The sequence below is a fragment of the Nelusetta ayraudi genome, unplaced genomic scaffold, assembly GCF_046127955.1.
Source record: "Nelusetta ayraudi isolate G7.1 ecotype Tasmania unplaced genomic scaffold, CSIRO-AGI_Nayr_v1 ptg000125l, whole genome shotgun sequence".
NCBI classification, from domain to species: Eukaryota; Metazoa; Chordata; class Actinopteri; order Tetraodontiformes; family Monacanthidae; genus Nelusetta; species Nelusetta ayraudi.
This window is the reverse complement of record NW_027466175.1, coordinates 1-143,121: the sequence shown is the minus strand read 5'-3', so window position 1 is coordinate 143,121 and position 143,121 is coordinate 1. Positions and strand designations below refer to the sequence as shown.

At 44.9% G+C, this 143,121-nt stretch overlaps 5 protein-coding genes across 7 annotated transcripts; 2 read left to right on the top strand and 3 right to left on the bottom strand.

The window, feature by feature from the left end:
• The first annotated feature begins 31,487 nt into the window (after positions 1 to 31,487).
• Positions 31,488 to 33,355, top strand: rag2 (recombination activating gene 2). Its single transcript, XM_076050216.1, has one exon. It carries the CDS (start codon positions 31,681 to 31,683, stop codon positions 33,271 to 33,273), a length of 1,593 nt encoding a protein of 530 aa, XP_075906331.1. The 5' UTR covers positions 31,488 to 31,680; the 3' UTR covers positions 33,274 to 33,355.
• Positions 33,356 to 35,773: 2,418 nt separating this feature from the next.
• Positions 35,774 to 41,189, bottom strand: rag1 (recombination activating 1). 2 transcript variants are annotated; one of them, XM_076050212.1, is made up of 4 exons: positions 41,013 to 41,189; positions 39,662 to 40,018; positions 38,474 to 39,570; positions 35,774 to 37,672 (listed from the first exon to the last, which is right to left on the bottom strand). In XM_076050212.1, the coding sequence occupies exons 2-4, from the start codon at positions 39,994 to 39,996 to the stop codon at positions 35,898 to 35,900; spliced, it is 3,207 nt and encodes a 1,068-aa protein (XP_075906327.1). In that variant the 5' UTR covers positions 39,997 to 40,018; positions 41,013 to 41,189; the 3' UTR covers positions 35,774 to 35,897. The 2 variants fall into 2 exon arrangements, with proteins under 2 accessions (XP_075906327.1, XP_075906328.1); XM_076050213.1 differs by lacking the exon at positions 41,013 to 41,189 and adding an exon at positions 40,828 to 41,004.
• Positions 41,190 to 50,902: 9,713 nt separating this feature from the next.
• LOC142904238 (uncharacterized) lies at positions 50,903 to 55,032 on the bottom strand. Of its 2 annotated transcripts, none has more exons than XM_076050211.1 (4): positions 54,702 to 55,032; positions 54,384 to 54,581; positions 52,509 to 52,700; positions 50,903 to 51,864 (listed from the first exon to the last, which is right to left on the bottom strand). In XM_076050211.1, exons 2-4 carry the CDS (start codon positions 54,571 to 54,573, stop codon positions 51,557 to 51,559), a joined length of 690 nt encoding a protein of 229 aa, XP_075906326.1. In that variant the 5' UTR covers positions 54,574 to 54,581; positions 54,702 to 55,032; the 3' UTR covers positions 50,903 to 51,556. The 2 variants fall into 2 exon arrangements, with proteins under 2 accessions (XP_075906326.1, XP_075906325.1); XM_076050210.1 differs by having other exon boundaries at positions 54,384 to 54,584; positions 54,702 to 55,031.
• Positions 55,033 to 55,620: 588 nt separating this feature from the next.
• On the bottom strand, positions 55,621 to 65,138 carry accs (1-aminocyclopropane-1-carboxylate synthase homolog (Arabidopsis)(non-functional)). Its single transcript, XM_076050196.1, has 15 exons — positions 62,907 to 65,138; positions 61,650 to 62,377; positions 61,510 to 61,569; positions 61,303 to 61,373; positions 61,098 to 61,167; positions 60,389 to 60,455; positions 59,048 to 59,145; positions 58,831 to 58,908; positions 58,512 to 58,612; positions 57,913 to 58,002; positions 57,720 to 57,765; positions 57,458 to 57,599; positions 56,992 to 57,134; positions 56,709 to 56,862; positions 55,621 to 56,484 (listed from the first exon to the last, which is right to left on the bottom strand). Exons 1-15 carry the CDS (start codon positions 63,544 to 63,546, stop codon positions 56,066 to 56,068), a joined length of 2,907 nt encoding a protein of 968 aa, XP_075906311.1. The 5' UTR covers positions 63,547 to 65,138; the 3' UTR covers positions 55,621 to 56,065.
• A 7,197-nt stretch (positions 65,139 to 72,335) lies between these two features.
• Positions 72,336 to 142,523, top strand: LOC142904231 (furin-like; the record flags this gene model as incomplete). The annotated part of the gene is made up of 14 exons (XM_076050202.1): positions 72,336 to 72,463; positions 72,928 to 73,198; positions 103,408 to 103,506; positions 110,400 to 110,495; positions 112,201 to 112,329; positions 112,440 to 112,516; positions 124,797 to 124,885; positions 128,944 to 129,116; positions 134,686 to 134,898; positions 136,883 to 136,983; positions 138,538 to 138,641; positions 140,994 to 141,111; positions 141,932 to 142,111; positions 142,344 to 142,523. Coding segments are annotated over exons 2-14 (1,742 nt in total), but the record flags the coding sequence as incomplete, so codon positions are not given.
• Between the last annotated feature and the right edge of the window lie 598 nt (positions 142,524 to 143,121).

Genomic DNA, 143,121 nt, shown 5'->3' with positions numbered 1-143,121 from the left:
GTGAAAATGACATAAAACCAAGAGAGTGAACTAAGGGTGAGGGAAAATTGGAAGGAGTAGTTTGACCGCCATCGATCATGCATTTATTACTCGCCACTTCATGAGTGGCGTCACTGGAGACTTTCTAAGCCATGCTGGAGCTTCATGGCTATAAATAATTCCAGATGATGGGTGTACATGGAAGCCACAGACTCAAATGTGATGTCAACATCAGGCTTTCACCCCAAAAAAATGTATGTGAGTGTTTACAAGAAAACCACAAAGATCCCTAATTTATACATTCCTCCAAGTTCTGTCAAACCCCAATCTCAGCCTAGGGTTTGTCAAAAGGCGATATGGAGAGGTGCACCTACAAAGTAATTCTAAATGTTGTAATACAGGAGGAATTATGAAATGTTAGAGGAGTTAGCATTTTTAAATTGCCCAACTCTTAGATGAAGCATCATGGAGACACGTGTAGTTCTTCTGTTGGTTTTTTATGACTTTGTGTCTGCGATCGTTTTCCATTGGATGGAATTTTATTGACTGCCATGGAGCTCCTCAATGGTTCCATGGATTAGTAAAAGTCACTAGAGCCTCAATCCACAAAGTGGGTGAAAAATCAATTTGTGGTGAACTATCCTTGCCAAGCTAAAGAAGCATCAACACATCACAACAAATACGGTCATAGGGCCATTACGGTAATAAAGTAGAGATTTTACAGCATAATACATTGAGGGGCAATAGATGAAGCTGAATGCAGTTTTGGGACAGCATTAAAATAAATTAGCCCCCTTTCTTTAAAGGGTTAATGAATAATTGAGAGGTAGATTGGAAAGGTCTGGTCCAAAGAGAAGCAGCCCAAACAAAACAAACGGGTAACGGAGCCCCAACATGTGGGCTTGACCGGGAGAGAGTCGGCAAGTGGGGCAGGCTCCTTGGCGCCCGTGCTCTCCCAGGCTATTACATCAAAATGTCTCCCTGAGCCGCCAGGACACCTGCAGCAGCTGCGGCAGCAGCAGGAGCAGCAGCAGCGTCTTCAGTGATAAAGATGCCACTCTCCTGGCCTTAACCCCCCGATTTTAATTACAAATATTTATAAGCAGCTTATGGCGCGGACAGGCGAGGGTGTGGGGGTGTCTGGGTAGCGACGCAGCTGTCGGATACGATAAGATTATTTGCCCCCCTTTTTGTGTTGTTTTTATTTGTTTATTTCCTGTTAATTATTCATGCCCGCACCCGATGATCCACTCCGCTCTCTCCTCCTCTATTGCGTTAAATGGAACATAACATAAAAAACAAAAAGGTGGTGGGATAAATATTAATAAATAAATCATAAACATTTCTGTGAAGAGCCACGGGGTAAACATCCCTCCCTGGAAATTAGACTCCTTTCTCGTAACTGAGTCGCGAGCTCTCCACACGTCAATCCCTTCAGGATGTTAAGCTCTTCGCTTAGCTACTTTCTAATCACTAAATATTTCATCTTGCCGTGCGCTCATTGCATCAAGCGGAACGGCTGTTCAAAGTTCAAAAGTGCTCGTTTGACAACAGGTTTGCTTTAGCACAGCTAATTTCACCAAAGGGTTTTGGAGTGTTTTGTAAGTGTACGAGCAAAATGAGAAGATCACACTTGACTTTCCGCTCTACTTTCGTGGCTCATTATATTCCTGGAGAAGTGTGGAAGTCACCTTGTGCCAAGAGAGCTTGTGATGCAGATTGGTCTGTGTGTGTGTGTGTGTGTGTGTGTGTGTGTGTGTGTGTGTGTGTGTGTGTGTGTGTGTGCGCGCGACAGAGACAACGCAGGTTGTTTTCTATTTTCGAGAGGAAAAATGCATTGTTTTCAGTCATATAAGCTCGCAGGGCTTAGGGAGGTTTGCAGTATTCATCTTTTTGCACCCAGTTCTCCACCGATTTAGCAGTTCAGCAAACACTGCGGAAAGTTTTTGTGGGTTGCAGGTGGAACGGCAAACTTGAACACCTCCAGTGATTTACTCATTTTAATTTCATTCGGTTCATTGATGTCAGGAAGAATATGGTGACTGGGCCATCAGCTAATGGGAATCATAATGAGCGGAGTGGCAGGAAAGCCAATTGAAGCGCTGAGTGATGACAGGGGAGAGGAGTGCCCCGTCCCGCTCTTTAAAACCTCCAAAAGGGAAGAGCCAGGTGGCTTTTATTTTGTCTTCCCAATGGCGGGCTGGACAGTAATTACATTTAGTCTCATTAGTAGTTCCCCCCTGACTCTGCGTGGTCATCACAGTAATGTATGTGGCCCTTCCTGGTTGGACGAAAATGGATTTGTGCTGCATTAGCTGATGAGGCAGGTAAAATTTCATTACGTCGACCAGTGTGTTCCTAATGTGGGAGATCCAGGGAAGGATCGGCCATGTGGACAGTCTCCCGCTTATTAGCACACGCCGTTTCACCACTTCCTGTCAGTCTTCCTAGTGAAAAGGTGGGTTTTGACCCCATTCATGGCAAACGGTGCCAGGGGTTTTCAGTCTTGACTTCATTTGGTGCCACGAGGGACTGTGACTGAGATGTTACAGAGGCGCAGGAACGCAGATCAGTGAACTTCTCAGGTGGGCACAAAGATAAAAGTGCGATACAAAAATGTGGCGTCAGTGTCATCGGAAGGGATGAAAAAGATGAAATATTCAGGTTTTCAATTATCTCAGTCTGCAGGTTGTTGGAGCCTTTTCATTTCCTCTCAAACACCAAATGTACTCAAAATAAACCAAGGTCAACTTCTTACATTTCACTAATGTCTATTTTTTGTTGCACGAGCCTGCAAACAACCAAAAAAACAAAAGAGCAAACAACAAAAAAGAACCTAAATCACAAGCAGGCAGCAACTTTTCCGCCCCCTGGAATCATACATCAGAGTAAAGTGTCACTTTCAAGAGGAACGACAGAAGAAACAGAACTTCATTATTTGGTCTGACATTTACAAAGACAGCAACTGCTGCTTCATCTGTCAGAGCCTGTTGTGGTGTGTTTGGTCCGGGGATGAGCATTCATCAAGCTACTCCAACATTTGTCAACACTGTGTGAATTGATGTGCTTTTCAAAATGCATACCTTGTCGATGGTGGAAGCTTTTTTTGTGGTGCGATGAATCGACAGCTGAACAAGTCACGAATGCAGATGTTTAGGTTTGCCAGTGTGCTGCTGGTGCACATCTACATACACATGCGGCAAGCGTGTAGAGTTCCCAAGACTCTCGCGGGATTAGAATTGGTCCTAGAGCTTTCAGGTACAGGTTTTATGAAAGGGAGAAGAAAAGAAAAATACCAATTGGGAGCGAACCAATGAAAACAGATGGCATGGGAAAATGTAATTCCAAAAGAAAATAGGACATGTAGCCTTGGGTGGTTCCACAGCTCTCGAACACCGGATGAGAAGCGAAAGCACATTGTAACCAGGTGAAATAAACAAGACTTTCGAGTAAACAGAGTGGAAGCAAGAGCCAAGACTTCATTGCTTCCCCTCTGGCTGAAACTCTATCTACTTCCATGATGTCAAATTAAACTTAAGCAACGCAAAACTGATATCTTTACACAGAGTCATTAGACAATCGAGGGGTAGATCAAGGAAACACAAGTTTTAAATCATTTCATTTCTATTGGAGATAATCAAGCAAGTTAAAATGTGTCATTTTAGTTGTGTTTTTATCTTGGGTGGTGGTGGTGGATCTCTGATACTACAACAGCCTTTATTTAAGCCTGAAAATCAATGTGAACATGTTCTCAAAGTCTCTTTACCACAAAGGGACAAGGAACTATTTTTGTCATAGATAGTACCAGTATAGTTTTACAAGCTTTACAACTTGTACATAGGCAAATAATAATAATAATAATAATAATAATAATAATAATAATAATAATAATAATTAATATTGTTATTATTATTATTATTATTATTATTATTATTATTATTATTATTATACAGTCTGATAAAATAAGCAAGACAAAATAAAAGGAAGAGAATGTTGCATTCAAAAAAAGAAGCTTATGGTTAAAACACGATCAGAAATTAAAAGTTCTTTGTACTCTGAAATTACTGCTATGATTCTTTGAAGATGACAAAGGGAAACCTGATGAATCAGTAAAATTAGAAGCAGTTACTACAGGAATATAAACAAATGATTGTCACTGGCCACACAGGTGCAGGTATCCGGCTGAGCGAGCAGAGAGCCCTCCAGTCACGACTCTATAGGAGAGCGACTTGCACAAAAGAGTGTTTGCCTCAAACTCTCTCCTCCTTCACAATCTGCAGCCAAGCAGCGAGGAGGCCCAGGAGGGCTGTAATGTGGTTTCAGTGTCTGGGGCCCTGTGGTACTGTACCCTCAGGTGGAAAACCTCTCAGACCATGTTGCCACATAAGCCCTCCAATTATCAGCAGCAGGAGTGCCCTTTCATTCCCACCGCATTTTCCCTTCCCGCTTCTCCTTGCACCTCACCCTGCTCTTATCTGCCATCGGCTCCTTCACCTCTGCCCACCTGCAGCTTCTTCCCTTTTAATCTTCTGTCTCAACAATCAACCATTTTTGCCGCCTCCTGTTGTGTCCTAATGGCTCCTGCTGTCCATGAGGAAAGACTTCCGAATTGAAAATTTGGTCCAGACGAGTCAAATTACAATATTACATATACATATTGAGAGTATATGTTGGTAGATGGTGTCTGAAAGGTGGTACATGTTTCTCTCATTGTTACTGGATAAAAGATTGAGGTGTGGATGTGTAATCTTCCCTTAATCACCAACTTTTATTTCCGACACCACTTTCTCACCCCATCCTGGTCGTGTTAATAGGGGAACGTTGCAATGACGACAACACAATGAAATTATAGATGTGCTCTATGGTGGAGAAAATGAAAATGCAACCACAACAACTGTACGACAGTTATCGAATGTCAGCCTACATGGCATGGCAACCTGGATCTTCACGGAGAGGCGTAAGCTATCGCAAGAATGTAAGTTATCACGGTTAACACACACACACACACACACACACACACACACACACACACACAATAGACAGAGAGAACTGCATTCTATAAAGAGATTCAACTGTGAGTCAGATGATCAGACTTCAGAGGCTCTGATGAGTCACAGACCATCAACATGGAAATTGCACCATCACACTCAGAGTCTCTAAACCATTTCATATTCCTCATTCAACATCAAAAATATTTTCATTTTTCAACCTAGTAATTTTTCTGTACCAACAACAACTACAAACAAACCAACAACAATCAGCTGTCTTGTTTGAAAGACACTTAAAAAAAAAGCACATAAAGCATTTGGGCTGCAGCTTTTATCTGCCCTGTTTAGAAAAGATAATAAACCTATTGCAAATCTTTTTTAAATCTCTTGCAATTGCATTATGCAAAAAGACTTAATGGGTGAAACACAGAATTTCAAAACAGAGGCAGTGCTTAGCTCATCTTTAAGACTGCATCAATGGGAAATGTATGTCTTTCTTTCTTTGCAGATGAGCAGCCAGGTAATGCACTGTTTGACAGCCGACAAATCAGACGTCTTGCTCACATTTTCTGCTCCAGCAAATCAGATCAAATGATTACTGGATTTGCTGGAAATGCATGCAGATCTTTGCAAACGGCTTCATTAAAGAATCCCTCAGTGCTCCTCTGTAGGATGTGAGCTGCTCTGTAATTTTTCATTAGACAGCTTTGAGAGCTGCCATCCACAGAATAACCTCTGGAGGCTGTGACATTTGTGTCTGTATCCTCAATTTCAAGACGCAATTATCAAAAGACAGCCAGAGCAGTTCACTCAAATGTGAGCTCTCGTGAGGAAAAGCTGTTTTTGTATTGTTGTTGCTGTTTTTATTCTATTTATGGAGCCTCTAATAAAGACTTGCACACCCAGGCAACTCAGTCTGTCTTAAAAAGGTGGTGGTCTGAACAGCGATTGTAGCGATGATGAGTCTGTTGCTGTTACACTCTGGCCTTCATGCTGCTTCTTCTCTCCTACAAGACAAGACCAACCACTCAAACTTGATCAGTAGTTTTGTGCACTGGGTTTGTTGTCTTTGCACTCATCCCACTTCACACTTCCCCCAGTGTATGCAGGGTTTGAGCCTTCACATCCTGGAGCCTGATTGCAGTGGTCTGCCTTCCACCTGCCTTTTCTTGCTCTGCCCTCTACACCAATTGAAGCTCCAGCCTGCACACCTGTTAATTGTTGTCAGGCAATCAGAGGGAGGGGACTATAAAAGCCAGGCACCAGGGAGGAGTGTGGTTTTGCCACTTTGTGTTTTGAGTGGTGTGGGACTTGTGTCCTTTTTTCCCCACCTCTCTGTGATCGGGTGCTCCTGTCTAATTCTGTAGCCTCCTTTGGAAGGTCCTGGTGCTTGTTCCCTTTTTGCACCTTATATCATGTGCAATGTGTGAGAGTGAGAGACTCGGCTGAGTGGTGCTGTCCACTTGTATTTGTGCTTTACCAGACCAGTAGAGGAAACAGTGGGCCTTCATTATCTGATTTGCTATATTTTGCAGATAATCTGCTTCCATTTGTTTGAATGTTTTATTGATTTGATGGCCCTCATGTTGGCGGTTCCCTTTTGTTGAAAACGTTGCTCTAAAGTATCACATAGCTTTAATTTGACTGTTCCCACCTGGTCATCTGAAGTCATTTCTGTTCCCACATATGACAAGATCAGACTACACAAATTTAGCCCGACTTTGACCCCAACGTTCACTATCATGCCTGATTATGACTTGCCTGGATTCCAGAAAAAAGCATCTTTACCCCTTGTAGTGTGACAAAATCAAAGAATGACAATTTGGCATCTAGGATGCTTCAGTCTAGTTTAATATATGTCTCACGGCGTGTTCCAAGACAAGACGAAGACCTGTGCCTAAGAACAGGCTTTTAATGACAGCACTCGGTAATCAGGCGCTATGTTGTCAATGTCGTATTTCCATTGTGGTCACTCGCTGGTACAAGACGCAGAAATTTATGACGCCATGTCTGTGTAATCTGATGTAATGACTGTCGTGAACAACCAAAAAGAAGTGTGTTGTCTGATCCTGGCATTACGAGCCATGTTGGAACATTTGTTTAATGTGGAAACGTTACAACCTCACATCAAATTACCACACAGCCATGAAATAAATAATTTATTTTTGGACTGTAACCTCTATGATCTCAGTCTCTCCAATTTACTGTGTGCAAGATGGACCTCAGGGCCTCTCACACATCAGTTCTTAAGACATTTCACAAGTTAGTATACCTTCAGCTCAGTGATGTATCAATTACAGTGAGCTTGGAGCAGTTGATTGTGATATTGATCTTTAAATTCAGAGCCAGTGATGTGAACCTCAGATGGTTCCAGTGGTTCCATCTAGGCAGAGAGGGACTTTATCGTCCCTATTTCATATTTGATCAAGACATTTCAGAAACAATTTTCAGATGGTCTATTCTTGGACTCTTCAAGAAGACTTGCATAATGATAAAGAAAAAAAAACAATTACACACGTAGCGTAATAAATATTATTAGATTGTAGTTGAAGCTAAAATTTGCCTTCATTCAGTTGCAATGCTGAAAATAAAACAGAAATATAATTCCAAGAGATCGGGTTTTTAGGCGTACTGGGAAATACTGAATACAGAATGACTAGAGTCTTCCCTGTGTGTTCACTACTGCAAGTTAAAGACTTATGTAACTATAATGGCAACTATTTCCGCGACCAACTGCAAGATGTCCCTCTGTCTAAGCGCCAGCTAACAAGGGCACAGAGAGATGACTGGGTCAATATGTCCTCTTTGCTCTTTTAACACTTAAGTGCACTCTGACTGACAGGTCATTAAAAGGAGGAAGAAATGAGGCTGGCTAAATTCCATATTTCCCTTCCTTCCACCAGGCTCGTCTCTTAAGGACAGACTTGACACCAAACAGCTGTTCAGTCTTACCTTAAAAGGAAATTTCACCTTTTCTCAACCAAATCATTGTGAGACACTGAGAAAACAAATGTACATTCCACACAAAGTCTCCTTCTTCACACTGCACAGTCTCATACTGGAGTAAGTTAGGGAGTTAGTTGTGTGTTTTATGCACAATGCAAATCATGTGCAAGCTTGGTGCTGAGTATAGTTCTGTTTGCAAGTGGCCCTCTATTATTGTGCCACAACCGATGAGAACCTGCTTGGAACAAGAGTTCATCCAGTTGACATTTGCAACAAAAAACGATAAATCCCGGACATGGCGCGCCGCATGGAACGTTTCCCAAATCTGCTGACCTTATTTAACCTATCCATCTGACAGAGGGCCCGAAGAAATGTTAGGAAAGAGGAGGAAGGTCCATTCAAAAGCAACATTTTGAAAGTCCATTACATAAATAAAAAATGTCTTTTTGTAGTGTAGTTTTTATTGGGGCAGTTCTGCAAGCACTTTGCAACAGATTGTGGCTTTCTATTGATGCCCTATTGGCCTCTTGGCATTGAAGAAAACTCTTTCCAGAGGAAGTCAGCAAAAAAACACATTGTCATGGAAAGAACAATATTAACGTCCATTCTGCTTTTGCGCAAAATTGCATCCGGCTCTGATAAATCAACATCTGCGGCAGTAACCATTATTTGCAGTTGTCAGCTGCTTCTCCTGTGGTTTTTCGGGTCTCAGCCAAAAGTGCCACCGAATTTCCAGAATTCCCAACCCCCCCCACCAACCCTACCTGTTCCATCCAATAGCTCAAATAAAAGGCATTCCATCTAGACATGCACAAGTTGTCATTTACCATACATGGTCTATTATTTGCCATTTGCAACTCAGAAAGGCTTGTAAGGGAGCTGAAAAAGTCCATCCATCCATCAATTTTCAATACGGGCTTCCTGCACTCAGGGTAGCGTGGGTCCATTGGAGCCAATCCCAGCTGTCATAGGGCGAAGGCAGGGTGACACCCTGAACAAGTCGGCAGTGGAGGCAGGTTGCACCCCTGCTGTTTCCCAGATATAAAAAAAAAGCAAATGCAGAGGTTTGCCCAGAGGAAAATATGGATGTGCTGTGAAACACTGAGACAAGGCGCCTATATCATTTTTTCTGTTGCTTCTGTAACACAAACGTGAAGTTCAGACACATCACTCATGAAGTTACCAGAAAAATGTTGGAGGTGATTGAAAGTGAACTCTCTACCCTTTGGAAAACAAATGAACCAATGAAACCCAGGCGGACACTGTAGAATTACTTTGCAGACGTGTTGCCGTGAATGTGTCGGTGCCCTTCTTGTTTCACGGTATCCACGCCGCCTCTCTGATGGGCTGCTGCCTCTTTCCTCCTCGTCCTTCCCACCGTGTGCCTAATGAAAACAAATAACGCAAAGCAAACAGAAACCTTCGGCGGAGTTGAATAATGAGAAGGTCTAGATATAAAGGATGGGTTGAAGTTGTTTTAAAGGTAACTGAAGTGTAGCAACGCGATCTCTCTCGTCTGTTTTTTTTTACCCCCACTGAAGGTTACACAACAGCAAGATTAAAGGAGTGTCATTCTGCGGCTCTGAACGGCTGGCAATGAATGCATCTCGGGCGAGACGCAGCGAGGAAGTCGGCCAGAGGAGGAAATGGGAGGGCTCGCTGGGGGGCTTCGGGGGGGTAGCTGGAGAGGAGGAACAATGGAGTGAAAAGTGAGAGAGATGTTGGGGGAGTTTGGCGAGACGTTTAGGAAGGAGGCGACAGCGTGATGATGGGTGAAGAGGCAAGTGATGGATGAAAAAGAGGGAGGGGGAGGGGAGAGCAAAAGGGAGAAGGGAGGACAAGAGAGAGCAATCGCGCTGTTCTTGACACCTCGGCAGAAAACACCTTGGCAAGCTGTCAATCAGACGGCGCTCGCTTGATTGATTTTCTCCTCCTTTTCAATCAGCATTTCTCTTTGCGTTCCTCTTTTCCCTCAGAATGTGTCCTGATTCCAACATTATGCTTTCTTCCTCCCCTCCCTCTCAGTCTCCGCTCCTCTTCACATCAGGGCCAAACAGTGGCTGTCACATCAGTTCTCCCGAAACAATGAGGTGTGGTAGGAGAGAAATTTAAAATATGAGCTCAATGCAAGGACAAATAACAGCCGGCTTTGCAATATTTCACCATCACATTATTGCCAATTTTGGATTAATGCTGTAATATTGCATTCTGGTGCAAATACAGCACGTCTCTTGTTGCAGAAAAATGAATCACAGTTCAGAAATACTTTCAAATATATTCAAATCATGAAAACATCCTGACCAGTTTAACGAAATGTGCTCTGCAAATAGCACAAAATCAACAGCAGGAATGAGGCATAATTAAAGAGACGCTTTGCAAATCCAGACAATGACAACAATCTTCTGGAATCCAATTTTTTATTTTTGTTCGGGAAAAAGAAACTTGTAATGATAAGAACATATAATATAATGTGTTTATGAGTGACATTTTGACATTGTTTCTTCATATTGATGGGGAAAAGGAAGAATATTTTAGGGACTTGTGTTGCATCAGTCAGTAGTGATTTTAAGAAGACAACAAAAGCACAAAACAAGATTTAAACCTCCAAATTTGATCAGAACCTTTTAGCAAAACATATATAAATAATCTGGAGGATACATAAAATAAAATCATGAAATAATAAATGAAAATGTTTCAAGACGCCTGTGTGTTATCTTAAATCAGCACACATCCTGTTCAGGAGGAGAAAACAGTCGAATCGCGGCAACAAAACATCTTTTGCTGCGGCGAGTTGACCTTCGCCTGCTTGAGGTTAAATAAACCTGCAGTGATTCTACTGATAAACACGGGAGCTTAAATCAAAAGAGAATAAAACAATGAGCATCGTTGCCTTTTATTGCCATTTAGGAGGTTAACAAGGAGTCGATAAAGCCTGAGGCACAGCCAGGAGTCAAAGAGGAGCCAAGGCAGAGATGGCATCACTGCAAACTTGAAAAATCTCACTTAAAATCCCTCATCACAGCTGCCTTCTCTCCTAATACACTTTATTCTCTTTTTATGGATTTCTTTCTCTTTTCTAAAAACATAAATAAATCAGCGTTTTATATTTTAATTTGCCATCACCTACCACCAGTTTGTGCAATTTTCTGGAGATTTCAGTCTGTTGCCAGTGTGTCTGAGGAGAAGTGTGAGGACTGCTACACAGAAGGCTTGGATATTTAATCACTTCTCCAAGGACAATCTTTAAAGATCAATCAATAACAAAATGACTATTCTGTGCCCAAATATGGTCAGGCCAATGTCACCTCCTCCACACTTCGGAGTCGGTCTGCTGGTGTGCGACAAGCGAAGGCAACTGGCTGGAACCCAAGCTGCAGTGCTGTCTGGATTCCTCTTGTCTTCTGAGTTGACGCTTGAAGAGCTGAGAGTGCATCACTCTGTTTGTGACCTCGACCTCCGGTCCTCAGCATGTGCCAGCTTATGCCAATGTACGCCAAGAAGATTGAGAAGAACCTCCTTCACACAAGGGTTTTTGTGTGTGTTTTTAACAGCTTGACTCTGGGACCATGTTTCGGAGCGAGCGGAGCCCCTGCAGTGAAAAGAAAAACACAGTCGAGGCTAGTGAGGGTTGTGTCATTAAGGCAGAGAGAAATCAAGCTCATTGATTTTCCATGAGGATGGATGAATGGATCAAACGCCTCTTCTTTTTTTTTCTTCCCTTCTCCGCCTTCAATTCTCTCCGCTTCCGTCAAGGCCAAGGGCAAAGCCAATCAGATGGCCACCAATTGTTTAGCCTTTCCAGAGAAAATAGTGGGACAGGTCGGGGTGGGGGGAGGGGTTATATTAGTAAGAGGCAGATGAGGGAACACGTGGGAGGCGTCTGAAGGAGGGATTTCATTTTTATATCATATATATATATATATATATATATATATATGGATGGATGGATGGATTTATGTGTGTGCATATGTATATTAGTAGGTGATTTGAGTGGAGGGAAAAGCTAACTGTCAAAATAAGGCAGAAAGAGGAAGTTATTGGGAAAATGCTGCACATTACATGACAGAATTGATGCGATTGCACCGTTCCCCCCCGTCCTGAATGCACACTCACTGACAAATTGGTTTGGAAAGGGGAAAATAAGACAGATACTGCAAACAGAGAGCGAGTGTAGCGGGGGGGGGGGGGGGGGGGGATTTGCGCTGCGCCTCTCAGCAGCCGGCCAGCGACAATATAATACGCTGATAAAATCCGACAACTTTTTTTGTTTATCACCAGTGCATCTTCCAACTTATCAGACCCTCCATTCTTCGCTCTAGCCAGGACTGAGCCCCAAACCTCCTGCCCACCCCCCACCCCCACCCCCCCCAAAAAAAAAAAACCCTAACTATAATCACCATCCTAAATAGTCTCCTAGTCTCCCTCTCCGAGCTCTTGACCCCATTTTGCTTTTTTAGCTTTTTACCATGAATATTAAATTCATGATGTAAATTACATTCCCTCATTACAGGACCGCTGCCTTCCTCCCACAGTGTGAACAGTAGGTGGATGCAATCGGGGAGAGGAGGGGAGGGAAGCGGGCTGGAGGGGGGAGGCGGAGCGAAGGGGTCCTTATTTAGTTTGTGAGCGAAGATAGCGACAGGGAAATGAAAACCCCTTTCTCATTTCCTGTCCACCACGACTGCTATGAGGTTTCACAGCAAAAAATGTTCCTCTGGTGATACATATCGCTCAGCCTTTAGACTCCAATCGTAAACCAAACACAAGATTGCTTTTTTTTTCATGCTCTCCGCAGGCCACCGTGAAGCATTCGCTGAGGAGGGTTTATGTGGATGCCGGGGGGGGGGGGCATTATGCAAGGAGCTGTGCTGGGTTACAATTTCCTCTTGTCCTCAGCCCACTGGCCTAAACATTCATTCACCGCTGATAACCACGGCCGCAGGCCTAATTAGTCCGGAGAAAATGCAGGGCAGTGATATTCATTGCACTTCATTTTTTGTCTGCGTCAGATACAGCGTCATTAAAATTGCAGAGAAAATACAGGACACAAAGGCAGAAGGTATTAACAGTGATTCCAGTTCCTGAACTCGTTGCACCACCGACATGAACCCCTCCCCACACCTGCCCGGGGTCTCCCAGGGCGTCCTGTGACTCCTCGGCCGTCCGTGTCATGGATCCCTCGCTCCTTCATTTCGCTCCAGCAGACGCAGCCGTAGATTGTCCCGGACCTGCGGAGAGCCAACGGGGAGAAAGGCCAGAGATTAAGGCTGACAAGTTGGGCCCCCTCCTCTTGTGAGAGCAAACATGTTGCAGACACACAGCGGTGTCACATTAGAGCTGCTCCCCGGTGAGGGACGAGGGGACGCAGGACTGCAGGATTTTAAGGCCGAGAGGCTGGGTTCTGTCGCGGGAGGTTGCTGGATGATTTCATGAATGGGCAAGATGAAGAGTGACACTCGAGTCCCCTCATTCAATTGTCCCTGAATTACAGGAAGTCATTACTGAGTATTTGTAAGTCACATGAATATTAGTTTTGCCTTGTCATCCTACTTGAGGAGTCTGCTGGATAAAAGGCCGGTTGTCTTCGGTGAAAGAACAAAGTCCAGTTGTTGGCAGTTCAAGCCTCAAAGAGTGCAATGACCCAGACGGCTGACAAGTGGGAGGTGAAAAAAAACACACACTGAAGACTCTGAGCACACTGAGGCCACATGTTCTCTTGTGAATGTGAGACAGGCATTCTCTTAGGGTGCAAAGTAGGCATGATGGCAAAGACGTCATGTCAGGAGCCTGCTTCTATTCTCTGGTTTACAGTGCAGTACCCACTTTCACTCTTCTTCTCACATTCAAACTGGGCTCTTGCATAGGCGCTGTCCCACTGCGACCCAGTAGGAGCTGCAGGGAAGGCTGCTGGATACTGTAGAGAGGAAACAATGTGAGCGGGTTTTGCGCAACAGACAGACAAGTGTCGGTCAAATTCCTGCAGGTTTTCTTCCTCTTCTGTCCTCAGCATGGAACTGAGGATCACGAGGAGGATGGACGCTGCATCTTCTCCTGCTCAATCATCTCTAGTTGAATTGCTGAGTCAATGTGCTGCCACTCCCATTTGGAACTAAGTTACAAGGCAGAGTGTTTGGAAAGTGTAAAAAAAGTCTTCCTGGAATCATTGTTTTCGCTTGTGTCTGACATTTATCTGCTGTTGCTTTTGGTGAAAAGGTTACAAAACAATAAAACTGAGTTCAGATTCAGTTGAGCTGCCCGGAAAACTGAACAAAAATCCAACCCGCATAGAAAAGTGGACATAAAGAATATCAATGTGTGGACAAATAGCTCAGTGGGAGGGGGCAGGATTGTAACGGTGTGAGGTTTGCCCATTTTTAAAATTTGTGCTCTATCTACAGTGGCATGAGTAGCATACGCAGGTCTGTGAGAGCGTGAAAGATGTGTCGTGCTTTGATAAGATATTGTCTTAACAATACATTATTTTCTGAAAAAATAAAAATATTACCTTCAATGAAGTTCTGTCTGAACCCAGTCTTGACTGTAGCAGTGCCGTTTTAATGATTTACGTCTGACTGTGCGGCATTTTAACTGCTTTTAGCGGCAATTGAAAGTTGAAGAAAGTGAGATTCCACCGTGTATCTTTCCATGGTGATTACAGGTTTGAACAGCCGTAACTTTGCTCATCCTTGAACTTCACATCTGCAACCATCTGCATTTTTCAGTCTTTTGGCTCATTAGTAAATACCTGCAACAAACAGCGTTCCCATCAGCCTCGGCCAATTACGGGCACACCAAAATGGACAAATATCGACATGTCAAACTAAGCCAGTTAAAAATAAAATAATAATAAAATGTAAAAAAAAAAACACTGTGAGAAAATGGGGGTGTTAACACAGATGCAACTGCAATCTATTGGCATTCGGATTAACGTTCCACTGTGTAATATGCACGTTCACACGGCCAACAGAATGGATTTAGACCCTACTGGAGGGTTGCGATGCGCTTCCTCTCTCATATCAAGTGTACTAATTGTCAAAAGTCACTGATGGGTTCACAATGTCAGGCTAAAGGTTGTGTCATATGTCAAAGCAACAACTGCTTTAATCAAATCTGCTTCAAGCCTCGCTAATGACCACCCCTCATGATTACTAAAGGTCAGGTTCATTAGACATAAAAGAAGCAGCAATAGAAAAGGTCTAACCTACCTTTAAAAAAAAAAAATCCTGCTTTTCATAATCACATTGCAAGAGCGGGAAACAGCAATTTTTCCTCCCCTGCGGAACAAAGCGGAGGAAGAATCTGCTCAGACGCTGACGTGAACTGAAAATACCCCCTCTGCGCTGATGTTTTTTCTCCCTGCTGTCCCCGTCCTCGTCAGGATTCAAGCAGGTAAAGCGGAGATGAGGAGCGCTACAAACAAATTGAGGTTCGGCAGTATACAAGGAACTATACTGTGGCAGTCTGTTTGTCCTCCTAAATCCCACTGATCCGCCACCAAATCCAGTCTCAACCCGCAGAGGGGCTCTGTCTGTGGCCCAAGGCAAGCCCTGACAGGTGGCGCATGCAGTCCTGAGAACTGGCAAGGTGACTGTCTGGCACTCAAAGGAACAGTGTGGGTAACGCTTAAATATATAGACTCCAAACACCCAAAGCACACAAACACACACACACACACACTCTCGCTCTGTCTAAAGGCGCCTATCTCTTCACTTGTCTCCCTTCTTGCCCTGCGCTTCTCTCACCCTCGTCTGCTTTCCAAGGCGCGCGGTTACATTTTTCCCGACGCGACTCGGAGGTGTGATAATGTGAGTTTGATGAAGAACAAGTGGGGGAGAAAATCAAATCACGCCAACCTCCTGCCTTTGCATCCAGAGCAAACAGATGCAAAAGATGAGGCACAGCCGCCGCACTCTCACCCGTGTGAAGCCTCCCAGGGCCGGAAAGGGTCCCGTAATGATGCAAAGCACACATAACCCAGCGTGGCTTCTTCTCTATCTTCAAAGAGCTGAAACGCACTTACAACTGCAGCTATTTTAGACCAATTGCCTGGCTGTCTCCCTCTGTTTGTCGAGGAAGTGAAAGCAGTGGCAGAGTGTTGCTGCGGTGGAGTGCAGAGCACCGTCCTCTCTGCCATGGGTACCACTCTTGCTCTTACACACACAAACACAAACACACACACACACACACACACACACACGCGCGGGCAGGGATATGTTCGTCCAGGCCTTTTGTCTGACTGTGTGCTCAGTGTTGCAACAATGTACGGGTCTGTGTGCAGGCAGCAGCATTAGTCATTAGCGCAGTGGAACCGCTGGATGAGGCTCAGCCCGTCTGATGTGGTAACAGTGACACCCACAGGAGAAGAGACATATCAGCCCGCAGTGCCTCAGAGAGACTGGGCTCCCCCTGCTGAGCGCAGGCACGACAAGAGCGCCATTGATCGAGGGTGAAATAATGAAATATTTGATATTGTCTGTTTTATTCCCCCTTATCTTAAACAGGGCAGGAGATAACCGTCTGGGCAGCAGCAGTTCTAATGGCATCGTTTGCTCGGGCCGGTCAGCTGCATGCTGCACACGTCTGCAGCTTACATGTAGCTCGCGGCAGGTGGCAAGGAGCCAGCCTGTTCTTTCATCAATACATCTCATCCAAGAAGGACTACTCCCACTGGGACTTTTTTTTTTTCTCTGTGATCTCTGTCACTGTTTTACTTGTGTGGTGGCATCTCGGGAGCGATTAGAGCCACCGCGAGCTGTGAAATATCGTCGGCTTGTAGGGGAGACAACTGGGAGTGCGGTATGTGAGAAGTGTGTTTACCAAAGCAGGCTGCAGGCCGTCAACACGGTTTGTGAAACGTTGACTCAAAGACGAAGGCGACTTCTCTCTGCTCATCTCCCGTTTTGGTCTTTTGATCATCGTCAATGAGCCCATCAGACCTGATTAACTGGGACACCTCACATGAAAAACGCATTAAAGAGCCTCTGAAGTCTTTATGATCTGCCCTTTATGTGTGTGATTGTACTGATGTGTTGGTAGTTTATATCTTTTTGCACTCTTTTTTTCCGGGTCCAAAGAGGTACAAACAGTTGTACAATTATAAGTAAGGCATATTTTCAATATTACAATTTTGACTTCTTCATCTTCGAAAACAAACAAACAAATAAAAAACCACTTTATTAATGGAACAAGCCAGTGGGGTCTAAATGTTTCATTTTTGACTAGTTGGTTTGCAGTTTTTATTATTCACTCCAAAATGTTGGACACGTAAGTTATGAATTGAATTGAATGATTGAAAAAAAAAGAGCACTTTTCAACATCATTTTGAAATTCTAAAATGGAATGGAAAAAAAGGCTCAACAAAAGCAGGGGGAAGCCGAGCCATGCTTGCAGCCATGTGGGTCTGAGTTCAGCAGCCTCCGTGGACCTTGTGACAGAGATGAGAACTGAATTGGATATTAGCAGTGGAAGCGGAGGAGAGAAGGAGAGAGCACGGCCAAGCAAGAGGCTGGACAGTGGTAAATGTCCGACAGGCTTTTAATCACCAGAAAGAGCTTTGAGAAATAAAAGGCTGCAAATCTGGCGCTGAACCAGACAGACCGCTGTTTGACTTGCTCTGCCGTTTCATGTTTGTTTGAGTTCTTCCACTTTGTTTTTTTTTTTAGCTTTCAATCATACACTCAAGATCAAGATAAGCATTTTTTGGTTTATATGTTTGTTTTTCTCAGCACAACGCCAGTGCAAAATGTGTGTTCACAAAGAGTAATGCCATGTCAGGGATGGAAGATGACATTGTTATAACATTAACTGACATAATGTTGATGGATAATATTAACTAACCTGATCTTAGCTTAGGTGGAGCATTTTAATCAGGCATTAATGTGCTGTGCATTTGTTTGACAAAATGTCTTTAAGCTGTCCTGCAGATTTTAGGCAATTTTAGAAAAAAAATTAAACTTGAGTGATTTTTTTTTTTTTCATCCAGAGATTTGATTGTTATTGAGTTATTACTGTTGCATCACAGGGCGGCTCTACGTGGCCACCACAGTAAACAGGGGCTAAAAAAAAGCAGTTCGGTGAAAACCTGTTTCCATAAAACCTTTTGCCTATTAGCTCAAATTCAGACCCAGCGAGCAAACAAACTTTATTGCGATAATTAGAGGAAGGCTCGGTTTATTGTATCACTCCATCATGATTACAACTTTGCGTGAACAGTCGTAACTTAGTTCAACCCTGAACTTTACATCTGCAACCACCTGCATTTTCAGCATATTGGCTCATTTTTAAATGCCTGCAGAGGTGGGAGGGGGCTTAAGAGGGGTGGAAACTGCATTTCCATGCAGTATTCTGCAGGAATAAGCTACTAATTGTCGGTAACTGCCTGTCGAGGTGGTGGGGGGGTGCTTGTGATACTGTGAGCGAAGGACAAGGCCAGTGAAAGTAAAGAGGAAGAGGATGCACGACTCTTCACCAGTCCTGACGTAGCGCCTCCGTTGACCCGAGTCTGTGCACATCTTCGCCTGTGCACGTCAGCGTTACGCACTTTAGACACTTTACTCCACAACAATCCCCATCAGGTAGCCATCTGGCCGCGGGTCTGACGCCTAATGTTGACTGCCATAGTCAAAGCTGCGCTCCCTCCAGCTGCTGAGCGCTTGGCAGTTCATTGGGCCTAACTGGCTAAATGGCTGAGTGGTGTGTCAGAGCATGGTGGTTGTGACAAGCCCTGGCCCAGTGTCTGTCTCTGCAAGGAGGCTCAGCAGCTGGAAGGTTTTTTTCTGTAGAAGGAGTAAAAAAAAAAAAGAAGAAGAAGAAGCTCATTGTGGGAACAGAGCTAATTAGATTAAGCTCTGCTTTTTGCATTTTCATTTTTCAATTACGGCTTTAAAACGCCTTTGAGTTTGAGTGAGCGCGGGTCAATTTTACATTCGATTAGCGGCAAACTGGGAGCAGCTGCGCCAGCCGGAGGGCCCCCGTGTCTTTCTTCTGTTCTTTCTTCCTGGTGCCACCTGGGCGTTACTGTTGGTGTCCCACTAACTCTGCACCTGCACACGGCGGCAGACAATAAGCTGCAGGGGTTGCCCTCTTATCTTCGCCCTCATCTCTTCTGTTGGGATTGCACCAGCTTAAAGGCTGTGGTCGCCACCCTTACCTCTCCACCACCGCAGGCGACGCAGCACCACCTGGAGGGTGAGTGAGGCCCCGTGCGGGAATCCTGCTGCACCTTTTTTATCCCCGTGGAGCCGCTTTCTCCACAGCCTTAACCGAAAAAACAGAAACACCGGCCTTCACTCGGCAATGCAATTTTTAATCATTCAACTTCTGTAATAATGGCTGCATATTGCAAATTCAAAGCCACCCCATAATGTGTTCAGCACATCCTGACTGATTTTCCTGCACTACTGATGTTCTTAGAGCCTTGCAGTAGATTATCACATCGAGCCGGCGACAATGGAATTCAATGCGGAAATGAATCAATGACGCCAAACTTTTGAATGTGTGTGTGTAGAAAAAATTAGGCTCAAAAATTGATTGACAGTCTGAAAGTTTGACCGTGATTAGGGTCGTGTACTGTGGGCCGAGCTCCGCTGTGCCATCCACCAATGAGACGTGAGGCGACGGGGACGGACATTAAACATGCATGGCTTCAGACTGGGTATGCAAATGAGAACACATTCCTCTTCATGTTTTAAAGTCAAGCAAAGCGCACACGCATGCAGGTTCAGATTCTCTGCAGCGTGGATTTGAGCCAAAAAAAATCCTTTCACACGCTGCATTTCTTTTTCTCCCTTGGTGCGGTGCTGCGTATTTATTTATTTAGTTATTTATCTATTTGCCTTCTTCTCAGTTCAGCAACAGAAATAAATATAGTGTTCAGCCACACACACACACACACACACACACACACACACACGCACATTCCCTGGTACAAACAGTACAAGAGCAGGGGTGAAATATAAAAACTGATGAAGTGGCTGTGGCCAGCCAGGGGAGCAACTAGGAATCAAAATAAGAGCAGTGTGGTGTAGTCAGGGAGGCGCCAACATGCACCTCCAAGCTTCAGCGCAATAAATTAACTGCTATTTTTTTGCCATCATCACCCAGAATATTTTTTTGCCCTTTCTGGGCCATTTGCACAGCACTCGGAGATGCAGGCTGCAGCAACATGAAATGCATGGCGCTTCCCCGTGTTCACCCAGTGGGATAGAAATGCAGAGAAGCAGCCAGCGAGCACCTTCAACGCAAAACCACCCCACACACACATTAGTGCTTTAACTGACTGCATGAACCTTCTGACTTGATGAAGAACCGCAATCGAGTGACACAAGACAAACTGAAATCCACAAAATCCTGTCAGAGTGTAGCAATGCCTGACGACACGACGCATTGGTTTCCTTTTCTTAAGGAAAAAACTGGCAAATTTTCATGATCAGTATCACAGCCGCATCTGAATATGAACTTTACACTGTTTGTAAATTGTTTGTTGCCATGAGAAATATATAGTTGGAAAAATGTCACTTGACAGGTATGTCATTTGACAGCAGTGTCAAGCGACATGCCTGCAGCTGTCAGCCGAAGAGCTGCAGCAGAATGTTTACGAGCAAAGGAGGGAGAACAAGAATCCCAACATAAATAAACATTACGGCGCGTATGAATAGATCGGTACCACACAAGGAGAATGGAAGTTGACACTCTAAATTGCGAGCTCATAAACAGACCTATGGATGAGCTGCAGTGCGTGCACGGCTCCTCAATGCAGAGAAAAACCTGTCAAATCAGACGAATTCAGCAGAGCTAAACTGTCCCAAGCGCAAACACGCTTTCGCTGCAATTCACTTCAGACTCTTGTTTTTGTTTATCTCTCAGAGGGGGCGTCGATCCTAATCCCCGACGTGAAATAAAGCGCATTAAAGTTGCAGCAAAAGTAAGAAAGATGTTGTGTTTTATGGCTCCTTATCTCCGTCATCTGGCCGCCTTATCTGCAGCCTCTGCGGCTGCCAGCTTTCATTACCGCCACCGCTTGTGACGCTGACATTTCATCCTCCGTCCTCGCAGCTCCAGGCCACTGAGGGTCACTTGCCACTGTGTCAGGGCGACAGACGCAGGTGACTCAAGCCCAGCGTTGTCCTCACCTCGCCGGCAGGACGCAGCCGAACCCGGACGCAAGTGAATGACAAAGGGAGGACGAGTTGTCTGGTTTTCTCCGGCCGACGGCCCGGCCGGGCGGGGAGGCATGATGGGAGTGTGATGCACAAAAAAGAAACGCAGACACTTTCACCGACAGGGTGATGAATGCAGCCGTCGGAGGGGCTCTTAATTGCATTCAGTCAAGGAGCGCGGTGAGTCGCGGAGAGACAAAAGCATTTAGTCATCGCTGTTTTCCCCCCGTGCGCCGCATCGGCCGCTCCAGCACGACAGCGTCACGCACCCAAGCATCTATTATAGAAAATGGGTATCAGACTGCAAATATGTCAACACGACGATACTTTTCCAGTGGCCACTTAAGGTAATGCAGTGAAAAATCCCATGTGGCTTAAAAAGTATTTTTCACACAGACAGCAAAACAAAAATAAACTCCTGTGAAATGCCTCCGACCTAACATTATAATAAATGTTTTGATTGTGTATTTCTGAGTCACGAACTTTTAATATATATATATATATATATATATATATATATATATATATATATATATATATATATACATATATATATATATATATACATATATATATATATATATATACATACATATATGTGTGTGTATATTTATTTATTTTATTTTTTAAATGTAAATGCAAAATAATCCCCCGAAAAGAGTTTACTCCCAGCATGACGTCACAGCGTCATAGGTGCTTTGTCCCGTCTCCTTCTGATTGGTTGCTGCATCCTGGTGCATCACAGTGAGTTACAGAGGCATGATGTGAAGTGGCACTACTGCTCCATTCTGTATGCGCCACATAACGCTTGCTCGAGATTTCTCTCTAAATCAAGGAGCATGGGGCTGCAAATGGTGATCTCATTGCTGCTGTTTGGTGCGACTATCAAACACAATAGAGGAGGGTGACAATCACACCAGTGGGAATGAGAGTGGACTCGCCGGTCGGATGGAATCAGCCTTCCGTGAGGGTTGCTGCTCGGTGTGATTGGACAGTTTCTCCAGGTGGCCACTCAGGGAAACAACCCAATCCTTTAATCACTGCACGTTTCTTAACCGGCCGCACTAAGGGATCTAACAACGCTGGAGGAACGTTTGCAGGAGCTGCTTTGCGCCCCTGCTTTTCTTTTGTTTTTGTTTTTTCTCTCTCTCTTTTTTTCGTTGACTCATCCGTCTCCGCCGCACCACCCAGAGCCTCAGCAAACAGCTCCGTCTCGCCAGGAGAAAAGTCAGGCTTGGTTCCAGAGCGGCTGTGCCGCTGGAGAATTCCGTCGAGATGAAAGGCCTTATTAGTCGCGTCACACGCGGACGTCCGGCGTGGCCAAAGTGCACGGCGCAGCAGGCCATATCAACATCTCAGGGGAGGCGCAAGGAAAAAAAAAGGCTCCCCGGTTGATGACTTGAATGGAGGTGTGGCGGCTGGCATACGAGAGGCGTCACAGATGACGTCTAATCTGTATTAAAAGACTAACGCTGGCTGTCAGTGCGCTAATGGAATCCGAAAACAAATAACAGCGGTGCAGACGCGAGTGGAAAAAAAGGGAACCAGAAAAAGTTGCAGGAAAATAAAGGCTGATGATAGCGAGCCGTCAAACACATCACATCAGATCGGCGATGGAGCAGGCGGGAGAGTGAAGAGCGCGAGGCAACTGTCAAAGACACGCTTGTGTATACAATTATGTACTCCCCTGTGTTCATAAAAGGGAATTTTAATCAATCCGAAAGAGCGGAGGCTATTAAATATTGACTCCACTCCTCCCGTCTGCCTGCTCACCCTTCCTCTTTCGTGTTTTAGGCAATCACTGACATGATGTTGATGGTAACAAGCAGCCAGCCCCTTCCCTTCCCTTCCCTTCTTTCCCGTTTCAAACCGTTGTGCCACTAACGAGGCCGCTAGGATTTTTTTTGTCTGCCGCTGCCTCTCAGGGACGCTAGGTGGACGGTGTTACCTGCCGTCCGTCGAGCTTAAATGTTCGGCCAGAGGCTTGATTTTTCGCCGCCCATGCCGTGTTATGTGCCACGTTGCAGCCTGATTAAAAACTCTTGTTGTTTTAATCCAAAAAATTGGCCCCTCGCAACTCGTTGCGGGCAAGCATTTCTTCTTTATTGGCGGTTGGAGTCATCCATTTTGAACAGGACAGCTCAGCGGTGCACAAACTACACCGTCTAATCAGCAAAAAGTCCATCACAGAAAACCTGAGCTTGTATAAATAAGTGCCATCACAAAATGTACTTTTTTTTTGGAAAGAGAGAGAAATACTGTTATTGAACTAAACAAAAAAGGAAAATTGATTTGATTCCAGACACTGGCCTGCTTTCAATTCATCTTTTTTTCTTGTATTTTTTGGAACAGCCAGGTACGATCCAGGAGCTGCTGCTGCTGCTGCTGCAGAGGAGCAGCGCCAAAGATCAGAGGGAGAATTAAAACCAGTGAGCGCAGCGCTGCCTCAGCACTGCTCAGACATAAAGAGGCTAAAATACCACTCGCCTCTGCAGGGCGGTCTGCCTTTTGTGAGGGCGACAGGCCGTGGGACGCTGCGAGGAGACCTGGGGACAGCGGCGACGCATCTGCTGGAACACCTGGTGGGTGTCAGGAAGAGTGGGACGGAACCAGCGGGGAAGTGGAGGGGGGGAGGGGGGGGGTATTTTGGCCGCACATGCGTAGAGAGCACCGTGTTATAAAAAAAAATAGGTATGTTTATATTCTCACCTTGGGTTTATGGATCTCGCATGTCGGCCCCCCCAGATGAGCTGCAGCTCTTTAAAAAAAAAAAAGGTCCCTGGTGTGCAGAGATCATTTAGATGCAGCAAATGAAGCAAAACCGCTGCCGCTTCTCTTTATTCGCTTTCATGTGCTTTTAAACCATATGGCCTTCTGTGTCTAATAACGATAATAACTCCGGCTGATTGCGGCGGCCGTCACAACGCTAAGAGTCCGTTCCCTGCTTCTTGCGCTATAAACGAAGATCCCGCCGTAATTTTCGATCATTTTACAGTTTCTCCCGGAGACAGACAAAGACTATCAGCTCCTGACACGTCTGCTGGCGGCTTCGCGCCGCGTGTTTTCGACACCCACGAGCGCAGATTGGAGGGTGGGAAAATTGACAGGTGGAGGAATTGCTAGGAATTAACTGTGTCAAGGGAGGGAAGGAAAAAAGGTGGCACACTGAGCTAAAGTCTCTGTGTCTGAGAGACATGGGGGAAGGGGTGGGTAGGGGTGGGGGGTCGACCCTCACATCCACGCTGCTTGTCCTCTGTCATGTCACACGAAATGGAATATCACTGTTGTCAAGGCTTATTTCCATTCTGGGCGTGTCGGATCCACACGTCTGTCTGTCAGCGCAGGCAGCCAGTCAGCACGTCCGCATGCAGCCGCTAATATTTCACCACCATGTCAGTGTCCCAGTGCCATCGATCTGATTTGCTGGATCTTCTAAATCAGGCCTCTTTCTACTATTATTATTAAACGTTGTCGTCGTTATCTTTTTTCGGTCATTTAAACTGGAAACTTTTGCACAAATGTGGCGCCATTCGTTGCAACTGCCGCTCGCATCCCATGGCCTCATGGCGCCCGCCATCACTGCACACAATTTTCTTAAAAGACCAGCGGTACACTGCAAAGTTCTTTCTTTATTCTCCACCACTGAACCCTTTCAGGATCGCTCTGGGCAGTTGCGTGGGCTGCCTGTCACACAGATATAAGGACCTGCAGAATAATGTCTGGAAAGAATTGCAGTGAGGATGCTTGACTGCAGTTTTGCGAGAGGAGGAGATTTTTCACAGAAAGTTAATATTTGGCCCACATAAACCGCCGACACGTGACATTGTTATTGGACCAAATTTTATTCCGGCAACTTCCTGGCTGATGCCGGTTTGAGGTTGTTGTTGTTTCCGTGTCACTGTGTTGGCTCACAATGCAGCGCGACGCCGGAAGAAGCTCTGAAGTGTGAGAGCGTCTCGCTTGACGGGAAGCAGGAGAGCAGGAAAAGCCGGCCTTAAATCTGAGTCTAAAATAATCCCGGCAGGCTGCTTCATCACGACGCCAAATGCTGAGCAGCCATCGATTGCGTGCTGGAGGCAATTACAGGGCCGCTCCGCATTTAGGAGACACACACACTTTCCAGAACGTCTCCTTTTGAGTCAGATTTTACGCTTACGGCGGCATATTTATAATTGCACATGCTAATCAAGGTGGGAGTTCACGGCGAGCCGTTCTATTAAGTCAGCATCTCTAGCAGTGGCTACGGAGACTCCGTGGCCAAATTACTGCTGTGGCGTTTGGCAGAGATTACAGAGCCGACCCCCAGCGACGCCGCCACCTGAGCCGCCCCCACGCCGCCACACCACCGCTGCCACTCCGGCAGCTAACAGCCGGCGTCGACCGTTTTATTTGACGGAGACTGTCTGCTGATCGAGCAGGTGTTAATTATGCACAACATGTATGAGTTAATTACACGGCAACAGTAAATGAATATGAGCGAAGCCCTTTGAAGTGGAGTGTTTGGGGAATTTAGGAAGAGAAAAAAGTTGAGCGGTGCATTTATGATTTACAACAGGGCAGCTCTCGGTTCAGCGTGTTGAATATATTTTGCATGTCAAATGTGTTTGAAAGGGAAATTGTTTCCTTAGTGGCCTCATATGATTTAGAACCCCTTGAACTGATGATTGACACATAACTGACTTTGTAGTTTTACTTACTGGCCTATTTTTGCATGGAACAGAGTGTTTTTTACAGGGATACCATATCTTAGCATCAAACACTGTAGATATCAAACAACTCCTCCTTGACAAATGTCCCCATTGCATTGGAATCTCATTCTGATGTGCATTTTACGGTGCAATCTGAATGACAGTAAAGTCCTGTCTTGTCCTCGGCCGTTGGTTAAGCCAGCCAATCACCAACTGAGTGCATTCTAAGACTCTTCATACTGGGAAGTATAGCTGCTGCCAGCAAGACCAGGAATAAAAAGTGAAATCTGCGTGTGTGTGCGTGTGAGTGAGTCGCTGTCATCGCACACCTATTCTACAGTGTGCACTGTCTAGCAGTCCATAAAATTTAATCACAGTGATCAAGTGATGTTATCGACTGTTTCTGTAACATGCGACCTCCAGTGGGTCTAGACGGCAGACGGCCTGTCACACTGAACCTTTTTTTTTCTTTCTTTTTTTAATGCTAAGTGATCTCGTGCTCACCGAAGTGCTTTTTAATCTTAAAAAATAATCAAGCGCCTGATTAATTGGAGGCCAGATATAGGGGATCCTATCTGGGACCATCAATTTCACTGTGCTGCTCGCTGATGTATGGCATCGATTGCAACAGGGAGCCCTCTAATCAGAATCATGGTAAAATCAATAGCTGACGTTGCCTTGGGTGGGTGGGGGTGGGGGGCCCTGTTCATGCTCCAGTGTACACGTCTGGAGTCAACTCCCCTGCGCCGAAACACTCCGGCCATTTGCTTAAAGAAAATCGAGACTCGCTGCAAAAGGGGCGAAGAGTGCGGGCATAAAGTGGAGGAGACAGGCGGGGATAAAGGAGGAAAGCAATAAGACAGGTGGAGTGTGCGGAGGGTTCAACAGCCAATTCAGTGTGATTGAGAAGGTGTTTTCTTTCCTTTTCAGTTTTTTTTTTTTTTTTGTTAATTCTTCAATCTAGAAAGATCTCAGCACGCAGCCAGAACTCAACAAGGCGGTGGCATCGCCCACAGGTGTGATCCAGCCACCAATGTGTGCTGCTGTTGTCACATCTGGTTCCCGCGTCTCTGTCGACCCCCCCCCCCCTCACCGACTCCCTCTGGATGCAGTGAGGCCAGCGGGCCAGCAGCCGCGTGGCTGCTCGCAGCTCTCCTCCATTTTCTGAGCGAGAGGCTCGGCAAGCTTATCAGTTTCAAACATGGGTCCAGGCGGCGCGCCGGACAGAAAAGAAAAAAGCCGCCGCGGCCCGTGAACTGTGACATTGTCACGAGAACGGTTAAATTACGCAAACGACGGCGAGCTCCGAGGAGCCGGCGAGGCACTCCGGGGTTTTTCCTCCGGCGGCTGGTCCGCTGCCAGGTATCTGAGGCAGGGCGCGCAACTGGCAGGCTGCCGAAAAGCCGGCGCAAGCGAACCCCCCGCTGCTCACCTCAACACAAACAGCACAACAGAGAAACACTTTTAGTGGAGCCGGGGCTCAAGAACAATACCACAGAAAAAACAGAAAGATGAAAGAGGCGGTGGGATTTGGCAGTAAAGAGCACAGAGCGTGGCGGGAACGTTCAACAACACAAATGTCCTCTTATTCTGAGTGATTTGCTTTTCTGAAACATCAAAATCTGTCATTGAAAATGAAGGATATTAGGGTTTTTTTTCCACTCCAGAAAATCGAAATCGAATGATCTCAATTTGGACAAGTGTTATGGACAAGCAGTGTTGTAAATGTAAAGTGTTGCATCTCATTCTCTTCAAGCCAACTGAAGCACTATCATTGGGCCCTAATGGGTCTGCTATTTTGCAACATTTATCCACATCACATTCTGCAAAGCAGCAGCAGGAGCAGCCCTCGGCTAATCAAAGCTGAGTTTCTTGGCCTTGCTCAGCAGACTGTGTTCATTTTCTGTTTAGCTTTTAGTCTCCAAATTCTGTGCAAAAATATGTTTTGTTTTTTTGCACTTGTTAAAATCCTTCTCCATTGTCGTCGGCTGTCGCTGGCAAGCTACTCTGTCAGCTGTCTGGCACTGTAGCAGTTGAGCACATTTGGTTTATCAGAGTTCTCTCAGCAAGAACACCTGCACAGTGTGACAAGGTTGATGAGAGGAATGAGAGGGAGCCACAACATTAAAGTTGACTGGAAAAAAGCACAGAAGACGCTAATTAGGTGCCGCAGAGTCAGCCAAAGACGGTGAGCACTGTTTGTTTGTGCCAAGACAAAAACTCCTTTTATGTATCAAGTGGGTTGTTTTAATCTTCATTGTCAATGAAACATGAGTGAAGCTTTTCCAAGTCCTCAAACAGTGGCAGCTCCAGAGCTTTACTCTAATGGTGCAACTGGCCCGAAGAAACGTTTCCCCACAAAGCAATGAGCAATCACCACCATTCCATCTAATTAAATTTTAAAGTCTTATAAATAAAGACTTGTATAAATAAAAGATTTGATTCTCTTTCATGTTAGCAGAGGCACCGCTGTTGCCACTAAAGGCAGAGAATCTTTGGAGATGTTGCTACATCCTGCTTTGGCAGACCGAGACGTACTGTCAAGAACCAAAGGGTGATTTTTGACAGTTTGAAAAACAAATCTACTCAGTGTTCGGGACAAGTTTTGCTCAACTGTGTCTTCAGTAAGTATGAGGTACAGCCCTTCTGTTGGCGTCGCCAGTCTGGAGGAAGCCATCCGTGCATTTTCATCCTGGCATCTCTCTGTCTGCCCTGAGCCATCTGAAACTTTTACAGAATCCTCTTAACTATTCTCCAAAGTGTTTTAAAATTGTTCACAAGCTTTCAATGGCTTCAGCTCACCTCATGTATGTGGAATTTGAGTTCTTCAGGAGCTAAGCGGGGGCTTTGAGGTCATCCAACTATTATTTGCTGGAAGTCCTGGTTCAAGGTGGCTCCTCCTCCTGACAGTGACACTCGATGACTGAGAACGACCCTTTTAAGCCCAGCCTCAAAATGTCTTCATTCGTAACGTTTTTTACTCCTAAGCAGTGCAGTCATATTTTATGTCTTGCCTTTTATGCCTTTAATATGGTTTTAACTTTACTTGTCTTTGGGTTGCTGTAAAACACTGTTCTGTAAAAGCCACGTGGGACAGAAATTTAAACATGATCCAGTTTAAACCAAAGATCTAAATTAATTTTTGCTTTGATTACTCCACTCCATTACGGGAGTGAACCGGGCCGTTATCGCTGGCGTTGCCGTGGCACTTTAGTCTCCTTTCACCCTGTCATACAAACCTGAACTAATGCCAGAGCCATTCAGGAGCCACCAGTTGCAAATAGAACAACATTTGGCAAACTGGGGGGCCCTTTTGCTACGTGCGAACAGCAAATCTGGTTGTAAAACCCAAGCTGCGGCACGACACATTACCTGATACCAGATGATAACCACCGTGCTGCAACATTAACCGGTGTGAGCTGGAAGCGTCCCACCAGCCCTGGGTTTTCTATCAGCGCGAGGAGAGCAATTACGGCGGCATTAAATAGTAATAAACACGGCCGCGCCGCAATCGTCGGAACATCAGAGCTGTCACCGCATCGTCTGTCAGCGACGCCCTTCAGGGTAGCGGCAGTCAGGTGGTGATGCATTTCCAGGGACAGAGACAGGTGTTACCATAGATTGTAATTACTTTGTTCTATCAATTATGTACAGATCCGTGTATGGCCTGGGGTCTGCTGCACGCTGCTGTGCCTCCCACTCAGTCTCCTCACCACCCCTGCTGCAGACATACAACACATACAGCAGGTATTAGTTCTCTACCTTGCCTTAAGGTGACTTAAAGGTTTTGGGCTTTGTGTTTTTTTGTTTTTTCATCCCCCCCAGCAGGATTCAGACAGATGGCAGTGAGTTTTTCGAAAAAGTGAAAAGTAAAGAAAGTTAAACGCCATCCCCGTATATCCCACTGACATCTGAATTCATGCCTTATATCCTCAGTGGTGAGAAGACTGAGTCGTCCTCTCCTCCACTAAGCCCTGTAAGCGTCAGTTAAGACGCGCACACACACACAGGTGCCACGCTGCTTTGTGTTTTCGAGCACCAACGGTCTTCCAGGCACTTGTGGTTTCCCTCTTTGTTTTTGCACACTCCTCAAGTTTTCTCTGAGCCGCACAGTGCACAGGAGCATTATGCTAATGAGCCAGCAGACATCTGCTTCCAGCTCAGCCTGTCTCTGTTTGTTCGTGCGTGTGCGCCTGTGTGTTGCTCACATATTTGCTTTTACCTACATGCAGGTCAACTCTTTGAAAACAAAGACATAAGGAACGTTAGGCTTAACCGTCTGCCACAATGTGTTCTGCGCCATTTAAGAATGATGTTTTGTTTCCCCGTCCTTTTATCCTTGCCATGTGAAACAACGTGATGACGCCGGAGGGTTCAGAGTGGCTTTTTTCTGTGAATTAATGACTCGCAATGCTGCCCGGGTGTGCGTCATTCAACAGACAGTGAAGGAAAGTGAAAGTGCTCATCAATGAGGCCTGCCAACACTAAAAGCCATGTTTGTAAGATTGTAGCAATCTGTATAAATGATCTGATTCATTTTTGATGCAGGATTAAGCCGATTTAGGAAAAGCAGGTGTGTGTGTGTGTGTGTGTGTGTGTGTGTGTGTGTTCTCCAGAAGCAATTATGGTTGCTTGATAGATCACAGACATTCTGTCTTTTATACATCTAGTATGCACCTGCTTTTAACAAGGAGACAATTCAGTGTCAATGCAATAAAAACATTTATTTCTGAATGAACGATTTTAAAATCACGCCCTTTGTGGAGTCCATATGCTGTCTGTGGATAAATCTATTGGCATATTATACATAAGTAGAGTTAAATAAATAAAGATACAATTTTCTTGTCACTGTGATCCATCTCATGTAGATGAAAAAACCTTTTTGAGCAACAAAGAGTCTTGCAGTGTTCTGCGCAGCTCTACTTTCTTTGGTGTCGCTGACACCCCGTCATGTCAATGAGGCGACTCACTAAATGCACTCAGGCAGAACACCTGCCAAGTGTGCAGCAGTCACACACTGTTAACCTCAAGATATGGTAGTGTTTGTGAGTCAACGACGCTTCACAAACGTGGTGGCCTGCCTTTGTCATAGTTTAGTTAAATAAAAATCCGATTTGAATTCATCTCCACTGACAGACTCGCTAAAGGGAGCTGAAGTTCTGCACCTCGACTCGGTAAGTGAAGGTACGTACAACTTGTGAACAAGAAAAGTGGAAGACCTGCTGTTTTTAGCTAACTCGGATAATCCAGATATGGCATGACATTTCATGTTGTCCCTGGCAACATTGATATCTTTGTTGCTAATGCAATGTTGCTCCATTGTGAAATTGTTTAGTGTAATTAAAAATATATATATTGCTGTCTATAAAATCTGTAACTACCTTTACTGTTGATTTTCTTTGTAGAGGTCGAGCTAACATTTCCAAACCCTAAGACAACCAATTCATGATGTCAAGATTACAAACTGTCTAAGAAATAAATTGGTGTATGGAATTATCTTTTAGGAAATTCTTAGTACCCACAAAGAGGCTTCATGATTTTAATGTGTGAGACAATTCTGCTGATAACTGATCTTATCTAATTGTCAAGTCAAAATGCAGCATGTAATTTGCACCAATGGAAGGCAGCAGTATTTTGGTAGATGTGCTAAATGAGCGAAAAAAGCCAATACAAATTCACCAATTTATATTGTTTTTTCGGAAATTCTAAAAATTTTATTAATTTTCCTATTTTACTCCATATTCTGTTGTAGGAGTTGAGGTTGTTGTTATACTTTACTGGCATTCAGTAGATATAGGTCTCCAGGTGGTGGGTTCATAAACAGGAAGTTGAAATTTAAAACTCCCGAATGAAAACATTCAACAGCTGACAGAGTTGTTTTGTCTCCGTGTGCTGTTTTGTCATACAGGCACCTGCTGGGAAATGACCCTGCAACCATTAACTCCAGTCAACTGTGGAAGTCTTCTACAACCCGGCTGTTCTCTGCTGCAGCTGGATGGGGAGCTTCTGCTCTTTGGCCAGAAAGGTTGGCCCAAACGCTCATGCCCTACTGGTATATTTGGGATTCGGTTCAAAAACGATGAACTTAAGTTGAAGCCCATCTCCTTCTCCAATGATTCTTCCTACCTTCCTCCATTACGCTGTCCGGCTGTTTGCCGCCTTGACCCCTACGACGGCCTTCCAGAGAGTTATCTCATCCACGGAGGCCGTACCCCAAATAACGAGATCTCAACCAGCCTCTATCATCTGACCATGGACAGCCGTGGGTGTAATCGTAAACTGACCTTGTCCTGCAAAGAGAAAGAGTTAGTGGGAGAGGTGCCAGAGGCTAGGTATGGTCACACAATAAGCATGGTTCAAAGCCATGGGAAAACAGCATGTGTGCTGTTTGGAGGTAGAACCTATATGCCTTCAGAGGAGCGGACCACGGAAACGTGGAACAGTGTTATTGACTGTCCTCCTCAGGTCTTTCTGTTTGACTTGGAGTTTGGTTGCTCCTCTGCTCACACTTTGCCTGAGCTCACTGAAGGTCAGTCCTTTCATGTGACCCTTGCCAGAGAGAACTGTGTCTATATCCTCGGAGGTCACTCACTCAACTCTGACTCCCGCCCACCTAGACTCTTCTGCCTTCGCGTTGAACTCCTGCAGGGAAGACCCTTGCTTTCTTGCGAGACTCTTGATGCTGGCATGTCAATTTCTAGCGCCATAGTCACACGTACAGGTCCCTCACACAAATACATCATCTTAGGAGGGTATCAGTCAGATTCTCAGAAGAGAATGGAGTGCAGCACTGTGGTTCTGGATGAGAAAGGTATCCACTGTGAGCCACTGGAAGCACCAAAGTGGATTCCGGATATCGTCCACAGTCGCACTTGGTTTGGCGGTAGTGCTGGTGAGGGGAGTGTCCTGCTGGGTGTACCCACTGAGGGAAGGCCATCCCAACAAGACACCCACTATTTCTACCATGTGAGCTTCCAGGAAGAAGGCAAAGAGGAGGAAGGGTTCCAGGGGTGCAGCCAGGAGTCAACCGATTATGACTCAACTCCTCTTGAAGACTCGGAAGAACTGTACTTTGGCCGAGAGCCGCATGAGCTAGAAGATTGCAGTGATGGAGAAGAGGACACCTACAACGAGGACGATGAGGAAGATGAATCACAAACGAGCTACTGGATCAAATGCTCCCTGGGATGCCAAGTGGATCCCAACACATGGCAGCCATACTATTCCACTGAGCTCTACCGACCAGCCATGATCTTCTGCTCCAGAGGGGAGGAGGGTCACTGGGTACATGCCCAGTGCATGGAGCTCTCTGAGACCCTGCTGCTAAGGCTGTCAGAGGGTAGCAAGAAATATTTCTGTCAGGACCACGGAGGCCTGCCCTACCAGGAGATGACCCCACCTAGAAAAGTCTTGCCATTGAAGCGCATTTCCCTGAAAGTTAAAGAAAGGAAAACTCCCCCAACAATCAAGATGTCTCCAGCCAAAAAGAGCTTTTTGCGCCGACTTTTTGATTAAATTAAGTTTTATATTACGATACATGTGTGATTTAATCTGTTTTGCATGCACCCTAAATAAAATATTGATATCAAATACTGCACCAAGGCTTCATATTTTTTTTTTTCTTCTGTCCCCTTGGGCCAATTAACTACATTTGTTTTACACACTCAAAGATAAATATTTATTAGATTGATGAAAACAGATAGCGCCTTACCCCAAGGACATCCTCACGTGCACACGGCAGATGCATTGTTTTGAACAACTGCTACATGTACATACATATAGACAGATATCTAGATATAAAATAATGATTTTCTAAGGAACACTGTCACTGAAAATCAATGCATATTGATGAGATGTAATGCCGTTAACTCAATATGCAGAAAGCATTGAACCAACATTAAGTCAGATCTTTTTGTTATTATTTTTTTGTTACCATAATTTAATTCATTATATTATTATTATTCATCTGGAAATCTAAAATGCATGGGTACCATGACCCGGTCCCTTTAAAGTGTTTTTTTTTTTTTTTTTAATTTATTGAAGTGTTTTGGTTTTTTGGGGAAGATTAAAGTTACAAGAACACATTATTGTTCTTTCAACGGCCTTGTTCTTCTCAAATTGTTCTGAGTAATAGATAGATAGATAGATGTCAATAACCGTTCCCCAAGAAAGAGTGGCATAAATTTTATATTCTTTTTGCTCAGACCTACGGTGAAAAAGAATGTTGTGATTATACCTTGACAGTTTGGGCGAGCAGCCCGCGCCTTCTTCAGAAGCCCCTCACTGACAGCGTGACTGCTCAACCATGGCATATGTCCAAAAAGGGAGACAACGCGGAGACTTTCTCCAGGGACAAAGGGACTCTTTGATGCTTTTGTGAAATTTAAAAATTTGAGGAGGATTTAATATTCATGATGTGAACCTCACTGAATTGCAAAATAAGAGAAATGAAAATACTTGTGCAGCACAGGACAGTACCGTACTGAACTTCCACGTCTCAGAAGATGTTTGTTTGTTACTATTATTTTTCATTTCACTATGTTATTTTTAAAATTTAATTTAACATTATATTTTGCTATTTTGTTCAGGCATTTGTTACATTGAATTTTAAAGTATAGCAAAATTAATAATTTTTGCATTGTATGTTAAAAAGCATATTTTCACATGTGCATGAAATGGTTAATAAGCATATAAGAGGGGAGACAAATTCATGGTGACATTTTTATTATTTTCAAAAAGAAACAAGAAAACCAAATACAAACTTTGCAAAATTCATAATAAAAATGTGTCCTAACAATTGTATCCAGGCTATTTCATACTGATCTGTATAGTGTTTGTAAACCCCAGGAATTTAAACAACAATTAACTGTACTATATTGTAGAGGTAAACGAATCACTGACACTGACTGTCTTCAACAACCACAGTGAACAGTTAATATCATGATATTTAGTGTGATATGGAGAGAGAGAGAGAGTGAGAGTGAGAGAGAGAGAGAGAGAGAGAGAGGAAACACAATGTGTACGGCGGAAAAGACAAATTCAGAGAGTCAATTATCACTCATTACTCCTGAAATGTATTTCATTATTGCAAAACTCCAAATATATGGAAAGAAAACAGCACTAAAACACGATGCCATCGCAGTTCAGTAAATATCTAACAGTTGTCAAATAGTTAAGCTCCTGGCAGTAAAATAAAATCAAACATTCAATCAAATAAAAAAAACAAATTTGCCTGTCACGACTCAAAATTGTGAGGGCAGAAACAGAAAATAGAATCAATCAATCAAACAAATAAAGTTGCCAACAAATCAGTTTACAGGTCGTTCAAGCTCCAGCTCATCCTTCTCCTCTGTCATCTCTGGCGAAGAGGAAATGCCAACAGAGAAAAAGAGTCAGGTTATATACAGAAGTTAAGAAAAGCGCCTGCCGCTGCCTCAGAGTCCATGGGGTATTAGGCTTCTTAATGGACCCCACTGTATTCTTTTTTTATATATGTATCAACGGCTTTATTTTATGTGAGGAATTCCAATAAGAATCATCTATTCTCTACTGTGCAAAACTAAGAGATAAAAATTGGTTCAAAGTGACCTGGCATCTATTCTGCCCCTTGGGGGATCCCAAGATAAAGCACTAAAGTAATCTTTTTCAGAAGGCACTCATGAAACAAAGAACATTTGGGTCTTGGTGATTGCATTTTGCTCCAGCTCAAATGATATATTAATACACTGGCCAAAAATGTGGTCTTTTTAACACAATTTCCCCCCCATGACTTACAGCACTTTCATCTGTGGCCATAAATATCACCGCTATATATTCATAAATATGTCATATCCTTGCAATACAATAAACTGCTCCATATTTCAAGACAGTAAAGAATTTTTTTTTTTAAATAAGGAGCTATATTGCTGAGAGCAAGAGACAAGGAAAGTGTGTGTTACTCGGTCTGCTGAATAACTGACGAACAGAGCAAACAATGGTTTAAGAATAACACTATTTTGGAAGGTTAGTTTACTGGTTAGTTTATTTCATGAAAGCGTTTTGTAAAAACCAATCATAATTTCAAAAAAGAAAAATGTTACACTGTACGACGTTCGACCAGTGTTTTTTTAAGACATACTTTCATTTGCAAAAGTGTATTTTTACAGACTAGACAAGTCTAAACTAGAGGATAACTCATTATCCTCCATAGGTATGTCTGCATCATCTTGACACTCCACGGGGTTAATGCTAGCTTGCATCGCTATGGCCGAGTCCTTGTGAGCTTCCATAAACTTCTGCAAGTACTTGGACGTGTAGAGCCAGTGATGCTTCAACACATCCTCCAGCTCAAAGGCCTTTGACTGACGTGCGTTCATCTTACGGAATCGCCTGAAAAGTTTATTTGCCGACTCATTCCCCTCACTGGCCCAGGCCCCTATCGATCCATCTCTCTCGATGATTTCGGGCACGTGCGCCAGGGTCTTGTGCAGGTAATTGGTTATCTTCCCATTGTACCTGTATTTGAAGGTGGAGGAGAGGAGGTCGGCAAAGCGCTGAGAGTTGAAGCTGTAGCGGCACAGCTGGTCAGGGCACTCCTTGGCTGGGCAGGTTGCCCGCCACACAGGCTTCATCTGGATATAGAGCCTCATCAGCTCCTTCAGGACCTCCCTCCTCTCCTCTGAGGGCACCAGCTCACACACCACCTCCACAGTCTCCAGGGTCATTAGCCGGCGGGCATAGTTCCCATTCATCCTCATCACTGGTTTGAGCTTCATCTTCTTCCTCAGCTGTTTATCCAGGGCTGCCCTCCAGCTGCGCCGTTCGTCCCGGCTGGGGTTGACCTTTTTGTACATCTCACCGATCTCATCTTGGAAGATTTTGTAAAACTCAGTGGCGTTGCCTATGTCACAGTGCAGGGCATCAAGCGTGGGATGCGTTTCCATGAAGGGCTTGGCGGAGACCCCTTTGACCCGTTCTCGCAGCTCATCCGCAGACTCAGAGAAAGGGTTGCTTCGCCATGTCTCGTAACGCTCCAGGTTCTCGTCGTGACTGCGGGTGATGGAATGCAGCACCATGTTCTGAGAGGCATCCAGGCGACTGGAATCGCAAAGCGTGCAAATGTAGGTGGAGCCAGAGGCCTCGAGACCCTCCATCTCCCGCACCATCTTCTCATCGTAACCCGTGCCTCTGAAGTGAAAGCGGAAGGAGCGTGGGAGCCCACCGATGGACAGGATGAGACGGCTCTCTTTCATTGCTTGGCGCTCTGCAATGACGGGCCTCAGGATGGCGGTGAGCGTCTCATGGTCGGACTCATCGACAGACATCAGGCAAAGGGGCTTACAGGACAGCTCCGAGTTTGGCTTTGGTTCTGTGTAGATGGTAACTTTTCCCTCTTTCCCTTCTGGCAGAATGGAGACAGACATGACAGTGAAAGAGAAGCGCACAACCTTCTCTGGAACAAGCGGTCCTCCACCGTGCTTCTCGCTGACATCCCCCATGCCGTCACAGGACTCTTTGATCATGACACTGAAGCCTGACGTGGAAGCACTGTCATCCATCTCGTTCTCTCTCAGTCCGTCCATGATGTCTTCCTCCAGGTCCTTTAAAGCCGACACCAGCGCCACATCATACCGAAAGCGGCGAGTGATGGTGTCAGCAGGCGAGTCATCCACGGTGGAAGAGCATCCAGCCAGTCCATTAATGATCCCCACACTGCAAGATGGGGACACATTCTTGAGAGCTGGCTGCCATTCAAACTGGTGAAAGCCTGGGAGGAGCTCCTTCTCCACTGAACGCAGCGTATGTAAGGGCTGAAAAATCTGCCGTCCGCTGGTTGCTTTGACCGTCCGGTACATTTTATGGTACTGGCTACAGCTTAGGAAAGTGTTGACACGAATAGCCAAGCACACAGCAGGGTGCAATCCAGAGCCTCTGCCTGCAGAGGGGAAAAGAAAGTGGAAAAAGGGGGTTCCATTAAAAAGTCGGAGAAAATGTTTTTTGAGAAAAGTATAGCAGGAAAAAGGGATTTAGACATGAAGGGAATTATTTAACACCACAGTGTGGAAGCCTATTTCTGGTGCTTTGAAAAGAGCTGCAGTGCCTAAAGTTTCCTCATTTAAAATCCTGCTTTTGGAAGCATCGACACCACGAGAGAGAGAAGATCTCAAATTTAACACCCCCAATGTGAATGTGTCATTGTCAAAAGGTCCACAAGCCTGTGATTGCAAAAAACAATATTTCCTAATTCCCAAATGTTAAAAGGGGACAGAGGGTACATCAGCGACGACGGTAAAAAGTGATGTATTGGCTCCAGATGAAAACAGACACCAGCTGGCTTCAACTACCCACAGAGGACAATGGTGCTGTCTGCGTAATTTGCAAATACAAGAAGACGCTGATGTTTTTTTGGTTCTAACAGCCCCCTCACAAGAGTTGTTATTGTGCATTAAAGGGAGTGTGAGACAGAGGGGCTGACAGTCTGTTAGTGAAGTGGCTGAGTGTGTGCTGGTTCGATAAACATAGATGGATGATAACGAAATGCTCTTCAATCAAAATCCCAGAAAAATTTCTCTCCTCCTTCTCAATAGTGAACTTTTCAACCCAGAGTTATTTATTATCTTCCTCAGCACTAAGTGGAAATATTAATGAGCAAACCCTATCAGAATTTTCATATGTTTGTGTCACCATCTCTTTTGCGGCTGTGTGTTTGAACAAGACCCTTATAATAGCTCCTTACCTCGTATAATGGCCTCCAGCTCATCTGCCTGGCGGTGCTCATTCCCGGATCTCAGCGCGAGGAGAAAAAGAGTCACGCACACTGACTTCACGTCACCACCTTCCTCTTTATCTGCAAACTCCTTGACCTGATTCTTCAGATCCCTCAGCCGGTGTTTTTGGGCACGACGGGTGAGCGACAGTAAGTGCTGGCGGGGCCTCCCGCCCTTGTTGGCGAGCAGGTAGTTGTCAGCATCTGACGGCTTACAGTTTTCACCCAGCTCGTGACTCAGACAGTGAGCCTTTAATGAGTCAAGCCTCACCTGCTTGCCACAGCCGGCCGCAGGGCAGAGTAGTGGCACGGAGTGCAGGGCTGATAGGAAGGCTTTGGGGGGCACAGTGAGATCAGAGGGGGAGAAAGGCGAGTTGCAAGTCGGGCAGTGAGGTCCCAAGACATTGGCATATTTTTGGATGCAGCTGCGGCACAACAGGTGTCGACACGGAAGTTGGACAGGATCGCAGAGCAAGTGGTCGCACGCCACACAGGTGAGGGAAATGAGAAAGTCCACGGGGAGCTTCTCTGAAATCATATCGGTGTTTAGGTGGTCTTTATGGCACTGGGTAATGCTCCTTACCCGTTGCTCTCTCTGGATTCTCGCTTTCTTCTTGATCACACAGTGTCTCAGGGCCCTTCTGTCCCCCACGGCGATGCTCTCCCCATGGTCCCACCTGCCTCTCTTTGCCAGGCTCTGGGCTCGGGGTATCGTCTTGCGCCGTTTCCGCCCCGTACGTTGATACAACGCTTTCCTCGGGGAGCAAAGTTGGCAGACGGAGGAGTGGGGTTTCCAGTCGGCCACTCTTGTTCTCGTGAGGCTGCAGACGCCTCCACCTCGCATGGCGGTCATCCAGCAGCGGTGGCAGAAGAGAAGAGGATGGACAGACTCGGTGTCCTCCGTCACATTGACTTTGAAGACTTTGTGGAGGACCTCTGGCCAGCTCGTCAGCTTGCAGCCCATTTTACGCAAGGCACCTCTACTTGCCACATCCAGATCCCCGTGAACATCGTGCGCTGGTCCTTTCACTTTGTTAAGCATTGTTCCACAAAGACGGCATAGGTACCTTTACAGAGAAATAAAAAAAACATTAACATTTCAATTTAGGGCATACAGTAAAATTATGTGCATAATAACATAGAGGATCATTTGATCACCTGAGGTGGTTCATGTGAGTTTCCATTTCCTGTAGTTTAATATCAACCCTCTGGCCTGGGCCCTCAATATTCTCTCTGCTTTTACCACCAAGACATAATTTCATAATGCTCCCAGGAGTCACAGCATTTTCTAGGTCTTTTTTTGGAGGTGCAGAAGATGAGATCCCTAACAAGGCTCCCTTCTCAGCCTCCATCTCGCTGGGCAGAGGTGCCTTCTCCATGGACCTCACCCTAAACAGTTTAAACTTCCACTGAGAACACTCGGAGTGGGGATGGTGGAGCTCAGCCGGCATGGATGATCTGGGGTCATCTGTGTCCAGGTCCTCTTTCGCCATAATGATTCTTACACCTTACAGTCTGGGAAGGTGCAGAGATGAGAGGAAAGGAAAGGAGAAGGGAAGGATGAGGAAAAAGTATGAAAATATTTTCAGCCATCATGAAAGGGATAATAATGGATTCAAAGAATGGATTGAAGGCTCAAATCTGCAGATAAGTCAGAGCCTCTTTGGGCCAAATGTATACGACAAAGTCGAACAGCTTTGGTTGGTTTTGGGAGAATTTATACAAGTACTCTGAAAGCTCACTGAAAGCAGAGTTGTGAGCTCTGACCACAGGGCTCTTTTATACCATAAGTGGCATTTAGATCTTGTGTAAAATGCATGAGTCGGAGCATCAGTGGATCGATGCAACACAAAAATCTTCATTTCACTCATCTCCAATACCACGACTCAGGGGAGCCATTGGATTTTTTTTCTCTTTTTTTCATTCATACAGCGAGTTGGATAAATGGGCAACCTATCCCTGTAAGGCTGTCAATCATTTATATGAGTCATTTTCTTGGCTGGGGACAGACTCAGAGCGCCGGGAGCCTCCAACTATCATTTCAAATGCAGGAAGGGGGAAAATAATCTGAGAGATGAGAGACTTATTTCATAATCCATTATATTATACTGACTGACCAGGAGACAAAACGGTAAACAAGAAGCCATTAGATTGAATAATGAATATAAAGAATTCTTCCAAACACAACATTTCTCACTTTAAGAGTCATATATCAACAGCTGAGTGTTCTTAGCATGGGTTAGAGCAGTGATGGTGCCCTGGTAAAAAGACCTTATCTAGATTCCAATACTAGGTGAGACAATAAAGCAGTCAGTCAGTCTTACCCGAGCACACCAACAGTGTGCACACATCCCTTGGCCATCCATCTCTCAGTGCTCCCGTTACGATTTCTCCCTGGGACACTGGAATTTCTTAAAGCCTCTATCATTTCTCCCCTCTGCGACTTCTTTACATGTTGAAGTCTCTTCTGAGACAAACAGCTGAGCCTGTGTATCAGCTGGGCCCTTACCTTGTTTTTCTGTCTCAGCTGGCGTCAGTTCCCCTGTGGGTCCTCTTCGCTTGGGAGCACAAGGGAAGCCCTGGAGCGAGGCCTCAGACGCTACACAGAGTGCCGTGTGTGTGAGTGAGTGTGATTCAGCCAGAAGCATCTGCTGCCGGGAGTCCAGGCCACTGGGATTGCTCCTGTCGGTGTCCCTCTGCCTTGTATTTATACCCTTCCATTGGTGGGATACCAACAGTCAACCCCAGACACCTGACACAAACAGCTGATTTAAAAAAAAAAAAAAAAAACTAGGCTAACCCCAAGGCACAGTTGTAAATGTGTGCATTTGTGTATGCAGAATCCCACAGCAGGCCCCAAACATGCCGTTGTTTTTTTTTCTCACCACAACAGAGTGATACCCAGCTGGAAACACTTCTGTGTCAACTTTATCTCCCCTCTCTCGACTGCTTCTGTCAGCTCACCTCACCCAGGTGTCCTCTGTCTGACAAAGACAATAAAGATACCTCTTAACTTGGGAAAAGAGCCTCTGGGTGCAGAGATAAAATGGAACGCAGCATGTTCCTTGTCCTTCTGTACAGATAAATAAGAATTTGTCGAAATAAAATGTAAAACTTTGAACTTAGAAAAAAAAGTATATTTCTTTATATGAAACACTTCACGTCAAAGTTGATGAACAACTATTATCAGCAAGGCTCACAAAGATGTTGAAGAAGTGGAAGTCATAGCTTTCAAGTTCATTGATGAAGACTAAAATTCAATTTAATTGTTTTATTTTGGAAGGTCATATACTGTATTGCACAAAATTCCCTTTACCAAGGGTTTCTAATATGTGTTGGTACACTATCAATGAACAAAAGTCCATTCTTTGTTTATTTACGTACTTTCTCCGCTATTCAGAACAGTGAGATGCCTTACTGCTATATACCTCTCAGGTGAGTGAGGCTGCTCTGCTCACATCATGGATGAAAAATATTGCTTTGACAGTGGGTATAAATTGACTATTAGGTGATGATGCTATGAAAGTGGATCTTTAATTACATGTATTTAAGGTGACACAGGTTAGGCTGTAAACAGTGAATTGCTGCATGAGGTTAATATGTGTTGTTCTATTTAGTTATTATTGTGCAACGCACTTTGAAAGTGCAGCATCTACAGTCATGTATGGAAAATAATATTGGGGCTCTGTGCCGATACCTCTGGCTTGTATAAACACCAGCGCCACAAAATAAGTATGTTATTATGTTTTTTTGTTTTGTTTTGTGTTTTTTATGATACCACTTCTACGACTTAATCCTTTTATCTGTCAGTACCACATTAATAAAATTCTGGTACTGCAAATTTCTAAACTAGTACAAAGAACATACTGTCGTACACAGAGATCAGATAAACAAACCAGCGGGGATGTTCCTCTCGTTTTCCTCTCGTTTGGTCTTTTTGCTCAGTGTAGCTGTCGTAGTGGTTTCTACAATTCTCTCTTTTTTTCTCAGCAATGGCACATTTCATCGACAGCCACAAACGTGCCTCTGTCACCATTCAGGCTGGGTTTTAATTAGACAGCATTATTTGGTGTTGTGTCTCAGTGGGCATGAGGAGTGTTTGCCCAAGATTGTTCTTGCTTGTAATTATCCAGGGGATTAATCTGGTGTATTCACCACAGGAGCCTGTTGATGTTGCGTTGGACCTGCCAGCCGAGTCATTAGAAACACAGTCAGTGGGCACCAATAAACAGTTGGGTTTCTCCCATTCTTGCAGGATGAATACAGGCAGCCGCCGCAGCTCATGGTCAAGTGTGACCTTTGACAGTAATCGTACCTGTTTCTGCGGCTGGTGCATTTTTTGTGACAGGCATACTTATCATGTGAACGGCAACAGAGGAAAAAATATGCTTGTATTTCCATTCAAATCCATCAGACGCAGTGGTTAGATATGAAGCACACAATGCATGATACATTGCACATTCTAGAACGAGCAAATGATGGATTGCAGCAAGATGTTTCGGGCCTATTTATAGTTGATATTTAGATTTATGATCGCCAGCTAGCCACGTTTCCAAGCCAAATGACACGTCTTGCTCCATGGCAGACTGGAGCGGCGCTGCAGATGTCTGCCTGACAAACAAGCGGTGACCCCGGGAGACCCCCTCCTCTCGGCGCCTGCTAATTGACTTGTTATTGATCAACTCAAAGACAGTCTGATTTATGGCAAAGAGGACTTGTGGAGACAGCCACCTGGCATGGAGCAGAGTGTTATGAATGCGAGGTGCAGATCCCGGGGGGACCAAAGAGGCTGCGTTTTCAGAGGATATACAGGAGTTTGTGATGCACCGGTGAGCAGACACCTCACACCATGGCAGCGGGTGTTTTCTCCCCAACACGACGGATCCAAACAACATCAGCAAGCTGTGTGCAAGTGTTGTTGCAGGTGTGTGCAGCAAGAACGCTGAGCAAGAACGTGGCAAGGGCAGTTGGAGAAAAGGGCAGCGGAGTGACAGAGCAAGACTAAAAAATAAAGCAGCTCCGCTAATCCATCTTTGAGAAAGTTCAGAATCATTTCTTTGGGCTTCTCTGTGTGTGTGTGTGTGTGTGTGTGTGTGTGTGTGTGTGTGTGTGTGTGTGTGTGTGTGTGTGTGTGCATGCATGCTGAGAGAAAGGAAGGTGCAGGAGGTGAAAGACAGAGAAAGGGGATTTGGCGGTGGTCTTGTGTAAAGGAGTTACACAGCAGAAGCGGCTTAGGTTAGAGCAGAGTGGACAACACAAATGGGCTTATGGCTGATTGTGGGCTGTGACAGAAAAAAAGAGGGTTGAGGGAGTCTTCAGGCAGAACTGTATTAGCCAAGGTACACACAAAAAACACTAGGTGGGTCCCAAATTGCATGCTGCTACAGGAAGCTCTTAATAGTTTGAGAAGTCTGCAAGTATGTAGGGTGCTTTTCCATGAAGGAAATTTCAATAATAATGGAAATTGAAACAGAAATATTTAACTCTGGGCTGTTTTTTTAAATCTGAATTCAATTAATTGTAATTTGTAATTCCCTAATAATCAATACAGTTATTATCACATGCAGAAATTAAAATGCTGTATTGAAACATCAGCCGCTGCTGAGGTCATTCAGTTGAAGATGGTTTTGAGCCAGCACATTCATCAACACCCACTCATTCGTGGATACTGCAGACAAGCACGATTCCAGAACTTGACGTAGCTTCTGTCGTGAGATGGTTCAGACAGCTGAGTCTCTATCAGTTTTATAATAGTTTGATAAAGAAATGCCAGTATTTGTACTGCACTGATACTGGCGGAAGTACCTGATGCTGGACTGTGACAGCAGGGAAAGTGTGTCAATAACAGATATGGCCAGTGAATGAATTCTGCAGCAGCACCAGGAATCTCCTCACAGGGAATAAAATGTCAGCGTGGTCCACATTTGAATAGGCAGTCCAAAAATTGCAGCCCGATATTTTCTAAATGTCATGAAGATTGTCGGCACCTCGACGACGGTATTGAGGGTAAAGTTGGCATTTGGCTCTTATATTTCCGTCGAGTATTGCGCCGTCGACTTTGAGCCTTCCATATGCTAATACTTAATTGCGTTTTCATGACACGTTCTGACATCCTCCCCCGACTCGCCCACCTTATTCTCCGTGAGTCACTGTCCACCTCTTTCATACCTCATCCGCAGACACGATTTGGTAGATTAATACTCAAAGAGGGTAGAATTCAGTGCGGTGCAATCCGTCAAAGCCACCTGCCAGCACAAAGCCCTTTTCCCACCACTCAACTCCTCCCTCCCATCTATCTCCCCTCTGTCTCTCTCAAAGTGTCGCACCCCATTGTCTGGCCCTTCTTCGCTCACCTTCGGCTCAGCTTTTTTGTTCATAATCAGTTAGGTGATTATTCCAATCAGGTGATTAATTATGGAGCCCCTCGGTCCTTCTGTGCCACACGTTTCCGAGTCCCACAATCAGGGCGGCGACAGCCGGGTTGAGCGATGCTTCTTTTAAGACCCTCCATGACCTGCTGCAACTCCGGCTGCAATTGTTTTCGCCTCATCCTGACAGACGAAGCTTTAACAGAGAGCAGAGACACAGCACAACATTGCGCCTGCAACAAATACAAACACCCACTCACCGCTGACAGCCTGACACAACTATATCTTGCATGTCCAGCAATTCAAATATTCATTTGGTTGGATAGTCCCTCTCGGGAAGGAATTAATTCACTCCAAGTCTTGCATTATAACTCTCCCCGAGGCATTGCAAAGTTTTTCTTTTCTTTTCTTTTTTTTTTCATCTTTTTTGGACCAGTTCCATTCATCTCCTCTGTTTGGGTGAGTCAGATTGCACAGAGAGCAAGTTATAGGGCTCCTTGGCGAAAACAAGAAACCCTTGCTCAGAAGCCTGATAGGCCATGTAGGGTCGATATCATGCAGCGATAGCAAGGAGTGCAATGTGTAATTGCCCTGAAGAGTACAGCCTTGTGAAAAGAGGAGCCCAGCAACTATGCAAACAATCCAGATGGATGTTGATCCACTCACAATAAACCCGGTGAAATTGAACTCTAAGCCGAATTCAGGAGCTCTGAAGTGGAGTGGGGGAATCAAGACCAGTGTCTTTTAATCAAACTAACAATGCTCTTTAATTCTGTGTTAATTAAATGAAGAGTCAACTGACTCAGCAGTGGACCTTCAGTCTCATAAACATCCGCTCGCTGGATTTGTGTTGTGTTTAACTGGGTATTAGTGCCCGCTCCCTGGGTGTGCTGTTGCGGTTTACACAGAAGGTCTGTCAGCTGAGGGATCGCGGCTCGCAAACAGCTCCTCAGGATTTCAAACATTCTCTCTGCTTGAAGCCTCTTTTCTGGCAACTTGTTTAACACCTTTCAAAAAAAGGGCCAGTACATCCATACAGTTCCTAAATTAAATGAGGGAGTGGCGAGTTCTGGTGCAAGCTTTCACACAGTTTGCCAGTGGATTCATTGTCTTTCCCTGGCGCTCCCCCGCCCTCAGATGCCGCTTCGTCAGTGTAATGAGCAAATCTTGGCCACTTGGGATAGATGTAGAGAGAGAATAAATCACCGCCATTAGGTGTCAAAAGAGTGTGAAAAGAGCACCACTGTTTTCTGTCAAGTGTAACCCTCCCCGCCATCGCCTGTCTCCACTCTTAAGTTTCCACCAGCCACCAAACGCTTTCTGTCCCTCCACACGCAGTTCCACTTATTATTTCCCTGCCTTTTAACTACAAAACCATTGATGGAAAATGTCAGGGCAGTCGTGCCCTTTTCTCCAGAGGTGCTGTAAAAAAGCCGAGACAAGTCAACAATGGACACGATAACATGCGGAGACCCAAAGCTGAATTATAATGACTGATGCTAGAGCAGATACACACACAGACACACACCACAGCAATTATGGGGGGTAAAAAGGGAGGATGCGCTAGTGGAGGGCTGGTGAGGGAGACTGTTGCCATTTGGCAGCCAGTCCAGCAGGATGAGAGAAATTATGAGTTGAGCCAGAGCCCGGGTGAGGGAGCATTCATCAAGCAGTCATCACAGCGAGACACATGACCCAGCAGGGAGCCTTTGTCTTGACCGCTTCATCAGCCCGCACTTATGCACTGATTGTTTGAGAGCAAGTGGAAAAGGCCCTTCTCTATTCAGAATTCCCTGTGTCATATAATCTTTCAGGCGAACTAGCAGGCTACTTCGCATGCGCTCGCTGTATCAGAAAGTAGACGCGTCCCAAGAAGGGACCGACAAACGTGTCTTGCCTGCAGTTAGCAGACAGAGTAACTAGCGCAGAATGCATAAAGATGACAAATGAATACATCCACCTGCTCGGCGCACGCTTTGGGAGCAGGTAGATCCGAAGGCATTAATGCCGGCTTGCGTTAGCAGGGTCCGCCTCTACAAGATTGGCAACATGGTCCGCATAAGCAAATGAATTCCTAACTGAAAAGAGAATAATGAAAGAGGCCAGTGAGGCCCAAGATGGCCTTCTCATAACAACAATGATGGAGACGCTCTCTTATTGATGCTCGCCTCTCTTGTCTTTTTACGAACTTTACCTCTGGGTGCTGGAGCGAGGCACACCGTTCTGTTCTAGACAGGTTTTCATTGCTTTCACTGATGTGAAAAGACCTGCGGGAGAAGAAAAAAAAGGGAAGCTTTTTAAAGTCAAATGGTGTGTGCAGAACAGTTTTAATGGACGGGGAAACAATATGGTGCAATAATGCAAATTCACCTCCTCAGCCGCCCACTTACCTCACTCTGTTGGGGAGCAATTAATTGAAGAATTTGAGCAAGTAAATCATGCAGAATTGTCATGCAAATCTGTTGAGGTTGAACCACTGTAACTAGCAGAAGAAGAAGCAGTGGGAGAGTTATGTTTGAGTTCAGAAGTACATACAACATTTATTACTGTTGTGCAGTGTGAAAACATCCTAATATTAAATTGCACCTGGCATCCTCGACTTTGTTAGCTTATAACATTTTGTGGTTTGTGGACACAAAATAAAACAGAAAGTAAACAGTTTTGTTTGCTTGCTTAGTTTGTGGATAAATCAAAAAAGGGATGATACACTGTGAATGTGTTCATAACGTGGATGTCTGTGTCTTTCACAGATTTCTAACGCGGATGTTGTTTCAAGATTTGCTCAGAGGTGTTTCACAGTTTTGAATTGATGATGTTGTCACTGACTACTGCTGTCAGACACACAGTGTATGTGTGAAGGTATGCCTGGAATCATGGGCTGCGAATAAAACTTTTTTTTCCCTCCTAATATCTCGATGTCTCTTTTCTACTCTTTTTCTCCCCTCAGTCTTTGTCCCCTCCCCCTTCACCTCCTCATTGCAGTCACTTCCATTGTGTGGAAAGGTGCATTTGCCTCCACCAGTGGAGCAGTGCCCATTATAGTAAATAGGCCAACACAACGTGCCCGCGAAGCCACCGCACTCTATATGCAAAGCAGAGAGACACACTGGTAAAGAAACTGCCGCCAAGTGATTATATTTATAATTTAATTTTGTTGGTCCCACAGAGATAAGGGAAGGAAGTGGCTACAGCTGACCAGGGATGAACGGAGAGATGGGAATGGGACTACAGCTTCATTGTCTGAGACGTCTGAGACGACGCCACTTAGTACTGAGCACCCTGGCGGAGGCGCCGCGCTCACAGAGATCCTGCGGCCCGGCTTCAAAAGCATGAAACCGTCCGGCGCCAATGAAAGCGGGGATTTCTAATCTCTTCAACTTTTGCACTCTTGAATCGAATGGATTTAGTTTCAGAAAACTCCAAAAACTCTTTTTTTCCGCCTCTCCCCACAGTGCAGCTCAGTCTCCCCCGCTATTCTCTCCATTGCCCCGACACTCATTTCTGCTGAACAAATGTAAACAGCAGGGCGGCCCAGGTGCGATGTCAGTCACAAAAAGCAACGGCTCATTGCAGATTCTGTGGGCGAGATTTACTCGGTCCCAAGCAAGAAAGACGACTGAAGGACACGAGGTACTTTTCCCCACACGCTCTCTCGGCCTCCCCTCTCTCCATCCATCCCTCCTTCCATCCCTCCCTCCCTCCATCTGTCTGCTTTTTGTTTTGTTTTGTGCTGTGTTTTTGTGTTGGTTTTTTTTCCCTGAGACTGTCGCGCTGCGGACATCAAATTTCCTGACTTCTCTGTTTTCAAAGAGGGGTCCACTTATACTGATGACAATGCTGGGGGCCGGCACATCACTGTGGCGGCCAAATGGCGAAACTCGACTGGGACCTGATGGGGAGCGAAGCCAAAAAAGCAAGAGAAAGGTGTGAAGTTGGCTGCAAAGAATTCAGGGACAGTGTGAAACTACTCTGTGACTTCTTCCCTCTTCTCTTCTCTTCTCTCTCTCGCTCTCTCTCTTTCTCTCTCTCTCTCCTCCTTTGGTCTTTGAGCTCACATCCTCTCATCTGTACGTTTGTCTCTCCACCGCTGTCTTGTCTCTCTGCCATCAGCATCTTCACTTTGAACCCAGCGGCATTAACGGCTCAGGGAAGTTACAAATGTTCTGAGTGAATTATGTAAAGTACAGAGAAAAGGAGGTATGGCAGAGAGAGAGAGAAAAAAAAAAACCCTGAGAAAAGCGTGGAGTTTTCGCTTTATTTTATAATTCATCATACACCCACTTCCAGCCAAAATAAACTTGATTTATTAGGCAGTCCAGCACATTCTGGCTCAAAATCCTCTGAAATATGCACGAGAATATTAATCACTCTTTGTCTAGATCGAAATGAAAAATCAAACACATACACACACACAGCTGGAGAGAGAGAGAGGGGTTTTTTGGTGGGGTGGTGGGGCAGCAGTATATTGCGTCTCCAATGGAAGCAAGTGTCTTCCACGTTTCAGCACATTTTACCGTTAGAGGCAGAGCGATAGGTGTCACAACAGCACCACCAATAGGAACAGCAGCACACGGCAAGCTCTGGCTCTTCCCCCCCGCCCCCCTCAACCCTCTGTTTTCTCTTTGCCTTCCCAAATCAAAACTTGTAGCGCTGAAAATCAGATTAAGGATGCTTCGCCTTGGCAGATAGCGCGTTTAATTATTTATCTCGGCAAACACAAGCGCAAAGACGCGCGGGAGAGAAAGAGACACAGACGCCGGGATACTGGGGGGATGGCGAAGTGGCGGCGCAGCCTAATTAGTGGGACATGACTGTATAATTGAGCTCTAATTGATACGAAGAGCATCCCTTTAGCCCACGATGTGTCGTACACATGCTGTCGACCGCAGGCTGGATGTGTCTGAGCCATCTCAGTGCCATCTCCTGATTGATGCCTCAGTGTGAAATGCCCTTCAGCAATCTGTACCCACAATCGCTCGACGTCTATCAGTGTAGAACATCTCCTACCATCCATCCATCCATCCGTCATTTCTCCTTTTTGCGGTTAAACGTTGCACTTTATCTCGCTCTGCCCATCGCCACATTGATTCTGCCCTCCTCTGAAGGCGCTGCCCACCTCTGGTGCCTGGGTCCCTGCCACTCAGGACGGTGAGAGAGCAGCGTTTGTAGTGTTGGGGTGGGGGAGGAGGAGGGGTGGAGTGTTGGGGGGTAGAAAAGATTGCATGAAAAGTTGGTGAAACGGACACAGAATTTATTTTTATTTTTTTTCCAAAGAGAAGCTTCAGACAGAAAGGAGATCAAATGCAAGTGCCTCCTTTCTCTGGAGAAGGTGCCTCCTTCACCTGCTCTCTTGATTGAGCAAATGAGGTTTGAAGCGGTTTCACTCAAAACTGAGAGCCGCAGGAAAATAAGAGGCGTCGCTGAGAGGCGCAGCAGGACGCCAGAGTGCGACTCGGCTTACCGAGAGCACTGAAGTTTTACACAGCGAGCGCTTTGAAAAGAATGCTGTGCGCGGGCCGCGTCCTGATGCAAGTCGACCTTCAAGGACATTACGCTCATTTACACAGCAATTAAGCACTACCCTGTTGGTAAATTGAAAAAGAGACAAAAATCCTCTGTGGATTTAATAACAAACTCATTACCAGGACCCAACAGGGCGGAACTGCCTTTTAATTAGAGCAACACCTGATTAACGCACAATTAACAGAGCCAGAGCCACTTAATTCTCCCCTACTTTGGCAGGTTGAGAACATGAACATAAGCAGTCTAGTATCACGGTGGTTCCGCTTCTCTTGGGAGGGAAAAGTAAATAACGACTCTGGGAGGCAGGCTGTTGTGCTGTGGTCCAAACTCTCTGCAAGCGGGACGTGTTGTGCAAAAGGAGACAGATGCAGGAAGTGGCTGGCGAAAGCTGTTCCTCGCTACACCTGCAACTCCTGGTGGAGGATGTGGGACACCTGTCCGAGCAGGAAACAATCCAGTGCGAGATGTTGTTTGGCTCGATTATGACATTGACACACACTGGCAGGGATGAGAAGGAAAAAGATTTTATTTACATTGAGAAGAGTCTGCGTACGAAGCCAAGGATAAGTGCAAGTTTACAAGAACTGTATTCGGTGAACATTTTGGTGTTCATCTGCTTTCCGAGAAGAGCAAATGTAACAGCTAATAATAAAAAAGAAAAGAAAAAAACAAACTAGATTTCCAGCAAAGATCACATTTAAAGTAAAAAAAAAAAGGGTCACAACTTTTGTCATCAGCATCCACCAATATCCCTGGACATTGTAAATTAAAAACTGTGGTTCATGTTTAGATTAAAACTATCAGTTTGAAATCTTATAAAGTCCTGAATAGGATTAGATTTGTAACAGTTTTAAGACACTTTAGTATTAAGGCCCTTTCAGACACCAAAATCTTTGTAAACACTTTCCCACTTGTTAGCCAGAGAGCAGTTCTTTTTCCAAATGGCATCGTTGCTTTTTAGTGTTTTCTCACTGTGTTTCAGTCCTCGTTTCAAACATACTGACAAACAATCACAGCAGCTTTTCAGGAGGCTTCAGTCCAGAACTCTCTGTTATTTACCTTTGGCACTTGCTTGTGTAGGCTAAGCGCTCATTATAAACAACTGAGTTCTTTGCACGTCCGTACAACATTCCGTTGCCGTGTCCTTATTTCTCCTCCTCACTCAAGGTGATGGCAGCATGATACTCGTCTCACTCCAGCTGTAAGCAGAGTAACAGCCATCGCTGAAAGAGCGTTTAGCAGCCTGGAGCTGTGACGTAACACGCCACGACTCCACAGCCTTCTCCAAATCCGGCAGGATGTCTGGTACAATAGCTTGTTCAGCAATGAAGACGATCGTCTCGACCACCAGCAGGAGGACCCACCCAAAGGCCCCGAGCCAATAGGAGGAGCCCAGGCTGGAGAAGTCTTGACTGATCTCCTCCCGGTGCTGATAAGTGAAAAGGGACCAGCTGAGGAGGAAGAAGAAACCTAAAGGCAGAAGTCAAGAAAGGAGAGTTAAAAAAAAAAAATCCCGAGTGAGACCCAACATCATTGTGAGAAACAGAAAAAAGCAATTAGGGTCGATGATTAACATTCCCGGAGCTCTGCAAAAGAGTCGGTATGATAATGAACTGCAATTTCAAGCTAACCTAAGTCTCTTTAAAGAGCCGTACCCTGCAGCGGAGCTATGGTAATGAGAGGTGCATAAAAGAACAACTGGAGGTGCGAGTTTGACATTAACTGCGCAATCCAAAAGGCCACTTAGAGGTTAATTAGAACTGGTGCCTCTTTCTGAGCTTGTCTGCACCTTATTAATTTATGACTTGAAAACTGCTAAAACAGTGACATGCTTAAATATTAAACCAGTACAATTTTGTTTTCCTACTTTGAAAACTATGTTTTAGTATTATTCAGTGACTCGTATTGAGGTGAACCACTGAATCCGTGCACCTGCGTGGCCTGATGTAGGGCATCGCTGATATGAACTTATACAGTCCCAAACCCTGGCCAGCTGTGGGTGCTGCGTCACTGTCAAGTGTGCTAGTGACCCTGTTATTAATCAATAGATTATATTTGAAAAAAAATAGTTTTGTTGTTAAAAGGAAAGGAGAAACACAGCCCTGCATTATTACCTGTGGACAACATGGCGAGCAGCAGCAGAGTGGTGGGGTAGAGCGCCTGTCCTGCCATGACGAGGGACCGCGTGTTGGAGTAGGAGCGCACCGTCTCGGATGTCCAGCAGAGGGCAAACACCAGGCACAGAGCGGTGGTGCACAGAGCCATCACAGAGGAGAGAACTGCAAAAACCCTCTCAGCTTCCAAGGCTGAGAGAAAAACGATGTGTTAGTGTCCGATCAGATCACTGTGGCTCCCTGAATGTTCTCTCTAATCTGCTCTCCTCTGGAGCAAAGCTCAGCTCTCAGGACAGAGTGACCTCACAAGTTAGAGTGAAAGAAACAGAGGAGTCATAACAAGAGTGCACGGGTTTGTACAACAGGTTCTGTTATGAGTGAGCTTGCAGTAAAAACAAAGGACACGTCAGATTTTAACAGGCGGAGTGTTGTTTTTTTTTGGTTTTGGTTTTTTTCCCCAGCCCAATAACACTGTCTGTCGGTTTTTCTGCCTCTGGACAGAGATGACTTGACACAGGCCCATATAGTAAATAAAATTACTGTCAGAAAGCCAGGTTGCACACTGCTACAACAATCGCCTAAAGGAAAACAAAGCTATGAAAGTGCTGCATAAAAGCTCTGAACTCTCCTGACATGATTTCCTGGAGCACATCTCCAAACTCATGCAGCAGAACATCCATAGTGTCTAATCCCTCCTTCTGTTCCAGGCTCAGTCGGCAGCGCTGAATGATGGCCAAGAAAGTATTCATGAAGTCACCGCAAAGTGAAGATTTCAACTTTCCAGAAGTCACTGTGACTGCATTACATATTTCTCAGAGAATTCGGATTACGCACGTGTACATTTATATTGCCATCATGTATGTTGATGTACTATGATTATGATGTGCTAAGAAGACCATTTTGGTTGGTGTGAGAGAAGAGAATGCAAAAGACAGGGTTGGGTGGAAGCAGATGACTTTTACAATATTAATATGTTAAGAAAAAATGTTAGAGAATTTTCCAATTACTGCTTTGATAACTGCTTTGCTCATTTAGCTTGTGAGTCAGCAGGGACTGTATAGATGCAGTCCCTTCACATTTATGGGTGACTGTAAAAATGTGTTTACCCATTTATAATGTGTTAAACAGCTACAACGTCCTTTTGTTATGATGGTTTGTTAATGGAGTCATTTAGATCGAAAACATTCAAACAACATTTGCCTCTTCATTTCTTGTCTTTCATGCAACAGCCAGTGAATTTATGTTTAAACATCATTCTTTCATAGCCTGAGAAGGGCTTCCAGTGAGAGGCTGATGTGGAGAAAAAAAGCCCTGCCAGGCTCCAGTGGGCCTAAAGATTGAGGACACAAGCCTTCGCTTTAGATTCATCCCAATAGTAGCTTTGCATGTGACACAGTGAGTGAGGAACCCACCAGGCTGTGGTCCCTGTTGCTATTAAATTAACAGTAACAGGGGAAAACGTGGCTGGCAAAGAGTAAGATAGCAGCAGCAGCAGCAGCAGCGCGTTTCTACCCTGTCAAGAGTGTGTTTGTGTGAGGGAGGGAGTCTGCAGGTTGTGCAGGTTCAAACGTGTTTAGAAATTCCAAGGAATTCGCTGGCAATCCAGCGTTCTCCCAGATGAGATGTTCCTTTACTTCTTCCTGCTCCTCCTCCTCCTCCTCCTCCTCCTCCTCCTCCTCCACCACCGCCTCCTCCCATCAAGAGGATCGAGAGGTAGAATAAATCGCCTTTCAAGGCGGCCCAGAAATAAAAACATGTTGATATGACAGCTGACACACTGACCTGACACACACACACACACACACACACACACACACACACACACACACCTTGCGTGAGTTGTGGAGGTGCCAGTGACTTGGAGGAGGCTCTCACCGTTGAAGCCGTCCCTCTTGCTCATCTGCCCGCTGTCCGTGTTATTCCACTCGGCCCACAGCCCTCCGTCCTTCAGCCAGAACGGGGTGAAGACGGCGTAGAGCACGCACAGGCAGCCCGCCAACCCCAGGCACGACTGGGAGAACCGGAAGCGGCTGATGGAGTCCTCCAGCAACTCCGCTGGCTTCATCCTGACAGCTGCTACAAGTTAAAAGTGTTCGTTCAGGCTTAGAGTAATTAAAATAAATAAATACAATCAATTAAAATGAGGCCCCGTGTTGCTTAAACCGAAACACTTGTTATTTAAGTTCGCCTTACCTTTGTTGTTGTGAGGTTGCACGGAGCACGTGAGGTTTGCTCAGCAACAGCTCTTGCTCGCTACTGCACTGACACTGACTGTCTTCAACGGGACGTATCGAGACTTGTTGCCGACCCGAAACCGCAAGCCCTCCCTCGGCAGACGCAACCCTCCACGCCGTCACTCCACCACCTCTGCCTCGGTGGAAACTCCCCTCGTCAGCGGCCGAATTTCCCCCGTGAATTCCGCACCTGCGATGGTCCCCCCACGTTCAACCCAAGCAGCAGCGGAAAGTGAAAGCACCCACAGTGGCCGGTTAGTATTTGAGGAAGCTTACAGAGAGTACAAAAAAAAATAGCCGCAGGGAATTAGACGTTCGAAGGAAGCAAGAACAATAAAGAAAAAACTTGTACTTTAAAACACATAGACTCTCAGTTTGAAAGGTAGAAAGAAACTGTGTGTGGTATTACTCTGGCATTAACATTTAATGTAATCCCACTCTTGGTTTCTCACCAAACATTGTGTTCTTCAACCACAAGTATCAGTAAACAACCTCCCTCCTCTGTTTCCTTTGCTGCAATGGAAGGTCACCCACGGCCCACCCAAACACAGGCCGGCAGGCAGTTACAAATATACACAGATAACAGACAACCTTGCAGTTATCGCTCTGATTCCCATCGTGCCAGGCAAGCGGTAAGCAATCCTGCGTTTCTGGTCTGGCGTTCTCCTGCTTCGGTCAATGGTTCACATACAAAAACAAAAAACACCAATTTTTCTCAGGTGGTTTCCAGAATTTATTCCTGGAATTGAGAAACTTCACATCTCCAGTTGTTGACACCCCCCAGTGACTAATGTTTAATTTTAACTGAAAGTTCATTTTTGAAGAAAATATCACGCAAAAAGTAGAAAGATTTGTCACTCGTACATCAATTGAAACAACAATTCAAACAATTTATTAAAAAGACAAAAATCACTTTTTTTAAATCACAGACTAACTTTACAGAAGTATAACACATTCTGGCAAAATAAAGTGCATACCAACGCATAATGAAATGTCTCGGGGGGGGAAGGGGTATTTCCTTTGTTTTGGTGTAATTTACATTTGGCAAGTAGGCGGGAGATTAAGAACAAAACCATTTTTCATTTTAAATCACTCTGTTAATAAGGCCGCTTTAAAGATAAGGCCTCAATGTGCAGAACAAATGGTCATATACTACAACGGCCATGGTGACGCTGCTCGCTCTTAGCTAATGTGTCCGCTCTACTCACAAAACGAGCATGACATCGGACTGTGTGCTTGCCGTTTGTTTTCCAGGTTCTCCATCAAAAGCAGGCTGGCACAAATGTCGCCTGAAGGGCCGCCTCTTAACTTCATCCCCCGAGCTCACTTCCTGGCTCTCTCTAGCAGGGCCTTAAACACGTCCAGGATCTCTGGATCCTCGCCGGCGGACAGCTCCGGAGTGTTTTTCTCCAGCCAATCAGAGGAACGGATCTGGTGTCTGAGAGTCCCAATCAGAGAGTCCAGGCCCTCTGCGGGCTTTGACGCTTGGCAGTCGAGCAGCACAAAGTCTTCGGGAGCCAGTAACCCTTCGTCAACAACAGTGCTATCTTTCTCCTTCAGCTGGTCAGATGACTTGCTCTCTGGCGACGACGTTGAATTGACAATTGCGGCGTTGTCTGAATCCGCGCCGTCTTCTTTCGCGGACGCTCCGCTATCACGGTTGCTCTCTTTGACGGAGCTGGACTCGGCGCCATTATTTTCCTCTGTGCATTCTTCCAAAGCCTCTCTGACTCGCTCCAGGCCTGAAAAAAACACAAAGACAGAAGTTGGCAATAATTATCATCAAAAACAGGAGATGAGCAATAGAATGATTGCGATCATCAAAATTTATGTAATGATTTCATAATCAAGTTCAGCATCTTGCAAGGGAAAAAACGAAGTACGGGTGAAAAATAGTCAAGTGTCTCTGGAGAGGATGAACTCTTCCATACGCGTCATGTGTTTAGGAATAACACTATAAACTGACCAAGCTGAAGGTGGCGCTGATGGTTTGCGAAGACAAAGCGGAACCAGCCCGGCGTGGAGCATGAGAAGGCCTGACCGCAGCTCAGAACCACCTTGTGTCTTAGGAAGCACCTCCACAGCGACAGTTCCTCTTGGAAGGACGGCACTCTGAGAAACTACACAAGAAAGGAGAGAAGAAATTTGAAAGTGTGAGAGTGTTTTTTTGTTTTAAATAGTTGCACAGTATTTTTTTATTGACAGTATGTGAAAAGCCTGCTCTTAAAAAAGTCTTGACAGGACTTTACCTTCCTGAGGTCAGCCCAGACATACAGAGCAGCAGGCCTCTCCAGGTATGGTATGCCCAAACTCTGCAGCTCCCCCTTCAGGAAGCTGTGGGCAGCTTTCAGCCTGCACCTGTTCTCAGGCAGAAACTCCTCGTCGATCCAGTCTGGGGTTCAGTTGCGAATTAACAGCAGATATTTAGGAGGGGGAAAAAAATGATCAACACTAGTTGACTAGATGTGCAGAGTGTGCTGCTTCAATTTTAGAGATAAAAGGGGAGACTATGGGGGGGGGGGGGGGTCATGTGTAGAGCTTCAAGCATCTTGGATCAAAAACAGCAGTGAATTTAAACATAATCAAACAAACTGAAATCTAAAAGTGAAATTGTATTTCTGCAACCTTTCACCCATGAGGGGCTTTGAAATGTAGATTTTTTTTTTTCAAATTCACAATGTTTATAATCTGCGGACACTTGTATGTGCACTGTACCTCTGTCCTGAAGCAGCTGTGCCACCTGGTGCTGGGTAGTTCCACTAATACCATGAAAAGAGCCCAGCTTAGCCAAAGCCTCCACAATATCTCTGTTCTCACTGTACAGAGTTCCTATTCTGATTCCTGCCATTGCAAAGTCCTAGAAAAAAAACAACACATTGTAGTAGAAGTTAAAAAAAAAAGGAGCGCAAAAAAAAAAACAGGGTTTAAGTGTAAGAACACAGTGTGGAGTTGGCTCGGCGCTCAGCACGGCCCGTACCTTCCCCATTCCCCACAGTACATGTGTCCTCTGCGGGTCGGGCAAACTGAAATAAGAGCACATCATTAGCAGTTAAGTGACGATCATCAGCCGCCGTTGTTGTGATTGAGTGCCCAACCGAGTAATCATGCAGACGGTCCCCACACACACACACACACACACACAAACACACATATACACACACACCGAGCACCTGTCTATGCTGAGGACACTGCAAAAGGTGACAGATTCCTCAAAGACGGTCAGCATGTACACCTCGTCCACGATGGTGTGCAGCTCATTTCTGAAGTGGCAGGAAAAAAGAAAAAGGAAAAAGGCTGCGTTGATTTTCTCTAGGATCATAACAATCCATACTGTTTATAAAGCCCAAGGTTAATAAACCTTGGGCTTTATATAGACGATTGCTCAGCAAGTGCAGCATTAACTGTAAAACGGTTCCATGAACGCCACGCATGAGTGTAAAGGCCCCTTGGTTTATGACTTCTGCCGCCCGGTGCCTCCTAGTGTCTGCGGAGGGACTCGCTCTGGCAAGATCACTTAGAAAACAAGAGGTGAAGCAAGGAGACACCTTGGCACATGGCTGCTCCTGACAATATGGCCATGGTTAGGAGAGGCAATAAAACTTCATTAAGGAGGGCTTTATATTCCCCACACGGGACGAAGCTGCTGGCTATAAAATGAAAGAATTCAGCCCCGGAGTGGTTTTGCCGGGCAGTGGAAACGTTGTTTAGAGAAGTCACGTGGCAGTGGGAGGAATAAATGTGTAGGGTGACAAGCGGCCGACCCCGATACCTTTTGGCAAACTCCAGGAAGGCAATCATCTCCTCTCGGGTGTAGATCTCAGCCAGCGGGTTGTGTGGGTTCATCAGTATAACAGCACGGATGATCATCCCCTTGAAGAGAAAACGCTTCCGAGGTTAAAGAGACGAACAGGAGCCTGGAGGTTTTTATAGAGATAAAATTAAAAAAGAAAAAAAAAAAAATCACTGCCAAAGTGCAGCATCCCAGAAGTTTTTATAAACTCAGAACTTGGCCGAGGCATTACTGGAATGCCTCCCGTTAAATATTCATTGAGGACAAGTGCTTGGGAGAGCGATGACTTGTGAATTACCTCTTGCTTGGCCTTCTCCAGACCTTCCTCCAGCTTTTTGACAGTCAAATGGAAGGGGCGTCCGTCTTCGCCGTCAGCCTCATAAATAAAAGGTTAATGACAAGAAAAAGTAAATCTGCAGCCAAAAGAGACACCTCAACTCAGTGCAGACTCCAGAAAACATTCAGCGGAAGAAAACTCGGGCGTGCAGTGTGGAGCACCTCCTCACAGTTCCTACCTCACAGTCAAGAGGAACGTGATAGAGTGGGACGTCGCAGTACAACTGCAGATCCTCAGTGATGACGCCGTAGAAAGGCGTGGGGATGAGAATGGCATCTAAAATGGCACAAACAAAATAACGATGTGACTACAACAACGAAAAGTTTACACATTATGATAAATGGAGCCTAAAGATATATATGATAAAAATCAGCGATAAAAAGTCCATCCAATAATGCTCGTTACATTTTCAGAACACGCACCACTATAAATCAACCCTTTGTGATGTTGCAATGGACACTGAAGCCTCACTCAACTGAGAGACAAGCTACCCCCTCCCCACTGCCAAACACAAGGAAGTTCCAACATAGCAGCAGAGTAAAACTAAGGCTCTGTTTAGACAAAGACTGGTTTCACTGTAAACGGCAGAAATATCTATTGTCTCTTTGCATCGGGCCACAAACAGAGGGCTAATGTGCCGTTGTCTGGGGATCTAAAGAGATATTTTTTGCTGCATAAATTTGTGACATTGGTACACTGGGGTCCATGATGCAAAATAAAGATTTTGAAAAGCAATAGGAAGAACAAAGGAGCATTTCAGGGAACGCAGTTTAGCAGCATCCAAGTTCAATAGTCCACACGGTGGCTCTCTGCTCATGCTTTATGGACCTTTAAATAAATCTTAAATGTTATTTCACGAAACAGAAGCCTTCATGCCAGCGGCTGGGCCTTGATGGATTTTCTATTGAATGATTTTGTATATTCTTTTGAGGCCAAGAGCAAACATTAAGGTCTTTGAATTGACACACATTGAATTTGTGAGGCGTCCACAGTGACCGAGGAATCCAGACAGCAATGGCTCTGTTTAATCCGTCTCAATAAAAAGCCACATAAATGTCCAAATCCAAGGTTTATCAGCAACAACAAAAAAAAAAGTGCACTGTGATGAATTTAATTCACTGTTCAACTGTGAGTGGTTTTAATCTTGAGGCTGACCATCACAAACATACACGGGCTGCATTTTAGGCCAGTTAATGACTCAAACAAATACACCACTTTACTTAAATGAAGCGGCCCTTGCACGGGCGCTGCAGAACAAGTGGTCTACATAGCGTCCTTAATCATTTTTAAAGGAGCCTCGCGTTTTAATAATTATACTGCACCTTCCTCATTATCCGTCATACTTTGAATGCAGCTGTACCACAAATTGGGTGCGGAAAAAAGAAACGTGGCCTGATTTCCTGGGGCCACTGTCCACAAATTGGTATTCATAAAAGATAGCCTTGAATTTTTCCCTGTGTGTGTGTGTGTGTGTCTGTGTGTGTGTGTGTGTGTGTGTGTGTGTTCATTTTGTACCTACCTTTGGGGTCGCAAATGACTGCAGCAATACATGAGAAGAGGGAACTGCAGCCATTCATCACGACAACCTGAGCAAACACACACATCCACTCTGTTATGAAAGGCCCTAATTAGGGACACGGAGGGAGGCCTGATAAATATGCCACAAATTCAACCACCTACTAAAAGAGCCATTCATTACATCTGCACACACTGATTCTGCCCACCCTAAAAAAAAAAAAGAGGCTCTGTCGGTGCATCAGCGGCTCCTGCAATCTTTGTAAGCATTGCGCCGTGACTCAAATTGATTGGAAATCCATCACATCCTTGGCGTTTAAAGAGTGTAAGTGTTTAGTGCAACGACATTGCAAAATGATGTTAGTAATTATTACATAATATGTTGGGAATTTGTATTGTTGAAAGTGTGCAATTGTTTTCTAAATCGAAAGTGTGCAACAGCAGGCAACAGACAGCAGGGCTGAAGCTGCTGTAGTATTGAATTCAATTGTACCTTTTACCTTATGCGCTGTTTATTACATGCACTGTAGATGGAGGATGTGGATTTGCACAAAATGTGTAATTTTCGACTTCAACATGTATGTAATTCACTGAAACTCAGCAGGCGGAGGTGGAAGTTATTGTCATCCTCTTCAGATAAACTAGATGCCAGACACTGTATTACAACAGTCTATTTCAGTGAGTGTTAATGCAAAAACCTTACGTTTACTCACATTATCGGCTTCCAGCGGGGTTGGAGAGGAACAGTAGTGAGTCAGAAACTTTGCGACCGTCTCTCTCAGGCTGGAGGAGGAGCGAAAACGGAAGAGTTGGTAACAGACATCAGCGTTTGTTCTGGCCACTTTTGCACCTCTGCAATGCGCTCATTCTGCAAATGTACTTCCAATTCCACAGTAAACATGCACTGGAGTCTCTTACAAGGCGTGTCCCCTCCAGTCTCCGTACTGCAGCAGTGACGGGTCAACGTGTAGCATGTCGGGCTTGGTCAACTGTGAGCCGGGGAGAGAAAATGGAAAACAGTGTGTCAAGGCGAGCGGGAGCATTTCAATAATGTTGCAGAGGAGAAGAACACCAGCAGTGAAATCACACTTGGTCAGCACTGAGATGGAACTGCATTCGCCTCACCCGCGTGTGAAGTAGATCATAGCAGAGTTTGTTCTCACTCGTACCCAGGTTGATTATACCCTGTAAGTGAAGGAGGAGGAAAGTGTACAATCATCAGAAGAGGATGTGAGAGCCGAGCATTTACAAGGCGCAAGACTCACGTCAGGGTTGTCCGTGTCGTGATACTTGTCCATCACGTACTGGATGAAGCCCTCCTGGAGGATGCCGTGCTGCTGGAGGATGCCGTTGCCCCGCTTGGACAGGTAGGGACTGCGGACCGCAGCTTTCGCAACCGTCGCTGGAGCATCCGGAGCCACTTTGCAAGTCGTGACCGACGCGGGAAGTGTCGTCGCTGCGGCCGTCTCTTCAGAGGAAGTAAACTTTGGAGCAGTCGGGCGGGTCGAGGAAGGTGTGACGGAGGGAGCGGGAGGAGGAGGAGGAGGAGGAGGAGAAGTGGGAGGAGGAGCAGTGGCCTGTCTGCCTGCGGCCAGCGCCCCGGTGATCATGCCGAAGAGCCGCAGCTCGTGCTGCCGCTCCTGCTCGGCCCTGCGCTCCTCGCGCTGCTCCCGCCGCTCCTCGGCCTGCAGCTCGCGCTCCAGCCGCGCCTCCTCCAGGGAGAGCAGGCGCTCCTCGGCCGACCGCTGCCAGGTCAGGAAGCTGGCCAGTGCCTTGTCTAGGGGACCCTGACCGCCCCCGCCCCCGCCGCCGCCGCCGCCGCCGCCCTGCTCCCGTGATGCTCGGCCTCCGCGCCGACGCTTTCTTTGCCTGGCGGCGACCAGTGGGTGGGGGACGTTCCTGGGCTGCTGGGCCACTTCCTGTGACGCAGGACCGGCACCGTCCTGGTGGGCTGCGGCTGCGGCAGAGCCGGCGAGGTTGAGGTCGCTGAAACCTGAAGGGGTCGAGGTTAAAACTGTAAGGTTGAATGATCAATAATGAGCTTGTATGAGATGAACACAAACCCAGAAACTGTTAACCTGAAACAATCAGTCTATGGCTGTGACAATAAGCATGACTGGAGCTAAGTGGTGGTGACAATTTGACATAAGGCCTCACACTTACACACTAAATCTCAAGCATCTCAGCATCTCAAGTCATATATTTGTTGATTGGTGTAAAGTATCTTTTTAAAAACATGTATTTCTGACTTGATGGTTGGCCTGAATGTTGTTCTTAGTTGAAACAAAGAAGAAATTCTGACCTTAATACAGCTGGAACAAGCTGATACAGGTTTATTACTAATATTAACATTGGTGAAGATTTGCAGTCACAATTAGAGTAATATAAACAGACACGTAGTCATTTCAGGTATCTGCTTATTAGCACTCCGATGTGATCAAAGATCTCAACCTGTGGCCACTCCGAGGAAACATTTCTGGCTCTGCCACTGACAATAACAGTCAGTACTTTGAATTGCCTACCCGAGGGTGAGATCTTTGCATTGGCCGAGCTCTCCCCCCGACCCAGGCAGTCCTCCGGTCCCATCAGAGACTGCCCATCTGTTTCCTGGTCATTCTCTGAGCCGTAGTACATCTCTGGAGGAGCATCGCCCGAACTCAGAATGCCATCGGCAACATCTTCGCATTTTATATCCAGCGGCTCTCCAGGTCTGGGTGGCTGACCGAACAGAAAGCCACCTGAGGAGACGGGCCCAAAGGCGCCTTGTGGAACTCCTTGCACGTATTGGTCCGGTGCACCAGGGTTTTGGAACACCTGTTGAGCTATGACCGCCCCTCCCAGGGAGGAGTAGGTAATCGCTGGCCGGTTGGCCAGCACCCTGTCCATGACGTCATAGAACTTCCAAGACCTCATCTTGTGGTTGTCCTTGATGCGGCGGTACTCCAGCTTCATCTTCTTGATCTTCTCCCGGCACTGGTCGCCGGTGCGGTAGATGCCCCTTTCGCGCAGAATGTTGGCGATGCGGTCGAACACACGCTGGTTGCGCAGGGAGCTCTCTAGCTCCACCTGCACCGACTCGTCGGACCACAGCTGGAGCAGCTCCACGATCTCCGGGTCGGTCCAGTTGCTGCCTCTCTCGTGCCTCCTGCCGCGGTAGTCCATCTTCGGGAAGTTACGGCTCGGATCGTGCAAGACGGCGAAATCCAGCAGCCCGTCGCTGCCTTCGCAACATCGACGACAAAGACTCACGTGTTTGCGCGCGTTGTGCTCGTACTTTACCTAAACATTGAATGCACGAACGCGATTACCCCCCGTTATCGCATGTTTTCCTCGCCGTCGCTGGGGGGAAAAAAAAAGTGCAGTTCTGTGGAAACACTGTTGCGGAGCTGTCAAAGCGCTTCACAACGTCCACGAACATCGGCTCATGTCACGGCTTTTCACTCGGTTTCGGACTGGTTTGGAACGCAAAGCCCCGTGTCCAGTCGGTAGTGAAATACATACATCGTTCCAACAACCGCTTTGGCATAGCCTGGCAAGGCGCTGGGAAGGCGAGTGCGTAAAATGGACTACATCCGGGTTGACGGCACATGCGTGCTTGTCCCTATTCCGGGATAACTTTGGTCCGTGTTAACGTGGGGGTGGGGGTGCTGAAAGCGAGCTGGATTTCACTTATAACAGCCTGTAATGGGGCAGACACGAGCAAGCGAGACAGAGGCGGGTTTGTGTAAGGGCGACCTCTACTGTGCGATTTGCAAGTCTCAACCGAGGCTGCAACTTCACCGGGCAACCACAAGATGGCAGTCGCACACAGTAGAACACTCAGAGACACACGTAAAGCTAGCTTGGAAACGAGTGTGTGTGTGTTTTATTTAACGGCTCGCCCCGGAATAATATTGCAGCGAGAGAGGACGTTCTCAAACGCCGCTCATATTATCATCGTCAAGCAAAAGAAAGGCATCATATTGCCCCAGTTTCATAAACACAACGCCGCGTATTGCTTGTGTAAAATACAGGTGAATATAGCGGACTTTCCATACGGCGGCTTTGTGCACAGTAGCACAGTAACCAGCCTAATCCGCCCCCGCTAACGACGGCGGTATAGTAAAACAAACAACCCGTTGTCTCGTCAACCAGGAACGTGACGTATTTCCTGGAGAAAAGGGGGTTTGTTGCAGTTTGTTGTCATCTCCGCCAAGTAGTACACCGTTCACATAGTATTGTTAGTAAACCCTTTATTCTGTCTTTTTTCGTCTGCTTCTTTAATGACAGTGCAGCTCCACTCTACTCCGCGGCTGAGTCACGAGAAACAAGTGAACGAGAAACAAGCAAAAATAAATTAACGCGCGCGACGGATGAAGTTGAGCGGCGACAAATGACGGCGATGATGCAAGTTGGTGCCATCTGACTTGCTGAGGAGTCGCTTTCTGCACTTTTCTTCTACGGGTTGAAGAATGGGTGTTCGCCGGTAGCGTTGTGTCACCCAAGGACGTGCAGCGTCAGCTCGGATGAAAGTTGAAAGTGGAGCCGCAGGAGAAGCGAAGGAGTCTCCGCCCGGCTGGGAGAAGACGAGGGCGGGGAGGCATGACGTCTCGGCGCCTGTTGGCATCTTGTTTGTGCGACGGCAGCCAGTTAGTTAGATGTGTTCAAAAGCAGGCAGCCGAGCCGCGGCGGAGTGGGCGGGAACAATGGGCAGGTTCGCAGGAAGCGTGACGACTGTTTGGGCATAAAGTGTCGGACCACGCCAGTGCTCCCAGTGAGGGAACTCATCCTCCGCGCTCAGGACCGCAGCCTCTCCTCATCCGGCGCAGGTGGACGCTGCTGTCTGTCTGCCGGCGGAGGCATGACTTCAGCCCTGGAGATGATCGAGCTGCTGTGGCTCTCTTCCTGAGAAGTTTATTGTTGGTAAGCCGACTATGCTTATTGTTGCCTTCGCATGCATGCCCTTTTCCACTGCACGGATCTCGAAAAATGTTCGTCATTTACACATTTCCAGCTTGCCTCGCAATTTCTTTTGTTCGTTCCTCAACGCCGGGAGCTCTGCTCGCCTAAAAACCTCATCAAGCGCTATTACCCGCATGAATTGCTGTAATACATTTCACTTAATTCGACTTCCCACGCTGAGAGGAAGCACACGCTCGCAAGATGTAGCCGGGCTCTTAGTTTGCCTCAGGTGTGTGTCTGTGTGTCTTCACAGCTTGAACCAACCACTCTAAATGATCCAAGTCATCATGTGCTGTCCCCTAGTCGCAGCTATTATAGCACCTTGAGTGCAATTCTCTTTGGTGTTTAGGTAAGTCAAGGTCAGCAGCTATTAAGGCAAACAGCAACCCTCCCCAGTTCCAATTAAAGGTGCTTCATCGCATCAGAGAGTCTCCTAAAAGACAAATCTTTTGTTTCTGACTCGGTAGAGCCTCAATCATGCCCTGGCCGCCCAAAAGATAAGAGATAAGTGTCCCTTCAGGGAGTTGGGCCGAGCGGTTCAAAGAGAAAGACACATCGCTGGAGACGCTGTTTTCTTTTCTGAGCTCTTTTCATTCCTGACCATTTTTCTCTCAGCTGGCAGTTAACCGGTCTTATTAAAAAACAGAAAGAAAAGGTGCGCCGGAGACAAAAGGAAGACCAGCATGTCAACAATCAGTCAGGTATGAAAGTGGGGCAGAGAGAGAGAGAGAGAGAGAGAGAGAGGGAGATGCGGAGGACAGGAGGATGTTTAACTCAGGGAACAATGCCAGAAGTCAGGAGGCTGTAAAACACAGAAAGGTTGGAGCTCTCTGTTGGACGTCACTTACACGATTGAATCTTTCGCCCTAACACATTGTTGCTGCCTCTGACGGCGTTTCGTCAGGCTTCTCCTTCAACGTTTCTAGTGGACAGCAAGAAGGATTGTGCGTGAGTGGCCCTCAGCCACGACACTGTCAGCCTCAGCCGACTGCCACCGCTCGTGTCCAGCCGGGATGTGTTGTCCTGACAGAGTACACCGGGCTTGTGCGTCGCCTCTGGTCGCCCAGTTGGTCTTTAACTTGGAGGAAGATTTCCCTCGCAGGCTGTGTGTGGCAGTCAGTGGCACTAAAATAAAATGTATTTTTAAAAAAAAAAAAAAAAAAAAAGCTGCTCGCCTCTGTTGGGCTCTACGTTGCTGGGGCAGCCGAGAGCACATGGTGGGTGTTGATGTGGCTGCTGAAGGAGGCCTGAGAGCGGTGAATGTGGCCTGTCACACTGTGCCGTGTCATTTGCAATTGAAATTTGCTGAGTTTTTTTTTTTTTTTTTCCAACTGGAGGGAGGGATCTGTTACACTTTCATATAATGTCCCGGGTGACGCTGGTGCAGAGTGAGTTCATTTTCTTTTTTCGGGGCTGGGAGTGTGTTGATGGCTTTAGTACAGGGTTGCTGCCGTTCACCAAACAGTTTCTGTGCTGCTGCAGTTTGTCGCAAGATTTCTGATAAGGCTGAAGGACCTGTATATTTCTAACTCCACATACTAAACCCAAAGCCTTCCTCCAAGATGTGTATTAAGTATTTATCATTCCATTACAGTAAAGCAGAATTCATAAGTCACATATTATGAACACCTCTGGCTAAAATTCCGATATTTAGCATGAGCAAAATTAAACATTTCTTATTTCTGTCTACCCACATATTGTTTACTAAAAAAACTCAAAGCTTTTTCGTCTCTTGCCAAAGTTTTGTGGTTTCCGTTTTTGCATTATTCACAAATTTTGTTTTCTGAAGCTTTGGGGGAAAAAAACACAGCAATGCACTTGAGTTCAAGAACTGATAGTTGATGCCACAGTGTTTTAACCTTGTGTCCTCACAACACTGTGCGTTCCAATTTTGTAGGACCGTAGGCAAAATGAAATTAGCTGCTCTCTATTCTAAATTCCAGCTCTCTTCACTCCCACTCTCCTGTAGCCGTGTTTAACTAGTGGCAGGTGCAGAGCTGAGACCTAATTCATCACACTAAATATTTTTAATGTGCTCAATGCCATACCATGGTAAAGATAATGGCAAGATAATTGGAATTACTGTTGGTTTTTCAATTAGCATTTCAAAATATGGCCAATATGGCATTTCATTCAGTCATCAGTCCAGTTACATCTGAGCAGTACCATTTTTTTTTTTATTCCAATACAAATAAAGAGTGAAAAGAGACAGTGATGTTTAGATCAATGTTTATTTTTTGTTTCTTTTGAATTCTCAGAAAAGGAAACCCTTGAATTTTGGTTGCTAGAGAGCTGGGACAAGCTGGCTTTTTTTTTGGATATATTTTTGTTAGTTTGTTTCACCTATATATCAGTGTATACAGGTAATAGGAGCATACGCATATATAATTTTGCAATTAATTCATAAGGGGCTCTAAATAAGTATTAATTCAATATCTCACAAATTAATAATATTTTCCAGCTATTATCTGCCACAGCTTATCCCAGGCTGTGTCTTGCGGGCTGGAACGTTTCCCAGCTGATTTCTGGGTAGCGTCCCAACACACGCTGTGAGTGCTCGAATAGCTGCAATATCAAGGCAGGCAACAGCACTGAGTACTGCATGTAATGCTATATCTAGCAATAAATCGTTTTGTAGCCACGTGCTTGGAGAGAAATGGGTCTTATATTGCAGATGCTAGTCGTGGCTTTACTGTTATGGCAATCAAGTGGTAAAGCTTTAAAATAAGATGAGCAGCAACAGCAGTGCATAGGAAGCTGAAGGTAGTTGCTAAAATGCAGTGTTTTTCCTACCACCACAGAGCAGCTTCTCTTTAGTATTTGGGGAAGCTCCTCAAGGGTACGTCTGATGTTGTTCTTGAGATGGAGAAGGGAATTGCTCATTATAAAATTTCTAGAGAAAACATCTTGGCAAAATGTTTTGTTCAAAAAATGTGCTGCTGCTCTTGTTGCTGCTGCTGTTGCCGCTACTGTATTTTGTGGAGAGGAAAAAAAAAAACACTTTCTAAATAGGGAGTTTTGATCCATCTGTCTCAGTTACCATCATCAATCAAGAGTTACTGAGCTGTTAGAGAATTAAGATCAGCACTACAAATGAGTTAAGATGAAGAGTCTGCATTTAGTTCCTGCATTATACACATTTAAGTCCCTTATCTTTCACATTGAATTCAGTGGAGCTCACACAATTAAATAGATTAAATAAGTAAATAATAAGTTTTAGTTTAAAAAAGTCTAAAACCCAGCAAATTTAGCCATCTGTTCACAGCCTACAACAAAAATGTTACAGTTTTAGCAAGGTGCTAAAACTGTGACATGCTTGGGAGGCGATACAAGCAAAACAACAAGCAGATTCTTCTGGCCCAGTGAAGATTCTATGCACCTGTCACGGGAAAGTACAGTAAGGGAGACTAGTGTCCCATTTGGCATCATAAAGGTGTTTTAGCATATATTCTATAGTATTTTCTAATGCACATAGTAAATCCAAATAAGGCATTTGAAGGTTAAGCATGTATTTTGTTGATGGAAAACATTGATCATTTGAATTTTGCACATGCAATATTGGACCTTGCAACATTAGCATCTGCCTGTTTCTCCAATAAAGTGAACTGCTGGATGGCTTTGGAAGCTAACCTGGCTGGGTTTTCTCTTTTTATAAAAATTAATAATTCATATATGTGTGTGTGTGTGTGTGTGTGTGTATATATATATATATATATATATATATATATATATATATATATATATATATATATATATATATATATATATATATATACATGTATATATATACATATGTATGTGTATATATATATATATATATATATGTATATATATATATATATATGTATATATGTATATATATATGTGTATATATGTATATATATATATATATGTATATATGTATATATATATATATGTGTATATATGTATATATATATATATATATATAAAAAGCTTATTTGCCTCATCCAGTGGTTGTGTAAGCTACCAATGGGGCACATTGATGACAGTAATTGGATTCAGTGAAAATGAGCATTTCAGATAGTGGCAAAAATCCATTATTGTTCCTTCGTCCTACATTTGGAAATCTTTTCATGGCTGATAGCTTAGAAGCAGGCTGAATAATAATATGTACGTGTCCTAATGATATGTACCTCTCCTCGGTCACTTATCTTCCCTTGCAATTCGACTGGCCCATTTAACACAGTGGGAGACTCTTGTTGGAAGCGGTTGTGCAACTGATTTTCTATTTTCTCTGTAGTTTAGATGCTAAAGGTTGATGTTTCACATCAGCTGCGGGCCCTTGATGTATATTGTAAGAGCTGCCTCACGTTAACTTCTCTCCAGGCAGTGTTATCCCAGAAGGTGTTTTGTGTGTTGCATTATTGCATGATTGTTATTTTCAGCAGTGTTGTGTGGAGGAGGGTTACCACCCTGTCTTCCTGCATTCACTCCCCTTTCCTCAAACTTTGCAGTGATGGCAGGCCCCCTGCTCCTGTTTTTGTGACTCTGCCATAGCATCTAATGAGCTCAGAAGGAATTGCACCACAGGAAGAGTGACAGCCCCTGGTCATGTTTCCACAACCTCTCTTGCTGCGTAGCAATCACACCCACTCCTAAGTGTGCCTGTGAAGCCGCAGATGTTTTCCCAAAACTTCTCCTTGTGTACTTCAGAAATGCAGCGCACCAAGGAAGCAATAACATGGGAGGATGCAGAAGGTGCCCTCAACCCGTCAAGGGTCCCAAATTGTTTTTCCTTTTATGACTTTTTCTTTTTTCCTTTTCGGAAGAACCTTAAGTCCTAACCATAGCTTACTTGCTAAAGCAACAAACTCTTGTGGTATTGCAGAGTCCCCTCTGCATCTAGTGATCCTTTCTATAACACAGGGTCACCTATGCCATAAAATTCATATTCACCCAGTGGAATGAATACTGATTTTTCTCTGTAGGATGAGAAGTCTTTTTTTTTTTTTTTTTTTTTTTTAAAAAAAGAAACAATTTCAATACATTTTTCATTTGTGATTTGCTATTGTGCAATTTGTAGTGATCTTAAATGAACAGAAGTGTGTTGCCACACTCCACTCATGCTTTAAATGAAGTGGCAAATGGAGGATTTTTTTTTCCCAAAAAGCATTTTTCTTTGAAAATGAGTGTTTTGTGTAAAATGGTCATAAATGAACAGGCTATTGGTGAAAAACATCTGCACTCATTACCCAATTTGTCTCGCAGCCAAGACGTGTGATGCCTGATATGTCTGTGGCATCATACCTCAAAACTGTCCCTTTTATGACTGGACCATCTGTGCCGCCCGTCACGTGCCTTTCCTCGCTAACAGCAGTGTGCTGTCTGCTGTCTGCTGTGTGTTCTGAGTGCAGCGGTGTTGCGTGGTAATTAGACTTTTGCTTCCAGACTTCACAAAGTAACCTTGAAAGCCCATTAACGGACGTAGTTAACGCTGTTTCTTGAGGGGAAAAAAAACCATTAAAAGACTGAAAGTATAAATACCCTTAACACTCCCAAAACCCTGAAACGTTCGTTATGTGTGGTGATAAAACACTCTTACAAAATGAGCACTACACGGAACAGTGGCTTAAGTAGTGTTGGGGGGAGGGAGAGGGGGTATCCTCTGTCCTGATGGAAACCAAAAGGGAAGATAAAGCAGTCATTACTCCCAAAAGGATCACCTTGTCAGCTGCTAGGATGGAATTCATAGATCTTATGAGCAGTGTCAACCAGGCGTGAGCACGATTGTTTTTAACCTATTTAAATGATTTGCCTTCTTCCACCAAATCTTAATATCACCACTCAGCACATGGGTGTAATATCCTCTTAATATTGGCCAAAGTTTTTTCACAGAAATTCACAGCACGGCAATTGTAAGAGGTTGCACCGGAGGGCTTAATGTGTCTAAAACAGTGGGATAAGCGTGATTATCTAGTTCCACTTCAGCGTGTGAACTGAAAATGCAGCACAGCTCTCGCTGCAGAATGGCTGAACGGTCTGAAATGCTGTTTAGCTGTTTTCTCCCTTTTTGTTTTAACATTTAGACTGGATTGAAGGCATTGACCTGGGCCTAATTAAACACAAGGTGCAATGGTTGGTGTGGACAACTTAATTCTCGTCGGAGGCTGAAGTTGAAAGTGAATAATGGCTTGAAAGCAAGAGGCCAGCTAAAAACGTTTTCACAAGCCTGTGAGATGACGCGTCTGATAGAGCAGGTACTGCGTCACTGTCTGGCCGTTCAACATTCAGAGCCGCTGTCCTGCCGGCATAACCAGCGACACTGCAAACTTTTTAATGGGGCACAAGAGAAAAATGTCGATGGCATACAGCCCACGGACAACAGAGGCCGATCCGTTCCAATTTGCTGTAATGAATAGCTTGAATGTTGCGGCCCCTCGAAATAAGTAAATAAAAATAAAATGACATGTTTTCCGCCGCTGCTCTCGGTAATGCCAGAGGAATCTGTGCACACCAAAGCTCTACTAAATGGTGAAATCTGTTGGAGAGGTAACTGTGTCCGACAACAACATCTATTAGAGGGGCAATCTCTGCCAAGGCGCATAGAAGGCTTTAATGGCCCAACTCTTTTCCAAGACATTTGCATTTTTCTTTTGTTACCATGGTTTAAGACAGCACCCGAGGATCCTTTGCTGTGGGGAAGGAAGGGCTTTCAGTCTAAGAGAAACAGTTCTGACAAGAACACTTCCCATTGTGTTGAGCGGAACCACCACTCTTTTGCTGAAATGTTTTGTTACCATTCTTTTTTTGCCCGTTTTCTGCATCAGCTACGAGGATTTTTTTTTTAGAAGCGCTTTTTCCAAATGTAAAAATGTGCACATAAACACACCACCTAAGTTCAAATGTCTTCAATTAAATAAATGATCCCAGAGTGGACATTTCCTTGATGTCTATTTTTTTTTTAGTGATTCCAGAGCAGGTTCAGGTGCAAGTGGGGGGGACATTTAAACCTGCACGGCCTTCTTCCTTTTCATCTTTTTTTACAGGCGAGCGATATTTGTCGGAGTCCTCATCTTTATCATCTTTCCTCTCATCCAGTGGCCAGTTTCCTTTCATGTCTGCCTCACACCGTCCTCTTCTACATCTCACAAAGCCTCTCATCAAATGCCCACAGAAGGTTGCAGGGTGAAATGTTTTCATTTGAACATTTGCTCAAGTAATAATCCTTTTTCATTAACGTTGTGTTTTTACCTTTCTGTTAGAATCTATTGAACTTGAACAGCCGTATTGAACATTTCAGCATGTGGTTAAACTAGAAGTTTTGTCAGATAAATTGCTTTAAGGTCTTTCCCTTCTGACACATGCTCACATCTTGCCTTGTCTGTGTACTGCAGCGTGTTATTACCAAAACATTATCATTTCAGACCCAAAGTAGAAAAGGTGCAATTGCAGGGTAGAAATCATTTCTGTTTTCAGCAATGCCATTGTCTGTCTGACTTCATATTTCTGCTTGCAGCATTTCAGAGATTTTTGGGGGTTTTTGCCCTGTTTCTACTCTTTGAATTATATCCAGGCCAAAGACGGCCCAGTTATGAAGGCCATCTCTTTGCTTAATAGCCGTCTCTGTCCTTTCATCTCCAGGCCACTGTTCTACTTTGCTGCTGTAAGGTACAGCCTGGGAAGCAGTGAGACGGACCGACAGACTTCCCTGTCAAGCGTCCTCCTTTTCATGGATGCCAGGGTGGCCCTGCTGCACTTATGGGCAGTCCTCCTTGTCCTCCTGAAAGCAGAGCAGAGATGGAGTGATGCTGCAGAGGAGGTCTACACCAACACTTGGGCAGTCCAGATAATTGGAGGGCAGGAGGAGGCAGACCGCATCGCCAGGAAACATGGTTTCATTAACCATGGCATTGTAAGTTTTTCCCGCACTGTGTGCAGTGTTGCAGTCTGAATGAATCATCCATGACCACACTCTTGCTTTTGTGTCTTGCACATTGAAAAGGGTAGTGCTCCCAAAAGTCAACATTTTTCCAAGAATCTTTCACTTTAACTTGACGAGGCTCTGGTGATATGTTCAGTGCTGTGTGATAGTTGTTGAGGTTTAAAGAGACAAAGAATTGTATTGAATGGAATGCTGTCAGGGTCAAGGACTCCAACATAAAAGACCAAGAGGTAAGTACAGTTATAAATGCTCTCTCAGTGCAATGGTTGCATGCCACACGGTGCAACGTGGATTCCAATAAACTTTAGTGAGACATCAATTTCGATGTTTACAGAATGTAAGCATCGACTGTACAATGTCGCAGGCTATCGTGTAACGTCAATATGCAACAGTATCAGTTTACGCTGCAAAAACAAATTTTGAGAACTCTGGCTTGACACATTTTTATAGTTGCATTCATGTCCACAGAAAAAAAATCTCCAAAAAGAGGAGAAGGAGAATTTGGACTGGGCTCTGGCTTGGCAAAAGAGGCAAACTTGGCATCTCTGTTTTGTAGAGTTGGAGGTGCTTGTTTATTCGCTTCTGTTGGCAATTAGCATTTTCGCTACTATTGTTTAACAATTGTGCAACTGTTAGCTACAAAAGAGGGGAGAACAAAAGAAGAGAAAAATGCAGGATTTTTTTTTTCCATTTTCCATTTTGAGATTAAACTCGAGTTGAGATTAAATTTGCAATTTCGAGTTAGCTGCCAGTGTTTACAATAACACTCGCCATATATCTGGAGATTGACTCTTTCAACACAGATTCGACAGGTGTGATGTGATGACGTGTTTACAAAACATGAGCAGTTTTGGCTGGGTGGAGTGGAGCCTCTCCCAGCTGTGCAGCTTTCAGCTTTTCAGGGCCACCACGCAGAGTCACATGACCGTCCCCACTCACATTCACACCTACACACAATATCACATGTACGTATTTGAATGAGTCACATTTTGATATTGTATGAACGATCCCTGTCACAGCATTTTTCTCACTGTGTTGTGGTACTTCTGCACTGTTGGGGCTTGTGGACAGCAGTGTGCAAAACCATTGCATATCAAAGTAAAACCTCAGAGTCCCTGATACCTTCAGGCGATCCTGTTTTTGCAGGAAATTGCAAAAAAGTGCGGCCCCTCTACACAAGGTGCATCTCAAAGTGGGGCAGCCATGACTTTCCAGTGCACTGGCAGTCTACCCATACTTGTCCAAGTGTTTAAAAGAAGAAATGCAAAGTGTGAGGGTTTTCTTGCAAGTTCTGAAGCAAAGATGCGTTCAGAGGGGGTTTTTGATGCAAGAACAATAATGTGGTTGCTGCCGTGGGCAGATTATACAGTTGTTTTCATTAAAAGGGCTTATTGTGTCAGAGAGAAAGGAGGTCGTGAGCTTGGGCGTCGGGTCACCCTAATACCTGAGCTTAGCGGTTGACAGCGACTTGCTCTTTGGTTCCTTCATCCTCCTGTTCCACTCAGACTAACTTCATTTGCATGCGTCTTTGTGGAGCTGCCAGAGTGCTACATACACCAGTGAGCAGCCCTCTGGATTACCTCTTAGAAATATGCGTAGGAGGTTTGCGCATATTCCCAGCCTACTGCTCCCCACCTCAAAGAAAAGTGAGCTCTTGCTAAATTAATGCAGGCTTATCTTTGTTTGATCACTGTCATCAGTGGAGACGTGTCTGGGCTCCAAAGCTATTTGTTTTCAGACTCGCTGTATTCACACTTACGCACTGTTGCCTATAGGCCTAAAAAAAGTGGAAGTTCAGCCGTGTGTTTATTAGAGGCTATGTCTTCATATGAAATCATGTCCACATGATTGAAACCATAGCTTGTCTGAGGCGCTTTCTGCTTGACACCGGAGTTCATTCGGTATTGATCGGGTTCACGGCCGTTGTTTTTTTCCCAGTCCTAGAGTATTGTAGCGCCTCGCGAGAAGAAAGCATGCAGTTGGAGTTGGTGCCCTCAACCTGGAGAGCTCTTCTTTTGAATATAAAGCAGCGTCTTGTCAGTAAATTGGCTTTAAAATAAACACTCGGTATTCCACTCACTTACATATATGTATATATATATATTTTTTACCATCACCCTGGGATACAGAGCAGGGTAACAAGAAACAAGACAATCTTGCCCCCCAGGAGCAAGACGTTTTCTTATACTTTCAATTTCCCCTGACTGTAATCATTTTTCTGTTAAAATGTGCTTTTTTTCCTCCTATTGATTTCCCCTTTCCTCCCTACCAAGCCACAAGGATGTCTTTACGCTATACACACTATTAAATATTAATGGTGAGCTCACTTAATTGTTCCGCCCGGTGTTAAATACTAATGGAGTCCAAAGAGCAGAGCTACAGTCGATGTTGCCAGCAAGGAAGAAGTCCTGTTTCCATGACTGAATATCTAAATTAGTACATGGCAGCTTGTCATTGTTGAGTGTGTGAGCATGTGTGTGTGCTAGAGAGAGGGGGACAAACAAAGCTATATGTATTTTTAAACATGGATGTGAAGCTATCAGCCCTGTTTTCACAGGGTGCTTCTGAAAGCAGCCCAGTCGCTTTATTTTGGCCAGCCAGCGATGATTTTTAATGACAGGTCAAACGACAGCCCACAAGTTTTATGGCCACTTTTGCAAACTGCGTTAATGAAGAAACTTGAGAGATGTGCATGTTTCAATTTTAGGAGAATATTGAAAGTGTAAAATTAAAGAGATGATGAAGAAGAAGAGAGGTTAAAGAGGGAATAAAGTCCTGTAGTTTCCCAGACAACAAGACAAGACGAAGGTGTTTACAGACAGGTGGCTGTGGGTTGTGGAAGACACCTGAAAATAGTAAAAATAATAAATCATTTAAAAAAACAACAGACTGAAGTGCAACGATGCTGAAAGGCTGGAAGGCTCTAATGAAGAACTAACTGTCTGGAATGAGGCTTATGAAAGCGTCTCCTCAGTCATTGTTTCACTCAGGCACCCAAATAAGTTTTATTTTAGTCCCTAGTCCCTGAGTGGGTGCGAAGACAGTGGGATGATCCACTGTATGTGCAGCGCCTGTGCGCTGACAGTGCGCTGTGCTTTATGTGAGGGGAGGCATTAGTGGAGGCTTTTACCAGTGGAGGTGCAGCAGCAAAATGACTGTAATCTTTCTGTCAGTTCCAGGCTTGTTCGACCAGGACCATGGAGGTAGATGGTAGAGGAACATGGGATTGTGGTCAGTCATTTGATGATACTGAAGGATCACCTTATACAATATATGCCACACCTTATATGTGTGGCATATATTGCGTTTTTTTGTGTTTGTTCTGACTAGCTTATTATTTTTGAGTCTAATTGAGAGGTTGTGAGGGGGGAGATTGGGCGCGCGCGTGTGCTCTGTCTACTTATAGTATTTTGACAGCAAAAATTGCTTGCAGATTAATCAGGTGAACTGAGGCGCCAACCTAAAAAGAGAAAAAAAAAATCCTACCGTCCAGATTTGAAAGGCTTTTGATTTTTGCGGCATGGCGTTTGAGTAATTACACTGAAATTACTAAATTTTAATGGCTCATTCTACCTGTGGCCACCTTGTCACTGCAGCGTCTGCTGGCAAAAAATAAATTGCGGTCCTTCTGGGGCACTGGACGACCCGCCCTGCACAAAGCAGCTGATTACAGCGTCGTTCTGCAGCAGAACGGTGAGGCTGACCCCCAGAGCCCATTTTACCCATCTCTGCTGACTACAAAGGCTTTAGTCTCATCAGCAGATTCCCTTTGAGAACGTCCATCCCATTGTTCGTCGTTTTTTCTGACGTCCCACTTGATCTCGCAGCTTTCCAATACTCTAATCAGAGTAAAATCAGAAAACCCCAAGCAGGTCTACATCTTGGCCCACTGTAGGTGCGTGTTCTCATGTACCTGTGTTCACGTCATGTGCAATATGAAAAAAACCCTTCCTGGTGGACCCCATTTATATGTAAATGTGTGTATTGTTAGCGTTTTTAGTGTTTGCACCTACCTGATAAAAAAAAAAAAAAACATATCTTTTTGTTAATTCCCTGCTGGTCAATCCTTTGAAAAGTTTCGCACTGAGCAGACTGCAGGTCTGTGGTAGAGTGACGGTCCACCTTCTTACAAGTGGACTGCAAGTATTTATTCTTACTTCTTTTCATGACGACTTTTAGAATGAATTGAATTCCATCTGCTTGTCACCACAATTGTGCCTCGCCAGTATTCTATTGCGATTGTTTTATTGTTGCTTTTTCCTTCATATTTCAATAATGTTTCGTAGGCGTTCCACATGAAGGTTCAAAGCTAAATGTCATTTTGTGTTCTTGGCAGACCCAGCCAGATTCATTGTTTGTATGAGGATGGGCCTGCACTGTGGGCGTTGACAGACTGAATCAGTCGGCTCTGAGAAACAGTCAACTAACGCCAGCGCCTCGCTGCGTCTCTCTATATTGTTCATCCCTCTCACCATATCACTCCATCTCCGCCTTGTTCATCTACTTCTATTTATATCTGTTTTACACACAAAGCTATAGTTTGATCTAGTATATATATATATATAAAAAAAAAGTGGGGGGAAACATACTGGTTCTGTTATTCATCCTTGCACCATCTGCTCTCGCTGCCTTGCTCCCTTTTTAGATTCGGCAGAAAATCTGCAGGCTATTGTGTGGCAGATATATCATGCTATATTAGGGCTGTGAGCAAGGATATTTAAAATAGAGTGTCCAGTATTCCTACCGTGCCAGAAGTTGTTTTCTCACGGAAAAAGTTTCTCCAATATTTGACCTGTTTTTATGTATTTTTTTGAATCCACCTTGCAACTCCAAAGTGTTTCTGTCCCTATTGCTGCCAGAACGAAATTCCAGCTCAGTCGGATTAGCTTTTCTCGTAAATTTACCACGTGTAGCCAGCTCGTATCTAGATCTTTATTTTCATTGGCCAACTGCCTGTGCGCATTAATTGTATTGTGTGTCAGTTTAATGTTGAGCCCCGAGTAAAGGCCATAGACCCCTGCAAGCTGTCAAATTTCCACCCTTTCTGTTTCAGGAGAGTCTGGCTGCATACTGTTATCACATCATAAAAATGGCAATTATTTTGCAAGAAAGGGGGAAATGTTGCGGAGTAATCGGAATAAAATTGGATATTTCGGTCTTGGGTGTGGTTTTATTGTCTGCTTGGAAACCCTCCGACCAATATTGCTGAAGTAATGTTTTCGATAATGTGTCCTTTCTGCCACTGCGTTTTAAGAGTCACTTGGAGCAGCGTTGTTTCAGCAAGGTGCCGTTTGCATTAAGTCGGAAGAAACTAAGGAATTGCCTAATTATTGCCAAGATTTTCAGCTTTTTGCACAACATCATCACAGCATCATCTGGACACACAAACACAGGTGCAATGTAATAAGCGTAGCTATTATACATTATTTTGTACATGGTACTTTGCCATCTGTGCAGTGCACTAACCTACTTGGCAGGGCTCTCTGGCCGTTTTCCTCGCCAACTCAATTCATGTCTGCTCTATTGGCTTGAAATGTTCTAAAACAAATACCTGATACACATCTGGTCTGCTTCCTCTCTCTATCTGGGCCACTTACCTGCAGGCTGTGTGAGACGGTCACTGCACGTCAGGACCTATTTAATGTTTAATTGCTCAAGAAGTGGAACAGATGCTTTTAAGAATTTACATGGGCAGTTTCCCCTGCGGGCAAGTGGGGTGATTATTGCATTTGAATGTGGATTGTAAAGGGTTTCCTGCCAGGTGGATTGTGCTGCATTTGTCCTGCTCCTGCGAGCTTCTTTGTAGTTCTTCAGCACATAGCACTTTCCTAATTGTCTTTGTTTGACATTGATTTTCCGTTATCAGGATCTTTAAAAGTGCCATCCATTCCTTTTTTTTTCCCTCCAGTGCATCACTTCAGTTAGGTTTACACCATTTCATTTAACTGCTCGAGTGTTGCTCATGAATGCATATTGCATTTTTCTGCAGCAGCACACAAACAGGCAATGGAAGCCCTTCTGCATATTGCCTGTAGCTGTTTCCTATTTACCATAGGACTGTGAGTAAATGAAGGAGCGCCTTACGGAAAACCTGAAAGTCTTGCTATTGTCGTCAAATATCAATAGGACTTTAGAGAGGGGCAATCACAAAGGAACACTCGCCTTTATGGAAATGTGAGGCTTTTCTGAAAATGCATTGGAATTCTACCAGGGATATAAAATCATCAAGTATAACAGATAGATGGCGTTTCATTGTCATTGCACAAAAATATACAACAATATTATGGTAGTATGGTTCAATATTACCATAAATAAAATACAATAACATAGAAAAGATGGGAGGGAAAAAATCCTCAGCTCATTAATATGCTTAACTGATGATTATTCAAAATGTATTTGATTAATTTAAGGAAAGCTTTTTTTTTCCAGTAAATTAATTTTCTTTATGACACTTATAGTAACAGCTGTTGAAGCTTAAGTGCTCATGAAGAAGGAGTTGAAAAGGCAAGGGTCTCATTTGCACATGGGGTGATTTTTGTGCACCTGTGCATGTTCTTCTGGCTCTTAACAGTAAGAATTATCTGTTGGTTAGTCAGCAACAGCTTTAGGGTGCAGCAGGTGTAAGACTTGAAAAAATGAGTACCAAATGTGTGCTCTTGGTTTGTAAAGACCTACTTCACAATTATCCTGTTATTTTTTTCAACATTTTAACATTAACGTCATGCTATCAGAAGTTCATAGTATTTATTCCTACTACATGGAATTTATGCAGGCTGCTTGAGGTCAAAGTGATCTGAGGTCGTTCGTTGGCAGATTACACCAAATGCCATATGTTTCTTTTTTTTCCTAAAAATCTTTTACCAGGCACCCGGAGAGCACAGATTTCTTGCACTTTGGAGTCAATAGAAAAGGGGCTGGTTCAATGGTTCAAGCCATAATTCTGCTTTCTTTCACTGTTGATCTTTTCCCCCTTTAAACCTTCACTATTTATTGGTCCGCGCTACCGTCCATGTCGCCTCTTCTTCACCCCATTTACGCCGTTATCTCTCGGCTGTCTTCCACTGCACTTTACGCCTACCTATTACTTTGCACCGATCTAAGTGAAGTGGCCCATCTTGTGTTTCTGCTATCCGCCTTCTTCTGCTTGCAGCCACAGAAAAACTGTTTTGCAACATCCAGAAACGTGTCTTTGAAATGTGTTTAGCGCTGTCGAAACCATCAGGAGATATTTCTGCTTGAAAGGGTCTCAAAAAGGCCACGCACCTGCGACTGCACATCAATCTGTTTTTTCCCTGAATATTCAAGGTCAACAAGACGAGTCTTGCTGGCTGGAGAAATAAATTTGTCGAGATGCAAAGCATGTCCCCTTATATTTCAACATGCAAAATTGACCTGAGCCTTTTTACTCGTAAGGTTCTTGTTCAATGTACTGTCAACTGTCAAGTGTTGTGACCTACTAATGTAAGATGATGACAATGATGATGATGATCACAGTCAGCCTCAGACAAATTGGCGAAAATGGGCTTCGCAATTTAGAGTTTCAGTAAAATAAATATTCCTCCTACTGTGTCTCTCTCTCTCTCTCTCTCTCTCTCTCTCTCGGCTTATTGATTAGTTCTCTTTATTTAGAATGGCAAAGTTTCCCAAAGCACCCCCCCCCCCCCCTCACCCCCAGTGGCCCTGAAGAGCACCCCGCAGAACGTGTATGGATCGAGTGTGTGGAGGAGGAGGAGGGTGGTCAAAGTCTGTCAGACTGTTTTCTGTTACTCCGAGAAATGGAACCAGCCAGACATTAACCTTGCACGGCAGCTAGACTGCCAGACTAACAACTCTGGGATATCTTTTAAACTTCCAGTTGGAGTCCTTCCAGCCATCTGGAAAGGGATGGGACAGATGATCTTTCTTTGAGGAGGAAGAGCTGGTGGCCCAAAACCTGTGGCGGAGTTTCAATAGGAAACTGCTGCTTGCTGGTTTTCCCTCCACTGCAGACTGGCAAGAGTTTAGTGAAACACAATGGTGCATAGCTGCTCACCACAGGGTGTCAGCACACATGAAGTTCCCTAAACACCAGTCGGCAGGATGTGGTGGGCAAGACGTGATTATTATTTAATACAGGCAGCAATGCCTCTTTGGTTTTTCTGTCCAAGGTTCCCCCTGATTCCAAGACCTCTTTATTCCAGTCCAACTTCAACAAGTGGATTTTTTTGTTTTGCTTTTTAATTTAAATAAGAATGTGGCCAGTGTATCAATAGGTTTTATTCATAAGTGTTTTACATTAGTCTTGATTTTCTAGTTAGTTTCAGCATTGAAGTTGTATTCACTTACCATACGTGGGACGCGTTTCAATAGCACAGTCTCTATATTTCATTCTTTTATTTCACCCCTCTTGCTTTTGCTCAGGGGCGATAGAAGAGACAAGTTGTTGTTGTTGAGGATGCTGTTGTGAATGCAAACACTGAGCACTTGTGACCAGCTAAGCACAGTCGACATTCAGCCTTTATTTTTTTTTGCTTGGAGATTAAGTGGCTGCTGGACGCCATCCTCTCTCTGCAGTCATTACATTGTGTATTCTACCTTTATCCCCATGATCCCCCTCAATGTAGTGCAACTTTAAATTATTATTCTTTCCCAGCCGCTTAAAAAAGTGATTTTTTTTTTTTTTTGGTTCTTGGTTAAAAGACAAATTTGGAAAATGCCAAGATAGATGAAAACTGAAGGTTGTGATCAGAGATTGACTGTGTTGCTATCGTGGCTTATTTGCCTTGACAGAAAATCCCCAGGCATGTGTAATAACACTAGGCAGCGCAGAGCTTTATTAAAAACATTCCGACAATTCAAACTCATTGATCTGATTGAAGACGTAATTGAATTACTCCCAACTGAGCACAGATGCATTGGAAACTATTGGAATGGCAATGATTAGCTCTGATTAAAACAGAGAGAACTAATGGCAGGAGAAAAGAAGAACCAACATGTTCACTCTGCGCCATTATAACCACAGCTCATTGTGCTGCTCACCATCATGTAAACAATAAACTCCCTCTCTGATACAGCATGACAAGGACGCCACTGCTCTGTGAAACTGTAGCATGGCTCCATGAAGATTAGGCATCATGTAACTCTTTTTGCTACAGTGGGGAAAAATATATGAAAAATAATTTACAATTTAATCCCAGCAAAAGCCTTCATTGATAAACAGCTTTTTAATTTTTATGTTTATTTTGTTGTGAGCCACTATTGTCAGAAAACCATCGGGGTTCATCTGTTGCCTCATCAATTTGTGCTCCAACTAAATCACATCATGAGGAAACTAAAAGTCTCTCACAGCAGACTGCGCGTGTGAACAGTTAAATCAAATGCATTGCCTTTTTCGCCCATAATGTGCACTCAGCTACAAAGATTTTTTTTTTATTAAGTGTTTGAAAATAGCTCATCTTGCTTTACCGTTTTACTGCAGGGTAGTAACGCAAAGGAGCTCTTCTTTTATTCTGCCTGCAGCTCATGAAACACAGACACTGAGTTACTTTGCAGCCGTCGTCATCGAGAATGACTTAAACATTCTGCTCGCAAAAAAGCATTGGGATTTATGTGTTTGGTCAACCCTGAGACATGATCTGATAACCCATCCCTTACAGATAACACAACTCCTTTTCACTTTTTTTTTTCCCAATAAATGTGTGGGAAGCAACACTTGAGATTATTGCTCCACTTAGGCCAAGAATCCCTCCTTTGTTGCTCAGAGATACTGAAACATGAAACAAAGACTTGCAGTTTGAAGTCTACTTGAACTTGCGCTATAATAACTGGTATTGTATTTTTCTTTTTTTATTTCATACACTAGTACAATGCCCAGGGTTTGTTTGATGCATAAATATTTGAAGAGTTGTGAAATGCAAATCAGGGCTTGGCACACTGGGTTGTTTTTTTCTTTGTTTTGTTTTTATCAGTATGATTAAAGAGAGTCGAGCACTGTCTGCAATGCATTTATTCCTAGATTGTCTTTTTTTATTGGAGAAGATATTGATTAAAACATGACACATTATATAAAAAAAATAAATTATGAAATATACTCACGTTTTTGCAAAACCAACCTCTTAAAATGCGTAAGGATTCTTTTTATTTCCACTTAATGCAGCTAAAGGTCAAATTAATCATTTCTGTTCAGGGTTTTAATGTTGTAATTGCCCTTCCATTGAGATTGAATGCTTTCATTTTTATATTCTATTGTTCAGGGAGTCCTTAATGAAAGAAAATAATAATAATGAATTCAGCTTTGAATTAATAGTCATGAAGCATTTTACTGAGAGTAAATATCACCCCACGGTTTTCAGATGCTGTCTTTGGATTATGTAGGAGGAGAAATTGTAAAGATGAACTTTGATCCCCTTTCCTTTCTTGCTTCTGCAGCTGTATCAGCACAAGCTTGCGGATTAACACTTTGCCATTTCCCTTCTGTCAATCCTTTGCATTTTTCCTTCCTTCTACTCTAAACACAGTGCTGCACCTTCACAGAAATTAGACTGACAGGGGGAAAAAATGATCAAACTAGTCCATCTGATGTTTACCATCTACTATTCAGTTAATTTTATAAAGAAATCATGCAAAATTTACTTCACCAATATACTCTAACCATCCTGCCAATTCCTCCCACAACCGTTGACCTAGTCGGTGTGATGCTGAAAAGGCTGTGCAGAGCAACCTAGCAGTCCTTGCTTGCCGCCTTAAAAGTAGGACTTTGACCTTTTGAGGAAAACACAGTGACGGAGGGGACTCTGCGAGGCCTGGAGGGTTTCTGGCTCCCTGCTGAAAGAGTGACACCTGCTCTGTTGTCTCGTGTTTCACCGGTCGCATCAGGCGGCAGAGGATGGGTATGAAGGAAATAGACATATGGAGTCGCTGACACTCGCAACCCGCTGTCATTGTTTCCCGTTGGAAAGTATCAGTGACCATCTGTGGCAAGAAAGGTCCAATGGATATTTATCATTTGAGCAGACTTTCTGAAATGCATCAGTATGAACCTTGGAGGCAGTGAGCCATGTAAAGCCAGTGGAGTCATCCAGGAAGATGGCTACCATCAAGTAGTGCTTTATAAGCAAATTGCAGTTGTGTGTAGTGGTTACAGTGTAACAGTTGGATTTTTCTCCGTTTATATGATTTAGAAATGGAGCGTGGCGTGCAGAATGGCTCCAGCTCACATTAAAGAATGAACGTTGAATACTTTTGTAGCGTTGAATCCATTTTCATTTTCTCTCCTCGCAGCGGCGCCGCATGAGAAGTTCCCTGTAAAATCCCAGCGTTCCCGAGCTTCTCTGATTTGTGCTCTCTAAAATTCAACTGACGTGATGGAATGGAGCTGTTGACCCAGAGCGCACAAGAAGCGTTTTGTTCATAGGGCACTTGCAACTTTGTGGCCGTTGGCTCCTGATAAAATAGTTTCTGTCAGCTTTATAGTAATTTAAACCTGGGCAGTGAAAAATGGACTCCAAACGGCTGCTTAATCGAATGCAGGAGCTTCCTCGTACTTTCTCCCGGAGTTCTTCTCCAACTCCACTGACGTTTGCTCCCATGTGACTCAAAATACACTTTCCCCAGTGGGAGCCTAAACACTCATACAGTCTTATTTATAGCAATTTCACTCACATTATGATTCATGCTTCTATTTCAGATACCCAACAATCAAAATAAACTTATGTGTCCTGCTTGGTTAAAAAACAACTACAAAAAAACAGTAATGCATCCACTCCTTAAATGGCGCCTCATTAAGAGCTTACTAATGGCAACAGCTATAAATTTCCAATCTGCATCAAACTTTAATAGGGGAGGTGACTGCATTATTTATGCCTACTTTTTGTGTACACATGCAATTATCATAACCTCCCTTTCCCATTTCCCTCAGCGCGGGTTGCATGAGCTGGAGGGAAGCTTCATGCTATTTTCTCCACGGTCAACATTCAACATTCATTCTTGTGCTTTCCGCCGATGCTGCAAAGTCGGCAATGAGGTCGCACATGGTACGAGCACACGCCGTGTCATGCTCAACTTTTTCTCACTTCCTGCAGGAACTTTTGCTTCGTCGTGCAGAAATATGAGCGTGTCTCCACGATCCTGGATCAGGCTGGTTCTGCTGCATGCAGAGGAGAACTATCTGGATCACCAGGATTTCTGGGTTCTTTTTTTTGCTAAACTAAATGGCACCGCCCTAGACTTTTGTTAGGATATCCTCAGCAGCCTTGCTTGCTCTATCCCCTCCTTCACCTTTGGATTTGGAGAGGATCGAGTCAAGCAGAGTGGCAGGCTGCCTTGATTTAGAGGCTTTGGTGTAGCTGGAGGTGTCGCTGCAGCTGTCACACTACGTACACGTCTCCCTTCGCTGTCTCAGCGTCGTTGGGAGCTTTTACAAAATAAAAAATAAAACAAGTGGACTGCTGTAGAAAGAAATTTCAGTTTCCTAAACTCGGTTTAAGAGGCTGTCATCGGAGTCACAGTCTTTTCATGTTGTATTTTTAAAAGCAGCAAATCCTGCAGCTGCTGGGTGGCTGTAAGTTAGAGAACCACAGAGTCGCTGATTTCAAATGCCCCTTTAAAATAATAGTAAAAAAAAGCCAAAAATTAGCCATTCCAAGAATTTGCCTCGATGTCATCAGTTACGTTCATGTTTGCCCCAGTGAAAAGCCTGTCCTCATTTACCGGTGGCATACTGTGCAGCACATTCACTCTGACATGGTTGCAGCTATTTCAGTCAGTGCATCATTGTCGTGCCGCTCTCTTCCGGCCTTCGCTATACAGGCTTTTCAAGCAAAAAATAAATAAATAAAATTGCTCCAGTACAGTACAACAACAATAATAATAGTTGGAATAGTCTTTTACTTAAGCGTTCCCTCCTCATGTTCCTATGTGTCACTTGTTGGGTTTCTATTGAAATACCAGCAGCCTTCCGTTCTAGAGTGTGCTCCATGCATGTGGTGCCGGAAGTAAACAGCTCCTTGACATGGTGGTGTTCAAGTGGCACATGAATCATCCAACACAACGAATCAGTAATGAAATTTCTCTGCAGCACTTTTAAAAATAGATCTTTATCGATTCAGAGTTTCAACCCAAAAATGATCATTTATTTATGGTTGTGAAAGCAAACATTCTAAATTCTATCTTTGTTATATTACATTTTTAATTCCGTATGATGTCAATGATTCCTGTCATCCTGAGTGAATTTAACCTCTTCAGATAGAGCTGCCTCTTCAGATAGAGCTGGAGTTTTTTGTTGTGCAACATCTTGGGCTGAAGGCTCAGACATCCACGTCATCGTAGTCTTGAAAGCTGCGTTTTGTGTTATATTGTGGTCTATGGACGCTTGAAGACGTTTCGCCTCTCATCCAGCAGGCTACTTCAGTTCTGAAACTTCTGTTCTGTCAGATGAGAGGCGAAACCTTTCAAGACCACATCTTTGGTTCGATGTTTTGAAGGATGTCCACATGAATGTACTGTGTAATCAAAAAGCTTTATTATTGAGATTTTCAATAATAAGCACAAGTCTCAAAGTAAACAAATTGAAGGTCACAAATTTCCACAGCAATCAAATGTTACAATGACAACATGTTTTTTGGCTTGTTCCTCCCTCATAAATCATTCAAGCACACAAATCATGCACAGCCCAGTTTTAAACAAAGCTCAAAATCTATTTCCTGGATCATATTTCATCAAACAAAACATCTATTTTATTTCCAAATGGAAAGTCTCTGTTAGTATGGTGCGTCATCTTCCATCAAGCGAACAGCAATTAACTTTATCTACGCATGACTTCCAGCAGGGATTGTAAAAATGACCGTAAAGAAACATAAAATTTGATTATCATTTTAGTGTTTGGGTTTTTTTTTAGAGAGAAATAATGTACTTTGCCTGGTGGAGGAATAACAATCGAACATATTTGAAGCCCTCTCTCTCTCTCTTTCTCTTTATCTATCTATCTATCTATCTCTGTCTCTCTCTCTTGCTCTGGATGGGAACCTACCAGGGGTTGTGCTTCATGTTTTGTATTCGTCAGGAGATCCTGACTGAATTTGTGAGTTACCGTGGGACCTTTTCAGCCCTCGTGATTCCAGCTGTCCACTGCAGTGGGAGTTGAAGGATGGTGGTGCACACAGCAGACACCTAGCTCTGCTGATCTGGAACCATGTATCCAGTGTAAACTTGTTTTCTTTACACCACTTGACACTGTGCCAGTAGGTGCTTCTTGTTGCTTTTGTACGGATGGATCTTCAAAACCGTTGACAACAGACTTATTTTAATGGTGGTCTTGATTTTGGACACGTGTCAATAGACTCAATTGGATGCGTTTGTTCTTACCACACATTATTGGCGTAATTATAAATGCAAATTTTTAAGAGGTGATCTATCTATGAAGAATTTAAGCAGACTTGCTAAAGGCAAGCAGGTCAGAGTTGCGTTGTTGTCATGCATCAGCGGCTCTGCCTCTTTCCAAACCAGTGTAGACGAAGCGCACCAGCGGGTTAAACGCCCAAGGGTTCACTTTTAACCGCACAAAAACAACGAGTGAGTCAGTATAACCTCATTTAAAGAACAGTGTGGATTTTCCTCATCTTAATCTTTTGTCCATTTTGTAGAAAGCCATCATAGCACACTGAGGTCCCAAGTCACATGGTGTCGCTGCCGAGAATTCTAGTGCCATTTATCATTGTGATGAAGGCTATCAGGGGATGTGGCTCAAGAGTCCTCTATTATAAGTGCTCTTTGCTCCCATGCATTCAGTGCTGCCACAAATGTATACAACCCAAGCACTATGGGTAGTAGTTTATTTCCTTCTGTTTCTGCTGCTACAGATCTGCTGCAGTAAACTGTAGTATTTCTTCAGGGTAGGGGGTAAAACAAAAAAAACCTGTTTCCTACTCGAACAGATGATCATTTTCACAATCATTTTGTAATCACTGTGGTTTGTCGTCACCTTTGGGCTTGTGTTGAAATTATTACAGGCGTTTTACTCTGTAAAAATCTTTGCCTCTACCGTGAATATTGTATTAGGTCAGGATGCAGTCGTTGTAAATGTCATGCCCTTTGCAGCGCACTGCTCTGAGTAGCGTTACTGGAAATATACCTGCCGAGGGTGATGCAAATGCTTTTCCCCCGCACATCCTCGCTTATGCCTCACTGAAAGAAGCAGGATATGACAAACTGAAAGTGGTACAGATAATTGGCTTTTCCTCTGGGCAAATACTGATAATGGAAGTGGGGCTTTTTTGTCCACCCTGAGATACCTCAGATATAGCTGAGGAGAAGCAATTCAGTGATTGATTGTCCTGCAGATTTTGACAATTTGGAAAGTTTATCTCCACTCTGAACCTTGTTGACGTCCCCTGTTACATCTGCATCGGTGACGACTTGTCGGGCTCTACCCAGGAGCTGCAATCTGACGATACTGACAGCATGAATGATTGACAGATCAGTGAAGCAGTGTAGCTTTGCTCCAGTCTCCTCTGTCCTTTCCCTCTCCTGTTTCTCACTATTAATCGTGCGCAATAGTTTTGGTTAATTTTTAATAATCTATTTTATAGTTAATTATCTGTTCACGCCGCTGTTAATTTAGAGACCTTTCAAAATATTTAAAGTCCTGGTGACGGCGTTATTTAAGAGAAAAGAGTTTACCTTGGAAGTAAATTGTGAGCTATACTCCATGATAATGATAATTGTATTTTAAATCTGTGATATTAAGCAGTAAAATATCATATCATCTCATCCACGTGTGCTCTTGAGAAGATGATTTTCTTTCATCTCGACTTCTTCCTGATGCATTTATGCAGTGACTCCTGCGAAGTGTACCTCTCCACCACCTTATCAAGTGTTGGCACAGTTCCTGACTCGGTATTTCAGGGTCTTATCAACCTGTGCCGGCTTCTGGTAGGTTCCATTTTTCCATTAAACAGATTCTTCAACTTTTGAGCCTCCATTTTCAATTCCTGAAAGTAGATCCATTGCATATCGTTTCGCTGCCATCCACGTACTCCGGCTTCCTCCGAGAGTCTGAACACATATGCACACTCGGTTAACTGGCAACTCGGGGTTGTCTGGAGGTGTGAGTGCGAATGGCTGTTTCTCAATGTGGCCTTGTGATGAACCAGTATTCAAGAGTGTAACCCAAAGAAATCTGGGGGTTGTGAATGCATCAGAAGTGGTGTCTGATGGTGAGCACTAAACTGATAGAAGGAAATAAAAGCATCAGTCACATGCATTACAATATATCATTATTTTGTTACTAGCATGGAGGGAAACGATGCTATTTGTTCTTTATTGACATCGTCTCTGAAGCAGCAAGGGGTAAATTGAACATCACGCATCAAGGGTGTGTGATGTCTCTACTGTGGTAAATGTCATGAAGCCATTTGTCCTGCATAGCAACATTTATTTTCCCACAATATAAATGATGAGCTAAATGTTGCATATAGCTTCTCTAATGGTACCGGACTGATTCAATAAAGAGTGAGATTGTCCTTTCTAAGAGTTACTTGCAGCTGCTATTTGCTTTGAGACATTAATGTTTGTTTAGCGAGGTTACCTTTGAAACCTTAGAAGCTGAATATTGCACAGAGCTTGTTTAACCCGATGGACCGCAGTTGCTTCAGAAAAGAACATCAATGCTTTATGCATCCAAGGGCACACAGCCGCCCCACCACAGCACTTACATGTGCCTGTTTATTGATTTGATTAAAAACAACTCCAATTGGAGGAATAGTAGTCCGACATAAGTGCAGTGATTAAAGTCTCTCTGACTGGATTCTCTAAAAGTGAGAAGATGAGGGCAAGGGTGCCGGTTGAATGAAGGCAACAGCTCAGTTGTTTTATCTTACTGCCCCAGGCTCTTCATATGGCTGAAAATCCACAGCCAAGACTTGTGAGAAAGCACAGAGCTTCTTGAAATTTCTGATCGAGGACGGGAGCAAAACTTTCAGATGAGCACCCGTCCTTATCCAAGTTCCCTGAGCTAATGGACCTGTTCATGGCTGAAGAGGTAGTCAGAGTCAGACCTCCTATTATCTGCCATTAGTTTAATGCGCATCGCAATTATTTTGTACAGACTCGGTAGCTGCGCTGGACACACCACCTCATCTGTCATCTATTTGCATTCACAGGAGCACAGTAAAATTGTTCACGCACACACATGCTCTGAAAGGGCACGTAAAAAGGCCTTCACAAAGGCAATGAGTCGATGCCAAATGAAAAGGAAGCAACCACAATCACCGGGAGACTGCGCACCAAAGGCAGAACATTTCAGTGCATATCAAATCAGTCCCATCTTTTTTTCAGGTTTAGGAGCGAAAGACTTCTTAGAATGGGCAGGTTGGGTTGAACTACCAGTTTATACTGGCTCCATCACCACTGCATAGAGTCTTCAGGGACTTTCAACAAACAGAGGGAGCTGCAAACTGAGGTCTTGATTCGCAGTGATCTGAACCAGCTTGAACCAGTTTTCTTTTGGTTTTTAATCCTATGGCACACAAAAACACAATGCAATACAACATATGGGGAATATAAAGGATACAACTATACATAATGACAACGTAAGCAATAATTGCTTTTCCTCAATCGAGTTGCCTCTTCCCCTCAGACACTTAACAGTGACAAAATGATTTGCAGTCACTGAGTTTTAATTGTATGGATCAATCAAGTGTAGTCAGGTCATTCCTCATGGCACATCTGCTGATCTGTCCCGGCGCTACAGTGTGCCGCTGCACAGTGGTTGAAAATTGCAAATGATCTCAGCAAGCGTTTTTAACTATGATTGATCCGACAGACGGCTTTTTAGTGAGCGTCCTACGAGACCAAGACAATGTGCCACGCTTTCAGTCAGTTCATCACTCTATTACATATTAACGCAGTGTGGTATTAAAGTAATGGAATGGAAACCCTGTTTTTTTTTTGTTTTGTTTTTTATTTCGGTCTGGAAGAAAACTGAAGGTCAGTCCATCAAGCATAAAAAGACTGAAATGACAAGTTGCAGATTTCGTGAAAAATAAAATAAAATGAGCGACTTCCCATTTGTTCGTCATTGTTACTTGCTGGTCCTCTGTCCTAATTTGCATCAATGTCCGGCCTCGTTTCATGATGATAAATTATACTCAACCTTTTTCCTCACATGGCCTAGAAGTCAGCCTCCCTTGACACCATTGGTGGTATTCCTGCACTTTAAATGCACCTCTGGTGCCAAGCATCGGCTGGATGGACTAAACGAAGGTCTAATCCAATATGGCAGTGTTAAAGTGACTAAATCCTAAAAGCTTTATATATGTATATATTCTGTACAGCACCTTACTTTTTTTCTAATCGTAATTATTGAGTTTTTGCCAAACAATGATATCAGCAAAAGATTGAAAATGATGTCTTGGCAACAGTTTGGTAAATAAATTAAATAGAATCAAAGAAAGTAATGGATAGATTAATCGATTTAAAAAATAATCGATAGCTGCAGCTGTAGGGTGTCACACCTTAATTTCATTAATTTCACACAGCTGCAAATATATTTTCAGATTGCACTCTGCGGTATGTCAAAGTGCCTCAGCTCTACCTCTGGGTTTCATTTTTGGAGCATCACACAAGTGGCCAAAGCTGCCTCCTCTGAAGCAGCACTTTCTGATTTGGAGGACGCTGAAGAAGGACAAAAAGGTAGAAATCCGAAAAGAGAGATGGTTTTAGCCGGCGATTTAAGTTGTGCCTGCTGCTTCTCTGTAGCTGCACCCGCCAAGGACACGGCACGGTAAAACGTCTTATTAGTAATAGGCGAATATTACTGTGATGCTTTTCACCAGAACACCAGAGCTGAGCTTGGGCCGGGTTTCGTTAAGGAGGTTGCGTGTCTGAATGTGCACTGTGAGTGAGAGGTCTTCCGGAAGAATAGAAAAGCCACACATTAAAAATGACATTTTCACAAAATGCTGCCGGTTAAGTGTTGTTGCTGTGTAAATTCTGCTTCAAGCAGCGCACCGTGGTAGAGCCAATAAAAAACACATGTACTGAGGAACAACCACTGTAGCGGCGCATATTGGTCCCTTCATTCATGCTGTTGCGTTTTATCCAAATAATGTTGAAGTTGCCTCAACATCAATTATGTTGCCACTGTGGGTTATGCGGTAGTCAACTATTTGATCTGACTGTTGGATAGAGAACGTGTTGACAGAAGGTTTTTTTTTCCCTTATATATAAATACTTCCTTGATTTCATCTCAGCCGTGCAGGCCAGTGTATGTTTTTTTTTTTTTTTTTGACTCATTAGCATTTTAGTATAATAGCTGTTTTTAGTTGGTATTCCACACATGATTAGATCCTGGCACCTTGCTTATTAGCTGAACCCTGCTGGATTTAATGAGGAAATCCCAGTCAATATATTTGTATGCGTGATATGATAATAAAATGGGAAAATGAATGTTTGTAGTGAAAAGGGTGAGATGTGCTTGGCAAGCAGGTGTCCGTAACTCAGCTGTTTGTCTGCCATTTAATTATTGACTGCGCGGCGAGGCCGTGTGCAGCCAGAAGAAGTGGATGTTGCTTGCGTGATGGCAAGCGGTGCAGTCAAGCTGTACAGTAAGCTCCGGTAAGCAGCAGTCAGAATCTTGTACTGAATCCAGCGACCTGGAACCTGCGCTGTATTTGCCCCAATTTTAGCTTCTTTTAGTTTGGTTGGAAAAATGTGAATGTAGTGCAGTTTGACTGTAAAATCTTTCAATTTGCCCAGGCATACTCTGGCGCAGCGTGTATCACTGAGTCTATCGGCTCAAGACTATCATCCCAGGGAAATTAAGCATCCTGGCTGGAGTAAAGCTAATTACCAGCTAACCCACTTTCTTGTTGTTAGCTGTGTGTAGCTGGTGGCCAGCTTAACGCAGTGTTGTTTGATAGGGGTTGCCTTCTGATGGTGCCTAAACTTATGCCGGCTAATGAGACTAATCAAAAAACAACAACAGGAGAACTCTGCAAGAAAGCGGACTTAGCCGTGCACCGCAGCCGCTAAGAACAGCGTCTTCATATCCGTTGGCATCATTTCACATGTTTAATTGGTGACAGCGTGTGGGTAGATTTGTGCAGGTATGAGATGGCCTGCCAGTGATTTCTGCCAGTAATTTCCGGCAGCAGAAGTTCTTTTTTGCCACTGACTCACACCGTTATGCTCCATAATTTTGTACAAGATACAATTTTGTCCTTTGTACTACAGCGATAGAATTTGAAAATACAGCAACAGCTGTTCTCTAAAGTCACCAGACTGCATTTGCATAGCCACAGAATTCAGACTTCAAAGGAAAAAAAGAAAGTTGGCTAAACATATTTTTGCTTTTTTTTTTTTTTTTAAGATTCCATGTGTGTTTTTGATGTTCAAATTGTGTTGTTTGGGAAATTGCTCCTTGTCGTTTTCTGTCTCTAGTTGTTGTACAGATGTTTTTTCACGTGTACATACAGTAAACTCTCACTCTTGGTTGCACTCCAGATCTCTCCTGTGTATGCGGCACAGTTTCGATGGAATTCAGTTGTTCAGTATGCTGTAAATGACTGCATGTTTTTTTAGGGTGGCAGAAGAATAGACGGTGGCCTACTCATAGTGCGTTCAGTGCAAGAAAAGCAAGAAATATGTATTGATATACTGAATTGAATACATCAACACAATTTACTTAATTCAGCTTGACTCTAGATCAGCATCAACTAAAGCCACTGCCTCTTTCACCCCTCTTCACTGCACTGTGAGTCATAAAACCTTGAAGTGAAGGGATAGGGAAAAGTCAAAGATATAGAGAGAGTTTACAAACACAGGATCCAATCTGCAGTTATGATCTACGTCTCGTTTTACCACCAGACAGTCTAGTCCAGTTTCAAAGCGTAATGTGCATCCACAGGGACGGAGCCAGACACCCAATTTGTCCTCCATTTGAGATCATCTCTATTTTATCCCTCCTCTGATGGTGTCTAATGAATAAATAAATGGACCTGTACGAGAAATAAATGAGCCACCGGATGAACAAACGGGCCTTGTGCAATTTCACAACACCTCAAAAACCTGACATTTAATACATGTTTAAATGAGCGTGGCAAATATCAAAAGTCTAAGTGGTCATCTGAGTATAACCAAATTAGCCTTGTGGTCTGAGGCCACGTCACAACACGCACCACTCACGGGAAGTTGGGGGCGCTCGGCTTTCAGATGAGATTTCTCATAACCTTTACAGGTGAACTTTATTTGACCTTCTCTAAACTTTTCAAAGCGCATGTCCAACTGTGCACATCTCAGTACTTCCTGCATAACATGCCTAACAAGGTGATTAACTGCACAGACAGAGTGTCGGATCCATGAATCAGTGACCACTAGATGCTCTGGACAGTTATTGGTATTTTTGCTGCGGCGTAACAATCACTGCTCTCAGCATTTCTTTCCATAAGCTGTTTGAAATGAAGAAATTGGAGTATTTCGAGTAATGATTGAATATTTTATGCTCTTCACAGTAGCGTGAACTTTTGACAGAAGTTTCACCCAAAAGTGTAATGTTGGTTATCTTTTGTGAGTACTCGTGATTTTGATTTTTTTATTTATTTTTTTTTTATTTCCTTTCAGTTCAATTTCTTTGTTGTTGTTTTCATTTTTACCTAATTTTTACAAGGCGTCCTCGTTTTGCCGTTACGGTTGTGGCCATCCTAATTTTTATGCAGCCTAAATCTGTCAGCTTTTATTCCCAGGTGACGGCTAAAAAAGATAGTGGATAGAAAGACATTTATCTTTTCCCGAGCATGTAGAGCAGGATAGAATGTTCACAGAGATAATGTCACCATAACCAGATGGAACCAGAGGAGGAATTGCAGGGCGACGAGTGGGAGAAAAGTCAAAGAATTGCACTGGCAAATTCTGAATGAAGACGGGAGTGAGAAGTGTTTACTAAACTTGCCAAGATCCGGGGTGACGGAGGCTGCCGGAGATGGTTCTGACACCTCTGAGTAAAGCCCAGGTGATGTGGAAAAGAGCAGTGGGCTGAGTTACACTCCTCAAATGAATAATCGAGCAGCCTCGCGGAATCCCGGTGCTCTTAAGAGGGCCACCGTCTGAGGAGGGAGCCGGAGGGGACAGCCCGACTCGAGGATGTCTTCTCTTATTGACTTCATCACACGTGGCGAGCAGGAGACACAGCAGTGGGAACGTGTCTGCTGCGTGTCGACGAGGGCTCGTGTTCAGCCAATTTCTCCTCCGCGTGTTCCGTTTGTTTGCGTAACCGGTGAGGAACTTTCATTTTTTATTTGTTCACTCTAGCGCCACCTGCAGACAGAAGCGGTACCGCTAATTTCAGCTGACTTCCCAGGGTCCCACGATGCTTTGCATCATGGGATACACAAGTACGCGAAGGATAGTAGCGGTGCATCCTTGGAATCGGCTAAAACGAGTGCGTATTTCCGAGTACGCATTTTGAGCGTCCTAAGCACCCTTGGGAATTGGGACAAGCCTTTGCGCAGTGCGATGACGCAACTTCCTTTCAAAATGCGTACTTCAAGGATGCAGACCCTGAATTGAGACACAGCATCTGTCTGCAGGTTTTAAGGTCTATTCTCGTGCCCGCCTTCCTCCAATGTGTTCTGGAAAGAAGTGAAACACAGACGGACAGACGGAAAATCAGTCCCGGTGATCTCAAGACAAAGAAGAGCAGTAAAGCTCAGCACAGTTTTTTAGCTGGATGTTTCTGACACAGAATTTTAGAACCTGAGCAGATCAGGCGATGTGGAGGACACCTCTACAACCAACGGATTCGGTTGGGTTGTCGCTGTGATTTGTTTGAAAAGGCGAACGTCGTTGGCGTGTCGCAGCTCCTCGCAATAATGAGAGATTTGGCTCTGTTGCCAAACAGGGAAAGGAAAACACAATTTCGCAAACGGAATCTCTTGCCCTGCTTCCTTTTATCTGGCAATCACGCCGCATGGCCAGAAACAGCGGTCTGCCTCTGGCAAATCATTTCATCTGAATTTGCAGGGATTCAGACACAATCGCAGCCAATAATGGGGCCTGTGTAAAAATAGCCGTCTTTTGCCAAAGAGGCTCTTTCGCCATAACGGAGGAACAGCAACAGTCCTTTGTAAATACCTTCTCCACTTCTAAATGGTAATTTTCCCTGAAAGCGTACGTGATTTCCCGCTGTCTATGGTTTTGTTTTCGTTTTTTTTTTTTTTTTTCAGTTATTGTTAATGCAGCTGCACGCGTCCTCCGGCTGTATGAGCGAAGGCGCCGACACGTCCCATTTTTCAGGTCCTTGAAGTGAATCGCACAAAAGTAGGGAGAGGGACATTTCACACTGCGCTTTTCAAGAAGTCCATCACGGCTTATGCCGAAAGAAAAAAACCCACAGCAATTCCCTTGCGGCGGTGGCGTCGTCGTCCCGTCTACCCCCCCCCCCCCCCCGCCACCATCGACAGATGACTCGCTGATCTTTGACAATGAAAAATCGATGAGACGGAGCCTCTGAGTGCTCTCACGTCGGTGCCGTCTGGACTGTCGTGAAGCTCCTGGAGGAGCCTCTCGCGCAGCCTGCTTGTTTCCGTGACTTTGCGGCTGGCAACAGGTTAACATCCAGCCGCGCAAGGGTGGCATTATCATAAATGAGTGGGGGGGGGGGGCGCTGTTTTCTCAGCGTTGCATGACGGAGTCAAGTGCGGCGTGCGCACACCATTCATCTCTGATCAGAAACGCTTTCAAATTTTTATGACAAGAGAATCAAGGTGACATGCTGCCTCCAGGCATAAACTCAAAGGGCAGCGGTGCTCACATTCCACTTGAACTGCCTCACACCTTTGAATACTAAACACTGGAAAGTGCTCAATATTTTTGGAAGATTTTCCACTTGCTGTGTGTGTGTGTGTGTGTGTGTGTGTGTGTGTGTGTGTGTGTGTGTGTGTGTGTGTGTGTGTGTGTGTGTGTGTGTGTGTGTGTGTGTGTGTGTGTGTGTGTGTTTTCCCCCCTTTAATTTACTCTGCAGCAAAAAAAAAAGGAAAATCTCCGCTCTCGTTTGCATAATGTCATGCTCCATTGCCTGGGCTCTTTGTCAGATGCAGAACGCTGCGTTGCTGCTTTATTTGTTCCTGAGCATCCTGTAGAACGGAAGCGTCGCAATGCTCCTGCTCATCGCCTCACAATGTCTCTGCGCTCTTGCCCCCACTCCCCGCGGCTGGAAAATTATCCCAGTTTGATCTCATTCCTCCTGCTTTTGGCTGGTGTTTGTTTCATCTATCATCCAGCCAGGAGGAGGAGGCCCCCGGTGCCACTGGTTCCAGCTAAGACTCTGTTTACTATTCCTACAGACCTTGATCTGCCTCTTCCCCGCACGTTTTCCACCCCTCCGCTTGTTGCCCTGCTCCATTAATAATGCCAGCAGTTTTACATGGAGTGGGCCGCAGCTTCCTCATTCCCTCTGCCCCCAGGCTGGTGATATGACCGCTGAGCAGGTTAACTGGTGCTGTCTTACCACAGGAGAAACCAGTCCCTCTGGCTTTGCTGCTTCGCCGCAAATAGTAAGTGGATATGACTCCCAACTCGGCTCCATGAATATTCAACACTCCGGTGAAGCGTAGTTAAAGTTGGGTGTTTACTAATTTGTTCTGTGGATTTCTGTCTGCACCAGACGGGAACTTGAGGCTTAAAAATCGCTGTGATGGGATGAATGAGAAAAGTGTCCTCAAATATTTAATGTGCCCTCTCTTTGCTTTTTTTTTTACTATCTCTCTCTTTCTGTCCCTGTCTCTCTTTCTTTTTTGCTCTCTCTCTTCTGCTCATACACGCACACACACACGTCTCTATCTTTGTGAGGACTTTTTTCTTTCCTTCCGTGCAGCCTGGCACAATCCCAAATCTTTACCTTGGGCCAAACCCAAATCTTCCCCCTACCTACGAATGTACACCTTGCAAATACACTTTTACCACATCCAGAGATTTCATGAAAAAGTTCAATTGAAATTGAAAATTGAAATTGGGTTGGGCTAGAATGTCATTTCCAAGAAATGTCCTTGCGCTTTTGGTTTAAAAGGTCTCTGGGTCCTTACAATGCTATATTTACAAGATGTGTGTGTGTGTGTGTGTGTGTGTGTGTGTGTGTGTGTGTGTGTGTGTGTGTGTGTGTGTGTGTGTGTGTGTGTGTGTGTGTGTGTGTGTGTGTGTGTGCGCTGATAAGGATAAGCCCTCTCTCTATTCTCTGTCCCTTATCTGTTCTTTGAAAAATTCTCACCGAAAGATTGTTCATATCAGTGTTGCAGTCTTTTTTTTTCTGCCGCAAAGCCTGATTTGTAGTTTCTCCGGCCAGTTTTGGAGGGAATTCATCAGACTAAAACGCTTCCCTTCAGGGCATGGAGAACAGCGATTCATGGTGTGTTATGTAGGTTAGATGAAAGTTTCTGATAACGCCATCTGACAAAAATTACAGAGCACGTACAACGGTGTGAGCGTTGTTATATGGTAATATGGGCTGAAGATCAGGCGTCTTGGGGTATCCGCCACCGTCGATGCCTCTTCTAACCTTTTCCAGGTCAGATTTCCACCACCCTCTGCACTCTTATTCTCTTGTGATATATTTCTCCCCCTGACTTTCTTTTCGACTCTCTTTTCATATTCTCACGGTACCCTGGCTCGCCCAGAATGCTAATGGTCTGGCCAGACATTCTTTTTTGTATAATTTCTTTCCTTTATGGTTTGTGTGTGTGTGTGTGCTTTTAGAACCCCTCCTTATTTATTTTTTGGTAGAGCAGTGATTTTCTTTTTTCCTCCTCCCCCCCCCCCCCCCCCCTCCTCCCCACACACCACAGCTCCCATGCCCCATTATTACCCTGTTATTTCGCCGCTATTCAGGTGTGTTCGTGGCAGGCGTTTTGTTAAATTGCTGCTTTTCAGCCACATAATTAACAAGTCGTCTATTGCGGCTCACCTGCATCCCGAGGCGCCGGGTCCCCGGAGCAAAGCGGGCGAAGACGTCGAGGGCAGAATGCAGCATCATAGCTAAGATGCGAACAAATAATTACCCTTCATGTGAAAACACTTAATTAGCCTCCATTTCAGTGTAAAATAATGAGCTTCTCTCCAAGTGGAACCCCAGAGTTTCAACTGTAATTAGTCTAAAAAGGAATGCATCCCGGCAGCTCAGTGGACGGTAACATGACCGTTTTATTCCCTCCAAAGCAAATATCACACTAGACTAGCAGCATATTTTCCTTGCACCACGAAAAAACACCCGTGTCTGTAGGGGTTTGCATCAATATGTGTTTTGTGTTGAAAGGAAACATCACAAATAGAAGGGCAACATAAAAAAAGGAAGGGGAGGGATGGGGAGGGTTGTTGTGGTGGCTACAAATAAGCAACCTGACCGATGGGCAGCGGTGGATGGATACAATAATCCACCTCATATTCGTTCTGTATTGGAGGCTGCGTTGCTACCGTCTGCGCATGGGTTGATTTTTTTTTTTTTTTGGTATTCATGAGCCCACTGTCCAAACATTTGTTAAAGTAATAGGCTGCGAATTAAAAAGCTCTGTGTTGAGAGTAAAGCTCCATTGTTGCAGCGTCCTGGCCGGCATGTGTTTGCATGTGTTTTCTTGAAAGGCTGCTCTGATTGACGTACATTTCAAAAAGGTTGAATTGCCTGAGTGAACTTTGGCTCAACCTCAGCTTGAGGGTATACGCTTCATGTTGGACTTTTGGGTTCCCATGTAGAATACTTAATGTTTTCATTTAGTTCTGCTCCACACACCCACACACACGCTCACACACGGATATCTGCATGTCTTGACCAGTGCCCACACAGTTGGGTTCTCTAAACCCTTGCTTGCTCATATTCAGCTACTTGAAACCACATTAGCACGTCGCCATCAAAAAGCATCCAGGACGATTTTAATAACAAGTGCTGTGCTCAATTGTGCCCTTGCGAGCTTGATGAGCCACAACAGACAGCCTGATTTTTAAATCTCTTTGTAACATGCCTAAATATTCATATAGAGACACAACACAATGCAAAATTACATGTGGTTTCAGCTCACTGAACGTTTGCTGCTTTCCTGTTTTTGGCATCACTGATCTGAAGCCAATCCCCTTTGGCCAATATTGACTTAGAAGCTTTGACAGAAAGTGGCTCCAGACCAAGGCAGTCACCATCGAAAATACCATACAGAGCAGCAGAAAATGGAATATGGAAAACTGTGTTGTTACTTTAAGTCATTCTATCTCCAGCGGAGGATTTAAAATATTATGAAAGTGACTTCTGACACCTAGTGAGCTGATATGATCATTTTTGAACTGTTCTGCCCTGCAGTTATGGCTCTGAAATGTTAAGCAAATGTTATTTTTGAGACAGAAATTTGAAACAAAACTACTGATGTGGTGAGTGGGCTGAGAAAAAAAGATTAAAAAAAAAAAGAGACGATCACTTCAAACTAGCTTTTGCGTGAAACCCCTCATAGTTCTCAGAGTACTCAAACAAACTTGTTGGTCTCTAACACAAGTTCAGACTTTTTCAAAGTTTAGAGTAGTTCAAATTTCAAACTTACACACTTGACATTAATATCACGTCGACCCCATTTTTATTTCTCAGTTTGCCTTTGGAAAGGGTCACAAAATCTAAGTTCCATTCAGGAAAGACAAAAATATATATCCCCTTGCTCAGCACGGGTCACACGCTGAGGTCACAGTCAACTCTTCTTCCTTCTAAATTCTGCAGATGCGCCCTGGACAAGTCGGCAGTTTATCGCAGGGCTTAATGTTAACCACGGCGCCACTGTGTGACCTTGGTTTTGCATCCCTTGAAAGTTTTCTTTCTTCTTGCTACCCACCAGGCAAAACACTCCTTTCATGAGTAATTTGCCACACACCGGCAATTCTTAATGATTAGCCTTTGTAATTGTTAGAACTAGATCATGTTGAGCAGAACTTAGCAAAAATTCATGGCTTTGCGACATGAATGTATTGACGGTATAGAGATGATATAAAGAAGGCAAAAGCAGGAGGCACCTGGGATGGTTGATAGTGGTGCTGCACAGTGGGCAGTGTAAGGTCAAAGCTGTAATGCAGACCCAGTCATAGTGTCAGGGTGACTAATGACCCTTAGTGCTCTCAATTATTACCACTGACACACACACACACACTTGCTGCACGCAAGTCAAGCGTGATCCAGGCACACTCTTTGGAGGCAGCAATGCCAGTGTTCCGATTTCTGTCTCAATTTCCCAAGACCCACGCTCTCTAAATGAGGACATGAGCACTTTAGGAAATGGGTTTCTCTCCCAATACACCCAAGCTGGTGTACCACAAATTAACTTTTGACCTGCAACAGTCAATATAAATGTGGGTCTCATTCATTTTTCCGGGTTACACTTCAACCCTGCCCTTTCCGGAGGTCATTTCCGATGGGTTGGCCCAGATGTTGTTTGCGATGGGGTGTCTGTCCGGTCAGTCATTCATTGTCTCATTGATTGAAGATGTAGCAAAGTCTGAATGAATGACCTCAACAACCTCTAACGTTGGGTCTCCAGAGCAAATTAACCATAATAATGTCACATTAACCTTTTGGACTGGTGTAATTCACTATATGTAATTGCATGCAACGTTAACCTGTTATGTGGATTCCTGATGGTAACCAAGCATGGCTAGGAAGCTAAACCCTATTAAGAAAACTGAAATATCTGCTCAATTTATTCCGCACATGACACATGACATGAAAAAAAAAAACAGCATTTAATATATATCCTCTCACAGAGCAATCTCCTGTCCAAAGAAGTCAGATTAATCTTGTGCAGGCATAATTTACCAATAGAGTTCTTGAGGTCTAGAGCTCCTTGTGGGAATGTAAGATCAGTTTTGCACAGCTCTGTAATTTAAGACCGCCGGCCCCTTTGGGTTTATTATGTGCAAATCATTACAGCAGCAGTTTTAAAAACGGGACTTAATTATAGATACTTGACAAATTGAGTCAAATTGAAAAACACCTTCCCGCCAGCTTTATATTGCGTTCAGGCAGACAAGACCCCCATGAGCTTCGGCCCCTAGACCGGTTGGTTTGCAGACAGCCTGCAGCCTCTGGAGAGACCTCCATCCTGCTGCGTCTGCTCTTCTCCGTCCTCACACACATCCATTCTTCCCCGCCAGCCCGTCAAAACCCTGTAGCCACCCTCCCCCTCTCCACCATCTCCCCATCTCCCTACTCGCTTGTCTTCCTTCGCTCTACTGGGCGCATGAAGGTGAGCCAGTCCCCAGCGGCACTACTGTACAGATTGCTGTGCTTCCTCCTCAAATGGAGGCGACTCTCCTGTGAATACCCCTAAAAAGAGTAGGAGCGCTGCTTTCATCCACCTTTTGTCTGGTTGTTGTGGTCTCAAATCACACCGCGTGTCCACGTTGTCCTTGACCGTGGACACACAAGGCAGTGGCATGCATTGTGCCGCTATCAGTAAAAGCTACCGGAGAAAATAAGAAAGGAATCTCCCTCCATGGGCTTTGGTCCAGATTAGCGACAGCTGCCAGCGGAAGCTTGTCCTTTAAAGCTGTTTCACAAGTAGGATGTGTGAAGGATCTGTGATGGCATCATTTTAAATACTTCTTTTGGCTTCCAAGAACTGCTCTTCCCTAAATGGAAGAGTCCAGTCACTTTTCATCCATGATGTTCATTTGTCATCTTTAATATGTTGGTGTACTTTTTAATATATGTTTGTGCCTGGCATCCCCTTGACTGTTTTGAGTTTCTTTACCTCCCTAATCCCCCCACCCCACTCATACACACACACACACACACACACACACACACACACTTCAGAGGATTCTGCTCTTCCTCAGGGTTACGACAGGTTCTTTTATCATTCTCTTTGAAAATGTAAAACTGAATCTAGGATCTGTTCATATCCACTAAACACTCAGACGTGTGCTCGCTCATGAAAATGGAACGAAAAAGGATCCATTATGTGTCTGCATTCACAGCATATTTCTGCGTGATGTATTGTGAGCGCAACCATTTTACTACCAACACAAAACGTCTCGTGAGCTTTAAGTAGAAAATGAAAAAAAAATAGGCTGTGGAGTCCAATAAAACATTTTGGACAGACTGGTACCTGCTATGCACACATGCATGTCTTGCTAAGCACCTACAGTCACCTGGACATCCAGCCGCTGCAGTTGAACATTTCTTTCCCTGTGTACAGGTTTTTGGAGATTATTATCACTTCAGGCATCATGCAGTGGAGAAGAGAGCTTTGTCTGGCCACAGGGGGATGCACGTCAGACTCCATAAAGAACCACAGGTAAGAGCGCTGTCAGTTTCTCACAGCACATGGCAGCTTGCCGCCGCCAAAATCCAAAAGACAGATTGCATTAGAGAGAAAAATGTGAATATCACAACAGAGGAAAAAAAAATATTCTGGTGTCATTGACAGCTTGTCAAGCTGTGGACGCTTCTGCAACCACACCGCTTCTTTAATCTTCCCCCCTCAGCTCCATCTGAGGTGCCACCTCGCTGCACATATGTAAACTGAATAATGGCAAATGGAACAAAGGCTGGAAGTGCCTTGTGTGTCACTTCTTGATTTTTCTCCTGCCTGTTTAAAATATTTTTTTCTTCTCGTAAATGTTAATTAGTGAGAGATACTGGAATTCATTAGTCCAACATCAAATAACAGATTTTCCATCCCTGAGTATCATCTCATTTTACTGTAACTGCAAAATCTCAGCTTTTGGTGCGCGCCAGATGTTGACAGGTCTGCTTGAAAATGGCAACATACGGAAGGGGAGGGTTTTAATTTGCAAGAAATGAGGGAGAAGTGATGTCGTCTTTCTTCGGCGGGGAATGAAAATGATCCAACACTTGGACCGGGGTGTAATCCTGACTTTTCTCATCCATGATGGGACAGGTGTCTTCTATCTAAGGAAGGATCCAGGTTCTGAGATTTAAATGATGTTTTGCTGGCCCAGCACCAATGGCACATAAGAATACCAATTACCATACTAGAGGTTGAGCATCAATGCTTTCCTACGAATGTAAGATCTGCGGTCTGGCAAGAAAAATGCATCTTGACCTCTTCCAAGCAGGCAAAGGATAAAGTAAATCTGAAAGTTGTACTTTCACAAAAATAAAATCCTCTCTCCTTCTGCCAAAAAGCCTAGTGTTTTTGGCTGAGGAAGGCACAGGAAGCCTGGATCCTGAATCTTGACTGGATAACTCTGACACGTTAAATAAAGAAGAAGAGTTCACAAATGTCATTTACACCGTAAAAGTCCTGACACCAAATCCGTCAACTTGACACTGATTGACAAAAACGGTAAAAGCAACAACAGAGGAGTGGAGAGTGGAAACTGCTGGAATCCTATTGTGAATAACCCTTGCAGACACAGTTGTTGCTTGGTGGTCTTTAATGTGACAAATGTTCTGAGCGTCTCTGCAGTTTGTTTGGCAAAGAATTGTGTTACAAAGTTGTGCTATAACCTCTATATTTAGACGTCAACTTACAGAGATGACACTATTTCTCTCACATAAATGGTTTAGTGACTATTAGGTACTATGAGTGCCACCGCCACATCCACATCCACATGTAGGGCCTGTTATCATCGGTTATGACTTTCTCCTTCACAGCAAATTCTTCAAGAACATCCCGTCTCATCCGTAACAACTTACCTTTGTGCGCAATGTACCGACAGCTGTTGTATTAAGAGTCTTGCCCGTCGTTGAGCTGTCTTTGTTGTCGTGGATTGAGACTGTCAGTTAATGGTCCATAGCCTTTTTGGTCAACCTATTAGCAGTCACTGCTTCGTCCTTCTCTCCTTACATTATTTGTTTCCACAGCATGCTGGCAGCATTCCAGTACAAGCGTATTAGTACCTGATTGAGTCTGCAGAGGGACCTTCATTTTGCTGTTTAATGTTCATATTTCCCTATAATTAACAATTGGCCAGAAAAAAACTGCACAATAGCAAGCTTGCATTATTCTTTGATAGTCTTAACAATTCCTAAAAACATCGTCCAGCCTTTGATTCCTCTGTAAACTAATCTAAGCACTGACCCTTGACGCATTCTTACCACTACCGCAGAGGCTCTGCTGTCAAAAAGGGTTGCAAACCTCCAACAGTGAAATTAGCGACTGCCCTGTGGCACTCGTCCTCTTTGTTCTGAGGCACGTTGCCCTTTTCTGCCAGCATGAAAGGATTCCCACTCACACATTTGTTTTCCTTGCAGCACCAGGTTGGTTGGAGTGGAGACTGTTTTGGAGTGGAATCATTTTAACAAGATTACGTGTATGCTACTCAATGCTCATCCACACCCATGTGTCAATGTATGGATCTGCAATATTGATGAAGCTCACGTAGCTATATAGGCATTTGACCACACTTGGGAATTTTTGCAGTCTCTTTTGCAGACACTTCATACATCATATAATGAAAACACTCAGTGCGCTTGCCAAAACTTATAGAGTTTCATTGAATAAATTTAATTACACTGTCCAGTCCAAAAAGAAAAATTGAGGATTTTTCACCTATCAATTGCAATTGACAGCCAGTCCTCAACATTATTAGAATGTGGTGCTTACATCCTGCCTGTGCGTTGGCTCATGGGTACTAAAGAGATTCATTAATCACTGAGTATGGGCATTTTCTCGACTGAAGGCTACTCAAGCAGAAACTGATTTTTTTTTTTTTTTAAATCAGTTTGTCTCTTAGCACAGCAGAAGGGCAAGTTGACTCATATGAAGTAGATGCACAGTAGTATTTATATGCATCAATGCACTCATTGTAAGTCAGTTGAGATAAAAGCCCCAGATAAATGTATTAAATGTCATTAGGTCTCTTAAAACAACCACCCAAACATCACGCCACAACTACCCCTTTAAGATTTTCTTTTCTTTGCGGATATCACAGACAAACTGATTGGCAACCTTGTCAGGAAACTGTCAAAACCGGCGACGGCGGCAAACAGCAGTGGCACTGCTGCCAGAATGACTCAGCAACACACTGCTGTTTACATAAGAAACACTTTAGGGGAGCGTGGTAATGGATAATATTTAAAAGCATCAAGCAAAAAGCTACCTGACTGATCCCAAGAAGAAGGGATTTAAGAAGTCACAACGATCTAAGGCAATAAATGTCTGCCAAGTTGAGCCAAAGAAGATTTTTCTTCAGTCCAAATCTTCAGCCTGAGGGAAAGGGCTGATGCAGTTTTGACAAGCACCAAAGCCCTAGGACAGCATAAGTGCGATATGGTGACATTCATTGGGGTCGATTCGTGCGGGTTAGGAGTAATGGATGGCCCTGGGACCACATGGATCCAGAGGCACTGAGGTAGTTTATTTGAAGATACCCACACTAAATAGCAAATAAGATAAAGTAGAGGATTAATCTGCCGCTCTTGCCAAGGATGATATAAAGAGGTACAACAGTTAAATTTAGATTTGTGTGCGCTGTCTGCGTGTAATCAAATGCAGAATGACTCCCTGGATAAAGCACTTGGCTATTGAGAAGCAATTCATGCACTTATTGTCAAGATATTGTATATACTTTGTGGATACTAATTAGAGAAGGACGTACTGTAAGCAGGCGGGAGAGCCGTTAGCGATTCGTTTTTGTTTTTTGTTAACAACAGAACAATCCATCCCACAGGTTCAAGTCGGTCAGCAGTTCAAGTTAACACCGTGTTTGAACCCGCAGCTATTCAGGGCATCAGGTTTGTAGCTGGGAAGCAGCAGTTTGTCCCTGAGGTCACCTATCCACCCACGCAACCAGAAAACGACCAAACCTCAGGCAAGCAAATGAGAGACAGAGAAGAAAAAAAACAGCAACACACGCTTGAGTGTTTCTGCTCGTATGTGATTATTCATGTGGTGTTGTTTGCTTCTTTTGAGAGCAGCAGAACCCTGGAAAGGGGGAAAGTACAAATTGTGTTTCACCTGGTTCAAAGGGAAGGAAAAAACATTTGAAAGGCAGGGAAAGCATAATAGGTGGATTTGGATTAGTCGGTGCTTGCGCCGTGAGCTCGTTTACAGCGTTTCCTCTCTGCTTCCGCTGTTTTTCGCGATGTCTTTTTCTTTCCTGCTCATAAGCACCACAGCAAGTTATAACTGGCAGCCGCACAAGCTTTTTACCATTATGCTTTCGAGAGGACATTTGTCATATTGTCCGCCGACCCAATGCCTTATTTATGGAGAGGAGAATCGATTTGTTTCTTGATAGCTTAGTGCCTGATTTTGCAGAAAGTGGAGGTTGGAGGGGCCTTGACCTCAAGAACACCCACCTTCTGCCTTTTTTTCCCCCTCACCCTTTTTTTCACAGTTCCTGTACATAGGAATTCATTATGTCTCTCTGTGTACTTGCATCTCACCGGGACATTTGATGTGTCACAGCAAGGGCAGAAATGCATTTATTTGGGCCTATATATAGCAGTTGCTCTACCCACTGGCCACTGAAACCACTCCATAAAGTGAGTTGTTGAGGTTTTTTGTTTGTTTGTTTGTTTGTTATTAACACAATATATTTTGCACCGATTGGAAATGGAAGGTTAAGGATATAGCCGTAAAACCTGACTTTCTCCAATGCGGTTTTTATTTTTGCTTCTTATCTCAATGGAGGTCTCCGCAGGCCAAACAATTTAGACTTGAACAGTGTTTGCAGGATCAACTCAAAATAAATTGCAGTGCCCATTTTCATCACAATGTCGGCCTCAGTGATTGTTTTTTAATGGATTTGGACAGGGGTGCAGAGCTACTGCACAGCAGAGTAATCAGGCTGAAGACATCGTGATGATATTTGTTTCTGGGCTCAGTTCGTTGTTGGTTTTGATCTAAAGAGATTGTTTGCCAACAACGAAAAAATAGATCATGTCTTCTCTGTTTAATGCTCTCCATTGAGAACACACAGCTGTGGATCAAAGCACATTGTGGCTGGCAGGTATTGCCTACAAAACGGCACTTCTCCTCATTCATCAGACAGGAAAGGCCCTCAGGACACTGTGCGGATGGAACAAATAGTTTGTTGCTGAGGTGGATTTGGGATCCAAGACATGTAGGGACCTCCCCTGTGTTCCGTGGTTGCTTGTGTTTGGCTTCTCCTCACCGAGACAGCAGACCTCAACAGGACACATGCTTGAACCAGAGCCTCTGTGCTGATTCATTGTCACATAAACAATGAAAAACCTTGTTTGTTTTTTTACCAATAAAGATATCGTTAAGTTTTTGAAGGTCACATTTTTTGCACATAAACAAGCATATTTGCCCATTTATACTGTAGTACACAAGATACATTTTGCTACATCTGTTGTATTATTTTTTTTTCCACCCTGAGACATTTTTAAAGGTGACCTGTAACAAATGTGTAAGAAACTCAAGGGAGCAGGCTGGGGGATTTTTAGTTTGTTTGTTGTGTTTTTTGACCCAGTTCCAACACAACCAACAGAGACAGAAAAGTTGAGTCATTCATTAGCACAACGTAAGAAACTCACTTTGGGAAATACACATGGGTGCGAGTTGTGGACCACACACAACAGCGGCACTTCACATGCACTTAACATCTTGCGGGGGGGTTTCTATTTGTTTGTTTGTTTAGCGCCACAGTGGATGTGATGTGCGGCCTGCTGCCTAGAAGCCTGCCAAAGGAGATGAGATTGTGACTGCTGAGTCACAGTAGGAAGAAGCATCCCAATCTAGCAGCCACTATGACACATTAACATTCGAACACGTGAACCCCTGTCTGTTTGCAATTTGATGACAAAAGCTTCATTGTATCACCAGGTGCCACAGAGGCCATCGAGTCAAGAGTTGATTAAACCAAGACACAAATGTGCAATCTGAGGTGGAAATAATCTGAACAGAAATGCAGAAAATGGTTCATTTTTAATTAAAAAAAAGAAAATGAAAAAACTCATTATAAATCCTTGACCCATCATCCCCAATCAGCTGTATATTAATAATAGCAATAATAATAATCTTGAATCTTTTCTCCTTTCAAAAAAAAAAAAACATTTATTTTTCCTCCCTGGTCCCGTAGAGCAGCTTGTTAGACGCTGCTCTACGGGACTTAACAAGCACCCCCATCTAATGAATATGAATTAGTCTAGGGTCACTTGCATCAGGTTAATGGCCCCATTCTCCCTGGAAAGGTTCTCAGCGACGGCAGAAATAGTTCCAGCTCTGTTTTGATGTGTGCTGAGCTCATCGTCATCCAGTCTGGGCACCTCATTTTACAAAGCTTACGGTAATCAAAGGAATTACCGAGCCTCCGTGACTAGAGGCACACATTGATTTAAAGCTCAATAGAATACCGGAAATATACACATAAAAAGCAAGTTGGCCATTGAAGATTTGCAGGGCAGTGGAAATGAAGCAACTTGGAGCTTTGCCACCGCTCAGCCCAACATTAGTCACAAATTAATTTCCAAGTGCCTTTTTTTTTTCTCTCAACATTTCAACCAATGGAAAGATGAAGTACCTAGACCTCAAATGCCCTTTTCTCTGGAAGCCCAACCCTTTTCAAGCCTCTAATCAGGTTTTGTGTTTCATAATTACGAGTTGGTGGTTTTTTTCTCTCAAAATTGCCAGATATGTTGTGGGTATTTGAATATTTATCATTGAAATACATTAACAGAAAAGCTTTCTGCCACTCATTTCTGCTGCTGACCGGCATTCACACAAAGCTAAAAACTTGTCAGAGTGTCTGTATAGCACGACACACCTAATGAAAGAAAATAAAAGAGCAATCCCTCAGTTCAGCTGCCAAGAGCAGTGAGGCAATAAACAACTTCCTATTGTGTGGCTTTCGCCACCTCTTCAATATTTCTTCCTCCAATTGCAAAATCCCTGAAACACAACTGCAAAATTACATTTGCCGTGTTTGATATTTGCAGTTACTGTCACCATCCTCCGCCTCCTGTGCATACACAAGCAGGACTTCAAAGATTGCTGCTCTGGCCTGCTGTACAGTAGCCACTCTCCCTCTGCGTCTCAGGAATGAAATAAATTAGATTTGCCTCACTTCTCTGCCTCTCTTTCTTCTTATTACTTTTTGAGCACAGCTGGGGCCTGTTTCTTCACATTTCCAGTGTGCGGGACACTGCAGCACTTTCTGAAATTAGAACATTTGTAACGACACCAAAGCGTTCGAGGATTGACGCCTAAACTTTGAATTTTCTTTGTGTGTGTGTGTGTGTGTGTGTGTCCAGGTTTTGTGGGCTGAGCAGCAAGTGGTAAAGAAAAGAAAGAAGCGGGATCTCTTTGAAGACCCAACCGATCCTGATTTCCCAAAGCAATGGTACCTGGTGGGTAATGGTCTCTTATCTTTGCAGCCAAGATGTCTTTGGTGTTATTTCAAGTAAAAAGGGATATTATTTTCAAAATAGCACAGTGTGATGTGAGGTAGACGGCACATCCTAGAATCGGTATGAATTTGCCTGAGCTATTTACCAGCTCAGTGAATTTATTTTTCTTCAAATTGAAGGGTTTTTTTTTGTTCTTCAGCTATTATAGTGTAATGAGAGACACAAAGCGATAGCCATCGCCATTTGACAAAACACGTGTACTGCAAAGTGTACAATGAAATGCACTGCCACTCAAGATATGGCTGAGTAGACTGCAGCACTTTTCTTCCCAAAATAGACAAGTGCTTGTAGAGACAAAAGCAGTGATAAACCAAAGACTAATGTAGCCCGAAACTACATTTAATATTTACTTTTCACTAATTAGACAGAATACATTAAACTATATTGAGCCATTTTCTTCCTTAAAAACTTGCATCATTTAGCTTTGGCAGGATGAAGGTATAATGTTGCACGTGCAGTGCACAGAGAGCACAACACTGTTTTCCTTCTAAGCTCAGTGTCGGCCTCGGCGTCTGTAAACAAGCTAAAGCAAGCCAATTAAAACTAACCAGTTTGGTTAGATGCGACCATATGCTGTCATGATGTTTAATTGCCTGATCCAAGACATTATAAGGGCACAGTCAAACATCCATGATTAAATAAATACATAATAGGCAGTCATAACACCTAATAAGGTTCTAATTAAAGTGGATGTATGCAACGTTCAGCTCGCGAGACTGCGACAAAAACAAATGTGCACATTCTAGACAGAAGTCATCGCACACGCTTTTGTTTATTGGCTGGGCCGACAACACACTCACGCCAGAGCACGCAAGTATCCTCCTCCTCCGTGTTTGCACACCCACCGCGAAAACATTGCACATTACCTCGGATGTTAGTTACCCAATCAGATGCCGATTTTGCTTGAAATTGCTTTGAGCATCACTTAAAGTCATTTCTGGGAATTTCGTACTTGGTGCAAAGCTCTCTGTGCCGCCGTAGAAGGATTTCATATGGATTTTTAGACGTGGTTATCTCATTGTAGCCGACACTTAGTTTAATATGTGTGCTGGGAAGTGTCGGGGCCTCAGCACAGCAGTCAACAAAACATCAATTTGAAGCATCTAACTATGTGGTTGTCCTGGCAGAGCAACAGGAAGCAGAAGAGGGCCCAGAGGAGGTGGCCTGTGATGTTTGCCTTTTCTTTCATCCACCTCGTGTGTTTGCCTCTTGCACCTTTAGCTTCGACTCTGCCCTCCACCACTCACAGTACAAATTACCCATTTCACATTCATCTCACGCTTTGCCCGCACATTTCTTTCTCACCTCTGTGCGATGGAAACAAACCCTCACAACACGGTTTCTGAATTGCAGCAGGTTGTTTTGATTTTTCTGATTTTAACTACAAATAGATCCTTGTGCTGGGTGGTTCAGCATTCCAGACAGACCTATGCATAAAAACCCATCAAAACATAGGTGTATACGAACAATCTCTGCTGTTCCCTTTTTGTCTGCATTGTTGAACTGAGCGACCTTCTGTCATTTCGAACAAAAGGTTTTCATTGAGTGAAAGGGAATTTATGCTGTTTTCAGACTTCTACATTTTTTAGGTGGGGTTGAATCACAATGGACTGACTGTGGAACTAACGCCTTATGTCTCCTGCAGTCCAACCCATCGCACCAAGACTTGAATACTAAGGTAGCCTGGGCTCAAGGCTACACAGGAAGAGGCGTAGTGGTGACCATCCTCGACGATGGCATTGAGAAAGACCACCCCGACCTCATCAGCAATTATGCAAGTCACCTTCCCTTTCTCTCCAAAATATTTGGGATTCATAAATGCCATTCAGGGCTGGTAACAAAGCCAGAACGTGCATGCTGATCTTTTTCCTGATGGCTTTCCAGGATGCCGACGCCAGCCACGACGTGAATGACAACGATGCTGATCCTCAACCAAGATACACACAGCGAAATGAAAACAGGTAAGTTGGCAAAAGCCACAGTGTGGCAACAGGCTGCTCCAAATTAAGCTGTCAAAACGAATGCAATTTTGGCAAAGTTGCTCGGAGAGGATAAATGAAATTGTTAAACATCCTCGTAGCCAGAGGAACGTTCGGTAATTGAATTATTTTTCTACCAAACAAACCCTGGCCAGTCCTGGTTGTGTTTGACTCAACAGTGGCTTCCTACAAATGAGATAATGCATCAGAGCAAATACGGCTTTATGCCCAGTGATTTTTTTTTTTTTTTTTTTTGGCAGAATCATTTACATTTAGAACCCAATTATAGAAGTTTGAAAGCGCTGGTGCAGTCAGTCTGCAAAGAAAAAGAAATATTGTTCCCTCTTTGTGTGTGTGTGTGTGTGTGTGTGTGTGTGTGTGTGTGTGTGTGTGTGTGTGTGTGTGTGTGTGTGTGTGTGTGTGTGTGTGTGTGTGTGTGTGTGTGTGTGTGTGTGTGTGTGTGTGTGTGTTTTCGCCTCCTCTTTCTTGCTTTGGTAAACAGTGCAAGCTGCTTGTGAAGCTCCAGCCAGTGCATCCCTGCAGCCTCCTGGGCACTCATTTGTTGTTAATGTAATAGTTGATTACTCCCTCTTATTGGTTTTTGCGCTCATTTAAATATGTTCACCCGGGTTTAATGATGAGGCGCCAAGGCTCTACTGGGGACTAAACCTTTATCTCCTTCCTCCCCCCGTTCCCTTTTGCTGAGCACCGTGGTTCTCTGCGGCAGCCGATCCTCCCAGAGCAGATGAGACCAACTCGTCCCGCCTCCGAATTGCACAGCAGGATTTGTTTCAAGTCCCTCGATTTTTCTGGGATGCCTGCCATTACGTCTTTTTGTGGCGGTTTGCTATTTGTTTTATGCCTCTTTTTTTTTTTAGTTTCTAAAGCTCAGTATCCGCTTGGTCACAGGGAGAAGCTATAAAGGCGTCACAATTTCTCACAACATTGTGGAGAATACTTTATTTGAGGATTAACACTTCCGCACAGCTGCTGTGGTTTGAGCCCACCGCGTGTGTGCTTTCTTCCCCTTTATTTTCCATCAGAGGTGGCATTTTTTTCCTCATCTGAAGCATTATCTATACATCTCCAGCAGACTTATCTTGAAAGGAGTGTTGCATCAGCAGGTTCTTGAGCAGAGGACTTGTTCCTCGTCCTTGCTGGCGGCCTGAGCAGCCATGCGGAGCAACCCCAGCCTTTACTCTCAGACGAAAGGAGACTTTCTTTACTCGCTCTTGTCCATCTGATGGAACAAAGCACTTCTGGAGGGGATTACTCCCTTCCTGCAGTTTACTTCAGCTCCCCAGCTGTGCGGCGCTTCGACTTCAGAGAGACGCTGACACATAAGCACATCATAAGACACGCAGAGGGCATAGATTCGCTCGCGCGCTTCCTTTCATATCCTCGTCAGGGAAACCACCAGCGCTGTCATTTTGAATCTAATCAGTTTAAGGAGGAGGGGTGGAGAGCAAGGGCGTGCCTCTGTTTGTATGGGGACAGGGATGTGGGGTTCGAGGCGACCCGCAGCTCCATCACGTCCAATGACTTATGTAAATCAGATCCATCTGATGGTGAGTAACTCTCACAACCTCCTCACAAAGAGATTATATGAATATATTCATAGGGCAACTGAAAGAATAAGAGAGTCAGAGGTGAGCATTTTCTATCTCTGTTAAGGCCAGTTCATTTGCGCTGATGACACGCTGCTCAAGGTCTATGCTGCTTGGCAGCTGCGGCTGACATTGCTAAAGTGTTTTTAGGCAGCTGAAGAGTGGTTAAATCCTGGCCCAGTAATTTTTCTACTACTTGTATCCGAGCAATGCTTGCTTCTCATCCCCCCACTATTTAGTTTCTCCCCACTTTATCTCCATTATGCCCATGTCACGAAAGATTGATTTCAGTTCTGTCAAGGCTGTCAGTTGAGCTGAAAAGATTTCACGACAGGAAAGATGACAAAGGAGACGTGAGGAAACATTTATCACATGTAACTGTATTGGATTCTTGGTGGCCATAGGTAAAATGTAATCAGAAAGTCTTTTCTTTTGTTTAGCTGCAGCCACAAAAATGTGGTGTTGCCACTTGCCAAAATGTCAAATATCCACCTTTTAAAATGACACCATTACATACTAAAATTAATGCAATATTCCCTTATTGGCCACTTTATTCGGTAAAATGTTCAATTACTAATCAGCCAATAAATAAATATCTCAGCAACAATTCATTGGGGCATGCAGACATGGTTGAAGACGACTTGCTGAAGTTCAAACTGAGCATCCGAATGGGGAAGAAAGAGGATTGAAGTGGCTTTGAACAGGCTTGTCTGAGCATTTTCCAAACTGCTGATCCACTGGGATTTTCAGCACATACAAACATCTCCAGGGTTTACAGAGAATATTCCCAAAAAAGAGAAAATATCCATTGAGCAGCGGCTCTGTGTTGGGAAAGGCCTCGCTGATGTGAGAGCCCAAAATGGTGACTCGCAACTTAGATTGTTAGAATGGTGAATGTTCTTTTCTTTTTCTCCTCTTATGGACTCTTTCATTTCCAATGAATAGAGGACTAACTGACGCACTGCCCTGAAGCACATTGTGTATCTCCAAGCAGTTCTTATATTCATATTCAAATGCATTCAGTCACACTCACGCTCTGCTTCTGCCCTCTAACTTCTCCTTTAAGGCCAAGCAGCCTTGTGGGGAAACTCTTCAGAGAGCTCTGAGATCCACACACCTTTACCGTCCCTCTTTGAAGGGACGCTCTTTGTCAGAAATTTGTTGGTTGTTGTGTGTGTGTGTGTGTGTGTGTGTGTGTGTGTGTGTGTGTGTGTGTGTGTGTGTGTGTGTGTGTGTGTGTGTGTGTGTGTGTGTGTGTGTGTGTGTGTGTGTGTGTGCGCGTCCTTTAGCACATCATAGACAAAGGAACAGGAACATTTTCTAATCTGTTTGACGCCACTGAGAAAGTCCAAAGGAAGTGTTTTCCACGGCCCTCCCGCTGGTGATGCATTGCTGTTTGTTTCTCTCGCCATTGAAAGAGTGATGCGGTTTGTCAGGATGGTAAATGCACACACGCAGCTTACTGTACCAGCCACACATCTTGAGTTTAATTTCATTATCCGCTAATTAAGGAGCAGGCCGCTGGAGTGCTCAATTGACCTACTACACTTATTCATTTCATGGTCCTCCACAAATCATCCAACTCAGTGAAGAAGAGATTTGCATTCCTATCACATTATAACTACCCATCCAAGGGGGCTTAAAGTGACGAACTTCTTCTCCTACATGTGTAATCTTTCAAAGACTGATGGTGGGCTTTGAATGAAGCAGCAATTCTAAAATGGCAGCAGAGCATTTTTTCATTTCCTAAGATCCTCCATCACATACGAGGCAGGTGATAGAAGTTGTTTACCTGTTGGGAAGGAGTGTGGGGGTTGCTGTGAAAGATGGTGTTGTTTTCTGCTCCTCGTCTAACATTTTCACTCCGGCTGTTCTCGGCTAGCTGCTGTCCTCCCTGCAGTTTTGGGCGAATGGTTGCCAGGATAACTATAAAAATCAGGTATTAAACACGAAACCTCTAATTTTTTAGCATATTATTACAACTAAAGTCCCCCACTTATAATGTTTTCATTTACAACACTCGTAATTATTCAGTTATTTTTGTGTTATTTTACGAGGGTCTCACACAGCAACTGCCAAATCTAAAATAAATTGTAACGTGAAGAAAAATGCATCAACATGAAACACACAGCAGTGAAAAGAGGACTTTTCGCAACCTGTCTAAGAGCATTAAGACAGTGGCAAGGTGTGCTGTAGGTGTGACAGGAGTACACTGTGGAGGCGGGACTGCATCAAGGATCAGCTCTGAGCCCCTTATTGTTCACCATGGTGATGGACAGGCTGACAGACGAGGTTAGACAGGAATCTCCATGGACTGTGATGTTTGCAGATGACATTGTGAAGTGTAGTGAGAGCAGGGAGCAGCTGGAACAAAACCCACAGAGGTGGCGAGACGGAACTCTTGTGGGTGAATGAGGGGGAGCCGAGTGGAACGCTGAGGTGACAGGGAGTGGAGATAAAGAAAGTGGAGGAGATATCAAGTACTGCGAGTCAACAGTCCAGAGCAACGGCGTGTGTTCAAGAGAGGTGGTGGAGCGTGTGCCAGTAGGTTGGAACGGGTGGACTGACGGAGTGTCAGGAGTGATGTGCGATAAAAGAATTAAAGGAAAGGTGTAGAAAACAACGGTCGAAAACGAGAGGACAGGATCAGTGAGTACATCAGAGGGACAGTGCGTGTTTTGGAGATGAAGCCAGAGAGGCCAGATTGAGATGGTTTGGACATGTCCAGTGGAGGGACAGGGAATTTGTCAGTAGAGGGATTCAGAGGTTGGAACTGGCAGGCAGGAGGTCTGGAGGAAGAGCAGAAAGGAGATCAATGGATGGAGTCAAAGAGGACATGAAGTCAGTTTGTATGAGAGAGGAGGATGCAGAAGCGAGGGTTGGATGGAGGCAGATGATTGGCTGTGGCAGCTCCTGAAAGGAAGAGCCAAAGGAGAAAAAGTAATAGACTTCCATTAGGAGAAATCATTAAAAGGGTTGGCTGGCTAACAGTCCTTCCTTTAACAGAGCATCAACATCACCTGCGAGTCTCTGATTCTCCCCAGAGTTTCAACTTCTGGTGAAGAATTAAAACCAGACTCTGTGCTGTGTTATTTCGAGATGTCACTTCAGAGTTGAGGAGTTGTTTTGACCACGACATTTCTGTATTTTCTACTTGTCTTTATTCATTTTTCTTCTCTTCTTCCTCATAAATGCCTGAGTCCAACTCACTGTAGCGTAGCGGCCATATTAGTCAAGGTTGAGCAGGCGTCCTTTGTGCCAGAATGTTTTGAGAAAGTCCTTCACTTATTCAGAGGAAAAGTTGGTAACCTAACTCAGGTTATTGCAAAGGTACTTCCAAAACTTCTAATGATGAACTGTGTATATAATTCCAACATACATACGTAATAATACCAATTTATAAATCATTAATTCTAACCAGCCAGTCATTCCCTACTGACTAGATATTATAAATTGTGACTTTTTCCTCTAAAAGTATTCATTAAATCTGCAAAATTGCTAATTCTAGAGTTAAACACTACAGTGCACAGCATTATATAATGTGTCCCTGCGGAGTGCTTTCCATGCTAAGTTGAAAGAAAACAAATCTAATTTGAATTGAGGCTGCGAAAGCAAAAGAGGGGAATGGCATTGCAGTTAAATTCTAAATGAAAGTGTTGTGCCGTCGGCCGACTGGTGCCAGACATGAAGCTTCGAAAGCCTTTGTCCCTGCAAGTTTATGCAAATCAGAGCAGGCCTCCTGTTTCTTAGTTTGTTCACAGTCGCGCTGCTTAATGCATCGCATGCATAGAGAGCTAATGAGCCCGAGTCACTTAAGGATTGAGGACAAGTCGTACTGGAGGGGGCAAAAGTCAAGGAACAGACGATGCTCCCGCCCTGCAACCTCTGCTCAGTGTTAAACACAGCAGTTACCAGCTCGGCTCCATCAGCACTGCTGAGGAGGCTGTTCACGACACTCACTTCTGCTCTTGTGTCAGGCGCCAAGAGTCTTTGATGATTGTCAGTGATGAACTGATTTGGAGCAGGCAACAACAAAGAATATGCTGTCAAGTCGTGGACTTGATGTCACAATTTAACAGGTAAAGAAGTGTAGTGATGTCATCTTAGGATTCTGTGACTGACCACTCTCAAAGTAGCGAAACAAAGCTGCAGATGAAGATGAATGCCCTGCACTATTTATACAGACTTTATCAATTATTGTTCACAAAGCTGCCACCCTCAGTCAACCCTTACTAATGGTGCTCTGCCTCCTATCATCTTGTTTACCCTGCTATGGATGGTGTGTTTATTTTCCAGACAGCCAGCCACTCTTTTTCAGAGGTAATGTTGACAGAGTGCTTACTCCAAAACTCGACTCCTCTGGCACTGTTATTGTGCCGGGTGGTCTTTTGGCTGAGCGAAAAAGCAAAGTACATTTTTAACAGTAGCATTTTCATGGCGTCTTTTGGGGACTTTTTTGAGGTCGCAGTCCTTTGCTGACTCTATTAGCTGATTGTGTTTACTTCAGTGGTGACACTATACTCAACATTATAATGTCCTCTCGAGGTACAATTATGCTTCATCCCTCCACTTCCACATGCCGAGCTTCTATAACTTTGTTGTGTCGTATAGCCTCCAAAGTGCCTGGAGATATTACCCATTTAGATTGTGAACTGTACCGTATGTGTTCTAATAAAACAAAACTGGGATTTGGCAGAATTTCTCTCGCACTGTGCATCGCCACCTTTGCTGTGATGGCTGTCGCCCCTCTGCTTTGGACCAGACACTGTGGAGAACATCAGTTCACCCTCCAGTGTAACCATTTAAACAGAGCAGCCGGAGGCCACAGCTGAGCCGAGCCGAGCCGAGCTGAGCTGAGCTCAGCAGTGGAGGGGAAAAAAAGCTAAATCCTTCTGGCAAACTCCAAAGAATTGACCTCATTTATTCCCTTTAAAAAGAGATAGAAACCAACAAAGCAAACGCCAGGAGACTGATCGCACTAGTTATGCACTTGGAGATCGCATTTCAATACCCCAGATTGTGCGTGTGGTCCCGCCATCTGTGAACATAAATGCTTAAATATCTGCTTGTGTTTTGTATTTTCTTTTAATTTATTCATATTTTCTAATGTGGAACTTCATCATCTCAGCTCTGAAATATGATGTTCTTTTCTGGCTCATCTGCTGTGACACCAGGCAAAGAAGTGATTCAGTCAGACACCCCAGATGAGCACTTACTCTTCCCATTTTTCACCTGAGATTTGCTTTACTCATCAGGAGGCGCAGTACCTCTCAGCCTGCAAAAGCTGTCTGAGGCATGTGTGGCTTTTTAAAGTTTCACACACACCGTATATGCGTGTGCGTGCGTGTGCGTGCCGTGCGTGCGTGTGCGTGCGTGTGCGTGCGTGTGCGTGCCGTGCGCGTGCGTGTGCGTGTGCGTGTGCGTGTGTGTGTGTGTGTGTGTGTGTGTGTGTGTGTGTGTGTGTGTGTGTGTGTGAATAGTTGTTCATCTTACCATGTGGCCTTGCAATGAAGTGTTTTATTGTCCAGGGTGTCACCCTGCCTTTGCCCCATAACAGCTGCGACAGGCTCCAGCAGACCCCCTGCAGAGATTTTTCTTCATTTTTTTCTTTTAATCTTTTTTTTTTCATGCCACTTTGAATTATTGTAATTGCCCAAGCTGGTTAGACTGCAGTGGATCCTCAGGTGATTGTTGCTGCACCATGTGACAAATCTTCCCATTTATTAGGACATATATCACGAACCTGGATAGGCATGAATAGAAATGGCGACTTAATTAGCTGGCAGAGAACTGTGAAGCAGTAATTTTAGTTTGAATCAATCTCACGGTTGTCCCCAAGGTTTCAGCGAGAGCAACAGCATGTCACTGGAAGAGGATCTGTGCAGATACTCTGCCTCTTGAGATACAACGCCGACATAAACTTTTAATCTGTTTTTCCGTGGCTGCTGTGGCAGCGGCGTCTCACCCAAGGTCTTAGACTAGTTATTTTTTTCTTCCAAAAGAAGATCTGAGTTAAAGGACTTCTGAAAGCCAGGTGAGTGAAACAGGCACTGGCACTCAAGGATCAGGGTGCGTGTTGGACGCTCCCTTTTCGAGAATGACTTTTGGATCGAATTTTTAGGTAGTGCAAGAGTGTCAAACTCGGTGAGATTATACATTTTTAATGGAAGAGCTCCACTGCAGCAATGAAGAGTACATTGTGGGGTTGCATTGCACCATTTCCCGAGAGAAACAGGGGCGCTGGAACATTGTTTTCTTGGTTGTTGCTGTTTGGGTTTTTTTCTTCCAGTGAAGCGGCAGCGCCCTTCTTGACCAATGGTGCTGCTGGTCATGAGAGATAAAAGCATTACCTCACAATAGCACTCTTTCCTCTCTTCTTTCGATAAGATAAGGGAGGTCACATTGACTGTGTGAGTAGAGCATCTATCCGTTTCAGAAGCAGCTTTTTTTTTCTAATCTCTGTTTTTTTTAAGCTTTGTTGGCTCTTGTGCCCGCAGCGTGTCGCCTGGACCAAGCTCGTAGCTTCTGCCAATCTCTGACTCACACTAATGATTTATTTACTGTGACTCGCCTTCCCCCAGATGACGAATCACTATTTTAATTTCCCGTTTTTGTGTTTACACATATCATTTGATCACATCCATCAATTCCAGCAACATAGTTGCACGCCGCGAGTTGGTGCTCGTGTTGCCTTTTCCAATGTGATTAAAATGGGAGGCTGAATGACAGTGCTCGGGGAATGAGAAATCATTTAATTTCATGGGCATTTGACACATAAATTGCGGCTTCATTTCCAACTCCCTTTGTCCACTCTGGCACATCTTGGCTTTCCTGCTCGCAAGTCAACCAAGGCCACTCTCACGCACACACACACATGTCCTGTGCACGTGCTGGGATGTTTTGGGGGGGGAAAAGCAGCATCTTGGGATGCACAACCACTCCCTGAATGTTTTCTCAGGCCTTTTTGTCAGTAATGGCAAAATCCAATCCTGGCATCCCAGCATTGGACATGTGGTGTGTAAAAGCCCGCTCGCAGTGCTGTGGATGAGACTGCAGTGACGAGCTGCAGGTAGAAAATGGGGTTGTTGCTGCATCAGACTTGAACAGACCAATATATTTTTAAAAGAACATATCAAACACAAGGATTTTTCTTTTTCTGAAGGCAAAAAAAGAATAAATCTCCTCTTATTTAAACCAAATAATGAATTGCTAATACTGCTATTTGCAGTGCAATTCATCTGCAAATATCTGCACAGCCCAAGCATGTAGCAATCTGGGCCAAGCCATCTGGCTTGCCCCGATTGCAAACAGCGTGTATTTTTGCCCAGTGCTGACGTTTGGATGTTCTCTCGCCTGTGTATTAAATTAAAGTGAAAGAATATGTTCTCATTAGAAATTAGGGCTCCTTCTATGTATGCTAAGTCAATTTTCCAGCACAGGGAGATTAACGGCGAGCAAAAAAGGGAAATGTGACGTCTGACTCACTGTACAAATGTAGCTAAACGTCGATCCAACATAAACAAGCGCCCCCTTTGGATCACTGCCCATTAAATAGAAAGACCTGCGCGGAGCTGGCACTAAACTGTGGAGTAAGTGTTCAAATTGATTTTTTTTATTTTTTTTTATTTAGACTTTATCCCATTATAGGCTAAATTGTTTTTGTTCCAGGAGGCACTGGCTGTTAGGAGGAAGAGCATAACTTCACCATTCAGATGAAGTCAGATGCACGTGGCTGAAAATGAGCGTAGGTCTCCAGTCAGCAGCCGGCCTGCACCGTTTGTGCTCGTAATTACATGATAAATTGGTGTCGATGGTCTCATAACGGCGTTCAGTCAGCCAGTTACTGTCAGGCGCACAGTGAGGCGCTAAAATGTAATGAGTGGGCAGGTCGGTTCCTCTCCGCTGCCCTGATTGAACAGAGACATACTAAAAGGTCCGCGGGCCACTTAGAATTCCGGCCGAGCCGCCTGCCGTTACAGAGGTTGTTGCATCTGGAATCTAAATAGCCGACACCCACTGCCTTTAGCTGATGCCTCGACTTGATTTTTTTTTCCCCCCAATGAGATAAATGTGGGTGACATGCGAATTGTGGTCGTCATGGTGGAGTCATTATTCTGCCTCGACGCTGTACTTTTCTCTGATAAATGGTCACATAAAGCTCAAATAAAAGGCTTTTCTTCATAAATCTTGATTAAAAAATGTTCCCGAAGGAACCTTTAACTTTTCTCCAACTGATTCAGTTTGTGCAATGTGAAAGAGCTTCTCGGCACTAAAACACCCGTACTTTAACCTTTTGATGGCTGCGGTAACATTTTAATTGCGTTAGTGATGCATCGCACTGTGCCATATGTTGTGCCAAGGTCCTTCCCGTATTTTTAATACGTCCAGTCCAGTCCAGCCAGATGATAACTGGCACGACAATTACTTGGATGCTCCTAGCTTTATGACAGCTCGGCTTCTTTAATAAGCATTTTGCCAGCGAGAAGGATCCAAACTGCATTTAATTGCCATTCCACCTCCTTGTTTTTACCCCTCTGTGCATTGTGTGGATTTTTAAATCCTGACATTGAAGGAGCAAAAGAGAACAACAAAGGAGGAGCCGGGAAGAACGCAGCAGGGGATCCCCTGCTAAAATGTTCACGCTGGAGAATTAGTGGGTGTCTAATATATCACAGCGCTGCACCGAGTCTAATCAGAATCCCAGCTGGAGGCGCCGCCACGCTCTGACCCTGAGAAACAACTTTGTCCTCCGCCTCATAATCAAAGAGAGTAGGAGATGAGTGAGAGGAAGGGAGGGGGGAAAAAATCATCCTCAGCTGCTTCAAAACAATGCATAATTAGAATGTTTTTTTTTGCCGTGATGTTCACTAAGAGACAGGTGCGAATGGGAACCGCCACTAATTGGATCTCTGCACTTGGGGACCTTTGTTGAGCTCCTTCTCCATCCCTTCACATTTTGATCCCACTCGTTCCCAGTCAAACGGAGGAGCTTCAGATCAGCCGTGAGGAGTTTACAGCCCTGGAGTCGTACAGAGATGGTTTCTTAAGACAAGCCTTGCAGGTTTGGAGGGGTTATTGGTGCGCGGCATCCATTTCAGAGGAGCCTTTGTGTTCTCTGATGCCCTTTGTGCAACACCGCCGTGCAGCTTTTGACATTGATGAGCTGAGCATTGTCTCACAATAGAAACCAAGCAGCATCTCTGCAATCAAACCTCACGCCACCTCTGTCAGGTTCTCCCTGTCCTGACGTGCACCACCTCTGCACGTCCGAGACACTGACCACACTTCCAACCTCAGTGTTGCATCATGTTCAAGTCCACGTCCAGCCTCATTCTTAGACACACCTGGAGGGTATTCAAATGAAAAATGAATGAAGCTGAAGCGATAGCTTTCCTTCCACAAACCCCAAGACATGAAGGTATCGGACAGACACTTTAAATTATTCAGGTTCATTTTATTTGGCTTGGCCTGAAGCCAGGAGGAGTCGAGATGTTGATGGCTTAGGCATCGTTTGTGTATATGTATTTTTCGCTCAGGTTTCCCGAAGTCTGATTGAAAGACTCAATACCCAGAACCCAAATGACAGTGGATTGATTTTAGACATGTTAAAAAAGTAATGGAGTCGAGAGAAGGGCACAGACTCTCTGAGGACGAGCAGAATCTACCAAAGGCATTGTGTTTTATTGATGTGTTTCAAAAACACGCACACAAAAAAAAGGTATTTTTCCCAGCTTATCCTTGGCACACGGCGTTATTTGCTATTAAAAATTCACAGGCAGCAGCGAGCAGCTCCTTTTGAAAAATCACTTTGAAATGTGACCTCACCTTCTACTAAAACAGAATATCCAAGCCCATCAAAAGTGAAAGTGTTGATTGTTTCCTGAGAAATCTGCAACCGAACCCTCAGAAAGTGTGCGAGTGCGTGGGTGTGTTTGGTCTCGCTGGAGGGGCGGAGCTGCTGAAGGAAGCCGCCGACCCTGCAACTGTTACCAGATTCATATCCAAATGTTGCTGATCCAGGCTCATGTGGAAGCAAAGTAGAAAACATCGCCCCGGTCTTCTTCAACCCCAGCTACATCGGACATGAGGCTCACTCTGCTTATTCTGTCATCACATGATCAAGGGGCAGTTGTGAGTGAATTACATTCATTGTTTCTAACTCATTGGACACCGTCCCCACAAAGGCTGCTGTTCTCCGTGCGCTTGTGTCTAAATGAATAACTGGCGACTTAAAAGAGGCTGGTCTGGTCTCTCTGTTCACCTCGCATGTTAATTTCCACGAGGTGTCCTTTGTTGTGAATCTGCAATATAAGAATAAAATACAAGGATTTTTTTTGTTTGTTTGTTTGTTTCAAGCCAGTCCCTTTGGTTCAAAAGAGTGTGTGTGTGTGTGTGTGTGTGTGTCTGTGTGTGTGTGTGTGTGTGTCTGTGTGTCTGTGTGTGTGTGTGTGTGTGTGTGTGCGCCTCTTCTGGTGCACTCCGCCTCGGCACAACGAATCACAACAGGCTCCTTTTCTTTCTCCGCTTTTGACTGAGGTGTATTTTTAGCATCACCTCAGCCGACAGTGTTTTTAAAATAATTAAATAAAAACGGAGCTCAACAGGGTTTGCCTCCTTTTCCTTTTTTAATTTCTGTGTCGCCTTCCCCTCCGCAGACACGGGACCCGGTGTGCCGGCGAGGTGGCGGCCGCAGCCAACAACGGCGTGTGCGGGGTGGGCGTGGCCTACAACGCTAAGATTGGAGGTGAGTGGCTCTTTGATTGAGAAGTCGTTTTGTTGGATGCGCTACAATGCGGCGCCGCCCTCCACAAAGTCGGGAGGAGTGGAGGTCTACAGCACACGTGCTAATTGATGAAGCCAGTTTCAGAGAAAAGCAGCGGCTGCTGCTGATTTATCACATCCAGCCAATCGGCTCCTGTCGTTCGGCTGCTCGAGTGAGAGCGAGGAAGAACCCCGCCATCCGTCGCCGCCTTCGACAAAAAGCTTTGGCTTATTTCTGCTGCGTCTCCACGCCTATAAAGAGATTATAGATCCTTAAGGAGCGCTTCTCCCTCATCAAACGGGAATCAATTTCACACCTCTCCTCACTCAGATGTTTTGCGGCGAGCAAAGTGCCAACTTTCCCTGGGCACTTTGCCTCCCGCTCTTCTTCCCAAAGCGTTTCATTGAAGTTGCAAATTGAGGAAGCAATCTTGAGTTTTCTGTATCGACTGAAGGAACCAGGCGGGGCCTCCGGGGTCGGGACCGCACGTCCTCCCAGACGGAGCCGTCAGTCTGTATTTACAGATGTGCGTTAGGAAGGCCGAGACGTCCGCTTGGATCGGAGCGCTCCCTCGCTAACTTTTTTTTTTCCCCGTCACCAAACAATCTGTCAACGACGCGGCGGCGGCCAACAAGGCTCAGCGGAGCCTCGGCGCTCCCGCTCGCAGATGCTCCTCCTAACTCTCCTTCTTTGTCTTCATTACCATCCATCTCTCCACGGGGGCCTCGCGTCCGCCCTCCTTCTCATCACGAACTCTTTGGTGGATCTGTTGGTGTCCGTGGGAAGGTGTGTGTGTGTGCAGGGGGGCGGGCGTGTGTTAATGAACAACTGTGAGTCGCTGCCAAAAACACAGTTCGCGTGTGTTTTTCAGGGATTTTGTCGTTTGTTTGAGGACTGGAATGCGTTTTTAACAAACTGAGGATATCGTTTTGAGGAGGAGTAGTGGTAGTGGTGGTAGTAGTAGTAGTAGTGGTAGTAGTAGTGGTGGTGGTGGTGGTGGTGGTGGCAGTAGTAGTAGTAGTGGTAGTAGTAGTTACACTTGTCTTCACCCTTCCTGCTTCCTGTTATTCAGTGTTGTGGTGAAAGCTCAGGTTTAGAGGAAAACTGCTTTGTCTGACATTTTGTGTCCTGTTGTGTTTTATGTCATATGTCAAATGCTGTGTGTTCTGTCTTGGGGTCCACAATGTATGTTTGTTTCTTTCATTGTGTTACGGCCACAACGGATAAACTCAAACCAATTAGAAGACCGAACATCTAAAAAAAAAAGGGACGCCACCACAAACAATTCAAGTGTGCAAAAAAAAGGTTTTATTTCTCAATAACCATATTTTAATTATATATAATTATATAAAATTATATAATTCCCCAACAAACAAAAAGGACTGGAGACCCCGGCCAAAAGAAACAAAAGAGGGGGAAGGTCTGAGCCAGCCACGCTGTTGGCCGTCGCCCCAGCCCAACCCCCATAAACTGCCTAAAACAACTTACCTAATAAAGGATCGAAAACAGGACTACAGACGATCCCCAGTCCAAACTAAAATAACAAACTAAAGTAATAAATGCCCAGCACGCTAACCTGTGCCAGCGCTCAACCCCAAACAAAGTAAACCACTCGGGGAGAGTAACTCCCCGAGAATCTGCTGCTGCGGTGGGGCCCCCCGTTTCCCGCTGGTCCGCCTCCTTTTATCAGGTTGGTTGCCTCCAGGTTAATTCACCTCAGGTGCTGCCTCCAGAATAGAAAGGAGGAGGAGCGAGAGGAAGAGAGCGAGAGGGCGAGAGAGAGAGCCGGCGAACAGAATGCGTCCTAAGACGCATTCAAAACAGGGCGTTCTCCCGTCGACTCATAACACATTGTTTGAACTCCAGATGCTGGTTGGTATTACATGCCTCACACAAACAGCCGCTGGCTATTATCATAAATATCCAAATGTATCCACTGCCCCTTGTTCTCTTTTGAAATGAGTCAATCATATTTCAGAAGCTATGAACAAGGATTGAGATGTAGTTATTTTTTTTTAATTTTAGTATATTGGGGTTAACTTCAACAATAGACTAAAAAATAAATTCAAGTCCCCTGAAAGACGGAGAGAAAAACGTGTGTGTGTGTGTTTCCAACAGTAAATTGGATCTAAGAAAGTGTTTAACAGCTTTAATTGACCCCTCCTCCTCCCACACTTGCTTTTTCTTTCAACCTTCTGTTTCCCTCCACTTTTAAACGCAGTCAGGTGCACGCACACGCACACGCACACACACACACACACACACACGCCACTTTTCTTCCCGCCACCTTTAACGCAGTGTAGCTGCAGGGGACTGGCACAGCAGCGACTTAATAAGGAACCACGGAGCTTCAAATCCATGATGAAAATAGTTTGGAGTGTGTTTTTATCTCGCTCGCTCGCTCGCTCCGTTTTAATTACCGCTGAAGAAGCGCCACTGCTTAACGATCACTTCGCCAGAAACTGTCTTTAATCTGCCGTGGTGGTGTGCGTTTGCTTGATACACAACTACATTCCAGCGCTGCCTCCGCTCACTAACGACCTCCACCCGCCTCCACCTCCCCCCTGCCCCCTCCACCCGCTGACGGATCGCCTTGGACTTGATTTGGACGTCGTCTGTCATCTGGTCGCCCTCCGACACGCGGGGCGGCCCGTAATGGACCTTTATTGTGCGGCGGCTTCATTTCATGCCCTTCTCCAGCCATTAGTGTTGGGGGGGAGTTGATCTGAGGTGCCAAGGCTTCAAACGCTCGGCCAGGTGTGATGAAAGGCGGCGGCGTGCGCTCGCCTGCGGGGGGGCGACTGGTGCAGATCGACTCCGTTAACTCTCTTCTAATGTCTGTTTATGTGTGGCGCCCTCCCCCGGCCCCTCCTACCCCCGCCCCCCACCCTACATTCCCCCCCACCCCTCCACCCCCCACTCCCTCCCGTTGCGCATCGTTATATTTTCTGGCTTATTTCTCCAAACGTGGCCTCAGATTGTGGCCAAGAAAACAGCCGTCAGCGACTGTGTGACTGCTGCACGGTGTCAGATCTGTTCAAGCATCCACTGCAGCTCTGGTTTGTGTGTGCGTGTGTTTTTCGTTGGTTTTTTCTTTACTCGTGCTCATTACAAATAGAAGTTTGATTTGTGTGTGTGTGTGTTTGTCTGTTCTATTCTGAAACTCTTGTCAGGCCTTTTTTTTTGTTGAGGTTTTTTTTTCCTTCTTCTGAAAGGATGATTTGTTTCAGCCGTAGCATGACAGCGTTTCTCTCCTCATCACGTTGTGTTTCTACCCCTCCCTTCAGGTTTCTAGACATGCACTATCTCTCTTTCCCATCTGTCATCCCTCCGCTCTTCCTGCGTCACTTTACATGTCTCTCTCTCTCTCTCTCTCTCCCTCTCACTCTCTCTCTCTCTCTTACTTACTTGCCTAATCCAGTGGGGATTACCAGGGGGCGCAACGGAGGTCAGGAAAAAAATGCAAATATACGAATAAATAATAAAATTGAATTTTTTTTTTTGAATTATTATTATCGCATTGAATACAATGGCTGAATCTATAATAGTATAGGGTTGTCTGCCAGTCACAAACTTTGCTCATGGCGTCCTGTTGGTGCCATTTATCAAGGTGATTTGCTCCTCTAGCCAGCCTAGACAACAGTAGGTGCCCATCATGAGGCCGCATGCTTAAAGTTATGGCCTTGCAGCCATAGAGAAGAGTGGTCATGATTATCCGCATGGTAGTTGGTAGTATTCTTCAAATACCAAAACAATTGTCCAATAACAAAAAGTGAGAAAAAACTTTCCCGAAGTTGACGTTTCATATAATATAATACACACAGTATGTGTGCATATATGTATGTCTATGTATATATATATGTGTATGTATTTTTTTTTCCATGTATTTGTTAGCATTGTCTATTGGTGTGTACGGGGTGTCCCTGCCAACAATCTAATGCCGTGTTTAGCCCTGGGCTTCTCTGCAATGCCTGATTTTATTTGTATGTTTGTATGACCCTCCCCCAAACCCCCACCCCCACCCTACCCCCCGCCTGCAGGGGTTCGTATGTTGGACGGCGAGGTGACAGATGTGGTGGAGGCCCACTCCCTCAGCCTCAACCCCCAGCACATCCATATTTACAGTGCGAGCTGGGGCCCCGAGGACGATGGCAAGTCACTGGACGGCCCTGCCAAGCTGGCCAAGGAGGCCTTCCTGCAGGGAATCACCCAGGTCAGCCGCAGCACAGCTGCACTCACACTCTTCATCAGCTCATCACTACCCCACCACCACCACCACCTCCTCCTCCTCCTCCTCCTCGCAGCCTCACTGTCTCAATAAGAGCCGCTCCTTCAAGTCTTTCACACAGTTTTGGCTTCTTCCTGCTATTTATTGCGTCTGTATTTAGATATGATTGTGACAACAGCAGATGGTTTGGCTGGCAGCTTGTTGCGTTGAATTTATTTCTGTTTTCTTGTTTCTTTAAAAAAAATAATAATAATACATTTAATTTTGCAGGGATTTTTCTTTCCCTCTAATTATAATTGAGCAGTGCCGCTTCTACTGCTGCTGTTAAAGGGCTCTTTTATTGAAAGTTTGCTCATTTCCTGTCTGGCCCGTGCGTCACACAAAGTGATATTTAGCTATTTTCAGCGGATGCAAAATCCACCTTTCATCTCTATAAGACAGAAATGATCTCGGTATGGGCGACACGGTGGCACAGTGGTTAGCGCTGCCGCCTCACAGCAAGAAGGTAGAGGGTTCAATTCCGGACCTGAGACCTTTCTGTGTGGAGTTTGCATGTTCTCCCTGTGTCTGCGTGGGTTCTCTCCGGGTTCTCCAGCTTCCTCCCACACTCCAAAAACATGCATGTGAGGTCAATTGAACATTCTAAATTGTCCGTAGGTGTGCATGTGAGTGTGAATAGTTGTTTGTCTCTATGTGGCCCTGCGATGAACTGGCCACTTGTCCAGGGTGTCCCCTGCCTTCGCCCTAAGACAGCTGGGATAGGCTCCAGCAGACCCCCGTGACCCTGAGCTCGGGACTAAGCGGGTATGGAAAATGAATGAATGAATGAATGATCTTGGTATATTTTGTTGTTGCTTTAAATTGGTTCTAAACATAAAGTGTAAGAAAAATATTATTTGCCATTTAGTTTTGTTGCCATGTGCTTTTGTGAGTCTTTTTTTTTTTCATTTGGGATAAGGATTTGGGGAAATGCATGGTAAGCCATCCAATTAGTTTGGCTTTGACCATCTTAAAAGTAGCCTTTTAGCATTTAAGGCCCACTGTGGCTCAGTTTGCTGTAGAGGAGCATTTCAAGCAATTAAACTGATTTGAACAGGTCCAAACTTTCATTTTCCTTTCAGGCATTAGTTGAGACGAGGATTTTATTGTCATCGAAGAAATTTACTTAAGATGTTCACAATATTTGAGTCACTTTGCTAAGCTAAGAGGCTTAAGATTAAGCCTTTTTTTTTAAATATGAGATCAGTATTTTTTCAGATCGGTTTCCAGTTTAAAAAGAGAATTTTTTTTTTTTTCTCTTGGAGAATTCTGTCGAACGGTCTTGTATGGGCGTGTTGCCAAGGTGAGGACGAACCCAAAGTGACTTTGGAAATCACGCTCTGAATAGCGCTTTAAGTGCTGGATAAACAAAGACATTAAAGAGCATAACACAGCGTCCATGACCAACATCACCTCTTCTCTAATGTCTCCGCCTGCTGCATCAAAAGAGGTTTACAGAGAGGGCCGCTGATGAATGCGAGCCGCGAGAACAGAAAACGATTAGCGGCCGCCGAAGCAGAACAACAGTTACATTCAAAAGGCAGCGGTGATTAGTGTATAATCGGGTGAAACTGCGGCTCCGGAGAAGAAAATCTCTTAACGTCACCCACTCCGGTTGCCAAATCACCTACAAATCGCAGCGTGTCGGCGAGGAGAAATTGCCTGACAGCGACGCAGCCGGACCTTTCTGCTTCAGCGTGTGTCCTTCTGCCAGCGAGATAACCTCTGGCACTGAAGTGCTATCGTCTGCTCTCTGCGAGTCGCAGCAAAGGCTGCTTCAGGTCACACACACACACACACACGCTCACCGAGCAGGGGGACCAAGGAATTATTAGCCGGCGCTTCAAGACGGCCGGCGCTGCAGATTTACTCCCAAAAAAGTGGAAGATTATTTTCCCCCGTCGCAGAACTGAGGTCACATGTCAGATCGGGATGCAGGGAGGTAATATGAAAAATGGATCTCCCTTTTTTATTCTGCAAGTGTGTGTAACAGTAGTTCAGAATGTGATATTCGCAAAGCTGAGCTGGAGAAAAGGCTCCTGCAACAACTGTTTTTAAAACACACACACCTTCTCTCTCACACTCACACACACACACACACACACACACACACACACACACACACACACACACAGCTCATACAGTGAAGGTGTTGATGTGACAGGACTTATATTGATTTTCCAGGCAGGCAGTCAGGCAGGCAGAGTCAGACAGACAGTCCAGGCAGGCAGACAGTCTTTAACAAGTGCAGTTGCCCAGCGTTTCTGCAGCAGCTTCCCCTCCCGCCACCAAACACCCCGGCTAACAACTTCAACCTTTTTATGTCTCGCTGCCGGCATCAGCCGGGGCACGAGGCAGGACGCACTGTGCTGCTTCTTCTTCTTCTCCGTTTGTTCCATCGTTCACACCGCGTTCTCCGGGGAGCCTCGGCAGCCCGCAAAACATACACACCTCCGCCGCTGCAGAGTCATTCTGCTGCCATCGGCCTTCTCGCCCAAGCTTGTTAAAAGCCAAAGTGATTGTTTCCATCTCTGTTAGTTGATTTTCTACATTTTGTATTGCTTGAGAAGAGCCAACAGAGAACCACAGACTCTTAAAGGTCCAGTGTGTAAGATTTGGCTTGATGAGAAGTGTTTGATATATAATATTAATATAATAAAATAAAATATAATAAAACATAATAATATAATAAAATATAATCTAAGTCATTAGGTTTTCCCACCCTTCGAACAGTTCTCCGATATATAGCCTGACAGCGCCTGAAATGCGCTGTCAGGCTACCTTGAATACCAGGCTTTCTTATAAAAAAATTACACTTTGGATCTTTAAATGTCAGTATTCAGAGCTAAAAAAGAGAGTTTAGCATTTTATTTTTTGTATCTTGTCCGCACAAAGTCAGCACAGCTGTTTTTTCTGAACAACCAGGCTGAGATTCTTCTCCAAACGTGCTGTTTTGATGCCATAAATTACAAACACATCAGGCTGCTTGGATCTTCTGTCCTGCAGGGTCGAAGGCTGGTTGGAGGAATTCCATTTTTCATGGTTCCTTATCTTCCTTTGTAGCCACATTGATCCTCGTGAAGCACCACATTCCACCAAAAGCTTGTTTGTTTTCCTGATGCTCAGGCCCCCGCGGTGGGGTTTTCCCTCCGCCGTGTCGGCTCCGGCTCTCCGGCAGCCTCCACATAAATGATGGCAGACAGACGGCGGTGTTGAAATGCAGCTTGACTAGTTTAACACGGCAGTCCGACCGCAAGGAGGTAATTCTAATGTATTGATTCGGATCCCCAGCTGCTCCCACGGGCCGGCCGTGCCCACCGCCTCCTTGTTGACAAGCCGGCCAGCCACTTGGGCGGCCCGCCGCAGGCTAATTGGTTTTGCAGACAGTGAATGTCAGCGGTGCTTCGCCATGTGTTCACTCAGAACACTCGGCCTGCGCAAAAACGGGTTTCCTCTCGGGAAATTATTTGGTAATCGAAAATTCCCTCAGATGCTCTCCCTGCGTGCTGCTGCTGCTGCTGGTGGTGGTGGTGGTGGTGCTACTGGTGGTGGTGCTGCTGCTGCTGCTGCTGCTGGTGGTGGTGGTGCTGCTGCTGCTGCTGCTGCTGGTGGTGGTGGTGGTGCTGCTGCTGCTGCTGGTGGTGGTTGTTTTTTCTCAAATCTGAGGTTAAACATGAGTCTAAATTAGAAATGAAGATTAAGAATGATTTACTTCTGTTTTCACTGACTCTTAATTGTAAATTGCTTGCCTCCAACTGGTTGTTTTTGCTCTCTCTCTCTCTCTCTCCCTCTCTCCCTCTCTCTCTCTCCCCCTCTCTCTTTCTCTCTCCCTCTCTCTCTGTCCCTCCCTTCCACCCTATGCGTTTGTCAAATTTGTATTCCACCCACCCAGTTCACCCAGTAGGCATTTGAAGAAAAGACTTTATGCACAATGTCAAACGAGCGCTGCGCTGTTGATTTGCCACTTTAATGAAAACAATCACCTTAATTGTTTGATCACCTTCAGAGAGACAGCTTGCGCCTCCGGTTCAACAGAAAAATGGGAAATTGGAAATACAAAAAAGTCTCTTTGTTTTGTTTAGCGCTTCGCAAAACCAACTCAAACATGAATTAATCAGACGGAATTAATTAGATTAAAAAATCGTATTTTTGAGCCAAAGCTAAACGGAAAGTTCCTTTTCCAAGTTTTTGTTAATAATAAATGAAAAGGCCTGTGAGGTCCTGCACTGGCAGCCTGGAGGACGCTGGCAGCCGCACGCTGACTGTCGCCCTCTGACTCCGTCTCCAGCTCCACGTCTGGGGACAATCACTAGGTCTCGGGCCGCCTCGGGCCGCCGCTGTCAGCCGCGTGTAGACGCAACAAGGTCAGGAGCGACAGAGAAGCAACCGCTGCCCTCAAAATGTGCAGTGAAATTTAAGCAGTCCCCATAAAAACGCCGTGGGCGAACGGCGCTGGTCAGAACTGTAAATGTGCAGTGGCTTTTTCACCACTGGAACATGTTGACAGCGGCGCTGGTGCGCCCTCTGCTCAAGTGTGGCCCCATTGATTTGTGGGTAGCGCCGAGGAGGCGCAGGAGCAGCAGCCCGATCCTCCCTGGACAAATGAGCTTCCTCGTTACTTCGAGGTTGCAGCTTTTCTAACGAGCTGGTCTGAACGCATCGCGTGTCTCTTGTACTGCACGTGTGAGCGATGCATTGTCACTGGCAGATATCAGGCCTGGGAAATTCTGTTTAGCCCCAGTGCGTTTTCGTAATTACATTTCCGCTGTTTGTTTCGCGATGTTCCGCGGCAATAAGTGGCTGACATCATGATGTATTAATAAGAGCTGTGCCTAAAGCGCCGCGCTGTTTCCAGACGAAGGAACACAAGTGACACGAGTGACAAGGCGCCTCGGCACAAACGCCTTTGTCGGAGGCAATTTATCACACTTCAAGCACCCCTTGTTAGCCGCTCTCACTTAACCTTCTCTTGCTGCGCTTCCAGTCAGCAGCCAAATGACCACAAACGTCCTCCATGTTTTTCATTTTCCAAGTTTAGCAAGGACGAAGCCCCTCGAGACGCATTATCTGGTTTTCCTCGTCGAACAAATCGATTGCAATATATACATGCGAGGAAGAGAAGAGTCCAACCGTAGTGATAATGATAATAGGAAGAATACATTTTATTTATAAAGCACTTTTCATGAGGAAATCTCAGAGTGCTACAGATAAAAACAAAATGAAGTAAAAATGTGAATCAATACACAACCATACCTAAATAACAAGCAGAGCAATCAGTTCAAAGCAAGGAGCGAGGAGAAAATATCTCATCAACCCACCTCAAGCAACAAATATCATTCGAAAAGGAAAACAAAATACTTACTCAACCCATCCAAGGACCAGTAACTGTAAAATAACCAAACGGAGAAGTCTTGAAAATACGATGTCATGAATTTAAGGTCATGTATTCCAGTCTGTTGGTGCTGTGTTCATAAAATAAAATATTTATGTGTATATGCATATGCACCCCACACAGGGTCGCGGCAGGCTGGGCTCCATCTTCGTGTGGGCTTCGGGCAACGGCGGACGGGAGAAGGACAACTGCAACTGCGACGGCTACACCAACAGCATCTACACGCTGTCCATCAGCAGCACCACGCAGTCGGGCAGCGTGCCGTGGTACAGCGAGCCCTGCTCCTCCACCCTGGCCACCACCTTCAGCTCGGGCAACCCCGGAGAGAAACAGATAGTGGGTGACGCACACGTTCATGTCACATTAGAACACACACACACACACACACACACACATGTTGTTGTTGTTGTTTTTTTCAATCTTTCTGCTTCAGATGTGCAAGCCAAGGAAAAAACTAGCCCAACATCAGTCAGCTCCAAGTTGACGTGGCTACATCTGAATGAACGGAGCCTTTTTTTTTTTTTTCTTCTTCTTCTTCTTTTTTTTTTTTTAATCTTTTTCTTTCTCTGAGCCAAAGTCGACATTAATCTCGCCTCGCACAAATCACCAATAGGCATCCAGTTGTCAGGATCAGAGGGTTTGATGTACGACACAGAGAGCGCGACGCTGACAAACAGTGAGAGACGTCGCGCGCTGCCATCAAGCTGCCTGTCAGCAGAAGAAAGGCTCTCGCTGCAGGGACGCACAATAACATAAAACATCCATAAATCTGCCATTTCCTTCCCAACACCACCACCACCACCGCCACCATCACCCCCACACCCCTCCGAAATACACCAGAGGCGTGCCGCAGGCTGGAAAACACAAGCCATCAAACAGTTGATTAGGAGCCGCTTTGGAAATGTTGCGCTGTCGCTGCTCTGGTGCGACTGTCAGTCAGCGTCGGGCAGCTTCGCTCTGACCAGGTGAGCATCAGCTGATCCACCGTCTGCAGCTCCGATCAATGAGTATCAATGAAATGGTCATAATGATATCGCAGTATAACTAACACTTTGCTCGGGTGCTCAGCCTTTGTTCTAAAGGTGAAATAGTTTATAGTTTACTGATGATAGAAAAAAACCCTCAAGATTCTCACAATGTGCTGTTTAGAAATTAGAGATCTTCCAAAGTGATGCCGATACACTAAGTGAAAAATGAGCAAAAGCTGTTGTCCATCAAAAGCTCTTTTTTTCTATTTTAAGGGCGATGAAACTGCAGCGCAGAGCCGCCACTGCTGCTGGCGCTGCTGCTGCCGCTCCTGCCTGTTCCCCCCCCCCCCGTTAGTTAGCAGGAACCGCTGGTGATCTCTCGCGCGAAACATCTCCAGATGTTCAATTAAACGGAGAGCGTTGTGAGACGCCACATTGCTCGCCGCCCTCGAGACCCGGCACGTACCTAAATTGCGAGTTGCAAGTATCGCTTTCCGTTGTTCCCTTGTAAAAAAAAACAAAAAAAAACAACCTCTTAAGCTGCTGTTTCATTGTCGGCTCACACTTGGCGACTGCCTCCAGTCAGTTCACTGCCCGGCACGGAGCGCAAAAAGAAATAAAATAAGGAAATCGGTGACGTGGATCAGCTGCATCGGTGTCAGAAAAGTTCGAAAAGTAGACAACTGGAGAGAAGAAAAGTATAAAACCTTTGTTCCAAGTTGCTGAGCTGAACCTCGAGGTTGTCGAGTCAAAGGTGTAAAAGTGTAATACTAGTTGTAGTCTAATTAGTTCATCCACCCGTCAGATAGCAATTTAGAGGGAACATGCAAACTCCACACAGAAAGGCCCCAGGCCCGGGAATGGAACCCCCAACCTTCTTGTTGTGAGGCGGCAGCACTGACCACTGCATCACCGATTTTTATTTTTTTCCACATGATGGCCTGGTCATTAGTGGCACAATCTGTCAGGCCAGGAGTTGCTGACCACCAGAACCCCAACACACACACTACCCCACCCCCCACCCCCACTCTGCCCTCTGGCTCGGTGCCGGTTCTGATGACCCAGACGGGCTCCATTAGTTCCGGGGAAGAGGCCGAAGAGGCAGAGCGCTCGCCAGCGCCACCTGGCCTGTGCCGCACTGATCTCGCTGACCTTCGACCGCTGCCCCCCCCCCACCCCCCACTGTGAGCTGGGGGCCGCAGACGATCACTCGCTCTCTCTCTGGTTGTTGCAGGCGTCACCGTCTTTGTCTTCTTCTCGCACACCATCCTTCCTTCCTCCTCTGCATGATATTTTATTTATTTCTGCATTTTCTCTCTCCTCTCCCCGCCCGGTCCTCTCCCGTCTCCAAGGTGACCACCGACCTGAGGCAGAAATGCACCGACTCTCACACGGGGACGTCGGCCTCGGCTCCGCTGGCTGCCGGCATCATCGCTCTGGCTCTGGAGGCCAAGTGAGTGAAACAGAAAAGGCAAAAAAAAAAAAAACACACAAAAAAAGAAAAAGCACAAAAAGCGTTTGTCGCCCGGAGCGATCGGGAGTAAAATGAATTCAGTCTGGGGGGGGGGGAATCTACACATGATGGCATTTTAATGCGACCGTCGAGCAGCAGAGCTGCGTGCGATCTGGAGCCGTCTCCTCAGACGACGACGCTTAATTAGCGAGACAGCCGAGCAGCCACTCACACACACACACACACACACACACACACACACGCACACGTTCAGAGCCCCCCCTTCAGGGACGTGGTGGGACCCCCTGCGTCCTCACTGTCTCCTCCATCATGGCTGCGTCCTGGCTGGTGTCTGGTTGCAGCGAGCCCCTCCCCCGACCATCGCCTCAGCTGCCACACCTCGGATCAGCCCACAGACGGCCAATCAAATCCAATATTTAGCTTACGGTACCTCCAACTGCCCCACCCGCCTGCTCGTGACATCACCGGGGGAGGACCTCCTTCACTGACGGCCGAGTGAGATTGACTTCCTCGTTGTCCTGACAGCATCATTGCTGCTGTTGCTGCTGCTGCTGCTGCTGCTGCTGCTGCTGCTGCTGCTGCTGCATCACTCTGAATTTCACCTCCAGATAGGCTCATCTAATAGACACACTGTCTTTTTTTCCACCTTCCCAATCTCGCGTCATGTTTTCATAATAAATTTTCTATCACTCCCTCTCTCCTCCTCTCTCTCTCCATCTCTCTCTCTCTCTCCGTCCCTCTCTGTCGATGAGGGATCTTGTCCATTAATAAGAAGCGCGCGTGCAGAAATGGAGGTGGGACGCGAGAACGCTGATGCCGAGCCGCGTTTCTATTTGTGTCGGGCCGTGACACCGGCGTGATTCACGGTTTGATTATCTCATAACCCACAACCGGCAAGTTTTCTTCCCCTCTCGCCCGCCGACTGAAAGGCATCACCTCTGCGACGCTGAGCCGAAGCCTTTTTAATAAATCCACTCCCGCAAAGAAAGACAGGAAGAAATGAGCGCCCCCACGCAGCCTCTCCTGAGTCCCAGATCTGATTACAGACTGTCACCTGGTGCTGGCCTGGACTCGACACTATCACTGTCGCACTGTGTTTGTGTCTTTGACATTTCACCACATAACTGATGATGTACCTCTGCTACATATAACTCCACTGCTGCTGCTGCTGCTGCTGCTGCTGCTGCTGCTGCTGCTGCTGCTGCTGCTGCTGCGGCGGCGGCTGACTGGCACATCCCTCGCCCCCGGGGGCCTCCTCCGTGACTCCGTGACTCCGTAGTATATTTCATTAATGCAGATCTGCTCTCGCTCCAGCCGGGTTTAGATTTCAGCCGTGTCACCAGACTGCTGACATTTCCCGGCTCGCAGCGCCTCCCTGTAGTTTTCCCTCCGCTTCCGTCCTGCTGTTTAAGGTCAGCCAGAACGAGGACGCGTTTCTCGTAACGGATAGCAAGTGTAGAACAGAGAGGTGACACCTGCCGGGGGACAGGCCAGAGGAAACCCAGCCAACGCTGTTTGCTCTGCTCCGTGCAGCATGAACCTGACCTGGAGGGACATGCAGCACCTGGTGGTGAGGACGTCCCAACCCAGACACCTCAGCGCTCTGGACTGGAGGACCAACGGAGTGGGCCGCCGAGGTACGTGGCCGACTGTGGACATCCAAGTGTGTACGATTATTTTCCTGATAATGAAGTCGCGACCTGAGGTTTCCCCACAGCACTGGAAATGATTCCACATAATTAAAATGCTAAGCCAACTTTCTGTAATGTCTGGAAAATAAATTATTGAAATGATTGAATTGAATCGTGTGTCCTGCAAAATAAATGGCCAACATTTTCTCTATAAAAAATATATATATGCATACAAATGTGTGTGTGTGTGTGTATATATAGATATATTATATCTATATATATGTGTGTGTGTGTGTGTGTGTGTGTGTGTGTGTGTGTGTGTGTGTGTGTGTGTGTGTACACACATACCTAAATTCTTTCTTCTATTTTTTTAAAGTAACGGAAACTGGCCACTAAAACCGTGAACCAATCAAATCAGCTCCGCGAGCCACCAGTTGAGAAACGCTGCTGCAGAGTTCACGTCAGGACACGGAGGGAACTGCTGGTGCTGCTGGGATTTTTTTTATTTATTTTTTTAACCTTGCAGTAACGGACAGCTCAAATTTGATCAAGTTGCACGGCAACCCCTCCCAGAGTAAACACGGCTTGGCTCTCCCTGCTGTGCACGTAATGTGCACAATAATAACTCCTCTCGCTGGGTTTCTAAGCTCCCTGCTCTCTGCTCTCTCCCCAAATCCTTGGATACTCGCTCTCTCAACATCTCCGTTCTGCACGCTCTCACTTTTTGTTTTTTTTCTTGTTTTCTTCCCCCTGACGGTTACACAGTGTGTGAGTTTCACACAATGCAAGGGATTCCTTCTTGTATAGGTTTGTGGTTCTGATGAGTGGGTCAGGGGTACGTTTGGACTAAAAGCAATTATTGGCTTTTTGTTTTATGCTTTCTATCATCTGTATATTTTATTTAACACTTTTCCCCTTTGAATTAATCTGCTACCATGTTTTTGATGTTTTTTTTGGAAGGAGTAAAATGTTGAGGAGGTGCCACAGCAATGTGTCAGTAATTTCTACCATTTCTATCACTGTGGGGGTTGTTTTTTTTTATTATAGATTTCACAAGAATATTCACATTCCAGTGAATTTTACATGTCTTCCCTGCAAATAATTTTTCAGCATAAACCGGGAAAAAAAAAAAACTAAAACAAAAGAAAGAAAGAAAGAAATTCCCTTCGGAACTTTTTGCCTGGTTTCTCCTCTGACTAATTCCTCAGAGCAGCGAGGCTGGATGGAGGCTTTGCGTTGCTGCTCGAAACACCGGGCACATTATTTCACTTTGAATCAGATTTCCGTAAAAGCAATAAATCCAGCGTTGTGTCAGGCAGGAAGCTGCAGCTACAGCAGAGCTGCGCACTCAGGGTTATTCTTCCCGATAAGGTTCCCTGCTCATCCAGCCGGCAAAACAACGGCACACGTCAACTCCTCAGCCGGCGCTGCAGCAGCGATAGGAGCTCAACGCCTCTTATCTTCCGTGTAAGGTAGCTAATTTTTCCACCGTGCTGCAGCGCATTCAAAGCAGGGTGGAAAACTTACCTGACCTGCGTGTTGCTGCGGAACAGCTTAAGGCTGCTGGTTGGCTGGCTGAATGACTCTTAATTTGTCTGCCTCTAGTTGCGTTTCCATTACCCCTAGAATTGCGCAAAATCTAAATATGGCAATAAAAAAAACTGGTGACGCAAGCAGCTAAACTTGGAAAAAAAACTCTCAAATGTGGCTAAAAGCTTTTGACGCTCTCATGAGGTGGTTTTTCACATGTATCCGTAGAGAGGGAAACACTTTTTCTGCAGTTACATGTCAGTGGACGTGACGTACGATGTCACGTGACCTGTTCACTGACCAGTGAAAATGGCACATTATTATTTTTTTTACAAATAATTAAAGAGAAAAAAAATGCAAACAAACAAAAGCAAACGTAATCCTGGTAAAAAAAAATCTCTCGTAATGAGATTTTTACGAGAATTACATCTTATTCGCTTCGCACCACTCAGTGGAAACACCTGCAAATCACAATTGTATTTTGTCGAAAATTTTTGAAATATTGCTTTTATTCAGCAAAAATCATGTCATGGAAGCGCAGCTACTGTCACGCTAACCCCCCCTCCCCCAACCACTGGCACACACAGCAGAGAAATGCTTCAGATATTTAATTTCTTCATCAGAAACGCCGGCACGCTCAGCAGACTTCCAGGAGGAGATCACTGATCCACAACATGTTTGCGCGACACACGTTGCACCTCAGCGCCGCTCCGAGTGGCTGGATGACGTTTCATGGATTTCTCTGGGGTCACGTTATCACGCCGACGCCTCCCGCCGAGCTTCCTCTGCTCTGCTCTGTTCATCCCCCTGCATCTCTCTCCTCCACAGTGAGTCACTCCTACGGTTATGGGCTCCTGGATGCAGGAGCGATAGTGGCTTTGGCACTGAACTGGACCACGGTTGCGCCTCAGCATCAGTGCATTCAGCCCATGCTCACAGAGCCAAGGTCAGTAGCGCGTGCGTTTGTGTACTTATCTACCTATCCAACAGGGGACATACGCATTGTTGCACATTCACCAACAGGGGACCGTGAAGCAAAGTGGGGGCATTTTTTATTTTCCAGTTCTCCACTGGGAGATGATTTCAATCATGTTAATTTCATTCTAAAATCCTCATGTGAATTATTTTCTAATTTTTGTCAATTGGGGACGTGGTAGCGCAGGTAACTTAGCGTCAAGTCTTACAGTGGAAATATGGAGGCAAATAAACAGCAGTGGTGAAGATGAAGCCTCGTGCTCGGCTGTCACTGAACAGTCTGCACTTCCAGAGGGAGGCAGAACAACCAGCAACTCACTGGGAGGACTGTTTGTTCCATGATTCATTGCATGAAAAATCGTGAATGAAGGCAAAATCTCATCAGACACACCAGCCAATCAGAAGCCTGTGAACAGAAGAGGCTGAACAGAAACGACAGTGTTGCTGCAGAAGGAGGAGAAGTCTGAAGCGGAGTGACTTCCTGGAACTGGACGAACCGTCACCCACGTTGGCGGTTTTACACAGTCTTAGTGAACTGGATGAAAAGGCCAAACTGCTTTGAAAAGCTCATAAAAATCTATGACTCAGGCGTGTGGGGCCAAGCTGAGTCATTTCCCAGCCGCTCTGCTCCCAGATCCAGCATTTGGGGTTCGGTTGGTCTCAGCTGTTCAGTTCCTGTAGATTTACAAGAGAATTTTGTGCCAACCTGCCTGCAGGCATCTAACAATAACTCCCCTTGCCCCCCACACCCCCCACCCCACCCCACCCACCACCACCTGTCCAACCTGCAGGGACATCGGGAACAAGCTGGTGTTCAGCAAGAGCGTGGACGCCTGCTGGGGGCGGCCCGAGCACGTCAGCACCCTGGAGCACGTGCAGGCTCGCCTCTCGCTGTCCCACAACCAGAGGGGGAAGCTGGCCATGCACCTGGTCAGCCCACTGGGCACCCGCTCCACCCTGCTGTTCCCCAGGTACACAATACAACACAACACAACACAACACCACCCAGTGCCAACACGTCAACACGTCAACACATATCTGGCCTCCCTCACGCCGCGACAAACACCAAAGGTGTTCTTTTGTGTTTGTTTTCTTTTACCACTGTCACACACACACACACACTCTCCCGCCAGCCTGCTCGTCGGTGTAAATCAACACCCACCCACACACACACACACACACCTGCTCTTGTCTCCCTCTCAGGCCCAACGACCTCTCCTCGGAGGGCTTCAGCGACTGGGCCTTCATGACCACGCACTCGTGGGGCGAGGACCCTCGAGGGGAGTGGACCCTGGAGGTGGAGAACGTGGTGCCAAGCGGCCGTGACTATGGTAACCCTCCCTCCCTCCCTCCCTCCACCCACCCGCTTGCATTCATTGTCAAGTCGGGTCACATCACATCCAGCCCACGCTGGCGCCGCCGCTCACCGGCCCCTCATCAACCAGGATCCTCCTGCAGACTTTTTCCCGCTGCTTTAAATAGCCGCCCCCCCACCCCCCACCCCCTCTGGCTGTCCCTCACTAGTAATTTGGTTTGTGTCATTTTTGTATGATTAGCATTATTATTATTATTATTCTCAGCGAGGGTTGCGGCTCTCCTAACTGTCATAAACTCTGAATTAAAAACAAGTTGACCGCCGCCGGCAAGGAAGGTGAATCCAGGCGGGAAGATTTTCTCAGACTTTTCAGTGATTGTCAGCGTCTCCTCCTCGAGTGCCGACGCAGGAAGTTCCCTCACGGACGCTTTGTTGGAAATTAAGACTGGCCTTGTCCAAAGTTCTGCGGCTGTTTTCATAAATAATGTTATGTTTGGTCTCAGGTTATTAAAAACACTTTTTATGAAGGTCCATAATTATGCATGACAGCATGTCAACGTTTAGAAATGATTGTCAGTGGTGGATATAATGTGTTATAAGCTCATCATTCATAATGTTTTATATCACCGCTTCAAAGTGGCAGTGAAGTCCTGGATGTTATTACCA

What these genes read in the sequence shown, in the direction of transcription:
- LOC142904238 (XM_076050211.1), bottom strand. Translation starts at nt 54,573, where the DNA reads ATGAAGCCAGCGGAGTTGCTGGAGGACTCCATCAGCCGCTTCCGGTTC. An exon ending in CAAGAGGGACGGCTTCAACG is followed by an intron (nt 52,701 to 54,383) that starts GTGAGAGCCTCC and finishes TTTTTCTCTCAG; the next exon opens with CCTTGGAAGCTGAGAGGGTT. An exon ending in GCTCGCCATGTTGTCCACAG is followed by an intron (nt 51,865 to 52,508) that starts GTAATAATGCAG and finishes TTCTGCCTTTAG; the next exon opens with GTTTCTTCTTCCTCCTCAGC.
- accs (XM_076050196.1), bottom strand. Translation starts at nt 63,546, where the DNA reads ATGGACTACCGCGGCAGGAGGCACGAGAGAGGCAGCAACTGGACCGAC. An exon ending in AGTCATTTGCGACCCCAAAG is followed by an intron (nt 59,146 to 60,388) that starts GTAGGTACAAAA and finishes GTGCCATTTTAG; the next exon opens with ATGCCATTCTCATCCCCACG. An exon ending in TGGAGAAGGCCAAGCAAGAG is followed by an intron (nt 58,613 to 58,830) that starts GTAATTCACAAG and finishes TTTCTCTTCAAG; the next exon opens with GGGATGATCATCCGTGCTGT.
- rag2 (XM_076050216.1), top strand. Translation starts at nt 31,681, where the DNA reads ATGACCCTGCAACCATTAACTCCAGTCAACTGTGGAAGTCTTCTACAA.
- rag1 (XM_076050212.1), bottom strand. Translation starts at nt 39,996, where the DNA reads ATGGCGAAAGAGGACCTGGACACAGATGACCCCAGATCATCCATGCCG. An exon ending in ACTCACATGAACCACCTCAG is followed by an intron (nt 39,571 to 39,661) that starts GTGATCAAATGA and finishes TTCTCTGTAAAG; the next exon opens with GTACCTATGCCGTCTTTGTG. An exon ending in GCTGGAGGCCATTATACGAG is followed by an intron (nt 37,673 to 38,473) that starts GTAAGGAGCTAT and finishes TCCCCTCTGCAG; the next exon opens with GCAGAGGCTCTGGATTGCAC.